This window comes from Hylobates moloch, unplaced genomic scaffold, assembly GCF_009828535.3.
Source record: "Hylobates moloch isolate HMO894 unplaced genomic scaffold, HMol_V3 SCAFFOLD_3, whole genome shotgun sequence".
NCBI classification, from domain to species: Eukaryota; Metazoa; Chordata; class Mammalia; order Primates; family Hylobatidae; genus Hylobates; species Hylobates moloch.
The window spans coordinates 168,411,842-168,556,020 of NW_026652278.1; positions in this window are offsets into that span (position 1 = coordinate 168,411,842).

A 144,179-nucleotide genomic window follows, 5' to 3' on the forward strand; every position below is an offset into this window, starting at 1 on the left:
TGAAAAATGCGAATGACCATCTGAGCCTACAGAGAGCTGGAATCCCTTTACTGGTTGAGAATCTCACCTCAATATTGATGGCTGCTGACTGATTAAGGTTCTGGTTATTGAAGGCTCAGGTATCTGGGGCAATTTTTAAAAATAAGACAGTGAAGTTTGCCACATCAGTTGGCTCCTCCTTTCATGAAAGGTTTCTGTGTAGCATGCATTGCTGTGTGATAATATGTTATCCACAGTAGAGTATTTTTTTTTCAAATTGAAGTCAATGCTCTCAATCCCTGCTGCAGCTTTATCAAATAAGTTTATGTAATGTTCTAAATCCTTTTTTGTTATTTCAACAATGTTCACAGCATCTTTGCCAAAAGTAGATTCCATCTCAAGAAACCACTTTCTTTGGTCAGCCACAAGAAGCAACTCCTCATCCATTCATGAGATTGCAGCAATTCAGTCATATTTTCAGGCTCTGCTTCTAATTCTAGTTCTCTTGCTATGTCCACCACCTCTGCAGTTGATTCCTCCACTGAGGTCTGGAACCCCTCAAAGTCATTCATGAGGGTTGGAATCAATTTCTTCCACATTCCTGTTAATGTTGATATTTGGACATCGCCCCATGAATCAAAAGTGTTCTTAATGGCGCATTTTTTCTAGACAGCTTTAAGTAACTATGACCACTTTGATCAGAGGAATCACTATAAAACCTCTAGCATTATGAAATGTATTTCTTACATAACAAGACTTGAAAGTTGAAATTACTCCAGGATACATGTGCTGCAGAATGGATACTGTGTTAGCAGGCATGAAAACAATGTTAACTCCTTGTATATCTCCATCAGAGCTCTTCCATGACTGGCTGTACTGTCAATGAGCAGTAATCTTTTGAAAGGAATCTTTTTTCCTAAGCAGTAGGTCTCAATAGTGGGCTTAAAATATTCAGTTAACCATGCTGTAAAACATTCAGTTATATGCTGTCATCCAAGCTTTGTTTTTCCATTCTTAGACCACAGACCAAGTATATTTAGCATAATTCTTAAAGGCACTGGGATTTTTGAAATATATAAGCATTGTCTTCATCTTAAAAGTAATCAACTGTATTTGCCCCTAACAAAACAGTCAGCCTGTCCTTTGAAGCTTTGAAGCCAGGCATTGACTTCTACTCTGTAGTTATGAAAGTCCTAGATGGCATAAGACTTATTAGTATATATTGAAAAGCTATTGGTTTGGTCACCTTTATCAATTATCATAGCCAGGTCTCCTGAAAAACTTGCTGCAGCTACTCCATCAACACTCACGGCTTCATCTTGCCTTTTTATATTATGGACATGGCTTCTTTTCTTAAACCTCATGAACCAACCTCTGCTAACTTAAAACTTTCCTTCTGCAACTTCCTTACCTCTTTCAGCCATCATAGAATTGAAGAGAGTTGAAGCCTTGCTCTGGGTTAGGTTTTGGATTAAGGGAATGTAGCAGCTGGTTAGACCTTCTATCCAGAACACTCAAACTTCCTCCATATCAGCAATATAGCTGTTTTGCTTTCTTATCTTTTGCATGTTTGCTGGAGTAGTAAACTTAACGTACTTCAAGAACTTTTCCTTTGCAGTCATAGCTTAGTGAACTGTTTGGTACAAGAGGTCTAACTTTCAGTTGATCTCAACTTTCGACATGACACTATGTTTAATGATTTCTAGTTTTTGATTTTGAATTAAATTGAGAGATACCATTTTACTTAAACACTAACTGGTCATTGTAAGGTTATTAATTAGCCTAATTTTAAAATCATTGTGTTTCAAGGAATAGGAAGACTTGAGGAGGAGAGAAATGGAAAAAGGGTCAATTATTGGAGTAGTCAGAACACACATTTATCCATTAATTTGCCATTGTATATGGGCTTGCTTTGTGGCACCCCCAAAACAATTACAACAATAACATCAAAGATCACTGATCACAAATCACCATAAAATATACTATAATCATGAAAAATTTTGCAATATTTGGAGAATTACCAAAATGTGACACGGAGACACAAAGAAAGCACATGCTGTTGGAAAAATGGCACCAATAGATTTACTTGATGCAGGGCTACTACAAACCTTCAATTTGTAGAGTGTGATAACTGTGAAACACAACAAAATGGAATATGACTGTACTGTACATCTTTTAATATAGGCTCAATTCAAATACATTAATTTGATATTAGATTAAAATCCTAAATATTTTACAATTTGAAATCAAATTTTGAACAGCACTTATCCCTGTCCTTCAAATTTTATAAAACATAGTCTACATTATTAACAAGGACATTTTCAAAGGTTATTTACTAATGACAATTTAGATACAGAGCTATGCTTCAGTAACAGCTATGTTCATATAAACCATCTCATGAAAATGTTATTTTATCATCATTTGTGTTTCTAAATTATGACAGTAGTAATATTTTGGGATATTTTAAGATATTATGGCTGATATGGTTTGGCTGTATCTCCACCCAAATCTCACCTTGAATTGTAATAATCCCCATGTGTCAAGGGCAGGGCCAGGTGGAAATAATTGAATCACGGGAGCGGTTTCTCCCATACTGTTCTAGTGGTAGTGAATAAGTCTCACCAGATCTGATGGTTTTATAAATGGGAGTTCCCCTGCACAAGCCCTCTTGCCTGCCACCATGTAGATTTAACTTTGCTCGTCGTTCATCTTCAGCCGTGATTGTGAGGCCTCCCTAGCTATGTGGAGTTAAACCTCTTTCATTTTTAAATTACGTCATCTCAGGTATGTCTTTATTAACAGCGTGAGAACAAATTAATACAGTAAATTGGTACTGGGAGTGGGGTGCTGCTATAAAGATACCCCAAAATTGGAAGCAACTTTGGAACCATTTGGAGGGCTCAGAAGATAGGAAAATGTGGAAAAATTTGGAACTTCTTAGAGCCTTGCTGAATGACTTTGACCAAAATGCTGTTAGTGATATGGATGATAAGTCCAGGCTGAGGTGGTCTCAGATGGTGATGAGGAACTTGGGAAATGCAGTAAAGATCACTCTTGCTATGCAAAGAGACTGGTGGCATTTTACCCCTGCCCTAGAGATCTGTGGAACTTTGAACTCGAGAGAGATGATTTAGGGTATCTGGCAGAAGAAATTTCTAAGTGGCAAAACATTCTAAAGAAAGCAGAGCATACAAGTTTGGGAAATTTGGAGCCTGACAATGCAAGAGAAAAGAAACACCAATTTTCTGGGGAGAAATTCAAGCCAGCTGCAGAAATTTGCATAAGTAATAAGAAGTTGAATGTTAATCACCAAGACAATGGGGAAAATGTCTCTTCTGGGCATCCTCTCCCAGAAAAGGCCTGAAAACATAGGAGGAAAAAATGGTTTCATGGGCTGGGCCCAAGGTCCCCTGCTGTATGCAGCTTAGGGACTTGACGTTCTGCCTCCAAGTTACTCTAGCCATGGTTAAAAGGGGCCAAGGTACAGCTGGGTCTTGGCTTCAGAGTGTGCAAGCCCCAAGCCTTGGCAGCTTCCATGTAGTATTGAGACTGCGGGTACACAGAAGTTAAGAATTGAGGTTTGGAAACCTCCACCTAGATTTCAGAGCATGTATGGAAATGCCTGGATATCCAGGCAGAGGTTTGCTGCAGTGGGTGGCGCCTCATGGAGAACCTCTGCCAGGGCAGTGCAGAAAGGAAATGTGGGGCTGGAGGCCCCACACAGAGTGTCCACTGGGACACTGCCTAGTGGAGCTGTGAGAAGAGGGCCACTGCCTTCCAGACTCCAGAACGTAGACCCACTGACAGCTTGCATCGTGTGCCTGGAAAAGCCACAGACACTCAATGCCAGCCCATGAAACTAGCCAGGAGTGGGCTGGGGGGCTGTACCCTGCAAAGCCACAGGGGTGGAGCTGCCCAGGCTTGGGAGTCCTCCTCTTGCATTACCATGACCTGGATGTGAGACAAGTAGTCAAAGGAGATCATTTTGGAGCTCTAAGATTTGCCTGCCCCACTGGATTCTGGACTAGCTTGGGGCCTGTAGCCCCTTCGTTTTGGCCAATTTATCCCATTTGGACTGGGTGTATTTACCCAACACCTGTACAGCCATGATATCCAGGAAGCAACTAACTTGATTTTGATTTTACAAGCTCATAGGCAGAAGGGACTCATAGGCAGGTGTCCCCACCTAAATCTCACCTGGAATTGTAATAATCCCCATATGTCAAGGGCCAGACCGGGTGGAGATAATTGAATCATGGGGGCCATTTCCCCCAGACTGTTCTCCTGATAGTAAATAAGTATCACGATATCTGATTGTTTTATAAATGGGAGTTTCCCTGTATATATGAGAATGCCAAAATCCATTTTCAAGGTGAATACTAATGGTTAATTGTATTATTTAATATTATGAAATGTTGTCCTATAGAATTCTTGCTCACTTCTAAAAACTCTTTCACTTAATGTGCACCTGCATCCAAGCAAAGAGATGCTATCCATGTGGTATGGTTATTTAAAAATAGAAATATAGATGATAGAATGCATAAATGTAGCATAAATGAAATTTTTAAATAATACAATGTTTGAAAAGCCATCAATTCAGGCAAAGTTAATCCAAAAAAATGACAATATCTATGTGTAAGGTAGCATATATTTTTAAAAAGTTGTATGAGGTATAGTCTTAGTCTATATTCTGCTGCTATAACAATTCCACAGACTGGGCAATTTATAAACAACGGACATCTAAATGGCTGACATTTCTGGAATCTGCGAAGTCCAAGAGCATGGTGTTGGCATCTGCTGGAGGTCACCCCATGGCAGAAGGTGGAGGACAGAAGTGAGCAAATGAGACAGAGAGGGAAGGGAGTTGAACTCAACCTTCTTATGGGAAAGCCATGCTCATGATAATGGCATTAATCCATTCACAAGGGCAGAGCCCTCATATCCTAATCACTGCTTTAAAAACCCACCTCCCAATAGTGTTACAATGGCAGTTAAGTTTTCAATGTATGAACTTCCGTGGCATACATTTAAACAATAGCAGACAGAGTACCCACTTTTAAAAAGAGGGTAAGCTAAAATTAAAGTTTGCAAAGTCTAAATCTGCAAAACGAACATTTTTTTTACATGAGAGATAATTTTTGGACATAGAATCTAATTATTCTGGAAACGCAAATCCAAATCACAGTGAAATATTACCTTACACTTTTTAAGGTGACTATTATAAAAGACAAGAGATAACAAATGTTGGCAAGAATGTAGTGAAAAGAGAACTCTCATACGCTGTCAGTAGAACTGGAAATGGATGTGGCCATTATGAAAATCAGTATGGAGGTTCCTCAAAAATTTTAAAAAACAAACCCAAACTACTATGGAATCTAGGAATGCCACTTCAGAGTACATATTCAAAGAAAATAAAACCAGTATGTTGAAGAGATATCTGCACTCCCATTATTGCAGAATTATTCACGATAGTCACAATATGGAAAACAACCTAAGTGTCTGTTGAAAAATGAATGAATAACAACAACATGGTAATAAAGACAATGGAATATTATTAAGCCATGAAAAAAGAAGGAAATTCTGCCATTTGCAGCAGCATGGACGAAACTAGAGGATTTTATGCTAAGTGAAATAAGCCAGACAATGAAAGACAAATACTGTCTCACTCGTATGTGGAATCTAAAAAATTCAAACTTACATAATCAGAGAGTGGAACAGTGGTTTCCAGAGGTTAAAAAGGGGGGAATGGGGACATGTTGGTCAAAGAGTACAAACTTTCAGTTATAAGATGAATATGTTCTGAGGACCTCATGTACAGCATAGTGGCTAGAATGAATAATACTGTATTGCACTGTAAACTTGAAATTTGCTAAAAGAGTAGATCTTAATAGTTTTACCCTCTCCCCAAAAAACTAACTACATAAGGTGATGAATGTGTTAATTACCTGGATTATGGTAATCATTTCACAATTTTTACATATGTCAAATCATCACATTGTACTCTTTAAATATATACAATTTCATTTGTCAATTATAAACTTAATAGAACTGAAAAAATTAAAAAATCTCAAAGTGCATTAACAAGCAGAGGGCTCATATCTAGACTGCAAACTCTTTCCACGTGTGCTCTGAACTTCATTTCTTCTTTAACTTCACCCTTCACTTTTCTGAGAGCTTGTCCCATCCTCTCTTCTATGTATAATGCTACTCATCCCTTTACTATAATAGAATCTCTTGTCATAAACAAACACAAATTATTTATTTTGAGTTTCTTGCTATCGACCTCCTCAAAATAGAAATATCTGCATTTAGAAATAAGAAATAGATTAGTAAAATGGCATTCATAAGGTCACAAAACCATTGTATTCTTTAGCCTAGACTTAAATACAAGTCATATTTCTGGCAAATTCAATAGTTTTATCCAGACAGTGTTGGCCAATCAAATAATATAACCATGAAGGTGGTTGCTTGGGTTCAAACATCACATGCATGAATGCAGGTACAGGCTGGGGAAAAACTGTCATGATTGCAGTCACTGATAGCACTGAAGGGCTGAGTGTCCAGAATGCATAAAACTGTAATCGTTCTGAACCTCAAATCTGGTTTATCATCACTGGTGGCAGAATTGAGATCATTTTACTTAATTATTGAGAAGCCAATGTTATTGGTGATGGCTTTGTCTTTCTAGCCCACAAACTGAAATACATAGGTTATTGAAGGAAGGACAAGCCCCAGAACCTCTCCAATGTCACAGGAATGATAAAAATTTAATCACTTTTGCTGATAGAAACTTTTGATTGTCTCCTTTGTTTCACCGCTTTATTCCTATTTTCCTTCAAGCCGCAATATCAAAACAGAAGCATAGCTGTTAGTAACTATTTTTGTAAGCTCTTCCAAATATTTTTTCCTGTTTAATTGGAATAATATCACTGAGTATACAGCCACAGCCATCCATAAATCACAGAAGGCTTCCCAAGACTTCCACAAAATATTGAATTTATTTCTTAGTGTGCTAATACTCTTTTAAACATTATAAAACTTATACTTATTGTTCTTAACCCCTTTCTTTCCTATTAGAAATTCTTTCCAAAATTATGCTAATGATTGTGGAAAGAAATGGAGACAAATAAGAGTCCAGACTGAGCAGTCTCATTGTTGAAAATTCTTAATAATTAAAGTAGTCTGGCATCACTAAGCTTACATTAGAAACACAAGAAGTTAATTTTTAAGTATAAAAGATATCACTTCAAATATTTCCAGTCATCTATGAATGTCATTCTGATTACTTAACAAACAAAAGTTAGAGTATAAATTTTTTACTAATGAATAATGTGCAAAATACATTCTACCGTTGATGGTAACAGCTATTAACATTTCCCTGTGAGAGACAGCTCTGTGCATATGTGTGTAGAAACTTTTAAAAAAGAAATATTGCTAAAACAAGGAATATTTCTATCAGAACTTAAATAAAATTCTTTTGAATCTCAAAAAAATTAATCAAAAGTGAAGATAACCTCAATAAACAAAAACATAGAAGAAATAATGAGAAATTTTTAGTTTGTTCAATTATGTTAAAGTTTTCCCTTTGATTAAAGGAGAAATATTAAGATTATCTCAACTATTTGAAACGTATACAGATTAACAGGCATAATATAAAACGTCTTCCTCTCATTTGCTGAAATGTTTTACAAATCAGATGGAAATCTGATTATTTCACAAATCAGATGGAAATCTTATTACACAATTTCTGCAAATACATTGATCAATCACTATTTGAAATATTTATTTTTTAATAGACTCATTGTATATTTTATAAATCCTAGCTTTAAGATAAAATAATTTTCATGAACTTGAAAAACATCAAATAAGAATGTCTTAATAATGTGATTACATTAAAAGAGGTACTTTAAGAAATATTTGTTGCTAAAAAATTCACTTTTTTTTTTTTCTTTTGAGATGGCGTTTACTCTTGTTGCCCAGGCTGGAATGCAAGGGAACGATCTAGACTCACTGCAACCTCTGCCTCCCAGGTTCAAGAGATTCTCCTGCCTCAGCCTCGCAAGTAGCTTGGATTACAGGTGCCCACCACCATACCCAGCTAATTTTTGTATTTTTAGTAGAGAGGGGTTTCACCATGTTGGACCAGCTGGTCTCGAACCCCTGACCTCAGGTGATCCACCTGCCTTGGCCTCCCAAAGTGCTGGGATTACAGGCATGAGCCACCATGCCTGGCCAAAAATCCACTTCTTACATGAAATATTGCATTCATAACATTTAAGAAAATATTTATAACTATTAAGAATAAATTGTGTCATAGTATAAGTGAATTCCAACAAGTATCATAGAAAAAAGAAAGTATGACCAAGTCATGTATCTAACGATGTTGACACACATGAAAACTCAAATTTCGCATTGCATTTGTGAGAGTATAAATTGTCTCCTACCAATATAATTGTTTCCATATTAAGTCAATAACATTAATTTCATTAGTTACTATAGCTCATCCAGATGTCATAGTACTCCCTGAATATCCCTCTAAGGACATTCAGATAATAAGCTATACCGACATTTCAAATATTCTTTCTTTTTACAATGACATATTTCAAACATAAAAGCAAATATAAGGGTAACTACTCTAACTCTGTATCCATCAACCAGTTAAAAACAAATCTGATCATTTTTGATATTTCTCTAAGATGTTTTTTACAAAAATGAAACAGAGTAGTTGAAGTCAGCTTTTACTTCCCATATACTCTGCAATTTCATTCTTATCCATTTCCAGAGGAAATCTCCATTTTGTGTTTATTGTATACAGTTTTTATACAGCTATATTTATACATATACACAAACACTAATATTGTATTAATTGATTTTAATTGAAATTCTAATATAAACAGAATTACACTGAACTTATATTTTTTGAGTCTTGCATTTGAAATCTCCCAATGTTGATATTTGTTCGTTTAATTCAAATGCAATGTTTTAATTTATTGTATAAAAACATCTCCATTGATTTCCTTATTCTCCCTTTAGTGGCTAATATGGTTTCTACACATTGTTAATAATATTAGAGTCAGTGACATATGTATGTTTGAGTATTTATCCAGAACTGGAATTGCTGGCTTATAACCTATGCCTCTCTTCTGCTTCCCTAGATTTTACCAACTTGCCTTCTGAAGTGATTGACAAATTCATATTCCAACCAATGTGAGAATTCTTATGTGTCTATGTATTGGGATAAATAACCTTTTGAATTTTTGCCTAAGGGAGGGATTTCATTTTCTTAAATGTGCTTTCTTTCTTTCTTAATGAGATTAAGCACTATGTATGTGCTATAGATATAGCACATAAATTCAGGCATATAAATTTGAGTGGCTTATTCGTAATATTTGTCCATATGTCTATGAGTGCTTGTTTTTATTATTACTCTTTTGGCATTCTTATTTTCTGTTTTCTCTTTATTAGTTACACATGTTATAAATACATTCTTCCATTCTCCACTTATTTTTTTGCCTTTTTATGGTGTCTGAATTTTAAATGTTACTCTCTAGATTTTCACCTTTCCTCCTTCTGAATATATTTATTTATCAACCTGAAATTATTTTTTAATTTGAACAATTATCAATAGCAATAATTGCAATCTCTTTATAATAAAAACTTCAAGAGTTACTCTCTGACCACTACTACTGTCTTTCCAACTCTGTTCCCAGTGCCAGCTACTCTTTATCCTTACTGGGCATCCTTCTAGCTCTTTTCCTTTATATACTGTCTTACCATTTATATATTCTGTAATGTCCAAGATCCCCTTTTGTAATAAATTAATTGTATGTATCCCTAACAATCTTGCTCCTCTCTCTTTTCATGTTGGTTGTTTGGGTAAAACACAACCATAGTTAAAATCCAATTCTCTAGCTGAATGTGGCTAGAAAGAAATGAAAAATCATGTTAAATATCCTCACTTAAATGAAAGACAAATAACTTCAAGTTGACTCTCCATGAGTTTTATATCGTTTCCAAACATTTGCAGGTTTTCTAGGTATCTTTATGTTATTAACTCATAATTTAACTGCATTATACTTAAGGAATATATTTTGTAATAATTATCTAAAATTTATTGATTTTATGGCCCATAATATAGTCTGTCTTGGTAAATGTTCTGTATGCGCTTGATAAGAATGTGTATCCTACAATTGTTTAATGGAATGTTCTATAAAATGTCAATTACAAAGTGTTGGATAGAGTTTTCAAGTACTCTATATCCTCACTGATTTTCTGTCTACATGTTCTATCAATTATTTTGAGATTAGTGTTGTGGGGTTGTCTATTTATGCTTTCAGCTTTATCACCTTTTGCTTTATATATTTTAAATTTCTGCTACTTGTAAGCAATGGTTAGAATTTCTATGTTTTCCTAATAAATTGGCCACATTTTCATTATCGTCTTTATCTCTGTTACTATTGTTTGTTTTGAAAAATACCTTGCTATTAATATAGCCACCTTGAATGTTATTTTCTTTTTTTTCTTTTTTCTTTTTTTTCTGAGGCGGAGTCTCGCTCCGTCCTCCAGGCTGGAGTGCAGTGTGGAGGGATCTCGGCTCACTGCAAGCTCCGCCTCCCGGGTTCACGCCATTCTCCTGCCTCAGCCTGCCCAGTAGCTGGGACTGCAGGCATGGGCCACCACGACCGGCTAATTTTTTTTTTTTTTTGTATTTTTAATAGAGATGGGGTTTCACCGTGTTAGCCAGGGTAGTCTCGAGCTCCTAACCTCGTGATCTGCTTGTCTCGGCCTCCCAAAGTGCTGGGATTACAGGCGTGAGCCACCGCACCCGGCCTTGAATGTTATTTTCATCGGTATTTGCATAGTGTATCCGTTTACGTTCTTACACTTTTTGCATCCTTACACTTTTTCCATCCAACCTATTTACATCTTTATAAAGTAGATACCTTACAGGCAGCCAGTTATTAATGCTTGCTTTTAATTTCAGTATGACAATCTTTGTGTTTAATTGTTTAGACCATTTACTTGTAATGTAATTATTGATATGGATATGTTTAAATTTACCATCTTGTTGTTTTTTTTCTTTGTCCTTTCCATTCTTTGCTCCATTTTCTCATTTTTCTGCCTATTTTGGATTAGTATTTTCTTATTATTCTGTTTTATTTCCTGTATTGACTTTCTATCTATGAGTCTTTTGTATTATTTTAGTAGTTGCTATAAAGTTTAGGGTATACATTCTAACTTCTCACAATCTATTTTCAAATATACTATGCCACTTAACATACAGTGTATCTTTTCAAGAGTATACTTCTATTTAGCCCTTCAAAGCTTTTATACGGTTGTATATTTTATTTCAATAGATGTTATAAATTCCACAATACATTGTTTTATCCTTTTTGTAAGAAGTGAATTATATTTTAATTATTTAAATCATAAAAATAAATATTTATATTTACTCAAGAAGCTACTATTTTTGATACTCTGTGTTTCCTTGTATAGATCCAGGTTTCCATGTGGTATCATTTTCCTTATGCTTAAAAGACTTAACATTTCTTTTTTTTTTTTCTGAGATGGAATCTCATTCTGTCACCCAGGCTGAAGTGCAGTGGCACAATCTCAGCTCACTGTAACCCCCACCTCCCAGGTTCAAGCGATTCTCCTGCCTCAGCCTCCCAAGTAGGTGGGATTACAGGCATGAGCCACAGCACCCAGACTTAACAATTCTTTTGATGAAAGTCAGCTTGTGATGAAGTTTTTTAGTTATCTGTGTTTGTGTAAATCTTTGTTTTGCCTTCATTTTCTAAAATTTATTTTCTCTTAGTAAAGGATTATAAGGTGACTTTTCCTTTTTGCCCCAGTACTTTAAAGATGTTGTATTATTATCTTCTTATTTGAATTGGAATATCTTTGGCCATTCTATATTTAAATGTATCTAAATATATTTCTCCAATTCCTCCCTCTCTATGGAACTCTAATACCCATATATTTGGTTGCTTGCAGTTGTTCCACACTTTACCAATGCTCTGTTTATTTTTTTTCATTCAGTCCTTTTTCTTTCCATTTACTTTTTGATAGATTTTTTTTTTTACTATACCTTCAATTGTATTACTTCTTGCTTCTGACATATCTCTTCTAACCTTTAGCACCTTCAGTGTACTTTTCATCTTAGATATTGTAGTTTTCATGTCTAGAAGTTTAGGTCTTTGTAATTTATTTCATATCTCACATTAATATGTTTATTCTTTGATCTAGTTTCTTGATGGGATATAGGATACAGTTAGTTTTTAAAGTCCTGATCTAGTAATCCTGCCATCTGTATCATTTCTGAGTCAATGTTAATTGATGTTTTTTTTCTTCTAGCTATGGGTTATAGTTTCCTGCGTTTTTGACTGATTCATAGTTTTTGATTGGGTGTCAGATGCTATACATTTTACCTTGTGTGTTCCAGATATAATTTGCAGTCCTATAAAACTTTTTGAGTTTTATTTGCTAAATGCAAATAGGAGCATTTTATTCTTTGGGGTCTTTCTTGTGACCATTCTTGGATCAAAGCAGCCTTTAGTATAGAGTATTTTTCTCTACTCTGATACAAGATCTTAGTACTCTATTCAGTGTAACATTAATTATGGCAGTTTTCACTCTGGCTGGTGGGACCAGGCATTACTCCAATCCTGGTTTGTGTGTCAGGCACTGAGGCACTGTTCACCCTAATTTTTTCAAGTGATTTGTTTAGCAGCCTCTATTTGTTTTCTCACACACCTGTAGGGATCAGTAGATACTTGGACTTGAAGGTAACCTTTTGCATATTTTGGGAGTTCTTTCCCTATGCAGCTCTTTTGGTTCTCTAGTACTTGGTTTGCATACTGAGGACGCCCTGACTTGCCTGCATTCTCAGTTCTGTGTCCTTAAATCAAGGACTCTGTGGATCCCTGCCTGGATTCTCCCACCCTACCCTAGAGCTTGAAATACCTATTTCTGGGCAAAGCTAGAGAATTATAAACTAACCTTGTTTGTTTATTTTCTGCCTCCAAGTGATCACAGTATTTCATTGCCTGATGTCTAATTTCTTGAGAGCCATTGATTTACATATAAAGCCTGAATTGTCAGTTGTTTCAGGTGGGGATGGGGTGTGTGTAAATTCAGTTTCAGTTACTTCATTTGCAAGGAAATCAAAACTTGAATGACAGTTTAGTAAAGTAATTCTAGTATATTCCTTTTAGCTCCATTCTTTTAGCATTCATTGTTGTGGTAAAAACTGTTATATACCTACTGATCTTTATACTAGTTAATGTATTTTGTCTCTCTGATATTTGTATAAAATTATTTATTTATCCCTGTTGCTCAGTTTCTCATCTTGTGACTGTGTCTCCATTTATTTACCCTATTAATATACTGGGTAGTATTTTAACATCATGCTTTTCTGAGAAAAGAGATTATGTTAAAAACACTGAGTTTTAACTATTTGTATATTATTTCTTTGCGATTCCCTTGATTTTCTGTCCTTGAACTCTCTTAGAAAAATATCATCTCCTGAATTTATTTTTCTTCTACCTACCTGTTTTTTTTTTTTTCATTTTAAACTTTTGAAGCAAAATTCTGTGACTCTTCTAAATTTTATGTTCCAACTTACTATTTTTATAGGGGCTAGAGCCTATCCCTTGCACACATTTTTAAATTTCAAACATTGATTTTCATCTGGAAATATAATTGGTTCACTTTCAAATTCTTATTTACCTGCTTCATTTGATCATGTTTTTATATCCTCCTTTAGTACTTTTTGCAAATCTAATTTCCTTATTTATTTCTTTGAAGATAAATTTTAAATATTGAATACAATTTTATTTCTAATTCATGACAAACTATCACTGCTTTGTTATAATTTTATCACTGATCTTTCATGCAATCAGATTTCAAATTTTGCTTTCTGTTTGTTTTTTCTATTTATTTTAAATAAGAAGTTTTCACTTTTTGGTTCATTTGTATCTTATTTTTCTCTTTTTTTCCTCTGTGCTCATCCTTTTTTAAATAATGAGTATGTGGTTAGCTTGCCCAAGGACAACTATCCTCTGTGCAGGCCATACTTTTCCAGTGTCATGGTGATGGTGGTATTTTATAGACAGAATCTCTGTGACAGCTGAAAATTGTTGGTTTTCTCTGTAGTGTACTATCCTTCCTCCCTAGGCTCAGAGTTTGCTAGCCTTGGGCTACTTACTGAGAGGCGGTGCAACCACATCCCAGCTTCAAGCCTTCAGACTATCGCTGGTCCCGAATCTAGCATGGAGCAAGCACTTCCATACCTCCTTATCCCTCTAGGGTCAAACCACCACCACTCTTTCCTGCTTTCATAGCACAGAAAATCCAATGCTCATTTCTAATCATCACTTTATTTATTCCTTCTTTTTCTAATCTACAAAGATATTGTTTCTGAATCTGGCTATTTTTTAAAAAATTATTTTGCCTACAATTGCTGTTTGAAACTGGAGCTGTATCAAAATATACATTTGTTATGCCACAATTTTTGTAAAATCTTAAGCCAGGGATATTTTTATCCTAAAAAGTACATCAATTAATAATTCTTTGGACAACAGAATTTACAGAAGTTTTAGAATTTATAGGGTTTTTAGAAATTATTCATTCTAAAAATACAACAGGAAAAAACAGAGAGAAATTGACAATGTTGACTTTCTAGCTTCTCTTTGTCTTTAAGATGAATTCATCTTGTAAACTGAAAGACAGATAGTAATTTTTCTTAATTGAAATAACATAATTTTTAGAAACAATTTTAAAAGAGAAAACCATAGAGAAGGTCAGCTACTTTGTGAAATGCAAAAATTAGACTAAAATACCTCAGTCAAATAGATGTCTACTTCTGAAGAATTAGTTATAAAAGTGTTTCTTCAAACTTCTCACTTAGAAAGTGTATATCCAATTAACCATTGCCTTGAAGGCTTTTATACTCGCATTTCTTGAAGTAGAGGTCAAACAGAGGGTTAATTGGAGATTTCAAAGTGGAATTTTAGGAAAAATTAAAGTATTGCTCTGAGAAATTTGATTTTTTTAATAGATATCTTGTAATTTTCCTGAAGCTATATTCACCAATGACTTCATGTAAGTAGTTTTGTATTGACAGAAAACACAGGGTACTAAAATATACATTAGTTAAATTACTTCATCAAATGCATTTTCAATTCAGTAGGAGTGTTTAATCATGGATGAAAAGTGGAAATATTTATGGCATTGAGGAAAATGGTATCCTTGTTATTTAACCTTACCTACAAGATCATGTCAACCCCAAGTACAAAGTTCACCATATTCTGATACGCAGCTCAGTTGTAGGCTACTATTTAAAAGATAACTTTTAGATGCCCTAAGACTATTGCCATCTTGAATAATTTATTACCACCAGCTTCCTGTATTTCATCATATTTTACTCTAAAAATCACCTTTTCCAGAGAGGGCAGTGACATTAGCTTGTTTCCTATCATTTAGTTACTGCTAGAGTCTCTCCGGGATTACTACACAAACATACAAGAAAAGCAACTGAATTCTCTTGTTAAGCATGGACTCAGATCAAATTGGAATAGGATGAAAAAACAGCCTGATTTTCTGTAATGGTTCTTTTGTTTGGGGGCACACATTTTCCTTCTTATTGAAAAAAAAAATAGGGAGAACATCCATAAAGAAGAGTCCCATTTTTATCCTACAATTTACTAATATGATTACCTTTATAGAGTATAGCTTCCAAGATTTGTGTGGACTTATGCTAAGGCATAAGCATTATGATTAGACAAAGACAAGAAAACCCCAGATATCAAACTATCACACACACACGCGCGCACACACACACACACACACACACATAATCAAAGGTATTTTAAAAATGATATTAACATCTCTGGCACTGGGATTCAGTAAGCAATGATGGATCAATGCAACTTATAGACCTTCAGGCCCAGAAAAATGTTTCTCAAAATTTCTTGCCCATTGTCTTCAAACAAAAATTTACTATGTTCAAATGCCATGACTTTTGTATTTTATGCTTCCACCCTTGTTGAAGATAGACTCTGATTTGTACTTCAGGGAGGGATTTAGGAGCTAAAGAGCTTAGTAAGTTAATCTTTTTCTCTGAATGAATGAAATAGATCTTTCTTAACAAAGTATTTTTTTCTTAGAATTGTTGAAAGTCCATTTTATTCATATTTGTGTTTCAATGTGTGATCCTGAGGGCATTCAGAAATCATTGAAGTATTCTGCTCAGTTGGGCTTGGTAGCTGAGAAAAAAATTGTAATACTTAAGAATCAAATTTCTCTTTTATTTTTTTACAGACTGTAAGTTATATTAGTAAGATCTATCGATATTTTTGGATGCCATATAATCCATTCACTTTGCCACATAATCTTGTGTTATTGACTGACTATCCTAGTGTTTATGCACCTACTCTCCTATTTTAAGTTCTTCCATACTTTTATTCTGTGGAGAGTGCTGCTACGATCATTTTTGTAAATGTCTCTTTTATATGTGCAAAGATTTCTCCCCAGTGTTTATTTGTGGTTGGCATTGTTGAAATAACACACTGGTAGTGTGATTCCAGGTCTTGATCTTGGGAACTAGAGGGACATTGAATGCTAGAATTGTCAGTTTACGTTTTATAAAATATTCAGTAAATTTAATTAAATGTCAATTTATTTAACTAACTTTTGCTGAATTTTATTACGTGCTCAAACATAGTGAATTTTATGGACATTAGTATGGATACTGCAGAAAGAGGAGACTGTGGTGCCGGGGCTAGGGGAGAGTTTGTGTCTACAAATAGATTGATCAGAGGAGGCACTAATAACGTAACCCCTGATTCCATACTTGAACATGGGGAGAGAGTATCCGTAAGGAATAGCCATGAGGAAACTGAGGAAAGAGGGAACAAGGCTCTAAGGCAGTGTTGTGTCCAGAATGCTTGCGGAACAGCAAACAGCAGGGAAGGCAAAATGATTGCAGCAAGGTGAATGAGGGAAAAATAATAAGAGATAAGTCAGAGTGGTAACAAGGGAGGGAGCTGGTCACCTCATGAATAAGTCATTGTTAGGTAGGACTTTGGTTTTTGTGACTTAGGTTTTTAAGGGATCACTCTGACACCACACTTGAGAAGAAATTATAGCACACAGAGCGGTGCAGAGGAGGTGGAGGAGATGGATAGCTCCTGTTGGGGGCCTGCCGTCTCTCTGGTCCTGAGGGATGCAGCTGACATATCAGACAGGACAGCATGCAACCCAGAGGCCTTGCAATGCGTGTTTCTGGGACCCAAGTTATGTATGCAGGAGAAAAGTTGGGCAGATGTAGGATGAGAGACTTAGTAAGAGTTTTGAGTACTGTAGTTATCATCTTCTACAAAGGATACACAAAGGATACCTTGCCGCAGAGACAACCATAAAATATCTACAATATCATCTGCATCATAGCAAAAGCTGCTGGTGCTGCAGATGGACTGCTGACATTGGCGTCACAACCAAAAGCAGAAGGGAGGAGATAGTTTCACTCACCTTCTAATGTCCTGCTAGTACTTTATAGTGGGGTAACCTAACCAGAAACCAGCTGCCAGGCATTGGGAAGTGAAATTCTCAGGCTTTCAGGCCCATAAATTACATAGGCAAGTACATTTAAGAGTGGCAGCAGAGCTGTGGTCTAATCCACAAACATCTAACCCACTTAGAGTTACCAGCTTGATAGCTACTGTGCCCGGAACCTCCAGAGGGAATCCTTTAATGACTCTTCTCATCTTTCTCAGAGTAAAAGTGAATGCAAACAGGATACATTTCACTATATTCTTACAGCATCGTCATGACGGAGAGAAAAATGGTGCAACATTAAAGGAGGTTATTCTGAGAAGGCAAACTTAAAGAATAAATACCAAAACATCAGCTAAAAATGCCTGCAAAGAAGTAACACCATTAGGCCAAAAATGCTCTTAACGGATCCCATCATTCTGGAAGCACCACACACTATGTCACCCGTTCTGAGATTGTTCTCAGCCTCAGTTAATCAAATCTCCTCTTTGTCATGAGTGGTAATCTGTGCTATCCCCACAGTTGAAGATATATATAGATAGATGATAGATAGATAGATAGATAGATAGATAGATAGATAGATAGATAGATGATAGATAAAAGTAACAAAATTAAAATATACACATCCTTTGTCAACTTATTTCTAAACCGTTCATTGTAAATCTGTTTCTATTTTGCCTGAGCTGCAGGTAAATCTCTATAGGCTACTTGACATTTCATTTGATAGTTTTTATTTCAAAATTGATAACTACATAGGCGGCAAATTACAACTTGTAAGCCAAATCCATCCCACTTCCAGTTTTTGTAAATAAAATATTATTGGAGCACAGTCATGCTTGTTTATTTACTTATTGTCTCTGGCTTTCTTCATCCTAGAACAGCTGAGCTGAGTAGTCGCGATAGCTAATTTTGCGTTCATATTTAGCAAAGCCAAAATAGTTACTATCTGACTATTCAGGAAAGAACTTTGCTGAGCTCTGTTATCTATGATACTTTACTTGGTATTTCATTCTGGGTAACCATAGTTGGTGACACCTTCCATGAGGACCTGGGTTCAGTAATCTTGGGCTCACTGTTTTCTTTTATCACAAATCTCCACCAGCCTCCAAATTTAGTAATTTTTTAATCTGATTAAGTTAAATCTTTAATGCTTCTTCTTTGTCTGTTTTCAAGTTGTTTCCACTCTGTTTCAATTGCTAACATAATGTCATAGCTGAATTATTATTCTGCCTCCAGTCAAATCAAATGCCAATAACAGGTGATGCTTCATGACTTTTTAATGTAACTCCTTGCTAAAAAGCATCTGTGCTTCCCCAGTTAACCAATAAAGGTGAATCTGTTTCTCTGTCTCCCCTCAATTTCTTTTATAACCACAAACAATACCTCTCACTAGTCACCTGCAGAAATGCTATTCATCGTTCAGGAAACCCAAGAAAACCACATCACTATTTCCCAAATAATGTGTACTTATAAGAATGATGATTCCAATAACACATTATTGTTATTGAACATTATAGAAATTATATTTAACGTTTCTATGCCTCAGCGGATGGTTGTTCCAGACACAATCCACCAAGGCATAGAAAAGTTAAAAAAAAATGAGACATCTGATTGACCAGGACCTGCACATTCGAGAAGTTCGTGGAGTTTCACTTTATTCCTTTAGAGGGAACAATCCATCTAAGTCCACATTTGTAAAAGAAATTAGAATTCTATTTTTTAAAAAAAGTATTTAATATATAATGTGATTTTAGTAAAAATCTACCTTAATCATGAAGCTATTTTTCATGCGTAAAAGATGACCCATGGGTATCTAGGGTTAAAACATATTGTTATTTGATGATTGACTGAAAATGTCCTTGGTCATGAAAGGGGCGAACACTGAACTGGGGAAAATGTGGTGTGATCTTCAAGCCCTCTGAATTTATTATTGCAGTGTAAAAAATCTTTATTCTGCTTCTTAATCTAGGTGATATTTTTCTCCAAGGTCTGAGGAGAAAAGCATTTCCTGGACTCTGATACTTTTCCTAAAGCATTTTTCTCTTTTTTTTTCTTTTTTCAGAGGTCATTGTCAAAGTTTTTGTCCTTGAAAGGTTAGCTAAGTCTATAGATTTTTATTTGAAATTACAAGTGCTCTTCAGCATTTCGGCTATAGGTGTCTACTTCTGCAATGCTATGAGACATTGCTTGTGTAAAAACTTCAATCTGTATGGTGGAAAATTTTTGAAAAGTATTGTCAAGTGTATTACTTTCTGCCGAAGGTTAATCAGATACTGCTGAATGATGAAGTTAGTTCTTTGAATAGTTAATGCTATTCTCAAGATTCTATTTGATACAAATAAAAATTACAATAAAAAGTTTAAAAAACAGTTTGAGAAACTGAAAGCGTCAGTCTATTGTGTTTATGATTTAATGGAAAGTAAAAAATATGCATCTACAATCTTTTAGGCAGTTTCATGAGCCATTACAAAGTGGAATGGAATATTACTATTTACTGAGCATTCACAAAGCTAACTTTCTTTAAAAAACATAAGGAAAGGGTAGAAAAATTAATATCATTTTAATAAATATCAGTTTTGTGATATTAGGTACTTAACGTTTCCCGACTATCATCTCTCTCTGTCTCTCTCTCTCTCTGTCTCTCTCTCTCTTTTCTTTCTCTTGCTTACATGCAGAATATAGACATTAGGAAAAAAGTAGATAGTTAGGGACCCTCAGAAGTAAAATCTATAGAAAGAAGCAAGACTTTGAAACTCTAAATAAGGCCATTGGTTATTAAGATATTGCCCATATTTAAAAAAATAAGAAACATCTATAAATGATCGGATGCCATGCTGACATAAAGAAGGCACAGATGTTAGATCATACCTGGCACTCATTCTATGTTCCTCAGGCAATAGTCACACGACTGCTGAGACCCTGAACAAAATCCAGAAGTTCTGTCCAGAAAGGAATGAGATGATATTAGGCAACTGCTGTCAGCAACCAACACAAGGGATTTAAGTATCAAGCAACTCTTCATCTCTCCCTTTTTCTTTTTCCCTATTTACCAAAATCCAGGAAGTTAATTACAAATTTGGCAAACAAACAAATGAATGATCACATAGGCATTCTAGGTGGCCATCTAAATTCACCAAAAATTTAGTATCCCCAAACCTACTGATTTGTGTGCTATGAATCAAAAAAAAAAAGACAGCGAGAGAAAGATTGTTCTGGAAAGGACATTTTCTTGTACATAAGGGCTATTTTTGTTTAGAAAAATCCACACTGTGAACTTTGAAGCGGGCATCTCCTCTCAGCTAGGGCACTGGCAAAGGACAGAGGAGGAGCCGATAAAATGCCATCACCCACGGTGATGACTCCAGACAGTGGGAGACAAAGAGGCAACAGCATTAGGTTTCTTCTGGCATCTCCGTTAGAATTGAAAACACGAGTGACATTGACAAATATACAGTAATGGCAATGACAGTAGAAGCATTCAAACCATACTGTGCTGAGCTGTTTAACCTCTGCTTCTTGATTCTAGTGAGATTTCAGAATCTACTTCTCTAGGCTTCTCATTGTTTTTTGTGACCCAGTTATATATTTCTAAATTCATTTTCTATGTATGTGGCCAGTCATTTTCTAACATCTACAACTAGCAGGCAATAAAGATGACTGATGCAAGGGGTAAGGAAAGTTTCCTAGATAGTGACAACTCTTACTTATAACTTGCCAATTTTAATAGCTTTTAGTTTTTCAATTTAGAAAAAAAATCTGGTGATATAACAAACAATTATGCAATATTTTATTGAATAATTTGACCCGGATTTATGATTTTAGGGCATGAGTAAAAATGAATTTTATTAAGTAATATTGTATTATTCTTCAACATAACGATTTTTGGGTGATTCATTCTAAATTGGTTTCTCACAGTTAACCAAGTGCTCTTGTGAATTGTTTAATAACGTACAATTTCACAGTTGGAAATTATTTTTTTCAATTTTGAGCACTTAATAAGTGAAAATAATCTGTACTTTATTTTGAGATAAATTTATTTTTAAAAAAGAGGAAAAGTGTTGTTATATAAGGAAGAAATAATATTTTCATCTTCTTTCTCTTCTTTGACTTTCAAACATTTTAAGTTTGTGGACCAAGTATCCACAAACACCAGGGAGACCTGACCTTTCTGTGACAAGTATGGAATAAGTGAGTGAACCTCAGGGGGCAGATTTGAAAGAAAATCTCCTTATCCTAAAGATAATTAAGTACATTTTTCAAACTAGGAGAAAATGCCTGTGTGGGGCATATTTTTTAGTTGAAACTCATTTTTTAACCTAAAAATGCAGAAGAAAGATTACTTTTGCAGGTTTTCAATAGAAATTACCTTGAGAATTCTTCTTTTGAAACATTTCCCTAAGTTGCATAGAAAATTTGCAATAAAGTGATTATAATTGCTGTATTCATTTTTCATATTTTACATATCATGTAAGTGAATCTATACCAAACTAAGTACAGTTACCCTTTAGCTAAAGTTGTACTTTCACCTTTGCTTAAACCAGAATGAAGAATTTAAATTAATGAAATGGTGAGATCCGTATAGATAAAAGGAAAGGTTAGAAACGAGGGCATCTTGGATTTCCTAGTTCAAATCCCACCTGATCTCTTCTTTGCTGTGGTACAAAAGTTGGCCTTCATATGACCAAACATAAAACTGACCCAAATCTAAGTAGACTCTCATTTGTAAAATGAACATTAAACTAAAGCTCTTGAGTATATGAATTACAAAGATGCCCTTATGACCACTTTTCATGGATGGAGACAATGCGAAAAGAGATTTGGAACAGAAACAGTTACCTGTGACATACTTTGTTCATCCCATGCAAAATGTGCCGGTAACATTCAATGTCAAGATGTTTTTCAGAGAATGTTCGAAGTATAGCTATAAATATGTGTTATATCTTTTTAATCTTGATTTTTATTGCCATTATAAACAGAAGAGTTGTGAGTTCATCAGGGATTTGTGTCACGTTTAAATGTGTCCTTGAAAATTTTTAGTAAAAATGGAGACATCCAAGTCCAAGATACTGAGATGTTTCATCAAAATCTACATTGAATTGAAATAGATTACAACATGGCCTGTGATTCAGAAATGCCATAAAACAAGGTAGCAGAGAAAACATAATTGAAAAGATATTTATCTAGTACCAAATTATCAAGGTGGTATCATATAAATGGAAATAGCTACTTTAATTAGCTGTTTGTATCAATCAAACAGGAACTCTTATTGCTCTTATTGAACTCTTAGTTGACAAAATAACCAAAGTTCTGACATTTCTTATCAGCTTTTATTAATTGGTTTATTCAAATTATATGTGTTGAGTTCCTACTATATGCAGTGTGCTGTAATGGATTGTAAAGTTGAAATGAATATGAGTACTGATTCAAAATGAAATTATCTTTTGGTAATAAGCTGATAAGATACTGTATATTGAAAGACAATTTTATGCTTAATTATTCACTCTAAAGTTGAGACAGCCAATCAAAATATTGCCATTTTAGCCAATATATAATTATTTGAGTATTTAAGCATTTAAAGTTAAGCAGTTATAAGGGAAAAGCTATATATCTTGAATAGAAAAAATAAATCTGAAATACATCTCACTAATAACCCAAAACAAAATTTAAACTTTCCAAATATATAAATGATAGGTTTTATTTGCTTTATGACACACAAAATATAACAAACTTGAATTAACATATGAATCATTTAATATAAAAATATTTTTTTTAATTAAGGTTAATGCTGCACTAAATATAGAAAGTTATGGCCTGGTGAAAAAATGTCTATAGTTGAAAACATATACAGAAAGAGAACATAATATAAAGTAAATTATTATACATAAATTTTATTTTAATGTTCATTTATAGATTTTGATATTGTAATCATTTGAATATCTTTAAAAAGATAATAGTTAAAATGGTTTTGATTTTATTAATTGTACATTTCTCCTTCGTTTTATCAACAAGAATTTAATTTTTCTCACCACTCCTGTGAAACTATTGCCATAATTAAGATGGCAGTAGAGAAGTCCAAAGGTTTTGGCTGAGGCTATTGATATAATCCATGGCCCACAATAAGGAGAAGTATTTACAAGTAACTTTGTTCAAAAGCCATAGGGCAAATCTAAGTGACTCTGTCTCTTTTTCTACTCATGAATTTTCCAAAGTTTTAAAGGAGAATTGTACATTTATGTTTCAAAGTAGTTCTTTGAAATTAGCATTGTAAGAACATATAATGTTTAAAAAATAAAAAATACAGAATATACTTTACGAAACGCTTAAAGTATCTGATCTGTTTTGCGTCAATTAAAAATATATATATTCATACACTTGAGTATAATTTTAACTGGGATCTCACCTAAAAGTGATTCAAACATAATACTTTGGAATTACTTTTTAATAGTTCAGAAAAATTGTCATTAGGATTAAAAATATTCAGTGTGCATATATGTGTATGTATATAATGTTTGTGTGTGTGTTTGAAGAACATCATGGAATATGTGAGAAAATTCTAAAATTTCTGTAATAATTAAAGATATGGAGAAATTTATGGTGACTCTAATTTTTCTAAGTGGTTTAGAGAAATTGAGACATGTTAAATTTCTTTCTGACAAAGAATAAATTTAATCACATCACTTTTCTTTTTGACAAGTGATTATTTTTCAAACAATGTTAACAACACAAATTACACTATGTCAGCTTACCTTACATCTGCTATCCAAAGCTCATTTTTTAATTAAAATTCTCATGAGCTACTGGCAAAGTGAAAACTAGTGAGTTTGTAAATTGAGGTAGGTGAGAAATGTTTAAGATGGAATAGCTAGAAAGAAAATATGAGAAAAATAATTACTCTAAAGGATAGAATCAGAAGAAACAGTTTCTCTTTAACAGGAGCTTTTGAAGAATGGAAATGAAAAGGAGACAGTATTTACAGAAATAATATTCAGTAGAGCTTCTGGATGTATAGAAAGACATAATACAAATTTCATTGTTTTATTTTCCCCAGAAACAGCACCTAAAAGCACCACCTCATGTAGGTGATTCCAGGAAGCACAAGTGAAGACTCGAATGAAGCTGTCTAGGGGAGAAAATGGCTTGTTAATGAGCAATGGTGGCACATTCCTGCTGGAGACTCTGAGCACCCAACCTAGAACAGGTATCCACTGTCTCCAAGGACAGAGTCTCGAGGGTTTTTATATTATTACTATACTTTAAGTTCTGGGGTACATGTGTAGAACGTGCAGTTTTGTTACATAGGTATACACGTGTCACGGTGGTTTGCTGCACGCATCAACCCGTCACCTACGTTAGGTATTTCTCCTAATGTTATCCCTCCCCAAGCCCCCCCACACCCTGGCAGGCCCCGGTGTGTGATGTTCCCCTCCCTGTGTCCATGTGTTCTCATTGTTCAACTCCCACTTATGAGTGAGAACAGAGGTCACAGAACAGAGTCTTGGGTTTTAACTCCTTAAAATTCTGCTCCAGGCACCCTGAATAAGCTAATTCCTGATGGCAGAAAAGCTGAGAGATGCAATTGGTATCTGAGGTGAGATGCTGCCAGAAGACCCAGGACACTGTCCACCAAGACTGCTGAAACACAGGGGATGCTGAAATGTAGGGGATGATGTGCAGGGCTCAAAAATAAGTCTGATACAAGTTAGACTGAAGAGACTGGCGCAGAAAACACCCAAGAGGAAAAACAAGAAATGACTGGCACTAGACACATGCTAGTGAAATTTAAGAATATCAGTGACAATCTCCCAGAAAGAAAACAAAAATAGTCCTCATAAAAGTTAGGAACGTAAGATCAACATGAGCTTTCTCAACTACAACACTGAATGGAAGAAAAAATGAAGTAATATTTCTAAATTACCATAAGTAAAGCACTTCACACTATCATATAAATGCAAAGTGCTATATAAAAGACTCCAGGCATTCAAGACCTCAGGACATTTATTGTACATACAATACATCTGGAAGAAAAATATTTAATAAATAGACAATGACATAAAAATAAACATGAGATTTTTGGGAATACTAGAAAAATGTACAAGTTTCGTTAAGTTTTTAAACTTATTTGGGGAGTGAACATAATTGTTAAGTTTTAAAATTGGTAAGAAAAAAGAAACACAGGTCAAAAACAGATAGGTGTAAGCTTTAGGAGAAAAGCATAACATGTATAAATATACCTTTCTAATTTTAAAAATTGCTAATATTCACCAGGTGTGGTGGCTTAGGCTTGTAATCCCAGCACTTTGAGAGGCCAAGGCAGGAGGGTCATTTGAGTTCAGGAGTTTAAGACCAGCGTGGGCAACAAAACAAGACCTGATCTCTACTAAAAATAAAAATAAAAAAAAAGTATCCAGATGTGGTGGCGCACACTTGTGGTCCCGACTACTCAGGGGCCTGGGGGGTAAGAGAATCATTTGAGCCCAGAAATTCAAGGCTGCAGTGAACTATGATCATGCCACAGCACTATAGCCTGGGTGACATAGGGAGAATTGTCTCAAAAAAATAAAAAATAAAAACTACTAATGTTGTGAAATTTGTCATATTTTTAAAAGAAGAGCTAGTCGCAGTGGCTCACACCTGTAATCACAGCATTTATGGAGACCGAGGTGGGAAGATCACTTGAGCCCAGGAGTTGCAGATCAGCCTGGGCAACATAATGAGACACAAAAAAAGAAACAAACAAACAAAAAAAGACAAAAAAAACATATACTGCATGCACACATGAATACACATTTTAATACAATGAGCATACATGCACTCCACTCCATATGATGAGCTAGAACATTAGCTAAACCTTAAATTCATTTGATCTGGGTTCATTCCTCTTCTTCCCACCTCAAAGTCGTCATATCATGAATTCTTTTCTCGGTTTCAGTTTTATTGCCGATATATTTATCATCTATGAATTTTTTTTCTGCTTTTTTGTACTTTATACAAATGGAATTCTCTATTTTATAAAATTTTAAATTCATATTGCATTTTCAGAATCAATAATGTTTATGCATTTAGTCATTTGTACTGCTAAATAGTATTTTGTGGTATGATTCTACCATAATTTAATCATTCATTCTACTATTCTCCCATTAATTAAAATTTAGGCAGCTGATTTTTTTTTCTCTATTCTGATTGATGTATCTATGGGCACACGACTCCTGGTACCCAATTGTAAGGTTTGTCCTCGAAAATTTATGATAAGGTACATATAATTTGAACTTCACAAGAGATTTCTAAATTGCTTTACAATATGTTTGCACAAGTTTACACTCTAAAACCATTAGTGTAATGACAGTATGACTATACCACAACCCTTCTGTACATGTTGTTTTTTAGTGAAAAGAACTGTGTAAATTTTAATACTGACAGGGTAACCAATATTTTCATTGTGCTATTTACATTTGATTTAAGAAATCCTTACTACTCAGGGAGAAGAAAATACACTCCTACAACATCTTCTGAACATCTTTTGTCTGCTTCTTCTTGCCACAATGCCACATAATCTTAATACTGTTAGTAACTCCTGTTCTTTATTTTTCAGGAAAGTTTTGGCTATTTCTTGTCCTTTGTTCTCTCATATAAATTTTAGACTATGTTTAACAAATTCTAAGGTAAAATACCATGAGGTTTTGATTATGAATGCATTCACCTATGGAACAATTTGGGGAGAACTGACAACTTCACACTATTGCAATCAAAATCATAACCTTCTCCCAATATTTACAACTTCGTCAATGTCTTTTAATAAAGTCTTATTTTCTATAAGTAAATAATCTCTTTGGGAGGCTGAGGTGGGAAAATTGCTTGATCCCAGGATTTTGAGGCCATAATAAGCTATGATTGCACCACTGCACTCCAGCCTGGGCAACAAAGCAAGACCACCATCTCTAAGATAAAATATAAAATAAATAAATAAAATAATTAAAAGTAATCTATTATGAGCTGGCATATCTTAATTTTTAGTATAGGTATTATGATCATCATTTTTAGTTTACATTACAAATTATTATTTGTTGTGTATAAAACTTTGATTGACACATTGATCACCCATTCGGAAAAATTCGCAAACTCATATGTTAATTTTAGAATTTTCCCGTGGTTTCTTTGGAGTTTCTGAATAGACAATCTGAAAATAGTCATGCTTTCGTTACTTCATTTTTCAACCAGTTTTCTTTCTTTTTTTATTTTCATGGTTAGGGCTTCAAGTACAATGTTGAAAAGAAGTGATGACAGTGTATCTGGTCTAAAAGCAACTGCTTTAATACTTTTACCATACAAATTATATTTACTTTATTATTTTATGATGCCCTTAGTTGAGGGCATCTTGCTTTAAATTTCTAGTAACTTAATCACAAATTGATAAAGATTTTTACTAAGTCTTTTTTTTCTATCAAGAAAATAACATGTATTATCTTTTTCTCCTTTTGTCTGTTAATAGGGATCAATCTAACTATGTAAGCTTTGCCTTTTCTTTAAATTTACTACTGGATTCATTTTGCTAATACTGTACTGTGTATTAATGACTAGCATGGTAAGTAATTTTCATTCTCCTATCACTTTCCTTGCAAGTTTTGGTATGAAGGTTTTGTTAGCCTTATAAAATAAGGTAACAAATGCTCCTTCCTTTACCTCTGTAAGAATTTATGTAAGGTCAGGTTTATTTACTATTTGATACAACTTGCTTGTAAGGCCACTTGGATCCGGTGTTTCATTTGTGTAAGGATTTTAAAATACTGAGCGAAATGTTTAATTGGTAGAGAACTATTAAAGATTTTGAGTCAATCTTGACTCAATCTTGCTAGAGTCTTTCTAAATTTTTTTTATTTTATAAATTACTGGCATGATAGTCATTACAGGTCTTTAAATTATATTTTAATATCTGCATCATGTATATTATTTCTCTTTCTTCCTTAAAAATATATCCATATATTGTTTGTGTGTGCACGCTTGTGTGTTTGTATGTGTGTGTTTATGATTAGCCAAAGCTTTGTCTGTTTTATGATTATTTTCAAAGAACCAACAGGATAGGCTGAGTTATGTGGCAGGTATATAAAATCTCACAGGGTTCAAGTGGAAAAGTAGGCCCCAAAGAATCCACACAGAAATCCTAAGTCACTTCTGCACACAATTTCTTGGTCAAAATAAGTTGCAAAGCCATGCTTGAATTCAATAGGGTGGAAAGTGCCTGGAAGCAGAATAAGAACAAAATGTGAAAAGCTCTGATGACACCCAGGCCTACGCAAACTTTTGACTTTGTTCACACTCTCTGTTGAATACATTTTTCATTGATCCCAGCTTTAATCTTTATTAATTCCTTTCATCTTTTTCAAAGTTTATATTGCCGCACTGTTTATGAACTGCCTAAGGCAGATATTTAACACAGTAATTTGCAGCTTTTCTCATTTTTAGATAAGTATTCAAGGACACACATTTCTAAGTTCTGTTTAAGCTTCAACTCACTAATTTTGATATCACATGCTTTCATTATGATTCTTTTCAAACAGTCCTACAATTTCATTTTGATTTTTTTCTCTGGATATACTACTTTAAAAATCACAAAGCAATTTTTATTGTGTTTTGAAAACATTTGATTTGCATTTTGCTACCTTTGTCTCTATTCATCAGTCACTGAGGGGCCTGTAAAAATATCTCAATATTAGTGTGGGTTTCTCATTTTCTCTTTAAAGTTCCATAACGTTTTGATTTATATGTTTCAAACCATGATATTAAGGGCACCTCAGTTAAAATATTACATATTTCTGGTTTTAAAAGGCCTTATTAATACATAGCAAATAACTGGGAGTCTACTAAGACATTTGCCTCAAATTCACATTTGTATGATATTAATATAACTACATCAACTTTCTTTTAATTAGTATTTGCCCAGTTTATTTTTTCGTTTTTTTCTTTCACATTTTCTGTATGTTTACTTACCAGTAGGTCTTCTAAGCAGCAAAAAACTGTATTATTATTTGTTAAGTCAGTCTGATAACCATTCACTGTAAAGAGCATTTAGACCATATACACTGCATATGATTACTGGTAGGCTGACAGTATTTCTATGACCTCAATATATACTATTTGTCTAACATTTTTTGTTTCTACTCTTCTTAAAGTCTTTATTTACTTTACAGTGATTTTTTTCACATTCCACTTTTTGAATTTTACATGCATCCTTAATGTTTAACATTTTGTGAACAAAACTAGATCCTTTAGAACCCTTTAACTTGATCTCCACAGCTCTACAAATACGCATTTTAGGAATTTCTTTTTGTTGTTGTTTTTTGTTTTTTTGTTTTTGGTCTAGGAATCTTTTCTTTACCCAATCCCTGCACCTGAGATCACTTTCTTTATATCTCCAATACATTCTTCATATTTATTTTAAGTGAAAGTTTGTTGGTAATAAATGCCATTAACTTTGTTTGCTTGATTTTTTTCAATTTTTCTTTTGAACTTGAAAAGCTATATTTTTTTTTGGTGTAGAATTTTAAATTGATAGCTATTTTTTCTCAGTTCTTTCTTCAAAGTATCCTAATGGCTTATGGCTTCCAAATGATGTTGTTAAGAATCAACTCTCAGGCCGGGCACAGTGGCACTTGGGATCACAGCACTTTGGGGAGGCCGAGGTGGGCAGATCACTTGAGGTCAGGAGTCCAAGACCAGCCTGGCTACCTTGGCAAAATCCCATCTCTACTAAAATTACAAAGAAAGAAATTAGCCAGGTGTAGTAGCATGTGCCTGTAATCCCAGCTGCTCGAGAAGCAGAGGCAAGAGAATCGCTTGAACCCAGGAGGTGGAGGCTGCAGTGAGCCGAGATCGTGCCATTGCATTCCAGCCTGGGTGACCAGGGGAGGCTCTTGCCTCCAAAAAGGAAAGAATCAACTCTCAGACTAATTTTTGCTCCCAGGTGATCAACATTTTTATTTGACTGTTTTAAAGATACTCTATTGTTTATGTTTTGCAGTTTTACAGGTGTACGTGTATGTGAGGCTTTCTTTTCATTTGTCAAGTTTGAGATCACGTAGAATTTTCTGATTCTGAATATTGTCATCTTTCTTCCAACCTAAAATTTCTTTCATTATATTACCAAATACTTTGTCTTCTGTGTAATCATTCTGACATTCAAGTAGCTGTATATTAGATTTGTTCTCTGTATTCTACATGTTTCTTAGCCTGGGAAGTTTTATTATTTTTTTTCCGTCTCTGTGATACGTGCTGGATAATTTCTTCGCATCTATCTTCCAGTCACTTATGCTCTCTTTCCCTTTGACCACTCACTTAAAAAATCATTGTGTTATATAGGTGTGTACATATAGAAATAAACTTTTTACTAGTAATAATTAGTCCACTCTAAAACCTGGTCATGTTTTTGGATTTTTGCTTCTTGGGCATATTTTCAAAACTTCCTTGTATTTATGAAATTATGTTGAATACAATTTTCTTATATTCCCATGATTTCGTTATGTCAAGTCTTTGAAGGTGTAATTCTGCTGTGTGTGTTATGTTACCTTTCAGGTGTAGTGCCCCATTTTAAAAATAGCATATACTGGTCGCATTCTTTGGAATAATTTGCCTGTGTTAATTCCTTGAGAATGGGTTGCAATTGCATTTATTCAGTGGCGTTTTGCATATACTCACGAAGGCCCTGTCAATCCTTGAATATTATGAATTAAATTATTTGCTTGTTCTTGTAAAATACACATGTAGTTCAAATTTGGGCTTTTATCCTCTTGATGTCCAGCTTTGATTATCACATGCTCAAAGGACATTATTTTTATCCCTTAGGAACAAATTATGTAAAGGCACGTTTTCATAGACAGGACTGTTTCTCATTCATCTACGCTTTGAGCACTCTGGCTTTATTTGGGTTGCTTCTATAAGACTTTTCACCTTGGGTAGGCTAACCTACCTTCTTCTGAATGCTGGCTGTGTCTTTCATAATGGAAGCTCCAGCATGCCTAAACAAATATCCTCAAGAAGACTTCGTCATTTCCTTACACCCCAAGGTGACTGTATCCCATTTAATTTTGGCCTTTATATATATCTTATACTCTTTCCATATGTCATTTGTTTATAAAGATTTTAAGTATTTATTTTTATCAGAAAAATAATTTAGTGCTCCTAGAAAGCTAGTGTCAGAAGACATGATGCACCATATAAACCATAACAGAGGAAAAAAAAAAATCTGTAAACAAACAAAACATTGAAAAAGAACCCCTAAAAAATTGAAGAAATGAAAAAAATAGAAAATGAAAACATAAAAGCATGAAAAATTAGAGATACATTGAAAATTGGAGTAAAACTAATACATAATGCAACATTAATCTCAATAATTTTAATGCTTATCCATTGAAATACTAAACTGAAAGACTGCACAAAAATTACTCCTACCATCCCAATAACAACAAGCAACCAAGAGCTATCCAAAAGACAAAAATAGTTAAAATAACACCATGCAAAAAAAAGCAGAAGATAAAGTTATTTAAAAAATGCTACCCTAAGTCAATATGAACCAAAATCAATCTAGGGTAGGAATTTTTTTGTCAGATAAAGTTAACATCAGGTTAATAGAATTTAATAAAATAAGAATTTAGCCAAAAGACAGGCATGCCCAAAAGATAAAACAACATAACGAAATGATATTGCAATTGAATGAGCCGTTTTTTTGATAATTTTCTATATCCAACAACCCCAGCCTGTCAATGGCTAACAACAACAACGTATACTTGTCTTACTGACCCACATAGGTCAAGTAGGCCTCTGCTGCACTCAGCTGAAATCAGCTAAGCTTGTCATTGTGTACATGTATGCTCTTTGGGTTTCCTCTTTCTGAGTTTAAAAACTACCCAGGGAGACATTCTTCTCATCAAGGAACTCAGAGGTATAAAAAGGCAATTCCAAACTGATCAAGTTTATTTAAGCCTCCATTCACCTCATGACTGCTAATACGTATGGATGAAACCATGTCAAATGACTAAGCTGAAAGTCAGTAGGTAAGGGACGTATTTTTTACCTTCTGTCCGACCATACTTCACCAGCAAGGCTATGGATGTGTAACTCTATGACAGGCGAAAGCAAGGAATTGGAAACAGAATTCAGTCAACTTCAAGGATCTGGAGCAGCCAAGCATGGTAGCCCATACCTGTAATCCCAGCACTTTGGGAAGCTGAGGTGGGAATATCGCTAAAACCCAAGAGTTTGATACCAGTCTGAGCAGCATACTGAGACCGTGTCGCTACAAATAATAATAATATAAATAAATAAATACATATTAATTAGCTGAGTGTGGGGCTGGGCGTCTGTGATCCCAGCTAGTCAAGAGACTGACATTGGAGGGTTGCTCTAGCTCGGGAGGTTGAGGAGTCATGATCACCACTGTACTCCAACCTGGGTGACAGAGCAAGAACCTGACTCCCCCCAAAAAAACAAAGAAAGAAAGGAAGCATAGTTGGGATTGATTTTTTAAAAATACGTATATACGTATATGTATGCACACACACACACACATTGCTTTTTCTTTTTCTTTTTTATTTTTATTGTTTTAGGGAGGAGGGGACAGAGCTGTGCTAAATTTGGTGCCAGTTATTCCATCTTGGTCAAAAGCAGATTCCACTGTTTCTTTAATTTGCATTGTCCTCTCACTGGTAGGAAATTTGCAGTGTACATATTTTCCTGTTTTTTCAGATAATAACAGATTCTTAGTTTGAACAATCTCTTTCTAGATGTAGAAAAAATGAAAACTAGAATTAAAAGTGTAATAAAGATAAAAATCTGATGAAATGGTTCTTACAAGGCTGGAATGCTGAAGGTATGAACCTTAGTTCTTATTTTTGTGTTTGGTTATTCATAAAAATAAGGGAATTTCTTTCTTTCTTTTTTTTTTTTTTTGAGACAGAGTCTCACTCTGTCGCCAAGGCTGGAGTGCAGTGGCGCAATCTCGCCTCACTGCAAACTCCGCCTCCCGGGTTTACGCCATTCTCCTGCCTCATCCTCCCGAGTAGCTGGGACTACAGGCGCCCGCCACCATACCTGGCTAATTTTTTTGTATTTTTAGTAGAGACGGGGTTTCACTGTTGTAGCCAGGATGGTCTCTATCTCCTGACCTTGTGATCCGCCCACCTCGGCCTTCCAAAGTGCTGGGATTGCAGACGTGAGCCGCTGCGCCCGGCCGGGAATTTTTTTCAAGCAAAATGAAAGCTACTTTGTCATCCACCCATTCCCATTTTGCTCCTATTGATACTACTCCACAGTATTCCTTGACCTCAACTCCCCTTACTCATCACCTTCCATTTCCATGCCTCCATATTTATATTCAGTGGTTAGCATATGTTCCCAAACTAATGGAAAGTTCTTATCAACATTCCAGTCAGAAGAAGGCCTGTCTGCAGTGTAAACCAGACATTACAGTAAGTGCCAACTACACCATGTAGAACAGTAAAAATTTCCTAAGAGTAATGGAAGAATTCTAAGAGTAAATGAAAGAATGTAATCATGGGAGAAAGTTGGCAAAATGAGATTTAACCTTCCGTTTTGTCCTAAGTTGACTTTACTTTATATGGAACAAATTATTATCCTTCATGAGATATGAGAAAAATGTTTAAGTCACCTCTTTCTGTTCATCTTGTAAGAAAGAAGAGGGAAGATATTTTATTGGTCATGGTCACCTTGACAAAAATTAATCATTTAGGTCTAACTATTCATGCTTAAATCATAGCTTTGGTTCTGAGAGGAAACAGGAGAGAGTGAATGAGAGTTTAAGTGATTTTTGAGGTGATGAGATATGGTACCTTAAGCAAAGGTATTAGCATTCTTCAATTCTTAATATTAGACACTACTAGGGATGATATTTTTAGAGTAATTTGGCAGCATAGTTAATCCTCTGGTCACATAGAGCCACCAGCAGATTGATTGTATTAGTTGTTCATTACTGCATGACAAATTACCCCAAAATGTAGTGGGTTAAAACAACAAACATTTTTCACATTTTCTGTGGGAGTGACCTGGATTTGAAATTTGCTCAAAAGCCATTTGTTAATTTTCACCTCTTTTGCAATATGGAGAGGCTGAGAAATTTCAAAACCATCCCTAGTTACCATTAGTTAACAGTTCTTCCCTCAATTTTTTCTCTCCTTCCACATTTTAGAATAAGCATCAAAAAGAAAGCAAGTAGCATTTTGAATACTTAGTTTGGAAATCTCCTGAGCTAGATCACCCCACATTTTATACTTTCCATGTTAAGGAAGGTAATACTGTTTCTAAGCCTTCTATCCCTTTAGAACAAAGATCCCCCTTCCTTCTGTTTCCAAAAACATGTTCCTCATTCTTCATTTCCTTTTGACCTTCATTGACTTCCTCAATGTCAAGATTTCTAATGAATCTGTTCAAAGAAACAGGCTTTTCTTAACATGCTTCCCAAATTCCCTTCAGCCTCTGCCCAGTACTAATCCCAAAAATACTTCCAAATGTTTAGGTATTTGTTAAGTCAACACACTACTTTGAGGTACCAAAATATATATTACTTATTTAACAATGCATAAGAAATGATCCCAAAACTTAGCAAGGTAAACCATTGATTATTTCACAATTTCTGTGCATCTGAAATCTGCATGTAGCTTAGCTGGATCCTCAGGCTCAGGGTCTCTCCCAATGCTGCAACTAAGTTGTTGGCTAGAGGGGCAGTCATCTCAAGTCTCAAATGGGGGGTGATTCACTTCCAAGACCAAGCCCATATGTGGTAAGGACCTGAGACCACAAATGGCCACAATTCACATGGCCATTGGCAGGCTCAGGTCCTTGCCATGTGGGCCTTTCCATAGGACAGTTCAAAACATGGCAACTGACTTCCCCTAGGTTGAACCCAGAGAGAATGTTGGAACAAATAAGATGGAATTCACAATCTTCTTCTAACACAATTCACAAGTGACATTCCATCACTTTTTGTTGTATTCTCTTTCTTAAAAGTGAGTCACTAGGTCCATCCCACATTCAAGTAGAAGGGATTACAAGGGTGTAAATGTCAAGCGCAATGGAAAAGACATTTAATGAAATTCAAGGGTTTCTAATCTATTTTTATACATATAGCCTTCAAATTACGTAAAGTCAAATTCATGTTTCTTTTTTCTTATGTACCAAGAATTGCAGATAAGCAAATATGAAAGAGTAACATCTAGTAAAAATATCCACATGTTTATAACATATATAATGAAACATTTAGAAAATTGTGCCGAAGTAAAAGCAAATATTAAAGGCAATGCATATAAATCTTGTATGTAAAGATAGAAATTTTGGAGAATGATCTCCATTCTGTCCTAATTATCCTATACGTCTGGCCAAACCAACCTTATAGCAAGTGAAGAATGACAGCAATGGTTTAATTCACATTCATATTTAGAACCACTGTGGTTCACGTATGGTTTTACTACACGTGTCTTCACTGTGGAGCCCAGGTTAATGGTGCTGTTCCTATCTGGAACATTGCTGTTCTTGTGATAGATAAAGCCTAAGAAAACGTAATAGAAATGTGATAGCTTTTAAGCTTCTTTGAGGGGCATTGCACTTCTGCTCATGTTTTACTAATTTAAGCAAGTCACATTGTCAAGAAGGACATCAGTATGGTGGGGCAGTATAATTTACCATAGGAATGAGAACTGAAAGTCATACTAGTTTTCTGTTGTTATAACATATTACCACAATCTATTAGCTACACTCTCAGCATTCTACCATTCTAGAGGTCAGAATTCCTAAAGTCAAGGTATCAATAGGGCTGTCTTTCCCCTAGAAAGAGACTCAAGAGGGCAACCCCCATTTTACTCTTTATGTAGTTTCTAGTGGCCACCTGCATTTTTGACTACTGTCTTCTTCCTCTGTCGTAGAGGCAACAGAATAGCATTTTCAAATACCATTCTCTCTCCCCTTTCTCTCCCCTCTCTATTCCTCTTCTTCCCTTCCTCTTCTCTTTTTCTCTGTCTCCTCCTTTCTACCTCTCCCTCTCCTGTCTTCCCTCCTTCTCCCCTCTCTCCCCTCTCCTCACTTTCTCTTCTCCCTCCTTGCTCCTCTCTTCCCTCTCTCTTCTCTTTTATCTCATTCCTATCTCTTGCCCACTTTCTGTCCTCTTTCTTGTGCCCTTTGTCTTCTCGTTCCCTTCCCCTTCAGCACTCTCTTGTCTTTCCCCTCTTCATCCTCTTCTCCCTTCCCTCCTCTCCCTCTCTCGTTTCTCTCTCTCCCTCCTGCTTCTCTCCTCACATATCCTTCTGACCCTCCTTTTTGCCTCCCTATTGAAGACCTTTATGATTACAGTGGGCCCAACTAGAAAATCCAAGATTCTCTCCCCATCCCATGATCCATAAATGAATTATATCTGCAATCATATTGGAAAGCAAATAATATCTGAAAAAAATTTATTTTTTCATGTAATGTAATACATTCACAGGTTCTGGAGATCACAACATGGACATCTTGGAGGTACCATTATTTTTCACCCCCACAATTACAACACCAAGCTTGAGATCAATGGGACAGAGAAAATGAAAATTTGAAAATAAAAATGATAGAAAGATAGATAGATGATAGATAGAAAGATAAATGATAGATGATAGATAGATAGACAGACTGTCCTCTTGGTCATGAACATCATTTCCTTTCCATTTACATGCAAATATGCTCAGACCCCTCCTACAGGAAGTATGTCCATGAGTCCCAGTGTAGCATCAGGACATTTTCCAGGTCAGACCTGCATGTAGCTTATCTTGATCTAGAGACCAAATAATTCAAAGGACACATGCAATAAATAGAGGATAACCTTGACAAGCTGTCTTGTTCACAAAAGGGAGGAATGACAGTTTCAGAGCAGATACTTTTCCCTAACAATTATGAAATCCCTCTGGGGCAGGGTAGTATCCTTGACCACTCTTTTCTATGAACCTTGCCTCTGCCTTCTGGATTCTTTATTATTATCCTCCTTGGTTCCATGAAAAAAAGGCAATAGAGAAAGTCTCTCCTTGGGACCTAAGCATAGTTTCCACAGGAATTTGGTGCCCAAGGCCAATCACTGGCGAATGGTTTGAGGATTTACATCTCTCAGAAACCTTTATCCAATCAGCTCCATGTGCCACTAGCCATACACAAAGTTTTGTAGCAAATGTCTCTTTCTAGTTTTAATTACAGTCACTTTGAACTCAAAAATATGGTATGTTGGACTTTTTCCTCTGAACCACATTTAACCAATTGGAAGTATTTACTGGATAGCAATGTAATCAGAGTTAGAACATTTAACAGAGGAATGGTGGTCATAACTTTGATTCAGTCTTTACCACGAGACTGATTTTATTCTATTGTGTCCCATCATGGTCTTCTCAGTTTTGTTTTCACAGTTAGATGGCGAATAGCTACATCTCTCAAATGTGCAAGTCCCAAAATACAGGCTCATTGAATTTGTTTTAAAATTGTATTTGTAAGGGGCTTGCTTTTCCGAACTCATCTTATAGTACCCTTTGAAATTCAGCCAATGTTGAGACATTTTATTTCCTGACTTCTTCAGTGAAAACCAAGGACTTATTTAGTATATTATCTGCCTTGTCAGTTGCATAGGAGACAATTTTATGAAATGATCCACCAACACATTGCATTAATTGATGATTTTCCAATCTTCAAATAAAGTTTCTTACTCTTCAATGCCCACCACAAGAGGCTATGCTACTTTTTTTTTGATAAATGTAGAACCCCACTGGAGGTAATGATATCTTTATTAGTACATTTAGGCTAGGAATAAACTATCCCCAAGTTTCCACAAAATGTAGCTTATGCCTATTTATAGCTTATTTTATGTATCTAATTTGGATCAATTTCTCTTTTCTATGTATCTTCATCCTGCACCTAGGCTATAGAAGTCACTATACTGTAAATTACTAATTACAATGTCTCATTTGTGACCTAGCACAAGTTTTGGCACATAAATGGCTTTTATATATATGTATGTACACATATTTCTATATGTACATATTCATCTTATACATAAGAAATTTTGTTAGTAGAAAAATGGCATTTGAAAACAAGAAACATACTACTATAAATATGTGAATGTGTATGTGTGTTCACATATGTGTATATATGAGTTAACACAAAAAAAGTTTGATTTGTCAAATCAGATTCTCATGAATCAGATTCGTTATGAAATACTTTCTAATAATTCTAAAGTAACAAGTGGAAATGCACAGTGGAAGCGGGGAGTTGGCTGGGATATCGGGGGACCACCACCCATCTTTGCTTTAGGATATGTGATTTCTGGTTGGAATGATGGATGAGATCTCTAAGGAGATTTGTCAGATGCTTCACATAGAGAATTTTGCTTATAACTCGTGTAGTTGTAGCTTACAAGACATTTTCCAAAACAGTGTCTCATAAATCCAATGATTCTAGGTTTGCTTTCCAAAAGCAATCCTACACTGCAGGCAGTCTGCTTAAGCATTTCATAGATAAAGACTCTCCTCATAGCAATATAATTAGTCTATTTGCCAAGAGGTCCAATTATCAGCATGTTTTCAGGAAGATTAGCCTGGGTCATCTGCTTTTCTTCTCTGGGAATGTCCCATAGGTAAGGGGAGAAAAATGAGCTACAGTCCAGTTGCTTTAACTCCTTAAAACACTGGTGAAATCAAAACATGGGAAATAAAAGCCTCAGGACTAATTTATATTTGTAGAAAGAGCATGTTATAAAAGAGGCGAAGTACATTTCATCTAATTTCATAAAGTATTCTAGACTTTAGTAGACATGTAGACAAATGGTATAGAAAACAAATTGTAAAATTAAAACAAAACAAAAATATACCTTAATTCAAGTAATAATAGATTTTGTTTGCTACTATCATATAAATAAAAGTAGCAATAAAATATTGAGAAAATAATAAACATGTTATCATTTTTCCTTTGCTCATGCCACTGTAAACTAATAAAATGGCTTTATTAACCAATTTTCCAGTAGGTTAAAGAACTAGAATCTATACATAGTTTTTCACCATGAAATGTAATGATTGCTAATATATCTTATGGAGCAAATGCTACCATAGGTAAAAAGCTATAAATATAAAACAAGAATATAAAAGTTATAGTATTGTTTATAATTAAAACATAGTATTATTTATAATTAAAATTAAAATAATTAATATTTTATAATTAAAAATAATTAATTTTAATTATTTATAATTAAAAATTAAAACTTATTTAATTATAATTATTATTTATAATTAAAACGATAGTTAAACTATAATATGAGGATAGGTGAGTATATGAAAGGTAGCAACTCCATGGCGACACGGAACTGACTGCCTTGGCCATTGTCTTTGTAAATGAATTCCAAGTCTACATCTCTAGCTCTAGCTGTAGCTGATTATTGTTATTCTCTTTACTGTAAGATGTCAGAAGCATTGAATGTTTTAAAATTATTATTTATGTATGTAAAAAGTAGTCATAGGTATTGTATCTAAATTTTGGACAACAGTAATAAAATTATTAGAAATTAGAAATAAAACCAAATTTTAATGCCAAGAAATACCCAGAGTAAATACTCCACAGGACTGTAAGTACATACTCATGCCAGAAAAACGGGTGGCCCCAGAAGCATGCAATATATGAATGACAAGTATTTGCTTTGCTCAAATTCCTTTATCAGATATTTGGAATGCAAAGTGAATTACAAGTCAAAATTTATTTAATCATTAATAATAGAAGTGCATTTTATCTCAGTGTTTGTTTTAAACATCATTGATTTATAATAGCTTATATTCATTTTATTATCACAGAAACTCGTAAGCACACAGTAGGCCTTGCTTATTTGATCGGCCTCAACTTAATGTTAAAAGAGTAATGATTTGATTAGGATGTAGTTTGAGGAGCCCAAGCATTTTGTCACAATCAGCAATTTATGTTGAACAGTATTAAGGTTTTTATTTAAATAATACCAAATTTTATAATCTGATTAGAATACATTTTTTTCAGCATTAAAGGAAATAACTTGAAAAGCTTTCTCTTCTCCATGTTAATATAACCACATTCAAAGAGAGTGAGTAGATATAAACATGGTTATTATTGCCAACTCTTTTCAAATTCATCTATACAATCAAATCCCAAAGGCAGACCCTTTAAATTTCAAATGTAAATGAGTTGATGTACTGCAAATACGGAGGAATTTCAATGCAAGTAAAGGTTTTCAGAATATTTTAGTTCATATATAATTACTATAAAGGTTTGGTATAATCCATACTGCTTTTACTTTATTACTCTTCCCATATGCTGAAAAGGTGAAAAACTATAAGTTACACTAAAACGCTAGAAATAGAGCTATATCAACCTAAATTGTTATAGAACAATCAAAGCTGTGAAATACAGCTTCAGAATTTTTAAAAAGAAGAATAAAGCTTTCCGTATATTGAGATACCCATGTGAATTTAGAATTCATTTTAATGCTACCCACTTAAATTGTTTTCTGTTTGGTATAATTACTCAAGGGTTGTTCATGGTACTCTCCAGCCTGGGGTGAAGGAGAGAGCGATGTGGGTTGGCATGAGCATATTATCAGCAAAGTATGTACAGTGGCAGAATATAATTTTGTATAACTAAAATAAGCAACTAGATTTCCAAGTTGTGATGCTTACCTAACAAGCTAGAAAACCAAATTTTAATATCACAAATCTATAGTTTCTTTCTCCATATAAAATGTTTATTATCACCCTCTTGGTAGCATTTCTGCAGCTTTTGTTTCAGTATTAAGGTTATTACAGTTGCCTTTTCTGTTCTCATTACTAGAATATTTTATAGGTAAATCCACTCAAGGAACCTATTGTGCTTTCTGATCAAAGTGGAAAGTGATGCCAGGCTATAATAAGCAATTTAATTTTTAATGAGCTTATCCGTGCCCAAGGTCATAACAAAGGTTAAAAAAAGAGTTAAAATAAAACTACAGCAAAACACTAATGATAATGCCCAGATATGACCAGGGCATAATAATATTTGGCAGAGCGCACTCTCAAAGTATCTCAGTGGTATTCTTTTTTAAAAATTTTGTTTCAGAATAGAAACTTAGCTCAAGTAAGGTGTAGAATATTAAATAACATACACATAGATAAAAATGCATGAGACTTTTCTCCTAAAAGAAGTAAGCCAAGCTGTTTTCAGAATTTAAATTTCTAAGCTAAAAATGTTTAAGTAGTTTTACAAAATTCTGTGTTGTTAACCCATTGTTATTTCTGAAGGAGATGAAAATTTGGTATACTGTTTTATTATCTTTTCCTGCATTTTTTTTAAGCTTACAGCCGGTAGGATGTAGGAGTATTTTAAACGCTCAATTTGCCTTACTATTTGGATAATTATTAGTAAATACTTGTGGTGTTGCAGAAAAAATTCTTTTGATTAATAAATATTTAATAACCTAGGCAGTTGTAAAGTAATAATGTCTATTTTAAATGATGATCTTGAGTTTGCATTTTGTTGTTTTTGTTTTAGTCTGAATATATTACATGATAAAGACAATAAAAATTCTTGGTTAAAATTTCTTTTGGGAAAAATTAAGCTCATTTCTGCATAACAGATATGCATTACTCTGGTTTTATATTTGATATCTTCAGGAGTCATTTTAATTATTTCATGCTAATAGATAGTAAGCAACGGAAAGCCTCTAAAAGTATCTTTGGTTTAACAAAGATTTTACTTACATTGACCCTAAAGTTCCACTGATCAATGATGAAAATTAACTAACAAAATACGGAGACAAATGGCTGGGTGCCGTGGCTCACGCCTGTAACCGCAGCACTTTGGGAGGCCGAGGCAGGAAGATGACCTGAGGTCAGGAGTTCAAGACCAGCCTGGCCAACATGGTGAAAGCCCCTGTCTACTAAAAATACAAAAATTAGCTGAGCATGGTAATGGGTTCCTGTAATCCCAGCTATTTGGGAGGCTGAGGCAGGAAAATCGCTTGAACCCGCGAGGCAGATGTTGTAGTGAGTCAACATTGTACCACTGCACTTCAGCCAGGGTGAATGACGAGTGAGACTCTGTCTCAAAAACAAACAAACAAACAAAAAATACATATATAAATATATATATATTTATATATATATATATAGAGAGAGAGAGACAGAGACAGAGAGAGAGAGAGAGACAAATAGGACAAATGTGGATAAAATTTTTGTTAACTAATACCCCTTAATTCTGGTTCCCATTATTTTAACATTCAGTAAATTTATATATTAATCTTTTATCTACTTATCATATAGTAAAATCTAGTGATTTTGGTTGAAACCAAGACTTGCTCCTGATATGCCCATGTAGAAAAAAATGAGCATTAAAAAAAATGCTTTTTTGTTTTATAGGAGACTTTTGTATGTTTCCTAGAAAAGAGGACAAAAGTTAAATACAAGGATTGTCCATTGACTTGACAGTTAAATCATCACATGAAGCCAGAAGATAACTAGGGAGTGATTTTGTTAAATAGGATTAATAATTTTTTGATTCTACATTATAATTTAAAAGTTAGTGACAGTCTCTGGTATTTAAATATAGTAGGATTCATTTCAGCTAAAATTTTATATTGCTATAACATGAGCAATGCTACAATGAGTCAAAAACCCAGTGAATCTTTAAGGACTCCATTCCTACTTTTCTCTACTATTAATCAAAGACCCTTAAATTTTCAAATGAAGTTGGGTCAGTAGAATTTTCTTAAAATATTTAGACATAAAAATAAAAAAGACAAAAATTTTAAAATACATATATAATTTTATGAATATATCAATAGATTACAAAACCATCCTAGCATTGAACAAAAATAATACTATACAATATATTAAATGGGAATCATAATTTTCCATCAATTCGTTTTTTTCATTTAGTCATCATTTTCAGATTGGCCTACTAGACATAATATACCATCTGACAAAGTTTTATTTTATAAGATTTTTAAGTTTACCCTTCAAGCTTTTTTTTTCCTGTTGTATCATTTTCCTATTACTACATAACAAATTACCACAAACATAGAAGCTTAAAACAACATTAATTTATTAGTTTCAGTTCTGAATATCAGAGGCCTAGGCACAAGTTAGCTGTTTCCTCCGCTTAAGTTCTCACAGGCTGAGTTATTCTCGCTTGAAGTATAATACTTCTTAACTGTGAATATGTAACTTCAAATAGTTATAGCAAATATTTTATTATGTTTATGTTTATTTAAAATGCAATTCTCTATGTGCTTAGGTGTAATGTTGCTGATGAATCAGCAATGTAAATTTGTTTAAGTTCTTTGTAGATGTTGGATATTAGCTCTTTGTCAGATAGGTGGATTGCAAAAATTTTCTCCCATTCTGTAGGTTACCTATTCACTCTGATGATAGTTTCTTTTGCTGTGCAGAAGCTCTTTAGTTTAATTAGATTCCATTTGTCAATTTTGGCTTTTGTTGCCATTGCTTTTGGTGTTTTAGTCATGAAGTCCTTGCCTTGCCTATGTCCTGAATGGTATTGCCTAGGTTTTCTTCTAGGGTTTTTATGGTTTTAGGTCTAACATTTAAGTCTTTAATCCATCTTGAATTAATTTTTGTATAAGACGTAAGGAAGGGATCCAGTTTCAGCTTTCTACATATGGCTAGCCAGTTTTCCCAGCATCATTTATTATATAGGGAATCCTTGCCCCATTTCTTGTTTTTGTCAGGTTTGTCAAAGATCGGATGGTTGTAGATGTGTGGTATTATTTCTGAGGGCTCTGTTCTGTTCCATTGGTCTATATCTCTGTTTTGGTACCAGTACCATGTTGTTTTGGTTACTGTAGCCTTGTAGTATAGTTTGAAGTCAGGTAGTGTGATGCCTCCAGCTTTGTTCTTTGGCTTAGGATTGACTTGGCAATGCGGGCTCTTTTTTGGTTCCATATGAACTTTAAAGTAGTTTTTTCCAATTCTGTGAAGAAAGTCATTGGTAGCTTGATGGGGATGGCACTGAATCTATAAATTAACTTGGGCAGTATGGCCATTTTCATGATATTGATTCTTCCTATCCATGAGCATGGAATGTTCTTCCATTTGTTTGTGTCCTCTTTTATTTCGTTGAGCAATGGTTTGTAGTTCTCCTTGAAGCGGTCCTTCACATCCCTTGTAAGCTGGATTCCTAGGTATTTTATTTTCTTTCAAGCAATTGTGAATGGGAGTTCACTCATTATTTGGCTCTCTGTTTGTCTGTTATTGGTGTATAGGAATGCTTGTGATTTTTGCACAATGATTTTGTATCCTGAGACTTTGCTGAAGTTGCTTATCAGTTTGAGGAGATTTTGGGCTGAGACGATGGGGTTTTCTAAATATACAATCATGTCATCTGCAAACAGGGACAGTTCGACTTCCTCTTTTCTAATTGAATACCTTTTATTTCTTTCTCCTCCTGATTGCCCTGGCCAGAACTTCCAACACTATGTTGAATAGGAGTGGTGAGAGAGGGCATCCCTGTCTTGTGCCAGTTTTCAAAGGGAATGCTTCCAGTTTTTGCCCATTCAGTATGATATTGGCTGGGGGTTTGTCATAAACAGCTCTTATTATTTTGAGATACATCCCATCAATACCTAGTTTATTGAGAGTTTTTAGCATGAATGGCTGTTGAATTTTGTCAAAGGCCTTTTCTGCATCTATTGAGATAATCATATGGTTTTTGTCATTGGTTCTGTTTATATGCTGGATTATGTTTATTGATTTGTGTATGTTGAACCAGCCTTGCATCCCAGGGATGAAGCCCACTTGATCATGGTGGATAAGCTTTTTGATGTGCTGCTGGATTCCGTTTGCCAGTATTTTATTGAGGATTTTTGCATCGATGTTCATCAGGGATATTGGTCTAAAATTCTCTTTTTTGTGTGTGTGTCTCTGCCAGGCTTTGTTATCAGGATGATGTTGGCCTCATAAAATGAGCTAGGGAGGATTCCTTCTTTTTCTATTGATTGGAATAGTTCCAGAAGGAATGGTACCAGCTCCTCTTTGTACCTCTGGTAGAATTCGGCTGTGAATCCATCTGGTCCTGGACTTTTTTTGGTTGGTAGGCTATTAATTATTGCCTCAATTTCAGAACCTGCTATTAGTCTATTCAGGGATTCAGCTTCTTCCTGGTTTAGTCTTGGGAGAGTGTATGCGTCCAGGAATTTATCCATTTCTTCTAGATTTTCTAGTTTATTTGCGTAGAAATGTTCATAGTATTCTCTAATGGTAGTTTGTATTTCTGTGGGATTGGTGGTGACATCCCCTTTATCATTTTTTATTGCATCTATTTGATTCTTCTCTTTTTTCTTCTTTGTTAGTCTTGCTAGCGGTCTGTCAATTTTGTTGATCTTTTCAAAAAACCAGCTCCTGGATTCATTGAATTTTTTGATGGGTTTTTTGTGCTTCTATCTCCTTCAGTTCTGCTCTGATCTTAGTTATTTCTTGCCTTCTGCTAGCTTTTGAATGTGTTTGCTCTTGCTTCTCTAGTTCTTTTAATTGTAATGTTAGGGTGTCAATTTTAGATCTTTCCTATTTTCTCTTGTGGGCATTTAGTGCTATAAATTTCCCTCTACACACTGCTGTAAATGTGTCCCAGAGATTCTGGTGTGTTGTCTCTTTGTTCTCATTGGTTTCAAAGAACATCTTTATTTCTGCCTTCATTTTGTTATGTGCCCAGTAGTCATTCAGGAGCAGGTTGTTCAGTTTCCATGTAGTTGAGCGGTTTTGAGTGAGTTTCTTAATCCTGAGTTCTAGTTTGATTGCACTGTGGTCTTGTGGTCTGATAGGCAGTTTGGTACGTCACCATCATCAAAGACCAAAGGTAGATAAAACCACAAAGATGGGGAGAAACCAGAGCAGATAAGCTGAAAATTATTATTTTTATTTTTATTTTTTTTAGCTGGAGTCTCGCTCTGTCACCAAGGCTGGAGTGCAGTGGCACGATCTTGTCTCACTGCAAGCTCCGCCTTCCAGGTTCACGCCATTCTCCCACCTCAGCCTCCCGAGTAGCTGGGACTGCAGGCGCCCACTGCCATGCTCAGCTAATTTTTTGTATTTTAAATAGAGATGGGGTTTCACTGTGTTAGTCAGGATGATCTCGATCTCCTGACCTCATAATCTGCCCACCTCGGCCTCCCAAAGTGCTGGGATTACAGGCATGAGCCACCACACCCGGCCAAAGCTGAAAATTCTAAAAATCAGAGTGCCTCTTCTCCTCCAAAGAACGCAGCTCCTCGCCAGCAATGGAACAAAGCTGGATGGAGAATGACTTTGACGAGGTGAGAGAAGAAGGCTTCAGATGATCGGTAATAACAAACTTCTCTGAGCTAGAGGAGGACATTCGAACCCATCGCAAAGAAGCCAAAAACCTTGAAAAAAGATTAGATGAATGGCTAACTACAATAAACAGCATAGAGAAGACCTTAAATGACCTGATAGAGCTGAAAACCATGACACAAGAACTATGTGAAGCATGCACAAGCTTCAGTAGCCGATTCGATCAAGTGGAAGAAAGGGTATTAGTGATTGAGATCAAATCAATGAAATGAAGCAAGAAGAGAAGTTTAGAGAAAAAAGAGTTAAAAAAAAAAAATGAACAAAGCCTCCAAGAAATATGGGACTACGTGAAAAGACCAAATCTACATCTGATTGATGTACCTGAAAGTGACAGGGAGAATGGAACCAAGTTGGAAAACACTCTTCAGCATATTATCCAGGAGAACTTCCCCAACCTAGCAAGGCAGGCCAACATTCAAATTCAGGAAATACAGAGAACACCACAAAGATACTCCTCGAGAAGAGCAACTCCAAGACACATAATTGTCAGATTCACCAAAGTTGAAATGAAGGAAAAAATGTTAAGGGCAACCAGAGAGAAAGGTCGGGTTACCCACAAAGGGAAGTCCATCAGACTAAGAGCTGATCTCTCAGCAGAAACTCTACAAGCCAGAAGAGAGTGGGGGCCAGTACTCAACATTCTTTAAGAAACGAATTTTCTACTTTGTCATTTTCATTTTAATCTTTTAAGTATAAGGCAAGTCACGGGAAAACAATCTAAATAAATGACATTCATTGGTGATATTTCAAGCAGTAGGATCAAACAGGGAAGAATGGGAAAAATGTGGGTTACTTTGTGACCACATACCTTTAAATGATTCTGTATGTCACTGTCTTTTACTCCCTTAGTGTTGAGAAGCAATATGAATATCTTTCAGTTTCTGAATGGTCAGAGGTTTCTGAGGAAAAATTACTGGAAACTGGGGTTACATGACAATCCTTGGGTGTTAAAGGGTGTTTGAATAGATAGAGGAGTCCAGAATTATACAGAGATTTATTTCTGCAGTTATGTGTCTACATTCCAAAGGGTTGTAACCAGATACCTTCCCTTATCTTTTTGGAGAGATCCCGAGGAGAGGGTTGTAGTTGTGTTGTGACTCCTATATAAGCCCCGAGATCCATAATTTCAGGGTGTTTCTTCTATGGTACAGACTCCACTGTCATAACCATCTGGCTCCTATCACATTGCCATGAAGGAGAAGGTGTGGCTTCAGAAACCCACGTCTTGATTGCTTTAAGTAATCAGAAACCTTGTGCTTGATCTCAGAACCAAGTAAGTGAATGTAGTATTAAAAACATATCTTGTGTTTTATATGTTAATTGAACATTATTATTCTACACTGACTAATATTATAGACTAAAATCTAAACGGAAAGACAAGTGAACAACGAAATATTTAATACAATATTTTGAAAAATTTCATGAAGAAAATAAGCAAGGCCTGGTAATAAAAAGCTGTACGGTTAGAAATATGCAATTATTTTTCTGTACACTCAAATTTAACTATATTATAGCAATTGTAAGTTGTATTATAAATTAACTATCTTGGCTTTCCATGTCTATTTGCTTGTGAACCTTTTGAGGAAAATGACTAACCCTATTTATTTTTTTATCTCCAGGAAATGGTATTTGGGGTTTAGTAAATACTTCTAGAATTAACAGATTAATAGCTAACCTAAACTTTCACTGTCCCAATTCAAAATTATTAATTTAATATCAAGGAAATTCACATTTAATTCTCTTTTTACCTCGTCTAAATATATCATCTCATAGTTTTTGAAACTTGCAAAAACAAAATATCTCCCGATTTTACAAGAAATCTTTGATCTATGATAATATAATGCCATTTATTTCATATTAAACTGAATGTATATTTAATTTCAAAGTTTTCAAACGAAAATACCAGAAAGTTAATCCCAATATTCAAGTTAGAATAAAGGAGTCTTCAATCAAAAATGGATCCTATCTTTTTTAGAGGCCCCCTATGAGACAGGTACAGTTAAGACATTGTTCATAACTACAAGAACAAATTTTCTTATGAAATAAATATGGACAATATCAAATGAGGAACATTTCCTATGATGCTGAGAGAATCTTTCACCTTTGATTTTCCATTTTCTTCTTAACTATTTTATGATACATTTTTTACAATAACTATTCTTATTATGCATGTAGAAAATATGGGCCAAACTTCATGTATAATAATTGAAAAAATAAGTGTTATTGGTTACCACTTAGGTAATGTGGTGTGTTAAACCTGTGTCATCCTTTCTCTGTGAGCAATGTCTCCTTTTTTCCATTTTCAGCTTTTTGTACATACTGGAGCCTACTTTTTGTGCAGTTATTTTCTTTCAATTTCATTTCAAATTCCATAATCCTACTGCTATTTAAGGAGTGTCCTCAAGATGTTGTGGTTTACGCTCTAGTGCCCTATCCTCTTTCAGAAGAACTCCGCTTGGTTTGCTCATGTGTGCACTGCCTTTTAAGCCAGGGCTTCTAGTATGAAGTACAAGAGCTATTTGACTACTCAAGTGTAACTCTTGTTTTTTAGTATATCATTTGAAGACATGCCTCTAGGCTTCTGGTTGTGTTTATACAACTTATAGTCTACTTCTATATGTGTGTATGCTGTGTTATTTACTCTGCATTTATTTGTATACAGTAGACTGAAGTAAGCTATTTGCACTCACCATAATGATGTATTTTTATACATTCAAAAAGTATGGCATTACTGATAATGTAATCATTTGAATTTATTCAAGGTTTTTTGCTTTAACATTTCTTCATGTCAAATAAAGGTCGTAGTGAAATTATAGATAAATTGGCTAAAATCATGGAAAAATGGAAATTTTAACTTAAAATGTAAGGGTATTTTCATATTTCATAGTATCCTGAAGATCAAGATGAAGAATACATTGGATTATATAAATGCAAAATGTTAAAAAGGGAGTGGATAAGCACAAACATATTTTGCTCAAACAATATTTCCTTTTTCATGTTATAAGTAAATTGCTCTTGACATTTATATAGCTAAAGTGTATATTCATATATTATTCCCCCCAAACAAAACATGAATGTTTTCATAAAAATCACATATTAATTGCATAGATACTGAGATTAATGGAACAAATGGATTAAAATATTTTATTAAATACCAATATTATGGCAGTTAAAACTATAAACTTCAGCATTGGTCTGCCCATGCTTACCTTCCAATTTAATCATTTATCAACTGTGTTATTTTAGGTAAGTTACTTAACTTCTCTAAGGCTCCTGGATATATAATAATACCTGCTACTAAGACAGATGGGAAAATTCAGTTGCTGAATACATTTCATACTTTACATCTAAGATTTGGGGTTCAAATTTATAATATCTTATCTGTGTGGTTTTAAATTACTCTAAGTCTAGAAATTTACATAAATCAGTCACAGGTCGGTAATGTCCTGAACATCTTGGCAGAGACTAATTTGATGCTTCTCTGGTGGGACTCGTCCAGAAATGCCACATATAAAGCCCTATTAAGCATAAACTATCACTTCAAAAGTAGAAAGTATACAAAACAAAGGTCCTTTGTTTCAGTATTACCAGAATCATTCCTAAAATTATCAGTACTACCTAAATTCACATAATGTAATTTTCTAATATTTATAAGTAGAAAATATTCCTAAAATATTAAAATTGATAAGAGAAGAGATATAAAACATAAAAAAGGAAAAGACGCCATCAGCAATGACAGGAAGAAAATGATAAAGAGCAAAGTACAACTTTCCCAAAAGAAAAATGTAATCAAGGAACTTAAAAATAGAGATAAATGTGGTACAGACACACCATGGAATACTATGCAGCCCTTAAAAAGAACAACATCATGTCATTTGCAGAAACATGGATGGAGCTAGAGGCTGTTAGTAACACAGGAACAGAAAACCAAATGCTGCATGTTCTCACTTATAAGTAGGAGCTAAGTGATGAGAACACATGGACATATAGAGGGGAACAACACACACTGGGCCTACCAGAGGGTGGAGGTTGGGAGGAGGGAGAGAATCAGGAAAAATAACTAATGGTACTAGGATTAATACCAGGGTGACGAAATAATCTGTACAACAAACCCCTGTGACACGACTTTACTTAAATAAAAAACTTGCACAGGTGCCCTTGAACTTACAAGTTAAAAAATCAAAAAATAAAATAAAAATAGAGTTACGGGTAGATTCAACTAAACAGAAGTGAGAATTACTAAAAGTGAAATAGACCTGAATGCAAAACAGAGGGATAAATGTTTGAAAATATAAACAAGATTAAGATTTACTGAGGTTACAAAAGAAAATACACAAATGGCCAACAAACACATGAAAAAATTCTCAACATCACTGATGATCAGGGAACTTCAAACTAAAACCACAATAAGATACCACCTTACTCCTGTAAGAATTGTCACAATTAAAAAATAAAAAAAAATAGATGTTGGCATGGATGTGCTGAAAAAGGAACACTTTTACACTGTTGGTTAGGAATGTGAACTGGTATAACTACTATGGAAAACCATATGGAGATTCCTTAAAAAACTAAAAGTAGAACTACCATTCCATCCAGCAAGCCCACAATTGGGTACCTGCCCAAAGGAAAAGAAGTCATTATATGAAAAAGGCACTCACACATGCATATTTATAGCAGCACAATTCACAATTGCAAAAATATAAAACCAGCCTAGATGCCCATTGAACAATGACTGGATAAAGAAAATGTGGTGTATATATACACCATGGAATAATACTCAGCTATAAAAAGAATGGAAATAATGGCCTTTGCAGCAACTTGAATAGAGTTGGAGACCGTTATTCTGAGTGAAGTAACTCAGGAATGGATAATCAATTATTGTATGTTCCCACTTGAAAGTGGGAGCTAAGCTATCAGAATGCCAAGGCATAAAAATGATATAATCGACTTTGGGGTCTCAGGGCAAGGATGGGAGTGGGGGAAGGTATATAAGACTACACACCGGTAAAGTGGACACTGCTCAGGTGATGGGTGCCTCAAAATCTCAAAAATCATCACTGAAGAACTTTTCCATGTAACCAAAATCCACATGTTCCCCAGTAACTATTGAAATAATTTTAAAAAATCATTGCCCAAAAAGCCCCCACAAAAAAAGGTTATTGCGATTACAATGAGAATAAATAAACTTCCAACTAAAGCTGTAGAATTAGAGAATAGATAAGAGGCAAACAATAGAAAAACATATTGGCTGAGAATGTGTCAATAATTGTGAAAGAAAATCTAAATTCTCAGATTCGGGAATCACAACATATTCCAAGCCAGTTAAAGGTAAAGATGCCCATCAGTAGATTTATCAGGCTAAAATTACTGAACCCCAAGGAGAGAGATTGATATGGTTTGGCTGTATTCCCAGACAAATCTCATCTTCAATTATAATTCCCATAATCCCCACATGTCATGGGAGGGACCTGGTGGGAGGTAATTGAATCATGGGGCTGGTTACTTTCATGCTGGTCTCATGATGGTGAGTGTGTCCTCATGAGATCTGATGGTTTTATCAGGGGCTTTTCCCCCTTTGCTCAGCACTTCTCCTTCCTGCCGTCATGTGAAGAAGGATGTGTTTTGCATCCCCTTCTGTCATGATTGTAAGTTTCCTGAGGCCTCCCCAGCCATGTGAAACTGTGAGTCAATTAAATCTTTTTCCTTTTTAAATTACCCAGTCTTAGGCAGTCCTTTATAGTAGTGTAAGAACAGACTAATACAGAGAGTAAATCTTAAACAGCAGAAAGAAAAGATACTCTCTATGCAATGAGGATAAAAACAAGCAGCATGTTTCTTGAAAAAAACAACAATGATGAGTGTTTGTCCCGAAAATGGCTGAATAGGAACAGCTCCGGTCTACAGCTCCCAGCGTGAGCGATGCAGAAGACGGGTGATTTCTGCATTTCCATCTGAGGTACCGGGTTCATCTCAGTAGGGAGTGCCAGTGGGGACAGGGCAGTGGGTGCAGCACAGTGTGCGCCAGCCGAAGCAGGGCAAGGCATTGCCTCACTTGGGAAGTGCAAGGGGTCAGGGAGTCCCCTTTCCTAGTCAAAGAAAGGGGTGACAGACGGCACTTGGAAAATCGGGTCACTCCCACCCTAATACTGCGCTTTTCCAATGGGCTTGGAAAATGGCACACCAGGAGATTGTGTCCCGCACCTGGCTCTGAGGGTCCTATGCCCACAGAGTCTCCCTGATTGCTAGCACAGCAGTCTGAGATCAAACTGCAAGGTGGCAGCAAGGCTGGGGGAGGGGTGCCTGCCATTGCCCAGGCTTGCTTAGGTAAACAAAGCAGCCAGGAAGCTCGAACTGGATGCAGCCCACCACAGCTCAAGGAGGCCTATCTGCCTCTGTAAGCTCCACCTCTGGGGGCAGGGCACAGACAAACAAAAGTCAGCAGTAACCTCTGCAGACTTAAATGTCCCTGTCCGACAGCTTTGAAGAGAGTAGTGGTTCTCCCAGCACGCAGCTGGAGACCTGAGAAAGGGCAGACAGCTTCCTAAAGTGGGTCCCTGAACCCCTGAGCAGCCTAACTGGGAGGCACCGCTCAGTAGGGACAGACTGACACCTCACTCTGCCGGCTACTCCTCTGAGACAAAACTTCCAGAGGAACTATCAGACAGCTGAATTTGCGGTTCATGAAAATCCACTGTTCTGCAGCCACTACTGCTGACACCCAGCCAAACAGGGTCTGGAGTGGACCTCTAGCAAACTCTAAGAGAGAGCTGCAGCAGAGGGTCCTGTCTGTTAGAAGGAAAACTAACAAACAGAAAGGACACCCACACCAAAAACCCATCTGTACATCACCATCATCAAAGACCAAAAGTAGATAAAACCACAAAGATGGGGAGAAAACAGAGCAGAAAAACTAGAAACTCTAAAAAGCAGAGCGCCTCTCCTCCTCCAAAGGAACCCAGTTCCTCACCAGCAATGGAACAAAGCTGGATGGAGAATGACTTTGACAAGTTGAGAGAAGAAGGCTTCAGTCGATCAAACTACTCTGAGCTACAGGAGGAAATTCAAACCAATGGCAAAGAAGGTAAAAACTTTGAAAAAATATTAGATGAATGTTTAACTAAAATAACCAATGCAGAGAAGTGCTTAAAGGAGGTGATGGAGCTGGAAGCCAAGTTTCAAGAACTACGTGAAGAATGCGGAAGCCTCAGTAGCCGATGCGATCAACTGGAAGAAAGGGTATCAGTGGTGCAAGATGAAATGAATGAAATGAAACGAGAAGGGAAGTTTAGAGAAAAAAGAATAAAAAGAAATGAGCAAAGCCTCCAAGAAATTTGGGACTATGTGAAAAGACCAAACCTACGTCTGATTGGTGTACCTGAAAGTGATGGGGAGAATGGAACCAAGTTGGAAAACACTCTTCAGCATATTATCCAGGAGAACTTCCCCAACCTAGCAAGGCAGGCCAACATTCAGATTCAGGAAATACAGAGAACACCACAAACATACTCCTCGAGAAGAGCAACTCCAAGACACATAATTGTCAGATTCACCAAAGTTGAAATGAAGGAAAAAAAGGGAAGCCAGAGAGAAAGGTTGGGTTACCCACAAAGGGAAGCCCATCAGACTAACAGCTGATCTCTCGGCAGAAACTCTACAAGCCAGAAGAGAGTGGGGGCCAATATTCAACATTCTTAAAGAAAAGAATTTTCAACCCAGAATTTCATATCCCGCCAAACTAAGCTTCATGAGTGAAGGAGAAATAAAATACTTTACAGACAAGCAAATGCTGAGTGATTTTGTCACCACCAGGCCTGCCCTAAAAGAGCTCCTGAAGGAAGCACTAAACATGGAAAGGAACAACTGGTACCAGCCCCTGCAAAAACGTGCCAAATTGTAAAGACCATCGAGGCTAGGAAGAAACTGCATCAACTAACGAGCAAAATAACCAGCTAACATCATAATGACAGGACCAAATTCACACATAACAATATTAACTTTAAATGTAAATGGGCTAAATGCTCCAATTAAAAGACACAGACTGGCAAATTGGATAAGGAGTCAAGACCCATCAGTGTGCTGTATTCAGGAAACCCATCTCACGTGCAGAGACACACATAGACTCAAAATAAAGGGATGAAGGAAAATCTACCAAGCAAATAGAAAACAAAAAAAGGCAGGGATTGCAATCCTAGTTGCTGATAAAATAGATTTTAAACCAACAAAGATCAAAAGAGACAAAGAAGGCCATTACATAATGGTAAAGGGATCAATTCAACAAGGAGAGTTAACTATCCTAAATATATATGCACCCAATACAGGAGAACCCAGATTCATAAAGCAAGTCTTCAGTGACCTACAAAGGGACTTAGACTCCCACACAATAATAATGGGAGATTTTAACACCTCACTGTCAACATTAGACAGATCAGCGAGACAGAAAGTTAACAAGGATACCCAGGAATTAGACTCAGCTCTGCACCAAGTGGACCTAATAGACATCTACAGAACTCTCCACCCCAAATCAATATAATATACTTTTTTTTCAGCACCACATCACACCTATTGCAAAATTGACCACATAGTTGGAAGTAAAGCTCTCCTCAGCAAATGGAAAAGAACAGAAATTATAACAAACTGTCTCTCAGACCACAGTGCAATCAAACTAGAACTCAGGATTAAAAAAACTCACTCAAAACCGCTCAACTACATGGAAACTGAACAACCTGCCCCTGAATGACTACTGGGTACATAACGAAATGAAGGCAGAAATAAAGATGTTCTTTGAAACCAACGAGAACAGACACAACATACCAGAATCTCTGGGACACATTCAAAGTAGTGTGTAGAGGGAAATTTATAGCACTAAATGCCCACAAGAGAAAGCAGGAAAGATCCAAAATTGACACCCTAACATCACAATTAAAAGAACTAGAAAAGCAAGAGCAAACACATTCAAAAGCTAGCAGAAGGCAAGAAATAACTAAAATCAGAGCAGAACTGAAGGAAATAGAGACACGAAAAAACCTTCAAAAAATAATGAATCCAGGAGCTGGTTTTTTGAAAAGATCAACAAAATTGATAGACCGCTAGCAAGACTAATAAAGAAGAAAAGAGAGAAAAATCAAATAGATGCAATAAAAAACTGATAAAGGGGATATCACCACCGATCCCACAGAAATACAATCTACCATCAGAGAATACTACAAACACCTCTATGCAAATAAACCAGAAAATCTAGAAGAAATGGATAAATGCCTCGACAAATACACCCTCCCAAGACTAAACCAGGAAGAAGTTGAATCTCTGAATAGATCAATAACAGCCTCTGAAATTGTGGCAAAAATCAATAGCTTACCAACCAAAAAGAATCCAGGACCTGATGGATTCACAGCTGAATTCTACCAGAGGTACAAGGAGGAACTGGTACCATTCCTTCTGAAACTATACCAATCAACAGAAAAAGAGGGAATCCTCCCTAACACATTTTATGAGGCCAGCATCATCCTGATACTGGCAGAGACACAACCAAAAAAGAGAATTTCAGACCAATATCCTTGATGAACATTGATGCAAAAATCCTCAACAAAATACTGGCAGACCGAATCCATCAGCACATCAAAAAGCTTATCAACCATGATCAAGCGGGCTTCATCCCTGGGATGCAAGGGTGGTTCAACATACACAAATCAATAAATGTAATCCAGCATATAAACAGAACCAAAGACAAAAACCACATAATTATCTCAATAGATGCAGAAAAGGCCTTTGACAAAATTCAACAACACTTCATGCTAAAAACTCTCAATAAATTAGGTATTGATGGGACATATCTCAAAATAATAAGAGCTGTTTATGACAAACCCCCAGCCAATATCATACAGAATGGGCAAAAACTGGAAGCATTCCCTTTGAAAACTGGCACAAGACAGGGATGTCCTCTCTCACCACTCCTATTCAACATAGTGTTGGAAGTTCTGGCCAGGGCAATTAGGCAGGAGAAGGAAATAGAGGGTATTCAATTAGGAAAAGAGGAAGTCAAACTGTCCTGGTTTGCAGATGACATGATTGTATATCTAGAAAACCCCATTGTCTCAGCCCAAAATCTCCTCAAGCTGATAAGCAACTTCAGCAAAGTCTCAGGATACAAAATCAATGTACAAAAATCACAAGCATTCCTATACACCAATAACAGACAAACAGAGAGCCAAATCATGAGTGAACTCTCATTCACAATTGCTTCAAAGAGAATAAAATACCTAGGAATCCAACTTACAAGGGACGTGAAGGACCTTTTCAAGGAGAACTACAAACCACTGCTCAATGAAATAAAAGAGGATACAAACAAATGGAAGAACATTCCATGCTCATGGGTTGGAAGAATCAATATCATGAAAATGGCCATACTGCCCAAGGTAATTTATAGATTCAATGCCATCCCCATCAAGCTACCAGTGACTTTCTTCACAGAATTGGAAAAAACTACTTTAAAGTTCATATGGAACCAAAAAAGAGCCCGCGTTGCCAAGTCAATCCTGAGCCAAAAGAACAAAGCTGGAGGCATCACGCTACCTGACTTCAAACTACACTACAAGGCTACAGTAACCAAAACAGCATGGTACTGGTACCAAAACAGAGACATAGATCAATGGAACAGAACAGAGCCCTCAGAAATAATGCCACATATCTACAACTATCTGATCTTTGACAAACCTGACAAAAACAAGCAATGGGAAAAGGATTCCCTGTTTAATAAATGGTGCTGGGAAAACTGGCTAGCCATATGTAGAAAGCTGAAACTGGATCCCTTCCTTACACCTTATACAAAAATTAATTCAAGATGGATTTTAAAGACTAACATGTTAGACCTAAAACCATAAAAACCCTAGAAGAAAACCTAGGCAATACCATTCAGGACACAGGCATGGGCAAGGACTTCATGTCTAAAACATCAAAAGCAATGGCAACAAAAGCCAAAATTGACAAATGGGATCTAATTAAACTAAAGAGCTTCTGCACAGCAAAAGAAACTACCATCAGAGTGAACAGGCAACCTACAAAATGGGAGAATATTTTCACAACCTACTCATCTGACAAAGGGCTAATATCCAGAATCTACAATGAACTCCAACAAATTTACAAGAAAAAAACAAACAACCCCATCAAAAAGTGGGCAAAGGACATGAACAGACACTTCTCAAAAGAAGACATTTATGCAGCCAAAAAACACATGAAAAAATGCTCATCATCCCTGGCCATCAGAGAAATGCAAATCAAAACCACAATGAGATACCATCTCACACCAGTTAGATGGCCATCATTAAAAAGTCAGGAAACAACAGGTGCTGGAGAGGATGTGGATAAATAGGAACACTTTTACACTGTTGGTGGAAAAATGTTTTTCTTATTACCATAAACATTTCTCAATGTTGGCTCTGCTTTTTAGACTTACATGGAAATTATTTCTATCAAATAATCAGGAAGCTTTTCTTGTTAAGTAGAGTTGCTACTTCCCAATCTTTAATCCAATGGGTATATACAGAGCACAGAATATGGGCCACATGGTGCTGAAGGTTTTGGGATGCTCGTACTCAAAAAGAAACATCTGCCTTCTCAGGGTTTCCTGGTGCAAAAATAATGATCCTATAACCAAACAAAATGAATAACATCACTTTAAATATTAACAAGGGCCATAAATTGGTAAATCAATCATATGATATAGATTGTCTAGGGAGTGTAGGTGAAATTATACAAGATTTATAAGAAAGATCAACCTATAAAGGTGACAACTGAGTCACTAAAAAGTAAAATTAAAAGGTGGGAAAATAATTTCATGAAAAGGGAACAGTAAGTGAAGTGTGTGTAGATTTGAGTCAGCCCCGTTTGAAGAAATAGAATAATGTGGCAGTATTTGTCATACGGAGAGAAAGGAGAGAAATGACACAAGATGGGATCAAATCTCGCGTGGCTTATTAGAGGACGGTTTGATTGTTTTGTTGTTGTTGTTGTTATTGTTTTGTCTACCCTATGTCCAAACCCTGCCTTCTCCTATGGGAAACTCTCTGTATCCTGGCAGCAAATAGGGGCACATTACTTAAGCTCAGACAATGCGTTTAGAAAAGGATTGGAGCACTGGGCAAATATTTAGTAAATTTAAAGAGAATGTGCAATTTATCTCAAAGCATCACTCTAGTGTTAGGAGCCTCAAAATCTAGGGTCAAGAATAGGGGTGTTCGGGGAAGCTGCCAAGTAGGGGGAGAGGTGTCAGACTGTCTATGTGGGGCAACCTTGGAAGTGGTTCCTGCACCAGAATCTTTTGGTTACATCAGTTCTCCAAGCTTGGTTCTCTAGATCCTGTTTTCCGCCTAAGCATTTATCCAGTTGATTTTTTTTTAAACTTAAATTAGCTAGAGTCCGTTTCTATTACTTGCAGCCCCAAACTCTTAGACATTGTTATAGAATATTCTTTACTAGGGTCAGCTTCTTCTTAATGTTCTTTTCTTTCTTAGCATCTACAATAATTGTCTCTACAATTGTTTATAGTTTCCCCAATATTCTAATTATCTTCACATCTTAATGTCTGCACCTGGTCTTCTCTATGTCTACCTGTGAACAATGCTCTTCCAGAAATCCTTCCTGGCCCCTACCAGACAAAGTCAATTCCATTTTCTGTGCTCCCTCCATATTTTATTGGTAGCATAGTCCATGTTTTGCTATATTTAATAAATAAATGTAACATCTCAGTGGTTTGCCTACTTTCAGAAACCCCACAGTGAATCATGGTTATGGCCCAGGGCACTGCTCCACAATATGACACCCACACTATTTTGAGATTGTGACCCCACAAGAGACTTCCATATTGCCATTGCAGAGCAAGAGAGAAACTGGAGGATGGCACAGCAGATTTTACAGCTTTAACCTTGGAGTGGCGCACTTCTATCTGGCCCATGTTTAACTGGACAGATTAATATTTAAATGGCCTTGGACAACTGCAAGAATTTGGGGAGGATAGTTTTCAGGATGCTCATAGAATAGGATATGAGAATTTGATGAAAACATAACGTCATGTTGGACTCATGTATCCTGTTTTCACCTAATTTTGTATATATAACATTGTACTATAATTTATTCACTTACAAGTTGGTCTGTACCTTCACTATGCATTGGTCCTTAAGAGTAGGGACTATTACTTCTTCCCCTCTGAAGCCTCAGTACTGAGTATTATGCTTGGCTCTCAGTAAACACTGTTAATGTTTATGGAATGGGAAGGTGATAAATGGGTGTTATTTTTCCACAATAATTTTCTCTGTATTATAATTCCATGATACAGTATTAGCCACCATTCACTGAATATTAAGCATCAAAGTGCTGTGGAGTACTTTTTCCATCAACAGTGTGGGTTAAATTCTCTGGGGGCCTTCCTGCTACCTAAAACCTGCATAAAACGCAAATTATACTTCATTTCTAGGCTGCAGGATATAATAAAAAACACTACAAATCAAAAGAGAGAGAGAGAGAGAGATTAAAAGCATGAGCTTGAACCTAAGTGGCAAGCATTGAAAGCAAACAGAAGTCAGTTATGTGGACAGAAGTAAAATCAGTATTGCTCTGGGGCCATGGGGCTTTTTCCCACATTAGTAAGGGAGACCTTGAACCTGGCACTCACATACAAAATGAAGAGTTGGCAGGGGGTAGTTGGGTTCCAAATCTGAAGTTATTTAGGCTCTGGGCACATCAAATTGAATCACTCTCCACAGGAAAGCATCCTTCTACTTATCTTCAGAGTCTGCAAATAATACCATCAACCACATACATCTCATAATCAAATAAGACCAAAGAAACAATGAACAAACACCTTCACTGAGAAGTGGCAGAGTCAACAGAAAGTAAATTTAGGCCAAAAATGACCTGATGGTAAGTATGTGAGCTATATCCAGATGGATAATAACTTATAGTTACCCTCCCCTAGTTGCTCAACTCGTTTTTAAATTATAAATGGATTTTAATAAATACAAAAACTGACACGTGAGAAATGTCATACTTTTTTCTCACATTTGTACTTCTATCAAATAATTTTGTAAAAACAGAATGCATAGAGTATTTAATGTCACTGTTTATATTAGCATTTCTCAAACTGTGCAAAGTCTTTTTGATATGTTATATTTAAAATACATTTAAAATAGTTTAAGTGACATAATATAATTATTATACTAAAATGTAAAAGCCTTTTTTTCTAATGTGACCCTATATTCATGATATTACCTTATTTATCTCTATTGATTCCCAAACATAACTTCATTTTTATTCTGGTTTTGCCTAGTATTTTGTAAGATTCTACTATTATTTTTAAAATGGTAAGACAGAAAATTTTGACTTATTATATTCCCAACATAATCCCCATTAAATTTAATTACTATATCATATTACACAGAAAAGAGTTAACACAGCAACTCTGAAAATATCATCCTTAGAAAGGCTTGCTTGCATTGCTGCCTCTTGGTTGGCATTTAAAAACATGGATTTCAAGAGTGTTTTCACATGTGTCAAAGTTCTGTGCATTTTTAAATAAGAATAAAGAGTGTCTCAATGTTCCTAAACAGTTTGTGCATACAATATAATTTATATTGAACACCTGCTTTCCTACTTGGAAGCTAAAAACTTAATATATGATAGAGAGAGGTATCCCCACAAACCCATCCCTGAAGAAAATCCCTGGGCACTGAATTTCTAGTGTGCTTCCTTGGTAGATGACATTTCACACAAGTTGTCACAACTCATTGCTGGAAAAATTAGTCACATCTATGTACTAGGAAATGACTCTTGGCACCTTGCACTTCGTTTCCTCCAAACTTCACCCCATGTTCCATTTTCTTTTGTTGATATTCTTTTATTCTTTTTGCTGTAATACATCATAGCTGTGTCTGGCTTATTTCACTTAATATAATGTCTTCAAGGTTTGACCATGTTGTGGTAAATGGTAAGATTTCTTTCTTTGCTGAGACTGAGGAAAATTCCATTGTAGGTATATATCAGATTTTCTTTATTCATTTATGAGTCATGGGATTTTAGGTTGTTTCTATATTTTAACTATCGTGAATAATGCTGCAAAGAAAATGTGAGTGCAGATATATCTTTGAAATCCTGATTTTAATTCTTTTGAATGTATACTTAGAAATGGGATTGCTGAGTCACATGGTAGTTCCATTTTTAATTTTTTGAGGTAACTCCATTCCCAACAACAGTGAACTGCATGAGTTCCAGAGACCTGTTGTGCAACATGGGACTTATGGTTAACACACAGTATTGTGCACTGTAATATATATTCAGAGAACAGATCTTATCATAAGTGTTCTTAACAGACACACACAAACACAAAAGAACACAAGAAAATTTGGGGAGGTGATAAATATATTTTGTAGCTTGACTGTGGTGATGGCACAACACAACATACGCCTATGTCTATACTCATCAAATGTCTATCAACTATATGTCAATAAAGTTTACAAATCATAGCTGAGGGTACAACTGTATGCTAATTCTTGTGAGTCTTCCTAGCGAATTAACATAACTGGGAGTAGTCTTGGGAACCACTAACACACTGATGCAAAATATTAAATATTTGAGTGTGTTGTTGGTGTTGTTGTTGTAACTGCCTAAGGATATTTTTAAGTAAAGTATGGTAGAGATTTAGTCACATCACAGTAGGGAATGGGAGAATAAGAATCATAATTGCAAAAACTGACCTTATTCTCTTTTCACCAAGACAGTTGCAGATTATGCAGTCTTTGAGTGAACTGGGTTCATTAACTAACATGTTCATTAACCAACATCTTCAAAAGTTCCTTTTCAGGGCCATCCTTATTTGAATGGTTTCAACAAAAAGAGAATTACATAGTATTCCACCATTACAGTCAGCTTCTATTTTGCACTGTGTATTGCTATGAACAGATTTCTATGGAAATAATACCTTATTATCATCTCTAGTTGTCTATTTATATAAATGCATGATCCTTAAATTAAATTGAACTACAACATTAGCAATATACATTGTTATGTTATAATCTGCATTTCTTTTTTGATGCATTTCAGTTTCTTTTATTTTCACTTACTTATGATCACAATAAAGAAGTAACTTGTTTTATATAAGCTATAGAATGATGATAAACTGTAATTTTAGAGAAGATTTTAAATTTTATTGCAAAATAAGCAGAAAAAAAAGATTTATGGGATAAATGTTAAATTTTATTTTCAAAGACAATTTGAAGGTTATTCCAAAAATAAGTGTATTCAATGATGTAAGTTGGCTAGTGGTGCAATATAAATTTGTTTACATATTTACTATTAAATTTCTTTGAATATTTTGCTGCATTTCCAAATGCAAAGTTCCAAATTTTAAATTCTTTTGAAAATTACTCTAAAGCTTAAAATCTGTAAAATATTCATTATTGCATTGTATCTGGGTACTTGAAATAACTTTTTGTTTCTTCACATAAGTCTATTGTGTATTTGATAATACACATAATTTTCCAATTTTTTCCATTTTGCAATAATGGAAATTATTCAGTTAAAAACCATATATGCTATAGCTTATCAATTTCAAATTTAGAAAAAAGCGTTTATCTTAGAATCAAGCATCTTAAGATATATCACTTTATAATAGTTCTTTAATAATATCTTATTTTGATAATAATCCTGTAAGTTAACTTTTTTAAATTTCAGAAATAAGAGGATAAGTGTTTTACGTAATTTTTGAGTAAACTTTTTTATTATTATAAATTGTTAAGTTGTAAAGATATGTATAGTATAAAACAACTTCTTTTTGGAGCAGAAATTCTCAAGATTGCTGAATAAATTAACTAAATTGGGGATAAATATTCAGTTTGATGATCAGTGCTTCAGCATTACTTTGGATGAGGCCTAGCTTATTGTAGTAAATCGCAAAGCTAGTAGCAACAATTAGGCCCAGCTATGTTAACTTGAAAGCTAGGTAGCTTTATCTGATCACAATAACATGGGTTACTAATATCTTCAAAATTACGTATATTTATGTGTTTCTCATCAAAATATATGAAAACAGAGAATTTAAATTGCAAAAACAGCTATTACTAATTTGATAATTTGTGAGAAAACTCATTTCAAAAAGCTGTGCTTTTCTTGTTCCATAATCCATTACCAATATTGTATTTTCGGAATATACTTAAACTAATAGCAATAATATGGTTGATGTTATATTAAGTAAAGATCTGAAAATATAAGAAAAATGAGAAATTAATTATAGTGCAGGTGATATATTAAATATATTTAAATGCAATTATTCAAATATTTTCACAGTTTAAAGTATTTTGAGTACAGTTCTTAAAAAAATTTATAATTTTCATGTGACAAGTCAAAGATGAATACTAATAAAAGATCTCCTTAGAAACAGGGAATAATTCTAACATTCATTAAGTATAAAATAATTTAAGAAATGTTAGAATTGCCCCCTTAATCAATTGTATCTATGTCTATCAATATGAAGGTATATTATTGAGACAGAGCTAAGTGATAAAAATAGTTTTCAGAGTAATGTACATAGGATGCAATTTTATTTTATTTTAGGGATAACAAGAAAACAAACATTATACCAAAAATAATTCCAGAATAAATATTTTTGTGACAGTAAATGCAAGGAATAAGATGAAAAAGAATACCCATCAACTAATCCTAGTAATATACAAATATTTTCAATCAAATACCTATTTTCAAATTGTTTTCTCCTTATGTTTTATTTTACAATGAAAAATATATTTTTATTGAAAAGAGTCCATTATAAAAGACTAAAATTTCAAGTTTTTCTTTCCAAGTCCCCTTGCCAGTTTTTGCCTTTCCCGGTCACAAAAAGAATAAAATATCTGTGAATACAACTAACTGGGGAGGTGAAAGCTATTTATAAGAACTACAAACCACTGCTCAAATAAATCAGATATGACACAAACAAATGAAAAAAAATATTCCATGCTCATGGACAGGAAATTTCAATATTGTTAAAATGGCCATACCACCCAAAGCAATTTATAGATTCAATACTATTCCTATTAAGCTACCACTGATATTCTCAGAACTAAAGAAGGCTATTTTAAAACTCATATGGAACCAAAAAGGAGCCCAAAGAGCCAAGGCAATCTTAAGCAAAAAGAACAAAGCTGGAGGCATCATGCTACCTGACTTTAAACTATACTACAGGGCGACAGTAACCAAAACAGCATGGTGCTGTAACAAAAACAGACAAATAGACCAATAAAACAGAATAGAAAATACAGAAATAAGACCACACACCTACAACTATCTGATCTTCCAAAAACTCCACCAAAACAAACAATGGGAAAAGATTCTCTGTTCAATAGATGGTGCTGAAATAACTGGCTAACCATATACAGAAGATTACAATTGAACCCCTTCCTTATACCATACACAAAAATTAACTCAAGATGGGTTAAAGCCTTAAATTTAAAACCCAAAATTATAAAAACTCTGGAAGACAACTTAAACAATACCATTCAGGACATAGGCATGCACAAAGATTTCATGACAAAGATGTGAAAGCAATTGCAACAAAAGCAAAAATTGACAAATGAGTTCTAATTAAACTAAAGAGCTTCTGCATAGCTAAAGAAACTATCAACAGAGTAAGCAGGTAACCCACAGAAGGGGAGAAAATTTTTGCAAACCATGTATCTCACAAAGGTCTAATATCCAGCATCTATAAAGAACTTAAACAAATTTACAAGAAAAAACCAAAGACCCCATTAGAAAAGTGGGCTAAGGACATGAACAGATGCTTTTTGAAAGAAGACATACATGTGAAAAATAAGCATATGAATAGAAGCTCAATATCATTGATCATTACAGAAATGCAAATCAAAACCACAATGGGATATCATTTCACACTAGACAGAAGGGCTATTACTAAAATATCAAAAAAATAACAGATGCTGGTGAGATTGTGGAGGAAAAGGAACGCTTATACATTGTTGTTGGGAGTGTATATTAGTTCCTCCATCGTGGAAGACAGTGTGGCAATTCCCCAAAGACCTAAAGGCAGTGGGAGACAGTGTGACAATTCCTCAAAGACCTAAAGACAGTTGGAGACAGTATGGCAATAAAGACAGTGTGGCAATTCCTCTTTAGGTTTTTGAGGAATTGCTACATTATCTGTTCCACAGTAGCTGAACCATTTGACCAGCCATCCTATTACTGGGCATATAGCCAAACGAATATAAATCATTCTATTATAAATACACATGCACATATATGTTCACTGCAGTCCTATTCACAATAACAAAGATACGGAATCAATCTAAATGCCCATCTATGATAGACTGGATAAAGAAAATATGGTACATATATACCATGGATTACTATGCAGCTGTAAAAGAGAATGAGATCACATTGTTTGCATGTCCCCACATGGATGGAGCTGGAGACCATTATCCTTAGCAAGCTAACACAGGAACAGAAAACCAAATACCACATATTCTCACTTATAAGTGGGAGTTAAATGATGAGAACACATGAACACGTAGAGGGGAACAATACTCACTGAAGCCTTTCAGAGGGTGGAGGGTGGAGGAGTGAGAGGATCAGGAAAAATAACTAATGGGTACTAGGCCTAATATGTGAGTGATGAAATAATCTGTACAACAACCCCCATGACACAAATTTACCTATGTAATGTACCTGCATTTGTACCCCTGAACTTAAAAGTTTAAAAAAAAAAAAAGCCGGGCACGGTGGCTCACGCTTGCAATCCCAGCACTTTGGGAGGCCAAGGCGGGCGGATCACGAGGTCAGGAGATCGAGACCACGGTGAAACCCCATCTCTACTAAAAATACAAAAAAATTAGCCGGGCGTGGTGGCGGGCGCCTGTAGTCCCAGCTACTCGGAGAGGCTGAGGCAGGAGAATGGCGTGAACCCGGGAGGCGGAACTTGCAGTGAGCCGAGATTGCGCCACTGCACTCCAGCCTGGGCGACAGAGCGAGACTCCGTCTCAAAAAAAAAAGTTAAAAAAAAAGAGAAACTACCATTCCAATTTCTGGTATAGATTCACACACACACCCCTCCCTTATATTTCTGACTCCTAGGCATTTCTCAATCTCCAATTTATCCATTCTCATGGGATGTTGGAATTGCAGGTGAGTCCATCTCTTGGGAACCTGTGCTATATTTTCTTACAGAATCTGCAAATGTCTTGGCTGGTTACAGTGACTCATGCCTGTAATCTTAGCACTGGGAGGTTGAGGGTGGAGGATCACTTGAGACCAGGAGTTTGAGACCAGCCTAGGCAACACAGTGAGACTTAGTTTCTATTTGGAAAAAAAAAAAAAAAAACCCTTCAAAAAACCCTGATGCTCTTACATCTATTTTGACTCTGTTCCATTCCTCTCGCATCTTGTTTTTGCAACTTTTCACACACGCTGTCATCACTTTTCCCCAAATTCCTTGCTTGGTGCATCCACAAGCTTTTTCTTACTCTCCCCCCACTTTTCTTGACTATTTATCATGGAAGCCCAACAGATAATCTTCAAAGGCAGAAAGCAAGCTCTGTGAGAACAGAGGAGAGGTAGACATTGAGATTTTGTGTTAGTATCCTATCGTTGCTATAAAAAGTTTCCCTAAACCTAGTGGCTTAAACAACACATATTTCTTGTTTTACAGTTCTGGAGGACGGAAGTCTAACTGGGCTGAAACAAATACATTAGCAGGGCTGCAATCCTTTGGACACTCTAGGAAAGTATTGGTTCCTTGTCTTCTCCAGCTTTGGGAGGCTAGTCAACTTCTTTGGCTCATGACCATCTTCCATGTTAAAAGCCAGCAATCATATATCCAACCTCTTCTTCTGTTATCATATGCCCTTCTCTGCCTCTCTCTTTCCCATATGAGGATCCTTGTGATTATATTGGGCTCACCTGGATTATTGAGCATAGTCTTCCTACCTCAAGATTCTACATTAAATGGCATCTACAAAGTATCTTTTGCCTTATGAAGAAACTGATTCACAGTATTGGGGTTTAGGAGGCAGACATCTTTGGAGGGTCGTTATTCTGCCTACCACAGTAGTCAAAGCCAAAATCCTTAATGATGAGGTGGAAATGAAAGGTAAAAACAAACAAACAAAAAAACAAGTAATAATTTTTGTCCTATCACGTCTTCCTTTCAGACTTTTCTATTTGCCCTTGGCCTTTTGAAATTTCATTGAGATAACACCAGATATGAGCTTGTTTTTATTCATCTTTCTTCAAAAGAGGTTTTTCTTGTTTTAAGCTCTGATAATTATTTCTGCATTTTATTTGATTATTTGCTTTCTTTCATGTCTCTCTGATTTCTGCAATGCCTATTTAAAAGGCTTTTGATTTTTTTTTCTATCCTCATTGCTTCTGAATATTTTTTTTTGTCATAGTTTCCATTCTCCTTTTGCTTTATATTCTGGGAGAATCATTTGGCTTCTTTTTCTGCTTACTGATTTCCCTCTTTCCCTACTTCAATCTAATAATCAAATTTTAAATTTCTTTTTCTTTCAAAGTATTTTTATTTTCTATTATCTTTACCCTCTTTCACTCCACCATCATGCATCCAATTTCCTCCGAGGAAATTGGTAATTCATCATATTTTAGTTTCAAATGTTTTCCTTTTTTTCCTGTAATAACTTTGTTTTTACTAATGTTGCCTTGTGTTGAGTATGGTGAATTATTTCATGGTGCCAGGTGTCCTCAATTTCCTCTTGATCCTTAATTTACTGCTCATTATTTTATTGGAGGATTGCTGTTCACCTGTCCACAGATGCTGTGGATGCTGTGGATCCTGGAAGTCAGTGCTATTTAAAACGTTGTTCTGTTTCTATTTCCAGACATTGCTTGTGCCTAGTAACAAACACTGTTTCCACCAGCTGTCCAGCATAGGGAGTGAGGCCAATCTGCCCAGCTACTCTTGAGTCTGTAATCCTGACAATTGTCCTCAGTCTCCCTCCAATTGCTGCTGCAACTACTCCCACCTCCATAGCAGTGTTCTGTGCATTTTTAGACCTATGATTGGTTTCCTTTTTTGCTTGTTCTCTGTTGTTCTGATCACATTTATTTTCTATCTGTGAGGAATTCCTCACACATTCTGGTAAGTTCATAGCTATTTATTATTTTCCAGTGAGGGATATCATATATTTTCCTCACACATTCCAGTAACTTGACAGCACTATATTTTTTTCAATGAGGGCTATTACATAAAAATTGTTTAATGTGCCCTTTCTTATTTCATGCATTTTTTGTTGTTTAATTTTCACTACATACCTTTATTCAATTTGTCGACACCTTCTCATACTTAAAGTACCCACATAAATGTGTTTCCTCTGGTAGCTTTTTTCTGATTATTCTCTTCTTAGAAATATGCCCCTGTAATAATCTCCCAAACCAATTGGCCTTTCTCCTTCTTCCTGCTCATCAACTTGATACTAGTTCTATGCTCTGCACTAGATAAGTGGCAAGAGAATGAATTTGGTCTTTCTGGCTATCTGCTATAATCACACTTATTAGATCACTCAGCACATAATAGTAACAGATTTTTCAATTTAAAAATTATTTTCTTCTTGAAACTATCCTATTTTACTAAAGGTGAGTGAGTGACTGAAACAACAAATGGGGTGATCACCAGTACCACTGATGAACAGGGAACTAGGTACAGTGTGTTGCGGGGAACATAAAGCTAAGAAGCATCTAATCATGGAAAAAACACAGGGAAAGCTGTATGTAACCTTGTTACATATATTTAATATTTATGAGAGAAGTATCTTAGTCCATTTTGAACTGCTACAACAGAATCACAGACTGAGTAACTTATAAACATAAATTTATTTATCATGATTCTGGAGAATAGGAAGTCCAAGATCAAGAGGGTGGCATCTTGTGAGGGCCTTCTTTCTATGTAATCTCATGGCAGAAAGCAAGAGAGGAAAATAGCACACGTATGTGTGTGGAGGTGAGGGCAGACTTGCTCCAACAAACCCACTCGTGCAATAAGAAAAACACTCCCTGGATAACAGCATGAATCCACATGAATCCATTCAGGAGGGCAGACTGCTCATAAACCAAGTCAGCTCTCTTTAGGTCCCACCTCCCAATACTGTTGTATTGAGGATTCAGTTTCCAACACATCCTTTATGGGTGGTACATTTAAACCACAGCAGGAAGTTTTTGAAATTAAAGGAAAAGAGATGAATAATTCAGTAAATAATGTTGAAATTATTAATTAGCAATTTATGAAGAAATATATTTATACCTTTACGTTATGCCATATTCCAAAATAAATTTCAGATAATTAATTAACATAAAATAGATGAAACACATTAATGTTTACCTAACATATGCAAGAACATGACATTCTAAACTTCAAAGCTATAGAAGAAAACACAAGGGAAATTAAAATTGACCAGACAAAAAATTAAAACATTAATATGATTTACAAAATGCAAAAGGAAAAAATTTGCAGTGAATTTCAGCTTAATAAATAAATTAAAATAATTAATGTAGTTTAATTTTAATTTCCTGTAAATATAAAAATGTGTAAGAAAGTAACTCTAATTCTGCTAGTAAAACCAAAAACATAAGCAATTCAACAAAACAAAAACAAAGTCACATATTTATCAGCTCTAAGAAATGAAATTAAAAATCCACGAATATCTCTCGTCTTTCATTCTAGTTCTTTTATCAACTGGGCATATTGAGGTCAAACAAATTTAAGCACTTAAAGTAGGCAGTCACATCTCTGATAAACATGCACACACACACGAGTGCCTCAATTTCAGCACTAACCTGCAATAAATTAAGATGAATTCTTCATAAATTACAAATTTGGAAAGAATATTTTTTTAAAAAGATGAATAAATTACTGAAATTTGGGAAAAAACTGGTATCAGAAAATACTTTGAGAAAAAAATAGCACATGATATTTACATTGAAGAATGATTCAAATGACGTTCTATTGCATGATGCAGAATGTGCTGAAATTCCACTTTAAAATGATAACATAGGCCGGGTGCGGTGGCTCACGCCTGTAATCCCAGCACTTTGGGAGGCTGAGGCGGGTGGATCACGAGGTCAGGAGATCGAGACCATCCTGGCTAACACGGTGAAACCCCGTCTCTACTAAAACAATACAAAAAATTAGCCGGGCATGGTGGTGGGCGCCTGTAGTCCCAGCTACCTGGGAGGCTGAGGCAGGAGAATGGTGTGAACCCCCAGAGGTGGAGCTTGCAGTGAGCCGAGATTGCGCCACGGCACTCCAGCCTGGGCGACAGAGCGAGACTCCATCTCAAAAAAAAAAAAAAAGTGATAACATAGAAAAATGATCTCTCACTTCTTAGTAAATGTTTTAAAGGCTATTTGAAATTCCGGCCTCCAGGGAACCAATGAGGAATGAAGTTTTCAATGGGACCGTTGAGTCATAGCAAGTGACAGGATAGTCAGTACTTGTTCTCATATAGGAACAACCCTAGTCATTCTCATAAGATAACAGTTTTAATATCAAGACACAAGTACTTTAAGAGTGAACATTTTTAAATGAGGTACTGGCATTCATGGCTATGTACAGTGGCTTATTTCCTGAATAAATATGAGTTTTCTGTTGAATTTAGCTACATGTAGTCACACCCTGAGCATTAATGCTCAGAAGAGCTACCGAAGGAAGTTTATGGGATCCAGTCTTTGAGGATCTCTGAAGATTAGGAATTTAAAGCTACCAAATGCTGCATGTAGGGTAGTGGTGGTGGCATGAAAGATATTGTGGTTTGATTTCCGAGTAACCCTTTCAAAATGTTCAAATGGTTGCATTAAGCCTTTTCAATGCATCCTCCCTGAAACATACTTCCTCCACTGATTAAAAGGACCCATGGCAGAAATGATGATGTTATTGGTGCTCACTGCCATCTCGTTTCTTGTGATGGATCTTGACACAAAGCAATTAAAGGTTTTGTTTTGCACAAAAAAATGTGTATGGTTATTTTTATGTTTTAATCACCAATTCATTTAAAAACAAAAAAATATCTACAATATCCATGCCCTTCCTGTAGACAATGTTATGACTACATCAAGGCTGATTGTGCTCCAGTAAGCAATGGAATTAATTAGTTACAAAAATTATGTTAGGTGTGGCGACATGCTAGTATTATTTTGGACAAATTATTCTGATGAAAAAACAGTTACTGCAGAAACAGGAAAAGAAATTTGTGACCGTAAGGCTGCATGCATTGAACCAGTTCTAGAAAAAAGAATAAAGACTATTTAGGGAACCATCTAAATGTTTCTTCCTTGGTCTCCCTTTCTGTTTTTCCTTTCGGTTAGCCATTGGCCTTATCCTCTTGCTGTTCACTAGAACAGCTAGTTCCTAATGACACTAGTCCTTAATGACACTCTGGTGGCACCCTATTAGGGCCTTCTCCTGGACTTTACCTGTCCTCACACCCACATAACAACAGATTTTTCTCATTCCTTCAAGGCCCTTCTGAGTCACTGGCTGGGTATTGTTGAAAAAACCACATTAAGTTGTCAATAACACCTTCCTATCTTCCATGTTTCAGGAGAAAAGCCATTTCAGGTTCTCTGGTGCAAGGTTGAGTTTTCATTGTTTTTGCTTTTATTGCTGTTTTGTGGTTGATGTGTGTAGGTGGAGGAGGAGAGGTTGAATTAAGAAAATATACAAACATTGAATAATATATCTTATAGGCAGGTTTTAAAAGAGTGGTCATGGAAGGCAAAATACAAGATCACTAGAACTATTTTGTTTCCCAGCACAGTATTTAAACTTTGAAGTTGAGTGTCATTAGGCTAGGCATGACTTCTGCAGTTCCCTATAATCCCTCTCTAGCCTGCAGGGCTGATTTATAGGACTGCTTGGCCCTTGAAAGCATGTGAATGTCCAACCACTGGCACAAGCCTGTGTCTCTCACTTATAATGACTAGACTCCCTTTGCTTAACTTAAACATTTCCTGACTAAATTTCACAAGAAATAAAAATATAAACCAAATATTTATGTCTAGGAATAAGCTGTATTAGATGAGAGGCTTGGAACCTCCATTTTCCAGGTTTACCATCTGTATAAATGAAGTTATTTGGAAAATGACTCTATTTTATTTCCTTCTTTGCCTTAGAAGAGTGTTGATGTGTAGTTCACTTAAAATAATGATTGCAAATATCCTTTTATTTTTATTAGTTGCTGTCTCAGCCTGGTTTACAACAAGCTCTTTGTTGAATATATATGTCCATTATGACACTTAGTGTCAGGACTAGCATGAAGCAAACCTGGCGCAAGGGCTCTAAATTTAAGGAGACATTCTCACCCAGTTGACACCCGTGTACTTGTAGAATCCTGAACATCCTGCCTCCTTAATTTTTGAGCCTTAGGCACCTCATTCTTAAGAAGGAATTTATAGTAATCTTACTTACAGTAATCATTAAAAATCCATGGTTTAGCCATATGAATACAGTATAATTAGCTTAGCTAGATTAATAATAATTTTTCAATGTTCTCAATTACTATGCCAAAAATAAGTTCAGATTTTAAGAAGAGGGGACACGCGGTGATCTGGTCCCTGTTTCTAAAATAAAATCAACAAATTTTATCTCTGGGTGCTCTTTTTACGAAGAACTTTGTAAGACTCAAGGACACAGATATTAGTACCCACTCATTTCTCTTCACCTTCTTGGCTCCATTGTGGTCCAAATGACAATGGGACCACTGCCTTAACCTTCCAATTTGCATCCACTGTAAAAGAGTGATCATTCTTCTCAATGTCTTATGGGACATAGTATAGTTCTCTGTTGCTGTAAACTGTTAGGTCCATTTGTCATTTTGAGGCTTTACGGTAACCATGGAGTGAATGCTCCCCGAGACATTACTGGCATAAAGGATACAGGGGAGAGGCCATTGTCAATTTAGGTACCGAAGTAGAAGAAATGGTAAGTGACTCCACGAGAACAGGTTTTTCTTAGCAACTATCAAAAAACAACTAAGGCAGGCATTGTTAGGTGACTGAAGGGTTATGCTCCGCCAGTGGGGCAATATCTTAGGAAAATTTGAGTATTACTATTATTATGACCTCCTGGGTACCCACCTGCTAGTAAGATTGAGTTCATGTAGGTTATTTTAAAAGAATATATGTTAAACAAACTTCATCTCATTGTTTCTCTCTTAATATTAGGTGCTAAGTACTTAGAATAATATAGCTGCTTAATATGGTTTGCACATTTAATTAGAAGATACAACATTTATAAACTATATTAGAAAATAAAGTTTTTTAAATTTACATGCTTGTTCATTTACAAGAAAAATGGAAAGAATAATCTATTTTATCTCAAGACATGTTAGACATACCTTTCTTCCCTTTCCACTGAAAAATTTAATGACTAAGTAAAACTATTTTAGAATAACTGAATCTAAAATTATCCTGAAATTTTCAGGTAACCATTAGCAATTAATATTTGAGTGCCTATGGTATATTACATACTGGATACTATTAGCTATTACTTGGAATATATTCTGCTTAAATTCTTCCTCCACCATATAAGTTCATCATTTTCCCTTCTGTTTAAGTTTTTTTTAATCTTACTTTGAGGTAAAACATAATTAGTTTTTTAATCATAAATTATTTTTCTTAGCACTTAAGAAGTATTTTTAAATTTTTAATAACATATTTTATATGTTTAGAAAAATGTTGGAATTTTGACTGGAAATAAATCTATGCATCAATTTGAAAATGATCACTAGCTTAAGTTATTGTGTCTTCCTGTTGTGAACATAATATACATCTTCATTAATTTTTGACTTATTTAATGTTTTTAAGTTGAATTTTTCTAGGTTCTCTATAAAAGTCTTCCACAGTTTCTTATTTTTTTGAGACAAGAGCTCGCTCTGTCACCCTGTGGGTGGAGTACATTTGCACAATCATAGTTTACTGCCACCATGAACTCATGGGCTGAAGTAATTATCCCACCTCAGCATCCCAAGCAGCTGGGAGTAGAGGGGTGTGCAACAATGCTCAGCTAATTTATTTTTATTTTTATTTTTTTTGGAGACAGAGTCTGGCTATGTTGCCTAGGCTGGTCTAAAACTCCTAGCGTCAAGTGATCCCAGCGCCTTTGCCTCCCTAGAAGCTGAGATTACAGGTGTAAGCCACCACCCTTGGCTCCAAAATCTTTTGTTAGATTTACACACATATGTATATACAAACACTTCTTCTAGGTGTTTTGATATAGTATATTTAATATTGTTAAGTATAAAATATTTCTCAAATTCTTACGATTTCTTCATCAACCTCGATTTTTCGAAGGTTAAATTTAAATCATATGTAATATTCTATTTATATGTTTATTGTACTAAATGCACAAAATTTATGAATTTTAAATTTTTCCACATGAATAGAAATATTTACTATTAGGGTCTGACTTGTTTTGTCCATGATAATTGTTTTCTAACTAAAAATATCCATTTTCTGTTATTAAAGCATTAATTACTTTGTCAGATATTTTCCTCATCATTTTCTAACCTTATTCTTGTGAAGTTTTAGTTTAAATGCATCTATTGAAAGCACAGTTTGCTTTTGTTTTCTTGACCAACGTGAACATCTCTCTATTTTAAAAAGCAGTTTAATTTTATTTATATGTTTTGTGATTACTGATGCACCTGGATATACTTGAATTACCTTATTTTGTTTAATATTAGTGGCACTTTTTATATGCTTACATGCTTCTCCTTCCTTATAATTTAAATTAAATTGAACATTTCCTAGTAACTGTTTGAATTAAACACTATCTTATGCTTGCAAATGAATTTTCATTCATATTTCACTTAACATATTATGTTAATCAATGTATCTACCCAAATAGGTCAAAATTAAAGAAATTTAGGATTATTAACTTTAATAACTATCTACCCTAATCTTACAAGCTATTATTGGTTTTGGGTTTTTTTGTTTTGTTTTGTTTTGTTTTGTTTTGAGATGGAATATCACTCTGTTGCCCAGGCTGGAGTGCAGTGGTGCAATTTCAGCTCACAGCAACCTCTGCCTCCTGGGTTCAAGCTATTCTCACGCCTCAGCCTTCCTAGTAGCTGGATTACAGGTGCCTAGCAACCACATCCAGCTAGTTTTTTGTATTTTTAGTAGAGATGGGATTTCACCATTTTGGCCAGGCTGGTCTCAAACTCCTGGGCTTAAGTAATCCACCTGCCTCAGCGTCCCAAAGTGCTGGGATTATAGGCATGAGCCACCACGCCCAGCCACCACTGTTGTTTAATATTTAACTTCCTCCATGCTTTATTGCAAAAATTACATATGAAGGGATTTGTTCAATAAAATCAATATTTGTTGAAATTACCCTTGTTAGTGTATTTTCTATTTGTTCTTCCTTGCTATCCATTTACCTTTAAGCTCGATGTTTTTCTTTCTTGAAGTTCATCCACTGGAAGTCGTTTTGATGTTTCTGTTTGTCTGAATTGTCTTTATTTCAACCTCTTGGATTCATACTTTAGCTGTATACACACTTCTAACTTAACAAATGTTTTTCTTCAGCAATACTAAGGTATTTTTGCACAGTCTCCTTAATTCCAAAATTGATTTTGGAATTGAGCTATCAGGGTAATTGTCTTTACTCTGTAAGGTAATCTGTTTGTATGTTTCTAAGGTTCTTAATTGTTCAGTAATTTTCTTTGATTTGTTTAGGAGTGAATTCCAGTTATTTGTGGTATGTGGGATCCACTGGACTTCCTAAATCTGAAAAGTCACAATGCCATTGGTTCCTGAAAATTCTTGTTGCCATATTTTCAAAACGACCTCTTCTCAGTTTTTTCTAATTTCATGTGGATCTGCAATTAGATGCATAGCAGGCCATCTCCCTCTGAACTGTTCCTATTTTTCATCTTAATTGCTGTTTTTATTTATTTTTCCATTTGTGAATCCGTTTGTAGAAAGGACCACTTTACGTTATTGTCCTGGCCTGGGGTTTCACAGAATGACCAGCATAATGATAGGTATTCAGGGAAGAGAAGACTTGTGCTTTCAAGTACTCATGGGTTCTCAGCCCATGAATGCCAGACCGTAGTATGAAAACGATAAATCTTCAGGCATTCATTCTCTTATGTCAAAAAGAGGATTATTTGATTCTAGGCCTCCCTTTACCTGAATCTGAGAGCCTTGGGTTTATGCAGGAATCTCAGATTTATACCAACGAAGAATAAATTCAGTGATAAATAACAAACCCCAAATAGTGGTAGCTTACACACACACATATATATACACAAAAATAACACAAACACTTTTTCTCTCAGAAAAAAATAATCTGAAAGTAGTTAGTACAGGACAGACATGATGATTCCATAGTCGTTATGAACCCAGTTTTCTTCTACATTTACACTCCCAGCTTTAAGATAAAGCATTAATGATGAAGGCTACTAATTGCAAACGAGGGATACAACCTCATGCTCCCTGTTCCTGACAGAAAGAAGAGAAAGCAAGGGAAAAATATGCTCCTAACAGCTGACTCCTATAAAGAGATGTAATATGATAGTCACCCAATACCTACCACTTGTGTTACACTGGCCAGAATTTATGTGCCCATCATTACTTCCCTCTGGGAAAATGGCTGTTAGTCTGTAGCTGGCCACGCTGCCACCGAAATAAAATTGGGGTTTAGTAATTAAGATTAATGGGGAAGGTACATTGGGCAGGCAACAAGCATTCTCTGCCACGTTGAGTCAAACTCTTTCCTCCTGTTCACTGCATCCCTTAACCCTAAGACTACAAACCAAGGGCACTGCCAAAGCAAACAAAATACAACACCCTTCATGGACCCTCATAGCTTCAACTTTACCTTAAAACTAGGGATAAAAGTTCCCATTATATTCTGAAACCTTGTCTACTTATAAGCTTAGCTCTGTACTTAAAAGTTTGTAATATTTTATCAAGCGCTTTGTTGCAAGATACTATTTTAGAAGGCAAGCATCTCCCACTTCATGTAAACAATCTGATTCTAAAATCCAAAAACGCTGAGAGGATATTTACCAGAATGATAGGGAATAATAACCTATTCTCCATAATTAGACATGGGAAAAATACGATGTATTATACCTCAATCAAAACACACAACCGGTTTTCTAAATTTTCACTAAATGCAGTAAAACGTTTACTTATAAATGATCATGTTTGAATGTAAAAATGCGTAAAACCTTCCTTCCCAATCATCAAACAATTAATGTGGTTGTTAAATTCATTTTGTATGCAGTAAAATTACAGTTTACATGTCGCACCATAAACATTCTGTTTATGATATGGAAAGGCCAATAACACATAGCAATAAATAAATTGGCTAGAAAAACTGCATATGAAAATTTACAATAAAATAGCAATTTCCTGTAATAAATTATAACTTACCAGTTGAGGTGGAGAGTCAAGGCTGGGGAAAAGCTGAGATGCCAAGAGCAGAAGAGGGTTGATCGCCATTATTTTATTATTTTTCACTGGTTATGGAAGTTGATAGCAAAGACAACTGAGGTGAAGAGGCAGTAACTATCCAACTCAGAACCCAATACAGATCTTCTGTCATTCTGATGCTGCTGTAGAAACTTTTGAACAGAAAAGCTTCAGTGATGTGGTTGTAGTTTTAGGATGAAAAATCTCAAAAGAAAACTTCGCTTGCACTTCAAATTTTAACATTCACATTCTCTTTGTATAATACTATAAGACAAAACAGGTCTTCTGCTTTAAAGGAAGGCTCCTATCTCATTACCATAACATCTCAGAAAAATGTTTATTTTTGCATCTACATAGCCCATCTACTACAATCTGTCTCAAAGTGCCAACAAGATCTGATTCAAGGCCGGGCGCGGTGGCTCACGCTTGTAATCCCAGCACTTTGGGAGGCCGAGGCGGGCGGATCACGAGGTCAGGAGATCGAGACCATGGTGAAACCCCGTCTCTACTAAAAATGCAAAAAAATTAGCCGGGCGTGGTGGCGGGCGCCTGTAGTCCCAGCTACTCAGAGAGGCTGAGGCAGGAGAATGGCGTGAACCCGGGAGGCGGAGCTTGCAGTGAGCCGAGATTGCGCCACTGCACTCCAGCCTGGGCGACAGAGCGAGACTCCGTCTCAAAAAAAAAAAAGATCTGATTCAAATTCCCTTGTAAACCATCAGTGTGCTTTGCAAAATGTTTACATGTGATTTTGACATTCTAGTAATTGTTTCTGAAATGTAATTCGAGATTTATCTCTAGATAACTTTTTTAAAAATCTGTTACTGTGTTTTAAGATGTAAATATGTGTTTTTTAATAAATAAGTTTTAATTTAAAAAGTTGTATTGCAAGATATGCACATACTCTGATATTTGCCTAGTAAAATTCAAAAGGATCCCACTAGAATGGAGTAGCCACATTCCTCCCAGATCCTCCCTCGTACAACTAACAATCCCAGAACAAGAAAAAAGCAAAGAATAGAAAAACTCTGAAGTGTGGAAGAAAGAAGAGCTGCCTAGTACTCTTGTAACTTGAGAAAGGGAGACACAGTGCTGAGTTCCCTGGGTCTTTTTCAATACAGGTCCTTAATATAAATGCCACGGGGGAGCTGCACTTTCTTCTTTTTTTTTTTTTTTTTTGAGATGGAGTTTTCGCTCTTGTCGCCCAGGCTGGAGTGCAATGGCACGATATCGGCTCACCACAACCTCCACCTCCTGGGTTCAAGCGATTCTCCTGCCTCAGCCTCCCAAGTAACTGGGATTACAGGAATGCGCCTCCACACCTGGCTAATTTTGTATTTTTAATACAGACGGGGTTTCTCCATGTTGGTCAGGCTGGTCTCGAACTCTTGACCTCAGGTGATCCGCCTGCCTCGGCCTCCCAAAGTTCTGGGATTACAGGTGTGAGCCACCGTGCCCAGCGGGAGCTGCACTTTCAACCCACCTTTCTGAAACAAAGCTCCCTATTTGTAGATGTGACGCTTAACACATATATCCAACTTGCTCTCGCACTACACTTCAACAGGGGAACTACCTACTAAAAAAGAAGCTTACATTGGATCCAGAGTCCCATAATATAAAATGTACAAGATACAACTGAAAATCACTTGTCATAGCAGGTAGGAGGAAAATCACAATCGAAATGAGAAAAGAGAATCCACACAAACCATCAGAGAAAAAATAGACTGAAAGAATCATGAACACAGTCTCGTGAGACAATAACTAAAGAGCTAACATTTATATCATAAAGGCGCCAGAAGGATAGGAGAGAGAGTGGAACTAAAAAATGTTTGAATAAATAATGGGTGAAATCTCTCAAATTCATGAAAGATATAAACCTACAGATTCAAGAGCCTGACTGTGCCGCAAATGGGATAATCCCAAAGAAATCCACACCAAGACAAAGCACAATTAAACTTCTGAAGACTAAAAGCAAAAAAATAAATAAAACACACTGAAGGCAACTAGAAAGGAACATATTACTCATAGACAAACATCAAGTGGACTTGTCACCTGAGACCAAGTGCTGAAAAAATTGTCAATACCATTCAGCAAAAATATATTTCAGTGATATGATGGGGGAAATAAAGCCATTCTCAAAAAAAAGAAAAACGAAGAGGAGATGTAATAAGCAAGCTTACCCTTCAAGAACAGCTTAAGGAAATTTCCCAAACAGAAAAGCACTTATAACAGAAGGCTTGGAACTTCAGAAAGCAAAGAAAACCATAAGTAGAATAAAAATAAAATATAATGGGCTTTCTTTTTTCATTAGCTTTTAAATCACCTTTGAAGGTTCAGGCAAAAATTATACTTTGGTATAGTACTCAGTTTAAGTAAAAGAAATACTGAAGACAACTATGATAAGTGACATTTGTATTTCAAATTATCTAGAACAACTACTAAAACAATTATTCAAAATAATAGACTAAAATACTACAAACAAATCAAGATGCAACCCTAAACAAAGTTTAGGTAACACAGGGGAACGAAGTATAAGAGAAACAGAGGAATGAAAAAAGGAAACAAACAGAAAACAAATAATAAAATGGCAGACTTAAATTCTAACAATATCACCAATTACCTTAATTATAAATGGTCCAAATACACTAATTAAAAGAAAGACACTGGCAGTGAATTTAAAAAACATGACCCAACTCTATATTGTCTACAAGAGATTCATTATGAAATGTAGTAACACCAGTAATTTAAAAGTAAAAGGATAAAAAGAGACATAATGTGCAAATATTAATCAAAACAAACCAGGAATGGCTTCATTAATATGAAATAAAATAAACTTCAGAGGAAAGAAAAGTAGGAGACATTTTATATAATGATTAAAAAGATCAATCCACCAGAAAGACAAAACCATCCTAAATGGATGGTTTTCAGATGATAGAGCCTCAAAATACATGAAGCAAAAACTGATAGCATTGAAAGGATAAAATAACAAATCACAATTATAATTCAGGATCTCATCACCTCTTTGTTGGCAATTGATAGAACTACTAGAAACAACATCAGCAAGAATACAGAATAATTGAATCAAAAAATATTATCCAATCAACATAGATGGATACCCCACTCCAAAATTACAAAAATCATACATTTTGTTCAAATGCTTTTGGAACATTGACCAAGATAGATCATATCCTAGGCTATAACACAAATAGCAACAAATTTAAAAGAATTGAAACTGTATGTAGAATATATTCTCTGACCACCATGTAATCAAACTAGAAATCAATAACAGAAACGTGAGCAATAAATCTCGAAGCATTTGGTATTAAACAATACACTTCCAAATAATCCTTGGGTCAAAAAGGGATTTTTAAAAATACATAAACCTAAATGAAAATGAAAACACATAATATCAAAATATGTGGAATGCAAAGTAGTACTGGAAGATCTTGCCAGCAAAGTAAAGCAAGAAAAGTAAATAAAAGGCATATACAGATTGGGATGCAAGACGCTATTTACAACTGTTCCCCCCAAAATAAGTACTTACGTATAAATGTCAGAAAATAGGTGCAGGATCCGTATTTGACATTACAAAAGGCTGATGAAAAATTCAAACAAGAACTGGATAATTGAAAGCACATAATTTGTTCACAATTGGAAGAGTCCACATAATAAAAACGTCAACTCTCTGCTAATTAATCTATAGGTTGAATTCAATTGTTTCTGCAAATGCTAGCAAGGATTTTCATAGGTATAGAAAAGCTTATCTTAACATTTATATGGAAGGCACTAGATAGAAGAAAAAAACACTTTTGAAAAAAGAATAAAGTGTAAGAATCAGTCTGCATAATGGGAAGGTTTACTATTTAGTCACTGTGGTATTGCTGGAGGGGATAGACACATAGACATATGGAAAAAAATACATAATCCAGATATAGACACATACAAATATACTCAACTGAATTTTAACAAAGCTTCAAAAGCAAGTCAATGGAAGGAAAGTAGTCATTTTAAAGTTGCTGGAGAAACTGGAAATATATAGACTTTCAAGATGTTAAAAATGAACCTTAACCTAAATCTCACATTTTGTATAAAATTAACTAAAAATAGATAGCAGGCATAAGTGTAAAACTATCCAACAACAACAACAACAAAAACAGAATATCTTTAAGGCCTAGGGCTAAGTGAAGAGTCCCAATTGTCATCAAAAACACAATCCATAAAAGGTCAAATTGACAAATTGGACTCCATCATAATTCAAAAATTTTACTCTATGAAAAGGCACATGAAGAGGATGAAATGACAAGTTACAGTCTGGAAGAAAACATTTGCAAGCCACATATCTGACAAAGAATTCGTATCTGGAAAATACAAAGAACTCTGAAAACTTGATAGAAAAAAAAATTAGAAATGGGCAAAGTCTTTAACAAGCATTTAACTGAAGTGAGGCAGATACTCAACATCATTTGCCACTAGTGAAAGGAAAATCAAAACAATAATGAGATATCGCTATATACCTATGAAAGTGGGTAAAATAAAAATAGTGACACCACCAAGTGCTGACAAGGATGTGGAGATGCATTACTTCATGCATTGCTGCTGGGTTGTAAAATGATACAGCTACTCTGGGAAACATTTTGGCAAGTCTTAAAATGAAAAAAAAAAAAAAAAAACACTAAACATGCAGTTCCCATACGACCTAGCAATCACACTTGCATATTTTTTGGAGTAATAAAATCTTACATTACACAAGAAAACAAAACATCGATGATCACAGTAGTTTCATTTTTAGTAGCCAAAAACTGGGAACAACACAAATGTCCCTCAAAGGGTGGATACTTAACAAACTGGGATGTAAACAAATCCAATACCATGTAATACTACTCAGCAATATAAAAGAATGGACTATCTACATGGGACACCTTCGATGGTTCTCAGGGAATAATGCTGTGTGAAGAATAAAAAAGCCAATCTCCAATGGTTACACAATGTATGAGTCTTAATTATATTACATTCTTGAAATGACAGAATCATAGAGATGGAGATCAGTAGTTGCTAGAGGATAATTACTAGAGAAGGAAGCACAATGAGTCAGAGAGTATGGCTATTGCAGGTACCACAACTGATCCTTTTGATGGAAATGTTCTTTATCTAGACTGCAGAGGTGATCAAATAAATGTACATATGTGCTGAAATTTTATAGAACTAAATATACAGCCACACAAATGAGCACATATAAGCCTGGTGAAATCTGAATAAGGTTGAGATACTGTCAAATGCCTTCTCCTGGTTGTAATATTATACTATCGTTATGAAAGATGGTACCAATGGGGAAACCAGGTGAAGGGTATACTGGACTTCTCTCTATTATTTCTTATAACTGTATGTGATGCAATAATTACCTCAAAATAAAAGGTTAAAAATAAAAGGAATGTTTTTCCACCAAAGCATTAATGAAATATATGCGTATGCATATTAGTTTTAATTATTGTCAGATGTAACTTCCTTTTCATATCTTAATAATGCATCAACCATCACAATATTATAAAAATCTCATTTTGTGATTTCTCCTGCATTATATATGAATGTATTAAATGCATACATGTAAAAATGTTTTGTAATTTTTACATTTAGATATTTAATCCACCTTATATGCCATACAATATTAAGTGTGAATATAGTATAATTTTCCTTCAAATGGATATTATTTTCTGAAACTGCTTACGGAATTGCTTATTCTTTGCCATAATTTGAAGATCCAAATTTTCTTATATCTGTGTGACTCAGCTCCTGCACCTACAATTCTGTTCCATTAAATTGTTTATATTTACATTTTATATGAGTTAAGATAAGCTAATTATATCATTTTTCTATTGTTGCTTAAACAAACACATATATCATCCCACAGTTTTTGTGGGTTAGGAGTCTAGGTACGGCTTAGCAAGGTCCTCTGACTATAATCAAGGTGTCACCCAGAGCTCAGCTCTCATCTGGATGCTTAACAAACATCAGCTTATGATCAAAAGATCACAAAACATAAGGAACTAAAACACACCGAATGAGGGCTATCTGAAAAAAGAAAAAAAGCTCAGTAAATTCAGACTGTACAAAACTATATAGATTGGATTTTGGGATACATAATATATAACATTCTGATTGGCAAGCAGTTTAGGAAAACATTGTATATAGAAGCAAAGCAGATTAAAATGTATGGAGACAAGCAGTTTAAAGGCTATTCTTGGGTGCATAACAGTGCCTGGCTCCTGGCTGATACTTGGGGCAGGCTGTGTTCCCAGTGGGGAGGTAGAATGAATTTCTGCAGAGAATGAGGGAAATTAAAAAAAAAAAAAAGAGTGGGAGTAGTCTAAACACAAAAAGACTGTACTGTACAGGACACAGGATGCACATTTTATCAGGAAAGAGTGTCAGGACACAAGCACATGTCAGCATTTGTAAAAAGACGGGAGTTCTAAAGAACAACAGCAGAAAATAACGTATAAGCTTTGGTCCAAACTGACAGAGCAATGTAACCTTTCTGATGAATCAATGCTGATTCCCAAGACGCAGAGCTTGAAGTTTATTAGTCTGGCTTAAATAAAGATTAGTTTTATTTTTTATTGTTGTTTGTTTGGCCATTTTCTCTTCATTGTGAATATTTCGGTAACATGCCATTTTGTAACTTAGTCTCCTAGGTTTCCCTATAAATCTCTCAAATTCAAAAAAAGCAAATCTGGACCAATATTTCTTTATAAGTTTCAGTTATATTTGAGAATTTAAAAAGTTAACAAATTTCAGTTAAAAATTTATACTGCTATTTAAAAATATATTAATAATCACTATTGTTATTTTAAATGAAATATACCCACAGTGAACAAATGCAGTTTGTAATTGTCTCTGGATTTTCTAATAAATGCTTAAAATTTTAGAACTTGAGTATACCATTGTTCCCTGTTTATCAATGCATCACACTCTCATATTAACTATTTGCCAAGATTATAATTAATAACTTCATACAAGTAATTTATGGCAGGCTGATTATGAGTAATTTTTATTTTATAATACAGCAGCTCTTTAGTATATTTTACAATCCATTAAAATATGATAGAGCATAATGTAAAATATATTTTTCCATATAAAGAAAATGTTAGAAATGGGCTGGTAGTCTTGAATATTCCGCTAGCTGTGATGACCTCATTTGAGTGATAAATTGTTAAGATTAGCTCTCTAATTCATTATAGTCAATTCTTTTGAAAATTGTAATAGATATTTCAGTGAATTAGAGAATTAATCTAACAATCTGCCAAACAAGCTAACCTGATAGTTTGAAGCTTTCCTGAGTATAATGTAATTTTAAACTAAGAGAGATCATATCCCATGAGCAACAAATTGAGATACTCTGTGTAACTTAATTTTGAATGGTAATTATATTAATGAAATAAGATTTTAAAAGCATTTCAAATCCATACATTCCTATAAAAAATTGTTTAATCAACCCACTAAAACAGGGGTTAGTTTAATTTTCTAAATTTCGTAAAATGCTTGTCTTTAATAAACACTTATCAGGAACAAAGCGATAGGTTCTTCCTAATCTAGTCACTGAAACTACTTTTCCATCTGTGCCATCAGGGCAAAAGCCCAAGGTCTATATAACTTATTAGTGCAGTGTATCTTATAAATAATCAAAAGAACTTGCTACAGGTTATGTAGAGAATTCAAGCGACTAATGAAATAATAAAATATGAAGGATGTATTTATGAAATTCAGGATGGCATTATGTGGTTCTGTTTGGAATAAAGGCACCATGCAGTTTCTGACTCAATGAGACCAAATAAGAAGTTACAGTGGGTCCTAAACATCACAGTTTTCAGCATACAAAATAAATCATATACATAAATAAGTACGGTTGCACGGACCCAGTTAGTAAGTGTGTGTGTGTGTGTGTGTGTGTGTGTGTGTGTAGGAGCTAGTGTGTTGGGGAAGTAGAGCTGAAAAGAGAGGATGGTTAAATATTTCTCTTATATGGAGTATTCATGCTATTCTAATGCCTCTATTAAAACTTCATTATGTGACTTCAGGCTGCAAAAATAGTTTTATGTCCAGGCAAGTGAGCATCAAGCACAAAATTCCACGTCATATTCAAGAACACATTCATTTTAGTGTCTGTTCAACTTGGGTCTCTTAAGGATCTTCCCTGACTGAGCTGCACAAAAATTAACCAATCTATACAAGACAAGCACTCCCTGGTGGATGCTGTGTGTTTCCTGTGCTTAGAACAGTACTTACCATATAGTATGAGTCCGAAAACCTCTCTCGCTTTCTCTACCTAATAACGTTGTGCCTTCCCCCTTAGTTCTCGCTAGGAATTTGCAAGATAATCCATAGATTGGAGCTGAGGGTTGGTTGTCTAGAACTGAATAAGGACCATTGTAGGAAATCCAGTGTGGGAAGGGTTAGTGGGAAAGATTTGTACCATAGTCCAAAAGGAAGATCCAAAATCACTAGAGAAACCAAATGTAAAGGCCAATACACTAATAATAGGCAAGATAATAATAATGAACAATTATTACATACTTCAATAAATGCTCTTTACATTAGTAATCGAGTTAACACCCTAACAATCTTATTAAGAACCATTATTCTCCTTCTCTGTATTTTTTCAGATGAGGAAGGCATCAAGTTAGGCAAAAAGATTATCTTGCCCAAGGACATACAGTTAATATGTGGCAGATCTGGTATTTGCACAATACAGAGGCAGCCTGATTCTAAAGTGTGTCATGTGGCAGCAGCAATACATATTGCTTTTTAAAGACAAACTCCTTTTTAAGCAATCTCATTAATAAAAATTACATGCAAAAAAAAGTGGAGGTTAAGGTACCTGGCAAGCTACAGGAACTTTTGAATACATTTAATTGTTTGATGGTCTTGTGTCTCTGAAACAAAAGAAATATTAATGAAAATAACATGTTTTTCAAGAGCTAAAATAGTTGAAAAAATTCAAAGTTGTAACCCGACCCTATGCAACACAGCTAAAATCACTGTGATGAGAATCTGCATGAGCTCAAAATATAGGCAATGTGGCCAACAATTAAACCCTTGCTAGCCTGACTGAAGAATCAGTCTCAGTGATAGCACAAGGCTGAATCTCACAGATTCCCCTGTTACTCTTGAAATATCATATCTAGGCAATGGTTGTACTCTTGCCCAGTACGTGCAGAAGGAGTACCTGCATGTCTCTTGAACACCAAAGTACACATATATCCATTCTACCTCGCAACATGCTCTGATGATGTCAACTGGCAATGCATCAATGTTGCTTTTTATTTCTTCCTCTTTGGAAGTGACTCTTTCCATGGTAATGAACAGCAGAGAATGTCATGAGCTGTGTCTCCCACAGACTAATTATATTCAGTAGTTTGGGGCATTCATCTTGAGATGCCTACTCAAAAATATGTCATGAACGGCATCAGTCCCATGTTGCCCTGGCAGTAGATCCTTCATCCTCAAGGCAGAATCACTAAGAGCTGTATTCCACAAATCATCTGTGCACGTATGTCAAATGTAAAGGCAAGGAGAGCCAAAAATATTCTTGAAATATCCTCAAAGGAAGATGCAGAAGGGACTGCTCAGTTATCACCTTCCCATACTAAGATATTATAATGATCACATATACAGATCTTCATACAGATGGACATCCTGCATGACAGCAATGTATTGCATCTGTATCTGTATAAGGGAAATAGACCTTGAGGGAACAGTTTCCAATTCCTTAAAATCTGTGGCATGATGGTGATGTAAATTAAAGGGTATGGCATCGATATGCACAGACATGTATTTTTTGACATGTATTTCTTCCCTCTCCGAACAAACTGGGATGCAGTTTCCTCATTAAACATAGTGGTCATTGGAAACAATGATTAGAGAGTGATAGTTGCTATTATAAGCGGGAGGTTCCTGATACCAGAATGTCAGACAAAATAGCTGTCAAAGATGCAGATATTACAGAGAAAATTAGAGTAAGTTACATCACACAGGTGGTCCTAAGCTAGTGGGTCAATTACTTGTGTTTTTTGTTTTCTTTTTTTGAGACAGATTCTTGCTCTGCCACCCATACTGGAGTGCAGTGGTGCGATCATTTCTTACTGCACCTCTACCTCCCAGGCTCAAACGATCCACCCACCTCAGCCTCTCTAGTAGCTGGGACCACAGGTACGTGCCCACCACAACTGGCTAAGATTTTTTTTTTTCTTTGTAGAGATGAGGTCTCCTCTATGGTTCCCAGGCTAGTCTCAAACTCCTAGACTTAACAGATCCACCTGCCTCAGCCTCCCAAACTGTTGGGATTACAGCTGTGGGCCATCACACCTGACTGTGGGTCAATTATTGAAAGTTCTACAGCAGAAGTCAACAAGTAGAAAACAGAAGAATCAAATGCAGACTAAGAAGAAAGTAAAGGGCCAGGGTCCAGGAGAAAGATTATAAAGACAGAATTGAGAATTTGTAATTACACAAAGATGGTACCAAAGCAGAAAGAGTATGGAAATAAAGGATGTCCAAAATTATCAGGGAATCTAGTATTTTGTTAGTTCACATTAGGGGAGTGTAAGTGTATGTTAACTGAGCATGTGTGAAATATATATATATATATATACAATATCACATATATGTAATATATATTATATATTTGACAAACTCAGGTAACATACATGTTATTAATATGTGTGTGCATGTATATATGTGTATATATTTATATGTGTATCTTATATGTATATAAATTCCATATGTGTAATATATACATGCACACACATATTAATATTAATAATAGCTTCATGTTTATACTTTAAATGTATTATAAAGTGAGCATTTCAGTAGCTTTTATTACATTCCCAGGATTGTGCAATCATCAGCATGATCTAATTTTAAAACATTTTTATCACAACAAAAGGAAATTCCCTACCCATTAGTAATCATTTCACATTCCCACCTTTCCATAGCCCTCAGTAATTACTAATTGAATTTTAATCACCATGAATTTGACTATTGTGGACATTTTATATAAATGTAGTCATATAATATGGGGTCTTCCTTAACCGGCTTCTTTCTCTAAGAATAATACTTTCAAAGTTAATCCATGTTACATAGCATCTGTAAGTATTTCATTCCTTTTTATTGCCAGGTAATATCCAATTGCATAGATAGTCCACATTTTATTTTCCATTGATGGACCTTTGGGTTGTTTCTACATTTTGATTCTTATGGATAAAGCTGATATGGACATCTGTGTACATTTTTGTGTGTGGACTTATGACTTTACTTCTCTCTAGTCTACCTTTGAGTAGAATCATCATGTTATATAGTGACTTTATAATTTATCATTTTGAGGGACTGCTAAACTGTTTCCTAAAGTGACCGCACTATTTTACTATCCCATCAGGATTGTATGAGGGTTCTCATTCCTCTATACATTTCATAATACTTTTTATGGTCTGTCTGTTTAAGTTTTAGCTACCGTTATGGATAAGAAGTTACATTTCACTGTGGTTTTGATTTATATTTTCCCATGGACTAATGATGTTGAGTAAATATTCATGTGTATTGGCCACTTGTATATCATCTTTAGAGAAATGTCTATTTAAATATTTTGCCCATTTAAAAATTGGTTTTATATTATGCATGTTTTATTGTTTAATTTGAGAATTACTCATATATAAATACAAGTTCCTTATCAAAAATATGATTTTAAAGTATTTCACACAAATTTGTGGGTTATCTTTAGTCTTACTCTGTTCTGTGCTGCTATCACAGAATATTGAGACTGGGTAATTTACAATGAACAGAAATGAATTGGTTTATGGTTCTAGGGCCTGGAAAGTTCAAGATCGAGAAGATGGCATCTGGTGAGGGCCTTCTTGCTGTGTCATTCCATGGAAGAAGGGCAATGACGGGGCAGAGCAGTTGTGTGTGTGTGAGAGAGACAGAGAGAGACTGAATTCACCTTTCTGCTGCCTTTTTTGTTTTATCTAGGTATCCAGCTGATTGGATGGTTACTGCTGACACTGAGGGTAGATCTTCCCTACTCAGTCCAGTGACTGATACGCCAATCTCCTCTAAAAAACCATCACAGACCCACCCAGAAATAACTCTTTGCAAGTCTCTAGGTATTTCTTAATGCAGTCAAATTGACACCTAAATTAACAACTAAATCTTTTCACTTTTTTGATGTTGTCCTTTTAATTACAAAATCTTTTAATTTGATGATGTACAATTTGTGTATTTTTTTCTTTCATAACTTACACATGTGTCAAATATGTGAAACAATTGCCTAACCTAAGGTCATGGTAACATATTCCTATGATTTCCTTCAAAATTTTTTAGTTTGTTACATTTAAAACTATGATCAATTCTTATACAAGCTGATGCATATAATTCTTTATGCCCCACATAAAAAAGAGAAAGAAAAGAGGCCATACTTCATATATATATAAACAGAGACTTCCATCTCTTGAACTGGCAGTGTCCAAAGTTGAAAAGTCAAAACCGAGCACATACACTACACTGAATCTTTTGTCATGTGACCACTGCTGTCTGGCTAACCATACAAAAAGCTGGGAAGCAGAGTTCTCTCCATTTGACGCTAACTTCATCATTAGTCTCATTTATTTTTCTACCAATTAATATTCAAATATAAACTATTCTGGGAGAGATATGGCAGATTCACTCTTAGCACCGATTCTCACCTTATCTAATGTACTATGGGGGCTGGAAAGCTGAAAGAGCTCTGGGAAGCTAGGATTCTGCATGTGACATATGTTTCTCAGCACAGATACATCTGCATTGTTCTCAGATGTGGCAGTGATCAACATGACGCAGGAGCTTCTTCTACAGAACAACCAGCACGAGAGGCTTCTTCCACAGAGCAACCAGCATCACAGAGGCATCCAGTTATTCAAGGTAACTGGTTATTTTTTTCTTTTTATCTTCCAGTCACTAGCATGAGAAGTTCTGAGCATGGACAGTGACACTAGTGATGTCATTAGCTGTATGTTTCTCCTGAGTTGTTCCTGCCTGTATGTTTCTTAGTTGTATAGGATCTAACTGTAGTTCTCTGGTTCTTCACTAAATCCTTTTCTGTTCAAGCTAACCCAAGTAAGTTCTATTATTTGCATCTGAGAACCATTATTAACACACTCCACATTGTCTCCACCCACCCATGCTCACAGCCCAGGCTGGCAGCCTGTTCTTTAATACACTATCATTGTACAATGCTCCTTAGCTTCCTGGGTTCTGACCTTCATATCTATTCCTACCTCCCTCTACATCGTTTTCTTCTGCTGCATAAAACAGTATGAGCAAATTCCTCTATGCCCTTAATTCCAGGGACTAACATTGTTTTATTTCCCAGGTCACTAATTTATGTATCGTGTTCTCTGTCCTTCTAGCTCACTTGACCAAACTAATTCCACTTAATGTTTTAACCATCTTGATACTTTTTCCTTATTATTTTTCTATTTTGTCTTCACTTTTTTCCCTGAGTTCAATTATATGGTCCATTATTTAATAATTTTCTCTTGTTCTTCTGACTTTTTTTGCCTTCTGGGCAGCTGAACATAGCTAGAGAAAATCATCTAAATTAACAAATTAGCACTACTATGAAATGAAGATCCCACAACATAGCTAGACCTCCCATATGGCTTGCACATTGTTGAATATTTATTTGATAAAATTGCACAACAAATATTCCACACATTCCCACTTAACCAACATCAAACACCCTTGCTACCCTTATCACTGTTAGCAGGTAATCTCCAACTTGTTTTTCACAAGGCATGAAGAAACCCTTTAAAAGGAACAATCAAAATATGTTGATTTATATCGGCAAATCAACTGGAATATGATTCCATGCAGTTCTCCTCTCTGTATTCTTATAAAATTTTGTATTTCTGCTTGCATGTACCTTTCTCAAATAATATTTCAGGAAGGAAGGAAGGGAGGAAGAGAGGGATGGAGGGATGAAGGGAAGGAGGGAGAGAGGCAGGGAGGGAGGAAAGGTTGGAAGGAAGGGAGGGAGGAAGGGAAGAAAAGCTTCTACACATCTCTCCTTGCATATGTTATAAGATATTCCTAAAAGAGCCCTCCAGGATTTTTGATGTCCATCTCAAGCAGAGAGCACAAATTAAGTAATTCACTACCCTCTGGCAGGATCGGGGAACTATTAGTTGCTGTTATTTATTCTTTCCAAGTATTTAGTTAGGTAAATGATTTAAGCTTGAACAAGTGTGATCCTGTTTGCTAAAATTCTCAAGGAATTGTGGGATAATCTAGCACTCTGGCTAACAGAGTGGCAATACAATGAATCATGTTTCCTCAACTGCCCTCCCATATTGCAGGTGCAGACAGCACACACAGCTGAAGAGGAGTGTTTGTAATAAAAAGAAATCCTCTGTTCATTCTTAGCTATGAAAGCAGAAATTTATAGTGTGAGTACTATGTCCCAATAAGCTTCATAGACAACCTTCTGTGAAGAAGATTGTCACTTCATAGACAATCTCCTTTTCCCAAATATGAGATACCACGAAAACCCCAATTCCCTGATAGAGGTATAACCTTCCTGGCATGTATTTGCTTTATGTCTATTCATCTATCCTTGATAATCTTTGTGTTCCCAGGATTTTTTTAAGTACTCAGACTTTTAAGGTTCTAGGATGTTTTACTGACAGGACATCATTTCAGCAAACAACTTTCCAAGATATTAGAAAACAATTCTATTACCAACAGGCACATCCTATATTAGGCTATCATAAAGGAATTCCTACCTTAGAAGCCCAGATTGTGGTTTACATCAAACTTTTTCATTTCTGCTATTCAGTTCTCAGGAAGTAGATTTTCAAATACTCAGTCAGGCTTATAAGAATGTCTAAATATTAGAAATCCAGATACAATGTGTTTTACATATTCTTAGATGAAGCTGTCTGGAAAACTGAAACAGCAAGACTCCATTTCTTGGATGTCTCTGGAGGATCCCCTCATTCGACCCTATTTCAGATCATTTATTATTGTAGGTCCATGAAACCATCTTAGTCATGGCAGTCATTCTGATAATAGTCTACTGTTAGATGCTTGACTAAGGTGAGCAACTTGTCCTAGTTTGCCCAGGGTTTTCCCAGTCTTAAAACAGGAAAGTCCCATATCCTGGAGACAACCCTGGTTTATGCTGGACCCTCTTCATTCCTGAACACCTTGGTTCTATTTTTTTTTCAGCTATTTCACTGTGTGGATAATTCAGTATCATCGTTTCATTTTAGGTATCCCAGGTATCCCAATTCATGTCAATTCTTTTAGGTTATTAATTAAGGTACTTCTATCCTAATGAGCCTGTATATTACAAGACACTTAAGATGGGTTGCCAGAGAAGGGTGTGAACAATTTGTTGGAAGGGTAGGTAAGTATGGTAATGATAAGTAAGTACTGATAAGTAAGGTGCTAACCTCCCAACCTGCTGAATTGCTATACCACTCACCAAAAGAAGAATGTTCCTATAGCATCTTTACCAAAAGTCTTCATTCCAAACCAAAAATACCATACTGGACTTGTCTATTATCACCATCCACCCAAGAGAAATTCGAGAAACAGACAGCTGTATAATGAATCAATCAAGTCTTTGTTTCAGAAAGTCTAAGTTCCAGCCCCTTTCCTTACCCTAACCTCTTTAGCAGCAGATCTACAGCTGGGTGTTTTATCTTGTAAGTATAAACTCATCTCGTCATATTTCCTGCTATGGAACACCTGCACACCAAATAAACCAAGATTTGGTCCAGATGTAAGTTGAGGGATGAAGGAGTACAGATAAGTCAAACTTGATAACACCTTTAAAGTCTCTGGAAATAAGTGTGCTGGTACAGAAAAGGAACAATTCATGGGCCATGAAATTGCTTTGGAATTACTCATAATAGGCTTCTTCTTTGCTTTCCCATGTCTTCTCTTCTGGCAATCCTCATTCATTTTCTTATTTTACTTCTCTATTGACCCTATAGCTTGTTAGATCAGTTGAATAAACATGTGCCTTTCAGACTTTAAATCCAAAATCAGGTCTTGCCTCCCTTTTCAAGCACATCACCTCTAGGGTTCTATCATTGGTAACAAGGCAGAGGAATTTCTCATTCCTCTGCTTCATAGGCAGCCCTTACCAGAAAATTCTTAGCAACAATCAAGTAATGAGATTTTCAAAGACTATTAAGGCATCAATTATTCATTAGCAACACTATTATATGTACCTGTTAGCCATATTTTACATCCCAATTTATAAGGACAATCACAAGAGTCAAGAGAGAAATTTTCATGGCAAAAGAATTTTAAAATAATTTTATGTGAACATAAAAAGAGTCACAAATTATGGTTTCCATACCCCTGTCCCTGAATTTATTTGATTCTACAAAACAATTTCTGTGCTATACTAATAATTTAAGATCATTCATTTATCAATATAGCATTTGTGAAAACTGTGGTGCTAAGCTCATCATTAAAAACTGAAAAATTACTCTGAATTAAAGCATATTTTCAGCATTGCTATTCTCCATCTCAAATGGCAGACATAATAGTAATATCACATCTTATTTATAAAAGTTACACCCCACTGATTTACCCTGAGAAGATGTTGTGTGAGTATTCAGAGGTGTTTTTCCAGCCAAAGATGAAAGATGTAAGTATGCCTGGAATACTTTCATTGCACTTTACAGATACTGCATTTTTCAAAAATTGAAGGTTTGCAGCAACTTTCCCTTGAACAAATGTATCAGCGCCATTTTCCCAATAACATGTGCTCACTTTTGGTCTCTTTGTTACATTTTGGTAATTCTCAAAATATTTCAAAAGTTTTCATTATTATTATATATGTTATGATTACCTGTGATCAATGATATTTGATGTTACTATTGTAATTATTTTGGGGTACCAAGAACTGTGACCATATAAGACAGTGAACGCAATTGATAAATGTTGTGTGTGTTCTGACTGCTCCACCAACTGGCTGTTCTCCGGCTCTCCCTCTCCTCAGGCCTGCTTATTCCTTGAAATACAACAATATTGAAATTAGGCCAATAAATAACTCTGAAATGGACTGTAAGTGTTGAAGTGAAAGGAAGAGTCACACATCTCTCACTTTAAATGAAAAGCTAGAAATGATTAAGCCTAGTGAGTGAGGCATGTTGAAAGCTGAGATAGGGCAAAAGCTAGGCTTCTTGTGCCAGTTGCCAAGATGTGAATGTGAAGAAAAAGTTCTTGAAGGAAATTAAAAGTGCTATTTCAATGAACACATGAGTAATAGGAAAGTGAAACAGCCTTATTGCTGATATGGAGAAAGTTTTAAAGATCGGAATAGAAGATCTAACCAGTGACAACATTCCCTTAGGCCAAATCCTGATCCAGAGCAAGGTCTTAACACTCTTCAATTTTATGAAGGCTGAGAGAGGTGAGGAGGCTGCAGAAGACAAAATTGGAAGCCAGCAGAGGTTGGTTCATGGGGTTTAAAGAAAGAAGCTATCTCTATAACATAAAAGTGCAAGGTAAAACAGCAAGTGCTGAGGAAGAAACTGCAGCAAATAATCTAGAAAATCATAGGTAAGATCATTGTGAATGTGACTACACTAAACAACAGATTTTCAGTGTAGATCAAACAGCCTTCTATTGGAAGAAGATACCATCTAGAACTTTCATAGCTAGAGAGATCAAGGCCTGGCTTAAAACTTTCAAAAGCAGCCTGATTCTCTTGTTAGAGGCTAAGATAGCTGGTGACTTTAAGTTGAAGCCAATGCTCACTTACAATTCTAAAAATCCTAGGGCTCTAAAGAATTATGGTAAATCTACTCTGCCTGTGCTCAATAAATGGAAGAACAAAGCCTAGATGACAGCACATCTGTTAATAGCATGGTTTACTGGATATTTTAAGACCACTTTCAAGACCTACTGTTCAGAATAATAAGTTCTTTTCAAAATATTACTGCTCATTGACAATGTACCTAGTCACCCAAGAGCTATGATGGAGAGGTAAAAAGAGATAAGCGTTGTTTTCATGCCTGCTAACACAACAACCATTCTGCAGCCCATGGATAAAAGAGCGATTTCAAGTTTCAATACTTATTATTTAAGAAATACATTTCAGAAGGCTATAACTGCCACAGATAGTGATTCCTCTGATAGATCTGGGAGAAGTCAGTTGAAAACCAGGAAAGGATTCACCAGTCTAGATGCCCTTAAGAGCACAAGTTATTCATGAGAGGAGGTCAAAATATTACCATTAACTGGAGATTGGAATAAGTTTATTCTAACGCTCATAGATGACTTTCAGGGGTTCATGACGTCAGTGCAGGCATTAATTTCAGATTTGGCCAAAATAGCAAGATAACAAGAATTAGAAGTGAAGCCTGAAGGAGTGAATGAATTGCTACAATTTCATGATAAAACTTGAAGAGAATGAGGTGTTTTTCTTTATGGAAGAGCAAAGAAAGTGGCTTCTTTGAGATAGAATCCACCAGTGGTGAAGATGCTATGAACACTTTGAAATGACAACAAGGGATTTAGAATATTACATACACTTAGTTGATAAAGCAGTGTCAAGGTTTGAGACAGGTTTTGAAAGTTCTACTTTGGGTAACATGCTATCAAATGGCATCAGATGCTACAGAGAAGTCTTTCATGAAAGGAAGAGTCAATCAATGTGGCAAATCTCATTGTTGTCTTGTTTTAAGAAATTGCCAGACACCCCAACCTTGAGGAACCATCTCCACCCTAATCAGTCAGCAACCAGCCACATTGAGGCAAGACCCTCCACCAGCATAAGGATTATAACTTGCTAAAGGCTCAGAAGATACTTAGCATTTTTCAGCAATAAAATATATTTTAATTAAGGTATGTAAATTTTTTATACATAGTGCTATTGAATTAATAGACTACAGCATAGTGTAAAAATAACTTTTATGTGCACTGAGAAAGAAAAAAAGATATATTTGTGTAACTCACTTTATTGCCTTATTGGCTTTATTTTAGTGGCCTGGAACCGAATCTGCAATATATCCCAGGGTATGCCTGTATGTGTAACTTGCCCATAGAAGGAAAATTCCTTGTTAATATGGCTTCCTTCTTGAAGGTTAAAAGGGCAGCCAACTTTAGGAAGTGGAGAGCTAATGATGAGACACTGCACGTAGTAGTGCCAGTAGTATTGCCAGGCATTGTTATAAATGCTTTATGCGGTTGGCCTTTTGTATACATTTGTTCCACACCTGTAGATTCAACCAACCTCAGATTTTAAATATTACAAAAAAATAAAAAGTAACTATACTATAATAATTAATACAAATAAAAAATACATATGACAACAATTTACATAGCATTAACGTTGAATTAGGTATTATAAGTAATCAAGAGATTATTTAAAGTACACGGGAGAATGTATGTAGGTTATAAGTAAAAACTATGCCATTTTTCATAGGGGACTTGAGCATCCATGGATTTTGATATCTGCAGGGTGGTCCTGGAACCAATTTCCCATAAATATCAAAGGATGAGTAGGTATTAGTTTATTTCATCCTTTCAACCATCCTATGGAATACACATACTATTATTATTTCCCATGTAAAGATGAGGGCAGGGAGACAGATGTTCAACATTTGCTCAAGTACACACAACTAGGATGTGGAGAATCCCGGCCTCAATAGCAGGCAGTCTGTCTCCAGTGTTCTTACACTGAACCTCTGTGCTATATGCAGCGCCTATCTGTTGCTCAGAAAGGGGTGGACAACTTGTGTTTCCAGAATCTAAAAGAAGTAGCCGTCAAGTGTCCTGGAGTAGAGCAAGAGAAATTGAACGACACTCTGAATTTGTGATGCTGTAAATTCATGAGTAAATTCTGACTCTGCATATGGGACTTGTTCTCCTCCTGGGAGGTGACAGAATAGGGACAGAGAAAATGAACTTTAGACAAGGGCTGCAGTGCTTATGCTGGTGCTCTCCTTTGTGGTGAGTGCAGAAGAAAAAACATTTAAATTCCCCTGATCTAAAGGTAAATGTAGGGCTCCTTAATTGTGGGATGGTTGTATGTGTATAATTTTGCCTGGCTCAGAGATTAAGCTCTAATGGGCTTGGAGGAAGAATTGAACAACACTTTCTAGTGTGCTTTTGGCAGATGAACTTCTTTCAGAAAATGTTTAGGATTTTGTTATTATAATTGACAAAATATCAACATTAAAAAGTTCTCAAGTATATCCCATAAGTTGTTGGGGTTCAGAATATCTATGAAAAAGAATTCATATTCAATCCATGTAATAATTTGGAAATTAACAAACTTCTCTATATGGTAGAGATTCCACAGTGGATTCTGAATTGGAGGAGATAATGTGGACTCCCCAAAACAAACAACCACTAGTGAAGAAGAATTGAGAGTAATCCAGAGCAGTGGTCACGAACTTTTTGGCACCAGGGACCAGTTTCATAGAAGACAATTTTTTCATGGAAGGATGGGGGTGGGGTGGGGGGTGGGCACAGTTTCACGATGAAACTGTTCCACCTCATATCACCAGGCATTACATTCTCATAAGGAGCACGCAGCCTAGATCCCTCACATGTGCAGTTCACAACCTATGTGTTTGTGCTCATCTAATGCCGCTGCTGATCTGACAGAAGGTGGAGCTCAGGCAGTAACGCTCCCTTGCCCACTGCTCACCTCCTGCTATGTGGCCCAGTTCCTAACAGGCCACCGACCAGTAACAGTCCATGGCCTGGGGCTTGGGGACCCCTGATCCGAGCTGGCTGTGACCTCTCAGCACAGTCATACCTGCAAGGCTTGTGTGTCTGGGAGAGCCAAAAAAGAGACATAGGTGAAAAACGCTATTACTATCCCAATAGCACTGAAAATTTCATTTTAAAGTGGCACTGCTCAATAATAGCCACAGGCCACATTTTTGCTACTGAAATTTAAATAAATAAAACTTGAATAAAATTTTAAAAGTTAGTTTCTCAGTGTCACTAGCCACATTTCAACTGCTCGAGAGCTCAATGTGGCCAGTTCCCCACCACACTGCCAGCACAGGTAAACATTCTCATTATTGCAGAATATCCTATTGCACAATATTACTTAAAGAATAATGACTTGTTCACTACATGAAAGAGAACAGGACTGGGGTTACTAGGGGAGGTCAGTACTGGCAGAGCAACTGCATTCAGTGAAACCAAAGAAACAAAGCATCACAAACTAGAAGCAGAAGATTGCAGAGCAGCACCATTTATTCTATGTGGCCCAGTATCTGGTAATCAAGTGCACAGTGGCTTCAAGGTACGTCCTGGGAAATTGCTGTGATAGGACCTGTTTACCCTCATCAACAAGCAAAGCCTGGAATGTCTCAGAGATAGACAGAAAGACAGCTAGACAGTTGTAGATAGGGAATTACCAATGCATGAAGCTCTCCGATGTGACAAATAATAGAAGTAGGCTATTACAATGATTAACTTATTCTGAGTCATACAAATTTACATATTACACACGGATTACACGTTTTCTTTTTTAAATAAAAATGTTTCCTTGTTTCTTTCTGATTGTATAAATAATTCATGCTTTTTATAAATACTTCAAACAATATAGCAAAATGTAAGAGGAAAGTCAAAATCACTTGAAATTTTCAGTCAGTAGACATAACCAACAATAACCTTTTCGTAAGAGAGAAATAAATACATGTATATATACACATATATTGTTTTTTATTTTAACGAGCTTGCTTTTTGTCTTGGCATTTTTAATATAGCATTTTTTTATCATCTCCTTTTTTTTGTGGTGTCCCCTTGCTCTTTCCATTAACCCAAATTCTCTCTTTGTTCATACACTCAAGTGAGAATTTTTACAAAGGTATTTCCCTTCTCTGTGTATTAAATTGAGCTTATATTATATATACATTACTGCAATGTGATTTTCTCACTTAGAATTGTATTATAAAATCTTCTCAAGACAACTCATACTCATTGAACTCATCCTTGCAAAGACCTCACATTTCCATGGGATGAATGTTCCATAATTTTGTCAACAGCTTCCCTGCTTACTAGTGTTTTAGCTCATTTCTACATTTATCCTCATAAAATTGTATTGTAGCATTAGTGTTAGTGACCCCATCCTAGATTTTTACCATACCAATAAATAAATGCAAATAAACCTGTAGATTTCCTGGAATCTTCTTATTGTGCTACAGAAGTCTTTGTTTGTGATATAAACAGATATATATGATATAAATATGATATAAAATTACCATATTATATTCCAAAAAAAGCTCTACGAAATCATCTTTCACCAGTTATGCACACATGTGTGCGTTCGCCCTTTGTACCTATTGGTGCCAGTGCTGATTATTATTTTATTTTTGATAACCTGTACAGAGTTACCCTGTTATTCTTTTAATACAATTAAAAAATGTCTACTAATGAGTCTCACAATATTTTTGTGTTTAGTGTCTATTTGGTTGTCTCTTCCATATGTGATCTGTCAAAGACCCTCTGCAAACTTTTCTATAAGGCTTTCTTTCTCATATGAACATGTAGGAACTCTTTGCAGTAGGGTTGTGGTAGTGAACAACTTCTGTGAGCCTAACGCTGCTTCTATGCACATTACAATCTCTAGGGGTTACATAAAACACAATGTAATTTATATACACTGAAATCATGTCATGAAATAAGGTAGCACTAATGAATATGAGAGATAATATAAATATTGTACATATATCAAGTATGTGCATTGTAAATACTTTCCCAATCTATAGTTTTCCTTTGACTATACTTATAATGTGTCTTGCCTATAATTTTATGCTTAATAGAACAAATATTTTGATAGTTTCATTATAGCCAATAATTTTCCTAACTTTTTTTTTTTTTTTTTTTTGAGACGGAGCCTTGCTCTGGAACCAGGCTGGAGTGCAGTGATGTGATCTCAGCTCACTGCAAGCTCCGCCTCCCGGGTTCACACCATTCTTCTGCCTCAGCCTCCCGAGTAGCTGGGACTACAGGCACCTGCCACCATGCCTCGCTAATTTTTTGTATTTTTAGTAGAGACGGGGTTTCACCATGTTAGCCAGGATGGTCTCAATCTCCTGACCTCGTGATCCGCCCGCCTGGGCCTCCCAAAGTGCTGGGATTACAGGCGTGAGCCACCGCGCCAGGCCTTCCTAACATGTTTTAAGAGATTCCCTAATCTCTAGTTTATTTGTTTGGTCTCCTAAAATTTCCCAACATTTCTGTGATTTTATTTTATATTGAAATGTTTAATTTATCTGCAATATGTTTTCATACAGTGTAGAGTAGGCTTTTATATAAATTTCTTTCAAACAAATAGTCACTTGTGCCAGCCACAAGTATTAAATTAGCCAATATTTTCCTGCCTAATTGCAATACTTTCTTTTTCACATATTGAAATTTATTGATTCTGAAATCTCTTTCTGAACTCTGTTCTCTCCACTCACCTTTGGCTAAGTCTACGCCAACAGCATACTGACTTGATTACGGGGGTTTGTATTTTTTTCATATGTGGTAAAGCATATCTCTGCTCAACAGTCTTCTATTTGCATAAATTACATTGTTTATACTAGATATTTACTCTTCAACACAAACTCAACAGCTTACTGTGCCAATTTGAAACAGACTATTTAGAATATAATTAGAATTTAAAGTGCATATTAATTTTTCTTCTGTTTTACTTTATATTGAGATCTTGATATTTCTTAGGCTTTTTTCCCTTTTACATTTGTTCAATTTTAATTCAGTTATATTTTATTTACACAATTTACTTATTTTATACATCTTAAGTTTAAGGTAAAAAAATGTAATATGATAAACAGAGCTTTCTTAATATTAAGAATCACTATACATTGAAAAAAGTTTAAAAGAGTTACAAGAATAAGTTGAAGACTATATTTCAATACATAATTTTTTAAAAGACTAACATACAAAATATATAAAACTAAAAGAAGAAAAAGTCATCCAAATTTACCAAAAAAAAGTGTGCAAATTCAAATACAAAATAAGGACACAAAAATACTTCCAGTACCCGAGTGTTCCCTGTGCTTGCTATAAATCAATACCCTGAAAGACATCACACTTCTATTTCTATCAGCATAGATTAGTTCTACCTATTTTTGAACTTAACATAAGTTCAATCATCAGTTTGTCCTCTTTTTGTCTCTGTATTCTTTCTTTCAGCATTGGGTTTCTGATGGGTGCATAGTCACTCATAACCACTAACGGGACTATTGAGAATGCTTAGTTCTCTTTGTTCTCCTGTAGTCCTCTTTGTCTCTTTTCTTTGAGTGCATTCAAAATTTACTGTTTACTTTTGGTGTATCTGGGTGTGAATACATATGTGTGTGGGAGAGTGGGGGTATTTATCTTGAGTATTATGAATCTGTGATCTGACATCTTTCATTGCTTTCCAAAAATTTTCAGCTATTTTATCTTCAAATATTTCTTCTGTCCCATTCTCTCTTTCTACTCCTTCTGGAACTATATTCACGATATATTAGACCATTGATATTGTCCCCCAGCTCTTGGCTGTTGGGGTCATTTTTTTTACCTTCTTTTACCATCTTTCTTTGTTAGTTTGAATGATTACTATTAACTATTTTTGACATCACTGATATTTTATTGAAGGAATTCTTAATTTCTGATATTACTATTTTTATTTCTTGCCTTTTCCATTTGACAACTGCTTATAGTTTCCATTTTCTGTTTATAATCCTCTTTTCAATATATGTGATTTTCTTTCCTTCCAAATATTCTACTTAGTTGTTTAATTAAAAAAAATCTACATGTGTGTGTTAGTGTGTGTGTGTGTGTACATTTCTACTGCTCCTGTCATTCCTCAATTACTCCTATTTTTATTGAAGTTTTCACCTAATTCCTCTATGAGATGTATTTCAGTTTTGCATCTTGTGACTGAACTTCCTTTGTTGGCCTATCTATGGCAGGTTGAATAATGTCCCCCAAATATATCCACATCCTAATCCCAAGAATCTATGAATGTTGCCTTACACGCAAAAGAGACTTTGTATATATGATTAAGTTCAAGATCCTGGGTCATCTGAGTATGTCTGATGATTAGTAAAGTTCCTTATATGAAAGATGCAGGGGGAGTTAGTCAGGGATGGTGATGTGACAATAGAAGCATAGGGAGAGAAGGTGGTGTGAGAACAGAAGCAAAGAGGTTGGGGTGGAAGGGAGAGAGGGAGAGACAGAAAGAGAAAGAGAGGCTAGTGGGTGCTCCATGGCTGGTTTTGAAAATGGAGGAGGATGTCATGAGTCAAAAAATGCAGGTGGCATCAAGAAGTTGGAAAGAGCAAGGAAACAGATTCTACCCTAGAGGCTCTGGAAGTGTAGCTCTGCTCTCCTCTTGGTTTTAGCCCTCAAAGAGCCATTTCAGACTTCTAAGTTTTAGAACCGTAAAAGGATAACACTGGGTTGTTTTATCATATAGTTCGTGGTAATTTGTTCCAAAAGCCATAGGAAACTGATACACAGCCTTTTAAACATGCAGCAATTTTCTTTTTTTCTCAAGGCATGGGGGCTTAGGTGTGGATTTGTGTTTACACTGAGGGTCAGCAGTCACAAAAGTAGTAAAGAATGATGTGAAGTAGGTAAAACATCAGTCCATGTTTGGGACAACTGAAGAAAGTGGCTCTGCATGTGCCCTCTGTACATCTTCAGTCTCGAGTGATACAGTAATCTGCCCATGGTTCCATTATTTTTTATTCTCTTGATAATAGGAGAAGCTCAACATGCTAACCTGGGGCCAATACTGATCTTCCCTGTGGGTTTTTGAAAGTCTCTGCTGTATAAACCCCACCAAGAATCTGCAAATTACTAGGTGTTGACCTTGATCTTTGATTCAGTTCTTTATGTGTTTGCCCAAATGTCAGGAGAAGCTGCCTCAAGCCAGTTTTCTTTTGGGATCCCCATAATATTCCAGACCTCATTTCAGAGGGTTATGCATTACTTGTAGCAGCTCAGAAGAAGCAAATTACTTGGAATTGGGATTAGAAGAGAAGCAATATTTGTTTTTGTAGTAAAGCAAATTTTAATGTTGATAAACTGATAAAATAATAATTAAATTAGGAAATAATAGGATGTGTATAGAAAGTCAGATCAATTTAACCAACCAGAAATCCAGAAGCAGGCAAAATTCATAAGATAATTTAAGGGACAGTTCAAACCAGTGGGAAAATTCTAGGGGGAAAAAATAAGTTTGATCTTTAATGCCACCTTGTACCATAAAAACTAAATATTTGAATATAAAAGAAATGAATCTTACAAAAGGTGACAGGAATTTTGGGAAAATAATATAAAATGTTAGGGCAAAGAAAGGTTCTCTATGTGTAATACAATATTCGAAGGCCGGAAAAGAAAATAACGATAAGTTTGATAGGTTTTTAATAACAAACATGCAAGGCAAAGAAGTCACCATAATCCAAGTCTAATATATAAAAAGCTTCCACATATTACTAGGAAGAAACTAACAGTATAACCAAAAAATGAGCAATGGATATGAAATGATAGCTCACAATATGAGCACCACAAATGAACTTTAAATGATGAAAAATGAACAAGCTAATGCTAATAAAATACATCAATATTAAATTATAATAAATATCCTTTTTATCTATTAGATTGTCAATATTTTTTAAAAGTTGATAATGCCTGTTTTGGCTACTATATGTAGCACAGTCATTCTCAACATTTCTGATGGGTTTCCAAATGTGTGATGCCAATAGTTAGGAAGTTAAGATGTATTCATCTTTGTACTTACAATGTTCAAAGCATTTCATAACACAGTACAAGCACAATTGATGCTTAAATAATGAACAAATTCAACTAGAAATCATCTTGCTAAGAATGTTTACTATCCTTTATTTGCTAAGGGAGAAACTATTGTACGCTTATAGAAAATTAATGAACAATTGAAACAATAGCTATGCCAATTAATTCTTAATCAAAAACTTAATTAATTACACACAGCTATTCTGGAGAATTCTAGCTAATCCAGACAATACTGTAGCTACCCTTTTGTTCTGGAGAAATATCACATCAAATTACTGCAATGCAAAATGTAATTTTTGTAATTATTCATTATTTTGACAAAGTGATTTTGTTTTCTTCAATGTAGACATTTTTTTCTGCTAGTCATGCACCTTTAGAATTGCATAGAAAGTCACACCCATCATCAGCAAGGCATATTAACTAACAAATAGATTGTATACAATACAGTGTGGACAGCATACTACAAATTGATTGGAAACTATAATTATTTATTTACTTGAAGAAAGTCTTCTCTCTTCATGATCACCATTGAAACTCCAGTAAATTATACCGGTAAATACTATCTGAAATTCTCAAGTATTTAAAAAGTCAATATATTGACATGTCTGTAGAACAGAATTTCAATCAATATTACAGTATATTAATACATATAATTAAGTGTTGTTAAAATATACTTTTTCACGAGATGAGCATATAAAAATAATCAAGTAAAAACTTAAATTCTTGGACTAACAAGTGAATGAATTTAATAAAAAAAGCTTTTAAGAACATTTTACTTTTCAAATGTTTTTCTTCACTGTGAACATTAGTTTCAATTAAAATTCCGAATATATATTATAAAAATACAATAAGGGAAGATTGTGAATTTCTACAATTTTAATATACTTGTAAAAATATCTTTCCAATGTAAAGTCCAACCTTCAATTATATATATATATATACACACACATATATAATATATCCATATTAATGGAAAAATCCTGGACATTCAGATGTAATTAAAATCAGTTGAAGGAATTATAGACTATTTTGTTTCTAATTCACTGAAAGTAAAAATAACAATAGTGATATGAAGGCATTTGTTTATTGTATGGTAGGTATCCTCTTACGAAAAACAGTGAGAGAATATATGGCATATTAAGACTTCTTTCTAAATATTATAATAGTAATAACAGAAAATGAATAAATGATCTTCTGTCTTAATGAATCCATTTGATAGGCAAACACCTGCATTACATGCAAAGCACTTCTGTCATTGATATGCTTATCATTTTCTCCTGAATGACCTTGAAGCTTAATGAAATTTACATGAAAGTTTTACTATGCGTGTTTAAAGAAAGCAGTTAAAAAGATTAAGATAGCTTTAAAAAATTGAATTTCATTTTATTAAAAAAAAAATCCTCTGTTCTCATTTATTGAAAAAGTAAACTGTTTCAATTCAAAAGCAGTTTACGAGCAACTTTCATGGTGCGTCTTTGTTGTCACATGGCAATGTCCCCTAGATTGACAAGTGGTGCAATGGTCTTTGAGGACTGATTTCTAAGGATGTTGAGAGCATGAACTTCATGATTTTTAAATACTTTCTTGAATACATGCTTCAAAACAAAGTCAAATATTGAACCAACTATTAAAGAAGGTCTCAGTGTTGACAATAGGAAACACTACAAATAACATTAATCTAGCTTCCTGTTTACATTTGACAAAAGTAGAGGTACACAGTTGTAGAACAACGTGAAATGCCTGGGCTCTGTTCAGCAAGGTAAATCTACATAAAGTCACTAGTGATTAAGATGGAAGGAATCTTTAGAGTGCCATATGCTGACATTTGGAAAATTTAAATGACATGTGTTAAATCTATTAATATCGGAAACTTTCTATGAGCTTTTAGAACATTTACAGACTTCTTGATTTGTGATTTCCCTATATAATATAAAAACAAGATTTCTTTGGGTTAGTAAAAGCTTCAGGCACAACAATATATAGAAGATAGGTTTTCACTGACTTTGCAGCCTACCTATCCCCACCCTCAGGCAACTCTCCTGGGGCACCATTTCCAGTTATAATTCTCATCAAGAGATGAGACCATTTTCTTTCTAACAAGAATAATCATATTTATTCAGAAAAGCAAGCTGCAAGTGTAGACCTGAATTTTGCCCTTTATCGTCTCCTGAAAATACAGAAAATGCAAACAAAGAGAATTGTGACCTTACATTAATCAGGTGCTATTTATTGCACAACACAGAACATCTCTAGACTCTTTTTATATGATTTATCTACTTGTGATACTAGAAGTGTTATAATCCACAGGACTTCTTATGTTTCATGATGCGCAGTGTAGAAAATGCACACAGCATTGCTGTGCTTAGCCATATTGGAGCCTGAGGCAAAGACAAAATCAGTAATACAGATCTATCCGTATTTAAAATTTGGATGTTTTGTTCATCACGGTTTCTGAATTAATTCTTGTTTTTAAAAATGTATTGCATTAAAAATAGATAAATTGCATGACATCAAAACAAAAACTTTTGTGCATCAAAGAACACTAATAAAGTGAAACAACAACCATGAAATGGGAGAAAATATTTGGAACTCATATATCTGATAAAGGGTTGATATCCAGAATATATTTAAAAACTCCTCCATCTCAAAAGCAAACAAACAAAAAAACCAAACAACCCAATTAACATATGGGCCAAGAAATTGAACAGACATTTCTCCAAAGAGGATATTATCCAAATGGCCAATAAGGGCATGAAAGGATGCTCAACAATACTATTATTAGAGAAACGCAAATTAAAATCACAATGAGATACCACCTCATACCCATTAGAATGGTTAAAATCAAACAGAAAATAACAAATGACACTGAGAATGTAGAGAAACTGGAACTCTTGTGCCCTGCTAGTGGCAAAGCAGGGCCACTAAGCGATACAGCCTCTATAGAAAACAGTATGGTGCTTCCTCAAAAATTAAACAGAATCACCATATGATCCAGCAACTCCACTTTGAGTTTATACCCAAAAAAACTGAAAGCAGGGACTTGAACAAATATTTGTACACTCAAGTTCATAGCAACATTATTCACAATAGCCAAAATGTGGAATCCGTCCAAGTGTCCATCAGTGCATAAATGGATAAACAAAATGTGGTATATACATCCAAGGAAACATTATTCAGCCATAGGGAAAGAAAGAGGAAATTCTAATATATGCTACAGTATGGATGAACCTTGAAGACATTTTACTATGTGAAAACAAGCTAGTCACAAAATGACAAATACCATATGATTATACTTATATGAGTTTCCTAGGGTAGTTAAATTCATAGATACAGTGGAATAGTGGGTGTTGGAAGCTAGAAGAAGGAATGAATGGGGGCAAATTGTTTAAACTATGCAGAGTTTCAGTTTGGGAAGATGAAAATGTCTAGAGATGGATGGTGGTAATAGTTGCACAATAACGTGAATTACTTAATGCCACTGAACTGCAGACTTTAAAATGGATAAAACAGTAACATGTATGTTATGAATATTTTGCCACAATTTAGAAAACATTGCATGTAAATATTACCCAACTTAGTTATTGGCGCTACCTCTCCTTCAACTCACTTAAAGTTTCTGCCTGAGAGTGCTTTACTAACTTCACCCTTGCCCTGGCCCTGGAAAATTTCCCTGTTCGTTTGGCTCATAGATGCTATGATCTGAATGTTTGTGCCCCCCCCCACCCCCAAATTCATAACTTGAAACCTAATCCCCAATGCAGTCTTGAGATGATTAGGTCATAAGGGCGGAGTCCTCCTAAAAGGGATTGGTGCCATTATAAAAGGGCCTGAGGGAGCTTGTTTCCTCCCTCTACCCTGTCAGGACGCAGTAAAAAGGCGCTGTCTAGGAGGAACAGGTCCTCCCTGGGCACTGAATCTGCTGGTGTCTTGATCTTGGACTTCTTAGCCTCTAGAATGGTAACAAATAATTTTCTTACCCAATCTACAGCATCTCATTATTATAGCAGTCTGAGTGGACTAAGACAATAGGATACAGCATAAAATAACATGTATTTTCTTTCTTTCCCCTTCTTCCCACCCTCAAACTCCTGGTGTTTGTTCTTTTATAAGATAGATTAAAATGTACTTCAATTGCAAGTTGAGAACCCTATGTTGGGCTCTGGGTAACAGGGATGAACTTGTGAGATTTCAATTCTTTATCTAGTTTGATTTCTCTATTCATCTCTCCTTCATAGCTTTCAAAATCTTAGTCTTAAAATTATTTTAGTGGAAACAAATATTAAAAGTAATTTTTTGAAAGGTTATCTCAAAAGCTCTGAGAAACTTCACCTTTTACAAAGACATTGGTTAGCTCTTGGCATGATTAATGTTAGAATGTTTGATCCCTCTATCAACGAAGGAGAACATTTTGAAATTGGCTTTATTTTTTGCTAAATAAAATATCACCACATATAAGGGAGAAATGATGTTTAAACAATATTTTGATAAATATATTATTTAAAATGCATGTGAGGAACTCCATATCAAAAAGAGAAAATAAAAATTAACTAATGTTTCAAAGTATATAGATCCTTCATTTTATGTTTGAATATTCATGAATTTATCAGTGTGTAAACTGCATTTGAGAGTACAGGACTTTTGTAGTATCCTCAGTGAAAATGATACCACTAACTCCCTGAATTGTAAAATCAAGGCTATCTCAAATGATTTAAACTTAAGGTTTTCACTCATGTTTAACGCCAAAATATTCCCAACTATAACATTCACACTAATCCAATTTTTAAATGCAGCTATCAAAAAACAAGTTGCAATTTATAGAGCACAAAGTCTCTCTTCTTGACAGTATCTTCATAGACCATAGAGCTTCAAAAAACACCAAAGGTTTTCATAATAATGGTGAAGAAAGAATCAACTTGGATAAAATTAAGTAGTTTGTCTTTTTTTTTTTTTTTTACGCTACCATATCCCAATTGTCTAGCATTCCACTGTCCAGAATACAGCCTGCCTGAAATGTATTGATTTTTCCTTCCTATATTCATTTAACAAGCATGTACTTTTGACAACTACTGTGTGTCAGGCACTGCCCTGAATGCTGAAGATACAATCAAAAATCCCCTCATGGAAATATTCCAGTGCTGGAGAAAATATACCCAAATTAAATACAATATCTCAGACCTATGGAATTACAAGTAGTCTGGTATAATCTATTGGAAAACTGTAAGTGTCATGAAAACGAATATAGGGTCCCAGAACCAATCACGGAAGTGTTTGTTATCTTAGCATATGCCTTTACCTGGAGCTTGGAGATGAATAAGAGTTACCTTAGGTGAAGAGTGGAGGAAATTGGTGCAGTCTAAGCACAGGGAACAGGACTTGCAACGATCCTGCATTGGAAGGAAGAAAATAAGAAAGAATCAAATGAGGCCCTTTTGTGGGATAGGAAGGAAGAGATTGGTGACAGTGAAGCTAGAGCATCCAGACACATTGACCTGTAAGGATGACTGTATTCAAGAGCTCATATCCACGGGCTTAAGGACAGTCACACTTGGCACACATATTCTATTTGTCTTCACACAGATAAAGGGAAAATGGTGCTGTCCCTCTGGCAAATTAAATTTTTCATTGCCCCGAATTTCTATAACCTTGAATTCCCTAACAGCTAATCTACTGCCCTTCTTTCTCCCTGACTTCAGATATAATTGAAGAGCTTGTCTAAAGGCTTCCTGTCTTTGTTCCAATGTCCTGAATGTACATTCTGGATATGTCAGATGTACGAAACAAAAAAAAAAAAGGCTGAGATGGGGGTGGTGGTGGAGGGTATATGGAGAAGAGGAACCTTTATCTTCAACTCTAACAAGCAAAGTGAACATAGGAGAGTTAGAAAATCTGTTTTATAAAGTGCAAATATGTATCAAAAATGAGTATATTATGTTAGTGATTTTTTTTAGATTCACCATAATGATAAATGCTGAAGAATTTGGAGAAGCAAGAGACGAAACACATTACAAATCAAGAACATCTTTTTGTCTGTTTTGTTTTTTGTTTGTTTTTGAGACGAAGTCTCACTCTGTCCCCCAGGCTGGAGTGCAGTGGCGTGATCTCGGCTCACTGCAACCCGAGTAACTGGAACTACAGGCGCCGGCCACCAGGAACAGCTAATTTTTTTTTTGTATTTTTAGTAGAGACGGGGGTTTCACCGTGTTAGCCAGAATGTTCTTAATCTCCTGATCTCGTGATTCGCCCTCCTCAGCCTCCCAAAGTGCTGGGATTACAGGCTTGAGCCACCGTGCCCAGTCAAGAACACCCTTTTAAATGATTTTTTTTTTTTGGTAGCCATTTTCTAACATGCAAATGGTTTAGTATTAACCCTAGGTATTCAAAATTGCAATGCTTACATAATTTTTACCAGCAGGGACAAATAATACAGTTTTTTTTTTTTATTTTTGAGCTTCAGTTTCCATATGTGTAACCTAGATGTACACACTGCAGTGCCTTTGGTTAGATGTTGATAATATGTCTGCATACACATACATATGTACACGCACACACAAATAGATCACTGGTTGCAAATTACAAGTAGGGACTCTGGACAAGATGGAGTTATGAGACTTGCCAAGGTGCATTCATCAATTTTTTAAAAATTGAACTAAAATTGTTGTACCATATACATTCATGACTCAGTGTACCTTTTATGAAAAAGTGGGAAAAGTGAAGTTCTTGACTGTGGAAGTGAGAATTATTGGTTTGGTTTCACTCTCCTGTATGATATCGCTCTATCAGTGGTAACACAAGCAACTTAACTGTTTAGGCAAATTTTCACAAATTCAGGATATTAAGCAGGGTTTAAGAGGGATTTTCTGATGACTGTTGATGTTCTCAGCCAGAAGTCAAAGGATTCTCATACTTTTCTTTCTCTCCATGTTTCTTATCTTCTTATCATGCCCCTCCCTCCACCACCATTGCAGCTTCCTTCCCTTACAGTCACAACTTCCATCCCTCTGTCCTCTTTAGAACCTTTCTATGTCCTTTTATTTTCCATCCCTTTAGTAAGAAATTAAATAATATTTTTAAATAAATTTAATCAATTCAATGCAGTTACACATTTTTATCTTCTACATAAAGATAGTAGATTTTTGGTATTTCTAAGAATAACCTCTGAAAACATTAAGTTATCCCTTACTATCTATGTTTAATATCATTTTCCTTCTGATTCAGTGACCTTTAACAAATAAACAGGCTATCCACCCTCTTTATGTATTCATAATTTTAATTCACCCTACACATATTTTTAAATTTCTATGAATCAGGCCTTAGGCTCTGGGTACAAACATAAACACAATCATTGAAACAGATGATGTTTCCAGAAAATAGACATTATACAATATTCAGTTCTTTACTATGATGATGAAATCAATTCCTGGTTTCATCTTTTCTCCATCTAATAACTGTGACAATGATGTTTGCTGCATCTAGAGTTAATATCATTCCCAGCATCAAATGTGTTTTTCTAGTAAGTGTGAATACAGCCATCATAACGTGGATTGCAAAACTCAGTGAACACTGCTACCTCGGGACACTGGAGAAGAGAAGCATATTGGGTGCAAGTGTGTGAGGGAAATGGGGAGGAGGGACAAGGAGAACAGCTGCATTCCCTCAGAGAAAATTAGAAAAAGTATGTCATTTTAAGAGTTGTTCAAACTATGGTGGTGGGGTGGGGAATACGTGTGTGTATGTGTGTGTATATATATATATACACATATATGTATGTATGTATAAATATGTTAGATACATATGTATATATGTGTGTGTGCGTGTATATGTGTATGTATATATGTGTTAGATACCTATGTATATGTGTGTGTGCACGTGTGTATGTTAGATTCATATATATGTGTGTGTGTGCGTGTATATGTGTGTGTGTATACAGAAAACGTTGTATGTGAAACACAATCAAAGCTATCAATATCAGATAGGTATCTCCCTATGTTAGAGGCTGCCTACCTCTGGGGCAGGGGCCAATAATTCTGGAGAAATACATGTGCTTCCAAAGCTTTGGCTTTAAAAGTGCACGTGGTTCTTTCAGATTTTGAGTGAAACTCTTACTACCTCACTGGCATAGATGTCATCAGAGAGGGGCGCATCTTCATGTCCGCCACTCAGCTGATCAGCAAGGCACTTTACTGCCTTTGGGGTATTATCTCTAGATTCCTCCATTCAATAAAGGTCTTAAATTGAATCATGGGTGGCCGTTTTTCTCAGTAACGAGCCGGTGTTTCCTGAGTACGGGAGTAGTTAAAGGTCCAGAAATGGGCATTTCCTGTTTCCCTTCTTTGAAAACGGCAAGTGCACATTATTATGCTGGGGCAAGAGAACTAGAACATGCTGAAAAGATACATTTTTTTCCCACCTTCTCCCATTTTCTGACCTCACCTGTTCCCCGTCTGACCTCTGGGGGGCTTACTCGGGATGTCAAGGAAAACGTAAAGTATGTAACACCGGCTCTTTAAGTAGTATTTGTACCCTTAACAGTGAATTTCTGAGAAAAGATCCAGAAGACTAAGAAATGCATATGTAATGAATACATTTCAGGGAAATTGGAAGGTTTGGATAGAAAGGAAAGCACAGTTTACATACATATGCATACTGTGACGGATCAGGGCAAGCACTCCAGTGTCACCGTGTTCCTGGAGACCTTGTACAATGCAGTCCAAGGCTGTGAGGACTTCGGAGGGCAAAACGCTGAGGAAACCAACCCGCCTCCAAATCCAAGGCGTGAGGTTTACATTGCAGCCTTTGTGATGCTGCTTACTTAACTGGCTGTATTTATGCAGATCTATTGTAGACTTACTTCCTTTTAATTTTTCCCCCTTTTGTGACTGAAATCATGAATTCCTAAAAATAAATAAATAGCAAACCAAAGGAAAAAAAAAAAAAAAAAGCCAAAACAGGTTTACCTAACGGGAAGCCTGGAAGGGCTGGCGTTGGAGAAGCCGCTGGGAAGCGGGGCAGGCAGCAGAGAGCCGCCCACCGGTCTCCGGGTCTCTGCCCCGGGCTCTTTCCAGCCCGGCCTTTGGGTAACTGGGGTGGGGGAGGGCGGCCGGCTTTCAGGTCGCGTCTCCCGCAGGTTTGGGAGCCCGGTAGGCCGTGACTGAAAGACAGTGGCAACAGCGGTCAATTGCCGTTTTAGAGCTCATTTTGGGGGCGAATGGTAGCAGCAGACCCACTGCCGCCCTGGCTCTTGTAGGTGGGTCTGGAGTGTCACGTAGGCACCCCAATTCGCGCCGGGGGCCGTGGTCCGCAGACTCCCACTTCATTGCCCCGGAGGCCTGAGCCCGCCCTGCCCGGCGGTGGCTGCACCTTTCCCGACAGTCGGGGCAGCGGCGGCTGCAGTGGAGGCAGCCTAACCGCGTAGCGCTGAAACCACCATTCACAAATGCAAACCCCTGTCTTCCATGGATAAACAGTGGCGGCGCGCGTCCGAGCGTCCCCGAGGGGCTCGGGGGAGCCCCGGGGAGAGCAGGAAAGGAAGCGGGGTGGCGGTGGGTAGGAGGTGACTGAGCCTTCACGCCCGGCCGGAGGAAGAGGCAGCCGGGTCCGTGCGCGCCAAGCTAGCCGCCCCTCGCGCCGTTCCTCGGCCGCGGCGCGGGGTTCGCCCCGCTTCTCCCCGGCACAGCACAGTGCGGCAGGCGGCAGCGTCCTCCCCTCGCCTCCCCAAATTCCCTCACCTCAGCCAAGGCGGCAGCCCCGGCGTCCCCGCCCGCCTGGAGCGCCCCCCCCCCCCCCCCCGGTGCGCCCCCGCCACGCTGCAGCTGGAGCGACCGCCGCGGCCCGCCCCACAGACCTGGGAGGAGGAGGAGGAGGAGGAGGGGAAGCCGGGGAGGGAGGCGCGGGGAGGAGGGATGGAGCCGGGAGGAGGAAATAAATAAATAAAACAATAACCTCCGCGCCAATAAGAGCGAGGGAGAGAGCAAGACGCGACCAGAGAGCTACCGGGGCCCGCTCGCGCGCCTCTGAGAGGCTGTCCGCGCGCGCGCGTGTGTGCGTGAGTGTGGATTTGCCGGGACTGGAGCTGGAAAGTTCAAACTAAACGTGTTGCTCTCGCCGGGTGCCGAGGCCGCGGCGGAGGCTGCCCAACTTCCCCGGGCCAAGTGAGTGGCATTGCCCAGCGCCTTTGGCGAGGCGGCGGCCGCTCGGCCCTGCGCCCGGGCGCGGCGGCGGCGGCGGCGGCGGCTCCGCTCGCCCCGGGAGGGAGCCCGCGGCCAGGGCTGGACGCTCGCCCCGCCACCTCCACCGACTCTCTCCTCAGCCTCCGCGCCTGGCACCGCAGCAAGGTACGTGGCGCTTCCCGGCGCGGCTTCTCCCCTAGCACACCCCGCGCGCATTTTTGGTTGCCTAGATTCTTCCCCTTCCCAGAGTGGTCATCATTTGTCAAACTTTACCTCCACCTCGCACATGCCGGGGGCCGCTGCAGCCGCCCTCCCTGGCAGCGTGGGCTCCGCTCGCTGATGGGAACCGAGTGGAGGGTCGGGGGGAGGATCTGCTGGCAGCGGTGGTTCCCTTCTGGATTAAGATCGTATTTCGGAATAACTCGCAGGTCTTACCCTCCGGGGGTGTCCTTCATTATGATGTTCCCTGTGATGCTGGTAATGGTTTTCCTTGCTCCTTCTGCACGGAAGGACGTACAAGTTTGCAGGAGAAGGTACATGAAAAGCAGGTGAAGTTTGCAGCCACTTGACTCCAAGAGAGGAGTAACCCTTTCTTCGCAGTAGCAGCTATGGTTTTGAAGCAGCGGCGGCGGCGGCAGCGGTGACAGCGATGACAGCGGCCTGGCCGGTGGCGGCAGCTGCACGTTGTCCCGTCTGTGACTGGGAGAAGGAGGAAAAGTGGGGCTGCCTCGTCGGAGAGCGCACCTCGGGAGCTGCCTGCAAAGACGCTGCGGGGGAAAATGCTAAGGGCTCCCTGATCCTTGGTAAATCGTGTTTGGAGAGGCATGATTTCCTTTTGTGATATTTATGTGCTTAATAACAGACATGCTTAAAAATCTCTTTAAAACTTTTATGCATACGATTTCCATTTCTAGATTAGGTGAACGACTCTGAAACCTCTCAGATAAATGCCAAAATCAGTAAGATCGGAGCGGTGTGCAAACCTGCAATGAATTGCCCAGTGCCTTCTTGTGTGTAATGTATCACCTACTAGGAAACGTCTCTTCCGTGCCATACTATTTTAGTAATAGCTATAGGTTCATTATTATTATTTTTTTTCTTACGGTGAAGTAGGAAGTTTTTAGTGAAACAAAAATTTAGAAGTCATAGTAAGTTTCCAAGCAACGTGCTTGAGCCTTTTGAAGCCACCTGCTGAATTAGTTCATGTTACTTTTCAGAGGTTACCACTTTGGTGCAGAAGATGTAGACATATCCAGCAGATGGAGCAGTGGAAAACTATACTGGAACCTGCATAACACTCATTTATCCCGATGTAATCACAAAGAGGCCAAATAAATGTGTATGGAGCTCACTTTAGGGGAGACACTGGTTTTACTGTCATATTTGGAAAAAATTTTGTGTCAACTGAAATATGATTGGAATATCTGTAGAAACTTCAATTCTTTAGGCTTCTTTTTCATTCATAAAGCATTTGAAAATAGTTTTTGTGCATATTAGAGTACAGTATGATTCATTCATGTCAGAAATGTCAACTGGTCCTTTGGTTATATATTGTGATGACTCACAACGCCATGAAAAACAATGCATTCTGCCATAATAAATGTCTAATTATTGTGTTATAGTTTAAAAGAGTATAAAAACTTGCATTTAAAAGTAAGCAAACATCATTTTGAATACTTTTTAGTATTCTGAATGCAACTGAATTTGTGTTTTGCAAAGTTAAGATAGCTAAATACACTTATTTCTTCAAATAATTTACTGCAGCTTAAATTGAAGGAAAAAGTTAATAAAACTTTTTAGTCATTCTTGCGAATTGATGTTCCGTCTTCCCCAAAATTTCATGAAATTTAGATCTGGTGTGATCTGGTCACATTCATTTTACCTTCAGAGACAAAGACAAAATTCTTCAAAAGCCACTTAAAAAAATCCTTACGTTGATATATTTTGGTAACAATAACATGAAGAATCTTCCTTCCTCCAAAAATTTTAAAACTTTGCAATCAGTCATGCATCTGAAAAAAAAGCTTTAAAGTGAACAGAGACAAATGGGCTGCCCATTTCACAGGCAGAACGGCAAAGACTTAGGCACCTGCTTTGTTGCACCGTTTCAGGAAAGAACTGGTTCTTGAATCTAATCTGCTCATCTTCCCATCTCTTGCTCCTTTCATTGTGTTTTGTCATAGATTTTACCGTGGCAGAGAACTGAGCTTAACTACTCTGAAAAAAATCCTATTAGGTCTTACTTTAACGTCATTATTTAGTAATTTAAAAGTTACAGCCATACAGCAAACATTTTAAGGAATTTAGAGACAGACACGATGCCATTGAAAAATGTAGCATTAGCAATCATTTGAATTAAACATGCTTTACAATGAGGGCACATGTTTATAAAATATATGTGACTGTTTTCTAAATCTTCAGATAACATCTGTAGCAAAGTACTTACCTTTGCATTCTGAAACTATATTTCTTTCACATTCGCATAATATCCAAGAAGGCTTGGAACTCCCAGTGTTATAAAATAGTGTACGTACCTTTCTGAAGGAACTGATTTTATCCCACCTGTTGCCACACAGATAAAATGATTATAGATTTTTCTAAATTTATTCCATTCTAAATTTATGCCCCTTTACACAGGCAAGAACAAAAGGGTTTCAGTGTAAGATGCTGAAAGTTTGATGCCATATTTAGATGTTCAAAAATATGAAAACCAGACATTTACTAATTCATCATCTCTATTAAATGTGTTAAATTCCTCCAGTGTAACTCTTATTTACAGTTTAAAAATCAGCTGGTCAAAGCAATGTTAATGTAGTAAAATAGGTTAGATGTAGGTATATTATGGTCATTGCTCATGTGATATATATCTTCAGAGAAAACCGGTGCCTTGTAAGTTTTTCTGTAAACTCAATATAAATGAAATGTTGATAAGATTGATATAATTTTGATATAACTTTGACATATGTATTTCTACATATTTTGAGACTTTAAAAATATAATCACTAAATACTCTTCGTACAGTACTGAGCTTTTTCAGTTAAGTTTATTGGACTGATCCAATCCTGTGATACGCTACTGAAGTTGAGTTCAAGTTTAAGGAGGGATGGATACATACATACATACATACATATATACATACACACATGGGTCATCAATTTTCACTGGGAATCTTGGTAATGGGAGTGGCAATGTGCCTATTGAAGAATTTTGGACAATAGTCTAATCATCAACTTTAAATTCTCATTTTAAAAACGTGATCAAAAATAGATATCTGTTAAGTAGAGGATCTGTATTTAACCTAAGCCTCATGGTAATAGTTGAAGCTTGGCATTCACCAAGTCTTTGCACTTGTTATTACAGTAATTTTAATGCACTTTCTGCATTATTTGTATTTTCATTCCATCTCCTTAGGACATTGTTCTAATAGAGCTATAATATAGCTCTATTAGGTAGTTTTCTTCCAGCACCATAAAATGTAGCCACTGGGTTTAGACTTAAATATAAAACCGCAATTACATTTGCACCAACCTAATATTTCAACTGAATTAAGTTTTTGAAACTCATATAGAGGGATTGAGAGATTATGAAGAAGCAGAGATTTTGGTTTTTTCTCCATTAAGTTATCTTCTAGGAGTTAACATGGGTTTATCAGTCAGTGAAGATCAAGCAAAAGATGAAACCTTTTATTCTTTAGTTTCTGTCTTGTCACCTGCCTGTTTGGTTTCTCTTAGTGTCAAGTATGACTGAGCATGACTTTCACTTATAATTTATGGAAAAGGCATATATATTTGCAACTTGGGTGTTTTGTTGGGAGGCACCATTAGTTTTTAATAAGAAGAAAAAGTTTTTAGCACTATATATAAGAAAAAATCATAATATAAAAATTATTCTAGATGAGTACAGCAGTGAAAAATGTATCTTGGGATATAAATTTTAGCAGAAATGATGAGGATGCAAGATTTATCCCAAATAATATTTCCAACTTTGAGTATTACTATAATTTAAATTTTATATGTTAATGCTGTATTGGGTACAAACACCTTTACCTTTAACTCTCTTTAATTACCACTTCTTTGTGTAAAAGTCTACCAAGAATATAGCTTAATTATATATGTATAATATGATTGTTTTATGGCATATGTTATATGATATATATCTCATAAAACATTTTTAACATGAGTACAGTTTTGCTCATACAATATTCAGGGATAGATTTTATTTCACTGATTATCCCAAATATTTTTTGAAACCCCAGAGTCCTCAGATAATTTTCTGTATGTTACTGTATAGGACAGTTCTGCCACATAGCTTTAGAGATATTTAGTCATAGAAATATAATTGGGTAAGCCGCCCTACTATTCACGTAATTACCACGAAACTTGTGATAACCTCTAAATATAATATGTTATATAAACTGTTTATATTGTTACCAAGGGATTAAAACCATGGGACAAGGCAAACATAGTCATTCTTTATAGTGGTCAAAAACTATCTTTCGTGCTTTAAAGGACTTATATTTAGAACTTATTATGGAAAAAGGTGGATGGATCAAAAGTGGATATCAAGTGCGTGAAAAATTATTTACCAGAATCACACTTACTAAGTATTATAATAAGCATACCTTTCTAATTATTATTTTCCAAAGGTAGGAGATTGGAGAGGCATAATTAAACGTACCTGATATTATTAGAATAAGACAGTTGTCTAACTAACCTTTTCATTCTGATAGGAATATGTTTCATGATTTTGATTATTTCACAGCACCCCTAACAAATAGAATTATACTGTGTTTTCCAATATGCATATCTTAAAGGTTTTGAAATGTATGATTGATTATGATTATCAGAACTTTGTGCCTCAACTAAAGGCAGCTAGCAGATAGAATACTGTTGGCAAACTGAGAGGCTGAATACTGGTGTTGCAAAAAGTTTAAATTGATGTTACTTCCTATGTACCCCCAAATCAGTATTATTGCTACTTTGCTAGTACTTTTATTATGAATATAAATTATATTAGATTCTTATTCAACTTCCCATGCTTAAATTGCAGTATGTTCAAGAACTTGCTTTAGTAATAAATATTGATCATTATTGTATGACAGAGATCTTTACTGGTAACATTAGATTTAGATAGAACATTATTATGCAAAACAGACAATAAAACAGTCTCTGCTCTGGGTCTATAGAATTTACTAAATTAGTGCCCATGGGCATGTGAGAACAAAAAGTGTCCATATGTCAGCTTCACCTATATGAGAGAGGGAGAAAAGTGAGGAGACACCTTTCCATGAATGTCTTCCCTCCAGTTTATACCACCAGTTTTCTAAATAAACTTCATTTTAACATTTTTTAAGCCTGGACACTTTTAATGAGAACTAATCACAGTCACAGTATCAGTGTATTAATGGATTACATCAATACTTAATATTTTTTCATCTTATAGCTCAATCTGTCATTCATTAAGCAGAAAGATTTATTCACATTACCTTTTAAAAACACTTCATCAGTTATATAGTAGACTGATTTTTAATAGTTGTCTATTAAAAATAAAATAAAGCACAAAATAAAAAAATAAAAACTAAGAATAAGTTGTTGATGTAGTTTTTAGGATTTAATATTATTTAGAAGATAAATATTTATAGGTTTTAGTTTTGATTGTATATAAAATTAACAGCAGCAAGAATAAATAATCCCATATTTCAGCCAAAATGTCAACTAGAAATGATAAACTGGCTTTGTTGTGTATATGTGTGTGTGTGTGTGTTTTAATTTTCTGGGTCAATTAATATGTACTATCAGTAGAATAGACTATTCTGAGAAGATAATGGTATCTCGTTGAACATAGATTTAAAGGTTAAGCAGTTATTATTGAAAAATAAACATGCCAGTTTACTTTCCATCTCTAAGCCTTTTTCTTAAAATATATTTACCTAAATTTAAACAGCATCTATAATATTGATAAAAATTTTTAAGTCATAAATGTCAAATTAAGTGCTCAATAAATATTAGGATCTATCTTTGATCTCTTTATATTATCAAATAAAAATCAGTACACTGATATCTTTCTTTTAATAACAAATAGGTGCAAGACAGTCTAAGGTTAACAACCAGAAAATATTTGTTTTATGATGGGATGTTCATAATTTCTTTTTCTCATTGTCTTACAAATTTATTTATTTTAATTTCGTGTAGCATATAACAATTTCTTATGCAAAATAAATGTTTTTTGATAAAATTAAATACACTAAAGTGTCTTCACTTCTTAAGTGTATTGCCTATAGATTTGAGTTTCAAAAGTGTTAAATTTATATTTTGCATATGTTCTTATTTATATATTGTAGGTTTTTTCCCAAATACAGGTCCTCTTGTGTTATAATTGTGAAGTTTTTTATTCATACTTTTCACATTAATACTTTTCCATACAACTTAATTATTTTGCTTTTTATATTCAGAGCAGAGACAATATTGCAGTTATTGCCAACTTTATTTTATTTTGATTTAAAATGTGTTAAACTCACATAAAGTATTAACACATATATTTTTCTAAAATTATTTGTGTGAGTCAAATTTGTTAGTGATTTCTTCAAAATTTTATTTGTAACTACGGGATCAAAACCAAAAAGGTTAATTTTCATATAATTAAAGGTCAGTGATTTTTTTCATGCTTACAATTTGTTTACTTATTTAAGAAATCTAATAACATTTTCAACAACACGGTGTTTCTTAATACTTGTGAACCTTATGCTTTTAAAATTTTGCTTTTAAAACAGTTCACAGTGATTAATTTGAACAAAGAAAGCAAAAATTTAATGGTTATCATACACATATTAAATTAAATTTCAAGAAATCAAAACTTTGTGATAATAGAAATTATAAAACAGATAGAAATCTCAGTATTTGTTTTCAGAAATTTTGAGGGAAAACTAACCTTGAAATAGTAGAGTATAAGAAATAATGTTAACAATAGTCTTAAATGTTCAGGTCCTTATTACTGATTTTGGCAAAGTTTATGTCCAAACTCTTGTGCTAGTAATATTTACATAGAATTATTTATAAATTTATTTTTTAAGAAAGTCTTATTTCAGCCACTGTTGTTTTATACAATATTGGTAGTTCCAGTTTAGTCTATTTTAAAATGTAAACCTTATAGCACTTAAAAATTTTGTTGTTGATATATTTAAATAAAAGAGTGCATGTACCAACAGTACAAATGAAACAAATTATCATAATGATACTGCTTTTGAGATAATAAAAACAGAGAGAAATTTGAAGTTACAAGTACCTTTGAAACAGAATTCACACTCGAATCTGCTTTAGCATGAATTGCTAATGTTCTCTTTAATTTTTTAATATCAGATAATGTGATTTGGGAAAAATCTCGATTAAAAATATTATTGTATGGTAAGATTCTTTGCATTTCCCTGTTTCTGGAGCTTGGTCGTTTTATTTTAGTGAGTTGTTATTTGGAATCAGTGTGTGATTAGAATAAAATTGAAAAGGATTTGCAACACTTCCTATTCGCATGGATCAGCTTTTCATAACCCCAAAGAAATTATAGAAAATTAATTTTTAAATTGAGAAAACCAGCAACCATAACAATAAGGGACAGTGGTTTCACTCATTATGTAATATCATTTATAGAATTACAACTGACATATCAATTCAAAAATTATTTCTGATGTTCTAAATAAGTATATATTGACAGATTTTTTTGTAAAATGTTTTCCATTTTGTAATGCAGAAGAGTTTAAAATGTGAATAATATGCAAAACATTTTAGTAAATAATGTTTGTATATACAATTAAGAAAAAAATATGCTTCTAGGCAAAAGAACAAGCATGTCACCTCAGAAATCTCTTCAGATTTCAAAAACTGGTTAAGAAATAATGGATCAGAAGACCCCTCATACGTAATATGAGACCAAATCTATAGATTTGTGAGAAAAAGAATCTCTATCAAAAAGGATAGAATCTATTCCCAAGGCAGCAGCTCCAATCATACTGACAGTCTTAACAATGTCTATGAGATAAATGTTTCTAATTGTGTATGGAAAACATGCAAACTGAACCAGAATCTGAAGGGCAATGTTTGGTAATACTCACATGGGTGCCCTCCGAGAAAGAAAGTAGTTGCTAGCTTTCTGAATACTTGATGCTGCAGACCTGCATGGTCTGATGGCATTAGGAGTATATCATATAAATAGAATAATGTATTCTAATTCATGCTCACCAAGCCACCTTCAGATAATCTGTTTACTCTTGCCCGTTTTCTTTAGTGAAGGAAGGTGTTCAGGGTGCTTCTGCAAGAGCTCCAGGCTCCTATTTGATTTTGATTACAAATTAATAAATTGGCATAATAGGTTATACATTTCATTTCCTTGTGAATGTTAGTGTGAGTCATCATCCTCAAATCTAATTAGATCTGCAACACTGACACATACTGTAAACCAAACCTGTAAGACCAAGGTCACCAAAATAGTGCCAAACCTGAGACCTGTTCATCAGCGACCTCTGAGAGAAACCTTCATGTCACTAATGAGAATGTTTATTTTGAAGACTACAAAGACAAAACATGGAGTACAGGAATACTTACTCTTTTGGTTTAATACTCTTTTTATTAAAATAGCATGAAAATTAAAAAAAAATTAGTTGAGGGGACAAAAAAGGAATAAAATTTGGGATAAGTAACATGGTCAGAAGAAAGATACTTCAAAAATATTTGTATTGTAGTATTTATTAGAGCTTTTAATTATTTGCCCCCACAGAACCAATATTCAATATTAAAACTATAGTCTTTATAATATTTATTAAATGAAATTTTAAAGATCAATTTAGAAGAGAAGTCACATTTTAACATTCATTATACATTCACTGTGTATCGTTTTACAGTTTCCTTTTCTGCTCTTCATGATTTTAAAATTTTTTCTTTGTTCGTACATTTAGAACTAGTTCATTCATTATAACCATTGTTCAGTATTCCATCATATGATTATGATGAAATCACAATTTCAGCATTTCTTTTCTGACTTCTGAAATGGTTCTTAAGTATAATAATGCATTAAAATACAAACTACAAATGCAAAATACAATACAAACCACAATTCTATAAGATAAATGGGAGTGATATTGTGGTATATATATATATATTATGTATGTCGATTATGCTGTATTTATCATAACATTTTGCATAACATTTTTTAAAATTAAAATTCTGAAGCCATTAAGTCTTTCACTACAACATCATTTTCATAGTCCATGTTATTTCATTCTATGGATCTAGCAGAAGTTATTTAACAATTTGTTATGGTTGGATATTTCAGTTGTTTAAATTGTTCATATTAGAAAGAAAGCTAAATGAAAAATTTTACTATTGTTTGTATCTTTGTTGACATCCAAAAATATTTATTTAGGAAAAATTTTAAAAAGTTAAATTACATTAGCGTATGCTTGGATATTTTTTATTTTTAATATAATTGAGATAACAGCATTCATAAGTATTTTCTTGAATAATTGGACCCTCCATACTGTTGTGGTTCACTCTTGGGGAATCACTGCTTGAAAAAATTATTTCTGATATTCTAGTATTATAGATATAACACTGCATGTTGCCTAATCTGAGATTTGGCTTTCATTCAAAGCTGTGTGATCTTGCATGGGTTATTGCATATCTCTTAGCTCCAATTTCCTCACTTATAAACCAAGGAATTTGTAACAATACTTAGAGAATATTACCAACACTGATATTTTATCATTATAACTCTACTTCTGATTTTAGAAGAAAATAAAGTAGTGTATAGGAATAAAAACATGTTTGTAGATTTTCATGATTTATCAGCATTAACTCACTTGCTGCCAATTAATTGTAAGGTTGCAAGATTTTCTTAGATCAATTTTCTTGCAGATTGATTTAATAAAACACCAGTTATTTGGACTGATGTTCAAATTCTAACAAAGTTTTAGTTTTCTTCAGCTAAAGAATTTCATTGCTCTCTGCATAATATTTTAAAATATAGGCAAATAGTGTCAAATATATCTGCAGTTATTTCTCTATTATTTTATTTCCACTGCAGAAATAATAGATACATGCATGTGTATGTACATCTGTGTACATTAATTCTTGCACAAACTTACACAAATTCTATTAATGTATACCATAGGCCAGTATTTCAATATATATCTTAGGTATGTTTAAATCTGTTCAAATGTGTGTCACTGTTTTCTCACTTAGTTTTAAAAATATTTATTTCCAATCACTTTAGTTTACAGAAAACAAACAAAAGAAAATTTTCTTTTTTTTTGGTTGCGTTTTTTTGTTTGGTTTTGTTTTTGAGACAAGTCTCACTCCGTCACCCAGGCTGGAGTGCAGTGGTGCGGTTTCAGCTCACTGCAACTTCCGCCTCCTGGGTTCAAGCTATTCTTCTGCCTCAGCCTCCCGAGTAGCTGGGATAACAGGTGTTTGCCACCATACCCAGCTAATTTTTGTAATTTTAGTAGAGACAGAGTTTCACCATGTTGGCCAGGCTGGTCTACAAACTCCTGACCTCAGGTGATCCACCCGCCTCGGCCTCCCAAAACTGCTGGGATTACAGGCATGAGCCACCGTGCCTGGCCAGTTTGGTTGTTTCTCTAAATAAAGTTTACAGGTACTTAACACGTCCCTATTGAATTAACTTATGAATTACATTAGTCCTTGTTTGTTGTTTTAAATCCAGTTATTTTGGCCCCACCTGAATCTGGTTATCCCGGGCTAGATTATCAAAGATAACCTTTCCTCTTTCAGTGCCACTCTCTCTCCAGGTGTGTAAAAAATGCTCTTTCTAGAAGTTTTTGCTTTTAAAATAATTTTTTGATTGTAGGCTTAAATTAGTAGAATAAAAACCTTCAATTTAGACTAGAAAATTAGCTGCAAACCTTCAGCAGTAAATTTCCTATCAGTCAAGGTGTGATAATTCTGATCGTCTGTATTCTCTTGTCAGCAAACAGTGAAAAGTCTCTAATGTATATAATAGAAGTCTCAGGTAAGAATGGATCGGTATGCTATGGAGAGTCTTAGGCACATATGTCATTTGATGTTAAACTTTAGTCCTTTTTTCTGTTCTTCTTTCTCTCTTTTTCTTTTATCCAGTATTTCCCCCCACCCCCAAAACATGACCTTTCTTAACTGGAGAAACCTAGAGACTGGGGGATAGCATAAATTTTAATTAGGCTAAAGTGATTTTAAGTGGTTCCCTTTGCATCTACTACCTGTTATTGATGACCACATCTCAAGAAAAATAAACAAAAAAATGTAACAGGTTAGTTTGCAAATTAAATGGTCAAGGCCTGTCAGGCCTTCTGATCGTTTTCCTCTCAACAGGTGAAGATGCTGTTTTCTTCCTAGCAAGCCTGAAGAAGCTTGCTCTTTCAAATTACAATTATGTTTTTTAACCCCCCTGCTTCATTTTCTGGGACTGAATATGCTTTGATCCCTTATCCCAATCCCCACGAGGAAATGATGTGGTACTATTTATTACAATTATTTGTAGATGAGTTTTGGGCAATATGTTCTTTTCTTTATTTAAGTCTTGAAGTCTTTTACTAAGGAGATGTCTTGTGTCTGGGTCAGGAGCTCCCTTGGCTCTGAAGCCAACACCTGGCTGGCCCGTACCGTCTGTACTCTACCAGAAGAAAGGTCAAGTCCTCCCTTTCTCTTTCTTTGATCACCCTTACCATTAATTAGTGAGGTTGCTCCTTTTACTTCTCCTGGCTGAGATTTCACTTCCATCCTGGCTTTTCACTTACAGCATTCTGTCCTTAAGTTGATCAATCCACATTTTTATTTTTAGTGAGCCCCTAGGTGAATATGATCTTTGTAAATAACTCTATTTATCAGCACTAGACCTGAGGTGGAAAACAGCTACCTTTTATAGAATTAGGGAATTTGGGGCAGTTTAAAACACAATGTTTGACTTTGTGAGAGTCTTTCTAAATAGTTTCTATATGCAAGAACCACTAAAAGATTCAGGATATGGAAAATTGGTAAACTTCGGTTTTGCAGATGCCAGAGAAATATAAGGTAAGGCCATCTAAGATAATCTGGTTTGGCCATATAAATAATAAAATGTAAATTTTTATATTCTTTGTCTTTTTTCTTATCACCATGCACGGTAATAATTCGCATATCATTACCTATATGTCTCATTAAATGAAACATTCCTTTATTTGTCAGTTAGATGAAGCTATTTTCCTCCTGTAGCATTGTTTGATCAACAGTACACTTTCACACATCTTATGTCATTCAGTCTCCTTAGGCTTCTAGTGCCTCAGCACCTGTTCAGAACTTTAAAAAAGGAAGTAGTGTGGGTCTAGACCCAGCCAGTCAGCCGAATTTTAACAGGCAAAATCATTTTCCCGTAACCTAATATTTACGTATTTTTGACATTTTTCTTCAGGTGTTCACCCAGATTGCATTTAGTTGTTTGCGTTAATTGGGAATTTAATCACAATAAATTCTTGATTATATCTTTGGGAGATGAGGAAGAAACAGTAACTGCTTTGAAGAGATCAAAGCACTGAAAAGAAGCTGTACTGACAGGGATGGTGGCTTTGTGAGTTCCCTCGAGCTGCCGAAACAAATTACACTAACTGGGTGGCTTACAAAAACGGAAAAGTATTGTCTCACGGTTCTGGAAGCCAGAAGTCCAAAATCAAGGTGCCGGCAGGTTGGTTCTTCCCAGAAGCTCTGAGAGACATTCTGTTCCGTCCCTCCCTCCTAGCTTCTGGTAGTGGTCCTGAATCCTTCCTGTTCCTGGGCTGTACTCACATCACTCCAATCTCTGCCTCCATCTCCATTTGACCTTCACTTCTGTATTTTCTGATTGTTACCTGTGTGTTTCAAACCTCCCTCTCCTTATGCTTCTCAGGACATAGGTCATTGGATTTACTGCTCACCTTGAATCCAAGATGATCTCATCCCAGGATCCTTCATTATCTGCAAAAATTACTTTTTAACAGTAAATTCACATTTATAAGTACTGGGGGGTAGGGTTTAGGTGTATCTTTTTGGGAGATGTTATTCAATCCACAAATGTGGAAAAGGACAATGTTGGTAGAATGTAAAGGGTTAAGTTTGGACATGACATTTAGACTGTGTCACCTGCAGAAGTTGTCTCAGATAGTATAAAATATAAATATACTATTTGGCACAGTTGCTAAATTTTTGCTAGAGATAAGAGGTAATGGAGAAACCTGAGTTGCAATGAGAATTTAATTCAAAAATGTACACACTAGTAAGAACTCAGCACAATCAGAGAATCTAGTGTAAGACAAGTAATACAGAAAGGAGAAGGATAAATATTCCAGGGACAAGTTGTGTCAGTGCTACCTCTGGTGAGATTTTTGAGGTTGTGTTCAGCTCAGGGAGGGGCCTTCCATGAGCTATTCCTAATGTTAAGGATTTATTTCCGTCAGTCAATTCTACATATTAAGTGGAAAAAGCAGAGGCTCAGAAACCAAACTGAACTGAGATAAAGTCATTGGTTCACCAGTTACTAATATTCTAAACTTGAATATGCTGTTTATTTTTTCTTCTGAACTTCAGTTGTCCCATTTGAAACAATGAATAAAAAGAAATTATTTTTCATTATTCTTGGGAAGAAAAATAACTGCCCTCAGTGCTGTCCAAAAGAACTTTCTGTGATTCTGGGATTGTCCTCTACCTATGCTATTCAAAAAAATAGCCACTAGCCACATAGTTTCCACTTGGAATGTCTTTAATTTTAATTAACTTAAATTTAAATAACCTCTTATTGGCTCTTACATAGAACAGGGCAATTCCGGCACAGTTTCTGGCATATGAAAATGGTGCTCTCTTTATTTTCATTCTTGTCCCATTCTTTCTCAATAGATGCAGTTATTTAAATTGGGTGGGTGGGTGGGGACCAGAAATTGGTATGTATATCTTGAGTTTAGTGAATTTTAAATATCCTTTAGTTAGCACAAAGCTTTTATTCTTTGCAGAACAATGTTGGAAACTAACATTAGTCATGTAACCTTTGAAATCATAGCACTGTAAAAAAGAAAATTGAATATAAATTATTTCTTAGACTCCCGTTTTTACAGTTTAAATACTAAAGTATGAGAAACTCAATTTGATATACTCTGACTTGATTATCACTCCATGATGCAGATTTCAAGGATACTGTTATGATAAAAAGTGCACATTAATTCAAGACACATCTCACACTTCCCAATATGTGATTTATGGTTTAAAATATTCGTTGCTCTTTTGCTGAATTTTTAATGACTTTATTTTAACTATTTTCATAGCTGTAGATTTTATTTGGATGCAAACACAAAATTTTATATATTTCTTGGAAAGTAAGTGGAAATGGGGGAGAATAGTTTTTGATGATACTCTGAAATTCTCCCTACAAAACCTCAACAAAAAATATCAGTCTCTGTCTAATATCATCTTAATTTATTATATACAATTAAAATATGTAACAAAATTGATAAATATACAGCAAAAAAGTGAGAGAAACATGAAGAGTTTAGCTAATTTATTTAATTTGTGAAAAACTAATACACAAGAATTAAATTGTGGCAAGAATGATTGTACTGATATAACTAATAAATATCATTCAAGAGGTGAGCAAGCTCTGTACTATACAAGCAAAGAAGCAAAGTGTATTGACAAGCAAACTATATATACTGTTTATGTTACCATATGCTTAGCCAAACACACACTCACACACAGAAACTCAGTAAATCATGACAAATTTCTAATGATAGACTAGTCTCTGGTATAAAAATAATGTAGCAAATTGAGAAATAACATATGCAAAAAGAAGAAACTAAAACTATAATTCCAGATTATATAGAAAATAGTAAAAATATGCTACATGTGGAATCTATGATTGTATACAAAACCATAATATAAAGGAAATTAATATCTTAATAACTACTAAATAAAAATAAAATAGATGAATTACTTAAAAATCTGACAAATATCAACACAACAAAATTCACGCAATTAGAATGAATGATTTAGTACATATAAAAACATAAATTAATGAACTAGGAGGGAAAGCAGAATTTGAAAATAAATTCAGAAACCTGTTCCTTTAAATCAATAAATAAAATACAGAACACTTGCTTGATCAAAAATTATGAAAACAAATAGAATTGGAAATGACAGCAAGAAAGTATGCATCAAATAATAACATTTCAGGGGCTATAAGTTAGAAGAATTGTCTCAGTAAGTGATTAAATCTGTAAGTTTTCCAGTAGGAAAATAGTTTTTGAGCTATCCTAAAAATAAAAAGTACTATGGCTAGAAAATTTTATTCTTGAATTTCTTCTATGGTCAAGAAGCCTATGCCATTTTAAGTGCTGGAGGTTACAAAGAGAGAAGAAAATTATCCTAATTAATTTTATAAATCAATATGATCAATGATACTAAAATTGGAAAAATCGATATGATTATTGAAAAAGGCATTTAGTGTCCAGCACGGTGGCTCAGGCCTGTAATTCCAGCACTTTGGGAGGCCCAGGCGGAAGGTTCATGAGGTCAGGAGTTCAAAACCAGCCTGGTCAACATAGTGAAACCCCATCTCTATTAAAAATACAAAAATTAGCCGGGGGTGGTGGCAACTGCCTGTAGTCCCAGCTGCTTGGGAGGCTGAGGCAGGAGAATCACTTGAACCCGGGAGGCGGAGAGTGCAGTGAGCCAAGATCGTGCCACTGCACTCTAGGTTGGCAACAGAGTGAGAATCCATCTAAAAAAAAAGGCATTTAGTTAACTTTAATGTCTATTTTTAATAAAAACTTTATTTTTATTGAATTATTAGGCAAAGGAATTAGAAAATAAAAAAAATCAGAGGTATCAAAATTGGAAATAAGAATACAATATTATTTATTTTTAAAAACCTGAAGTGACCAAAATATGTTCAGAAACAATTAGCATTCAGTACATTAGATGTTTACAAAACAAATTATTGATAGTATTTATGATGCCAAAATTTTTGAAAATATAAAGAAATCTAGTAATTAAAAACTGCAGCTGAAAACATAAAAAGTGTAGATACAAATTCAACAAGACCTGTACAGGCCCTGGGTTAAAAAGTTTTTTTTTTAAATTTGTAAAGCATTAATACTTTAATGGAAGGATGTATCTCAATGCAGAGTTATCATTATAGGGGATCTCTTTTCAAAATACTTGAGTGGAATTCTAGCTCTAGTCTATTGATTATTTGACCATTTATCAAGTTTTCCAAATATTCTGTAGCTCAGTTTTCCTATCTACAAAGTAATGACAATACTAAAAAATATCCCATTTACAAGGTTTTCCTGATGGATAAAAGACATGATCTTAAGTGTTTGGAAATCATCTTATACATACTCAACATTTAGTTACCATTTGCTAATTATTTGACCGTTTCTACTAATACATCTACTGCTACAGTGAGGAAGTTTAAAACATTAATGATATGAAATCACTAAAACTTAATTTATGCATTCAATGCAAATTCAAGCAAAAACCTATTAGGATTTTTAATTTGTCAAGTGATTTTAAAGTACCTCTGAAAAAAATATATAAAACAAGAAAAGTACTATCAGGCAATATTGGAAGAGGGGTTATGCCCTAATAGATATTGAGATTCATTATAAATTTATATTAATTAAGATAATAAGATAATGGAAAGAATAGAGGGTCTAGAAATAAATATGTCTACGTATATATAGAATGTTAATATGTGATAACAAAGATTCTTAATATCGATGGAAAAACTACCTTAACAACCAAGGTAAATATTCTTACAAGGCAAATAGATACAGGACTTCAGAAAAGAAATACAAAGGATCAATAAATATATACTTAAAGTTCCTAGTAACTGAAGAAATACAAATAAAATATGAATATTGTATTTCTATTTTGCTTAAAAAATAGACCATTACAATTTCTATACTTTTGATTGTTAGGGAATGTGTGTTCTCCACAGCCTCCATGACTCCAGTTTAAGGAACTAAAGTGGGGCATGGATTTGGGGAAGGATAGAGGTCAGAGATAGAGAGATGGTCAAGGATGATGAAAGCTTCAGAAGTTGCTTTGCAGTCATCACTTGTAAAAAAAGGTTAATAAAATGCTGATTTTCCAGTATGACAGACTAGTGTCAGAAGGCCATGATTTGCTTTATGCTTATTGTAAAATCTGAAAATATTATGAAAATGCAATTGTTTCCTGTGTGTAGGGAAATAGACACATATACACTGTTGATCAGAGCGTAAAGGTATGCAGTCTTTCTGCAGGGTAGTTTTACCGTATTGATGAAAACATAAAACCTGGATATTCTCTGTTACAGAAATTTTCTTTATAAACATCTGTTTTAATAAGAAAACTAGTTGTGCAAAGAAAAATGTGCATAGTCTTTTTAGAATTGTTTATACTACCCGGAGAAAAAGTAAAATAACCTAAATGTCCAGGAATAAGAGATTGTTTAGAGATGAATCATGTAATGTTCAATAGTAGAATGCCATGCAGCCATCCATGGATGCTGTTGATTTGTATTCACGGAAATGAAAAACTCTGTACAATGGATCACAAAAGTAAGTATACACACACACATGCACACACGTACATACATGTATATGTCATCAGAGAGAGCTGCCATAAAGTATGTTCAGAAAAATGTTAACAGTAACTGTCCCTCGCCCATCCCTCGTTCCCCCCGACCCCCGTGGTATTTTGGGCGATTTAATGATTTACCTGCTTCACTCTGAGGATTCTTCAAGAGTATTTGCTATTGTATTTTAATTAAATGACGGATACTTGCCTAATCTTTTAACCAATTCTACCTATTGATTAATGTGTTCAGAATCACTTCACTGTGATGTAAATAGCTCTCAGGCAGTAGAAATTTTGAGTAAGACTAGAGGAAAGGAGTATTTCTTTTCGAAATTAGCATACCTGGCAGAAGAAAACTTTGGGCGACCCGTTGACCCTGCACCAAGGAAGAGTACAGGGGCTGCAAGAGGTGCTCGGAAAGGAGGTAAAGGACAAGAGCAGAAAATGAGTAGTTTTCTTTGACATGTAGAAGCAGTGCTTATGTATCACAGGAAATCTCATGGACAGTTGCTCTCATTAAACACTGCTAATGGCAAATTTTACAGATCAGTGCTGCCTTGGAAAGTATTTAATTTTGACTTCTTGGTTCATCCAGTTCCTTTCGTCCTGTCAGAACTTAACTCCCCGCCCCCAGTTTAGGTAAAGCACAGTCTTCTCTACTGCATTTCCTCCTTTTCACATGCAAGTTGTGCCCCTCCTTGCCTGTGAAAAGGAGGAAAAAGAGATATTTATTAATTAATCCAGTATTTCTTGATTATTCTTCAAGTGTCAGGCACAATCCGAGACCCTGGAAGCTGAGTTTCTGTAAGTCTGGTTAGAGAGGCAGATGTATAAGTAGATAGTTGCAACACAGCTGCAAGTGCCATGATGGACATCTACACAGCTGGCATTCATATAAACATACAAAACAAGCACAGGGGAGAGGAGATTCTTGGCCACATAGGGCTAGGGAGGGGCAAGTAGGATGTGAAGTGACCTTAACGTGAAGGAGGTTTCTTTCCAGGGTGACAGAAATCTAAACCTGTGAATCACTTTCAGTAGTTGCAGTTCATTATATGTAAATTATATGTAAGTAAAGATGTTTGTTAACAAAGAAGTCATATGAACACGCATGTTAGCCGGGGTGGGGGGCTTGTGGGGAGGAGCGAGGGACAAGGGTATGAGATCAAGTTCTGGCCATTGTCAGGAAAGGAGATGATAGAGGGCGTCCTTTGGGCTTTAGGTTAATCAGAATTTAGGCTTGTGAAGGAGGCTGGCAAGTGTGGCCCAAGCATGTGCAGCAGAAAATGGGGAGCACGGGCTGGGGAAAGCTGGAGAGATGCAAAGAGACTGCATCCTGCAGGGCCTCGGGCCTAGGGTGAGAAGTTTTAAGTGTCATCTAGTTTGTGTTCATGAGGTTCCCATCCACTGCTGGACTAATTAGGTCTGTTGTCTCTTTGTCTATAAACAGGCATTTCGAAGTAAGCGATTTACTCAAGCAGCTTGTTTAAAATGCAGACATCTAAGATCCATGCCTAGAGAATCTGATCTAGTGGATTGTACTTGGGGACAAGAAATCAGCCTTCATGATTCTGATGAAGGTGATCTATGAACCAAGTTTGGGGAAATATTTTGAGAAGTTTCTAAAATATACATATTCATTCATATCCCAAATGCTAAATTCCTTGCATTATGTAGGATCACTGTCATAAGCGTTTAGGTGCTCAGGACTTTAGTTTGTGAGCCAATTCTTTGTTTTTTGCATTCAAGTTCAATTGTAATTACCCACTTTAAAAAATAAAAGTATTCCTGGCCAGGTGCGGTGGCTCACGCCTGTTATCCCAACACTTTGGGAGGCTGAGGCGGGAGGATCACGAGGTCAGGAGTTCGAGACCGGCCTGACCAACATGGTAAAACTCCGTCTCTGCTAAAAATACAAAATTAGCTGGGCGTGGTGGTGGGTGCCTGTGATCCCAGCTACGCATCGGGGGCTGTGGCAGGAGAATTGCTTGAACCTGGGAGACAGAGGTTGCAGTGAGCCAAGATTGTGCCACTGCACTCCAGCCTGGGCAACACAGTGAGACACTGTCTCAAAACAAAAGACAAAAAAAAGTATTCCTGCAGCATATTGCCCATAGATGTTATGTTCTTTTTAGTAATATATGGTGTAAAAAAGAAAGGTGAGATGTCATTTGTAAGTGTGGAATGGACCAATCAAAATGTTACAAACAAAATGAAACATTTTTACAGTTTGAAACTTTCATAAAATTATTTACAGATATAATTTTAAGGGACTGCACTATAGCATGATCTAAATTTAAGGCTGGAAAGAATTTAGTATAGTATTCAAATTCTATGCTTTACTTCCTGTGAGGACCTATGTATACCCTTTTCAAGAAACAAACAAGGATACATTAAGCATAATGCCATGAACATGCTTTGAAGCAACCTGCTGCATTTCATTTAAGCCATGATCACATGCATTGTATTTCTTTTAAGAGGAAGATAAATATTAAAATTGTAATTGTAAAGCTTTTTCTTCCCCTGAGAGTGTTTGCTATGAAATTCTATTGATTTCTGGAGTGATTCTGCAGAAAAAATAAACCACTATCTATAGTGAATTAAGTTATGATGTTTGGTTTTAGAGATACATGTATATTCTCCTTAAGACTTTTTGCCCCCAAATTAGTTATTCATTTTTCTTCAAGATTCTGCTTTGGGAAAATAATCTCATTATGGCCTCAGCCAATGAATGTAACTCATTTTCATTAAATGCTATTTTGCCATTATGGTAATAATTCTCAATTAATTTTAATTTCCCTCCTTGACTGTGCTTTTCAAGACGTATATATGATCAAGAAGATGCCTAATTACTGAAAAAAATTGTTAGATGTGGAAACTCCAGGCAAAACCGACTTTAATAGTCCCAGAGAGTGGGAGACAGCCACATTTAGCCTTAAGAGCAGGTAAAGTGATGCGGAAGATTTGAAGAAACTTACCTTGTGCCAGAAAATTTTGTACACATTTTGTACACATCCAGTTTTTGTTGCTTAAGATTTCACTGTCAGAAACTGAGATTCATTCTCTAAGCCCTGGTTAGAAGTAAATATCCTTGAATAAGGTGGAGTTCATTCAGTTAGAAAATGTTTATTTTGTATCCTTAGTATGTATCAACCACAGAAACTCTCACATATTTATTTTGTCATCTTCTAACTGTAGTCTATATTATTATAATTTCAGATGGCAAAAATTAAGGCACAGAATATATAGTTATGATCAAAGGGTATAGTTAGTAAGTAACCAAGACATGATTTAAATTACGATCTGTTTACATTTTAAACCCAAGCTCTTTCTATACCGTAACAGATGAGTCTTAGCAGCAAGAAGGTTAATTAATTCAAAGAAGTAAATAAGCTGATTCTGGTTGAGAAGGTGGAAATTAGAGCACCAAGGACATTGGTTTAAATAATCTCTGCAGCTGGTGAGAGGTAAATCAAAAGACTGCTTAATCAAATTCTCTTGACTTTATTCGTAAAATTTCAGAGACCATTTAGTCCATCATGCCTTCTTTGCTATATGAGAATCTAAATGATACACCTCAGAAGGTCCGAGGTGTTGTTCCTGGTTTCCCTTGTTAGAGAGATTGAGTAGGATAGAGAGAAATCCAAAATCCTTTGGCAACAAGAAATAGGGAATTAGAGTTCAATTCACAGATTGTGAATTCTGTGACAAAGAAAGCACTTTTAGGGGTGCTCAGGGTGGAAATGTAACAGAGAAACTGCTAATTTTGTTTGCTCTTAAAATGATAGTATAATTTTATTTAAGCTAAGTTTTTCTGTGAGAAATTGTGAACTCATCGGTTTTGTCTTATTTTTAGAAAAACTGTACTTTCCATTATTTCTATGATAACTTTAAAATATATTACAGCATTATCACTAACATGTTTATGGTGTGAAAAAGTAGGTTGTTGTTTCCATAGATAATATGTTTACTTTAGAATGCATTTAGGCATTTTGGGAGGAAACCCTTTTTAACCTGAAATTTTTGATACTTCTGAGTAGTTTATATAAAAACATTTGATTGTCCTTTCATAATTCTATTTGACAGAATTGCACATAAATACATATGTTTACAGTATCTTTTTCACCTTTAATTAATTTTTAATGATAAGCATTTCAAATTTTAGGGGGGAGAAATGAGCAGTTTTATTTGTTCACTTATGCTCCATGTACTGTAGTAGGCTCCTAGTGTCCTTTTATTCTCACCATTAAAGAACCCAAACGTAACCCCTCTGTAACTCTGGAGGCCTCTTATCCAAAGTCATTTTCTACAGAATGGAAAGCTTCTCATAGTCAATAATCACTTCATCTATCTTATCTAGTAGTTCAATTATCACATTAAAGTGCTTTATTGTGGGGCATTCTCTTTGATACTTTCGTCTCTCTGGTTAAAATCCAACCAGGCAGTGAATCACCTACTTATTACTCTTCTAAAACCAGATAAGCCTCAAGGCATATAAGGCAGGTGACATTAAAGTTGGGCAGTTTTATGGATTCACTTAAAGAATAGGCATAAATATATGTTATTGGGTTTGTATTTTTAAACAAATGTATTATATTAATTCGAATTCTGTAATTTTCCTTTTAAAAATATGTTACTTGGAAAAATATGTAATTGACAGCTCAGTATTGACTCTGTTTCATTCCTGAATTGTTTCCATGGGAGGACTCTAAGTCTTTCAAGAACTGGAACACATTTATTTATTTTTTAATTATCTATGGGGTTGCTGGGAGTAGAAGATGTGACGTATGGCAATGTTTTTAAATACTAAATTAATGCTCTTAGATAGAGATTCCTTTGGACGATTTTATTCCCTTTATACTTCTACCCTTTCCTCTTTTGCACATATAGGCAGACTATGTTAGGGAGACAATCTAACTATAGTTTATTTTTAGTAAGAATTATTTATCAACAGTAATAAAATTTTTATGCCTTTAAATCTCTTCCTTTTGGAAAGTGAAACACCCTGATGGCATGAAATGCAGCTGAAAGACCGTGTAAAGAGCTTGCAGTGTTATTTTAAGCTATTTGGCCTATATTAAAGAGTGAATTTAAAAAATACAGCATGCAATTATGGGATGAAACTAAGGATCCAGCCAACATAGAAGCCTCCATCAATGTCCATAGCGTAACCAAATAGCCTTTGAAGTAACAGAACTTACGGAATATATTTTTAAATGTACTGCTTTAGAAAACGTGTAAATGTACTTTATACATATACAATCACATTTAATACTTCACTCTGTAAATATTTTTCCTGATATCTCCTAATATTTTTGCATCTTTCAAAAGCATTTTATCACAGCAATTGCTTTCTTCCAGCGATGATCCAGTCTAATAACATCTCAAACCATTCATTGGTGAGAGTTTGATTCACCTCTCCTCAAATGTCTCCTGACATTTACCACATCTCTTTTAAATGTATTAAACAGTAGTTCCAAAGAAGATAGAGGAAAGTCACATCTTAGGAGGAATCATTCACAGCTGTATAGTATTTCATTACATGATACAGTTTGTCTTTCTAAAAGTTCTGTAAATAGATATTTTACATATTTTAACCAAATTAGATATATTTTAAAGATAAGACATTTGAAAATGGACTTTTTAAACTCAAAGTCATAGTATAATACATTTTTCTCCTCATTCCTTACCCAAAGTTATATTTTATATGCGACTTAAGATTTTGGTTATGCTCCAAAGACTTCCGGGATTTAGAAAGAGTGAGTAGGGGTTTATTAATTAATTAATTAATTTATTTATTTATTATTATTATTATTATACTTTAAGGTTTAGGGTACATGTGCACAATGTGCAGGTTTGTTACATATGTATCCATGTGCCATGTTGGTGTGCTTCACCCATTAACTCGTCATTTAGCATTAGGTATATCTCCTAATGCTATCCCTCCCTGCTCCCCCCACCCCACAATAGTCCCCGGAGTGTGATGTTCCCTTTCCTGTGTCCATGTGTTCTCATGGTTCAATTCTCTGTGTCCATGTATTCTCATTGTTCTATTCCCACCTATGAGTGAGAACATGCGGTGTTTGGTTTTTTGTCCTTGCGGTAGTTTACTGAGAATGATGATTTCCAGCTTCATCCATGTCCCTACAAAGGACATGAACTCATCATTTTTTATGGCTGCATAGTATTCCATGGTGTATATGTGCCACATTTTCTTAATCCAGTCTATTGTTGTTGGACATTTGTGTTGGTTCCAAGTCTTTGCTATTGTGAATAGTGCCGCAATAAACATACCTGTGCATGTGTCTTTATAGCAGCATGATTTATAGTCCTTTGGGTATATACCCAGTAATGGGATGGCTGGGTCAAATGGTATTTCTAGTTCTAGATCCCTGAGGAATCGCCACACTGACTTCCACAATGGTTGAACTAGTTTGCAGTCCCACCAACAGTGTAAAAGTGTTCCTATTTCTCCACATCCTCTCCAGCACCTGTTGTTTCCTGACTTTTTAATGATCACCATTCTAACTGGTGTGAGATGGTATCTCATTGTGGTTTTGATTTGCATTTCTCTGATGGCCAGTGATGATGAGCATTTTTGCATGTGTTTTTTGGCTGTATAAATGTCTTCTTTTGAGAAGTGTCTGTTCATGTCCTTCACCCACTTTTTGATGGGGTTGTTTCTTTGTTTCTTGTAAATTTGTTTGAGTTCATTGTAGATTCTGGATATTAGCCCTTTGTCAGATGAGTAGGTTGCAAAAATTTTCTCCCATTTTGTAGGTTGCCTGTCGACAGAACGATTATGGTAATGAGGATTAAGGTAATATACAATTTCGGATTGTATACAGTTTCAGCATTGTTTCTTATTACATCTTATTTGTATTTTTAAGAAGATGCAAAAATGTCTAATTTGGATTTAATATCTATAGGCTTAGCCCACTCTCTGATAAAACTTTTAATCATGAGTGAAGTAGCTCAAAATCAGACATTTGAAGAAATATTAGAAGGTCTGTGATTTCAGAAGTAAAAATCAGGGACCAGGCATGGTGTCTCATACCTGTAATATCAGCACTTTGGGAGTTCGAGGCCAGAGGATCACTTGAACTCAGGAGTTTGAAACTAGCCTGGGAGCATAGTGAGAAAAAAAAAAAATAGCCAAGTGTGGTAATATGCACCTGGAGTCCCTGCTACTTGGGAGGCTGAGATAGGAGGATCACTTCGGCCTGGGAGAGTGAAGCTGCAGTGAGCTGGGCAACCAAGTGGGACCTTGTCTCAAAGGAAAGAAAAAAAAGTAAAAATCAGCACCTGAAATCCTTACAGCATCCATAGTATCTCAATACATTTGATATACTTTGAGTTTGACATCAGGAAAACCCTTGTAAAGATTTTCCTTTGCTGGGAAGTGTAATTCATTTAGGAACAATTCAAATTTTTTTTAAGAGAAGATTTTTTAAGAGAAGATTATTATTTAATAAAAGATTTCTTTAAAAAAACTGTTACCATCCTTCCAAATAAAACATTCAGCTTCAAAGTCAATACCAGCTTAAAAAGTACTATTTATTTTTAAACACATGTTTATTCAGTGTTTCTACTGTGCCAGTACTTTTTGAGGTATGTAGCCGTGAACCAGAGACTTACATTTTATCATGAGTCTTACCTCTGGTTGTGGAGACCCTTTATGCAAATTAAGTAAATAAGGAAGGATGATATCTCTAGCAACAAGCTCTGCAATGTCTTGAATTAGGGCAAAGTAGTCAAGTGACTCTATGACTGCTACACATTGGTTCATTAGGCAAGCACTTGCTAAGGAGATGATTTTAAGCAGCTCCTGGAATGATGAGAAGTTGTCACTTATGCAGATTGGGAGGAAAGGAATCCAGGAAGGGCTTTTAAAGGGCCCTCGGTGGTATCGGGTGGTGATCAATTATAAATTACTTTCAGTTTAGACTTGGCATTAATGCGGTTAAAAATAGAAATCACATACGTGAATATGTGGACCCGGATGATACATTCCTGAAACAGTTAACACTATTTCCCACTCCATTATCCCATGGAAGATATTGCTAATCCACCACAGAACTAGATTCTTCCAAATTCTAATGCATCTTCCAAATCCTCAATAACAGCGTTCAGGGAGTCAGAGCATTGGCTCATAAGATGAAGCACATATGTATCTCACTCTTATTCTGATGCCCGGGTAAACTCTGGCTCAAACCTCTTTTATACACGCAGGAAGATATTTTAAAAAGCTTCAGTGTCCCAGCCTGGACCATTTAAATTAGGATCTGTGGGCACAGGACTCAGGCAGGGATATTCTTTTTTTTTTTTTTTTTTTTTTTTTCAAAGACGGAGTTTGGCTCTTGTTGCCCAGGCTGGAGGGCAATGGCGCGATCTCAGCTCACTGCAACCTCCGCCTCCGGGGTTCAAGCAATTCTCCTGCCTCAGCCTCCCAAGTAGCTGGGATTTCAGGCATGCACCACCACGCCTGGCTACTTTTGTATTTTTAGTAGAGACGAGGTTTCTCCATGTTGGCCAGGCTGGTCTCAAACTCCCGACCTCAGGTGATCCGCCCGCCTCGGCCTCCCAAAGTGCTGGGATTACCGGCATGAGCCACCGCACCCGGCCTCAGGCAGGGATATTCTAAAAGTTTCTCAGGTGCTCCTTAACATGCATGCAGAGATGAGACTAGGTCCCTGTTCTTCGGTCTCCTGCTGTTTCCCACTTATCCATTCAGTTACTATATTATTAAAATAACAAAAACAAAATAAAAACCTCCAGATATTTATAGAACGACCTGCAGCCAGTGCCTTCTAAGCCCCAAAGTTGTCATTTTTCTTTTTGTTTGTTAGTTTATTGTTTCTTAGGCATATTCTGAAGTGCTTATTCTGATTCATTGTCCTTTTCTCTGTAAGCTGTATCAGTTTTTCAAGTGTATAGACATATTTTCCCGATGAGAACACACTATGAGCCATATATATAATTTTATATTTTCCAGTAACCACATTAAAAAATAACAAGAAAAAGTTGAAATCAATTTAATTATTCAATCAATACATCTAAAATATTATAACTGTAATATATTAATAAATGGGATCGTTTACAGACCATTTTTCATCCTGTGTCTTTGAAATCTGGTGTGTTTTCCATTTCCAGAACTGGCCAAATTCAAAGTGCTGAATAGCCACATGTGGCTAGTGACCCGCCAGACTGGGGAGTGCAGTGTAGATAATTAATCTTGTATTTTGATCTTGATCTCTGCTAATGTGCCACTGGAATATATTAAAGCACGCATGACTTAAAGTTACACTAGAATTGATTTACTCCAAAATAACTTATTTCTGTAATGGTGGGAATTTTACCTGCTACTTTGGAAATCTATTTTGTGGAGGCAAGGCTTTGAGCCACTATAAAAATCACATCACAGATGATCACCAGTTATTACAGCAAGTTCTATTTGTGTGGTAAAGTAACAGACACACATATGTACACACACATAGCCATACACACAATGTTTGTTGCAAATCAATATGTAGATCTACAGACAGAGAAAACTGACTCAAAGCAAGTCCCAGATATCTCAATCAACTGAAAGTAGAATTCTTAAAATGCTGAAAAATTGCTCACCTCCTGATATTTTAAATGCTCTGGCAAAATGGTATTTTCTGAATATGCAGCATCCTATTATACCTTTGAAGATTTTCATTACACTTTCTATATTTTTGCTAAATTAGCAGAACTTTAATCATTAAGGGCATTTTTAACTTCTGAATCCCAAAATCTTATAGTGACTAGTCAGGGTTAAATATAAAATAAAACAATCAATAAAAATCCCTTATCCTTAACTTTACTAAATATTCAAATGAAGAAAGAAAAACAAGTGTTCAAGCTTATGAGGCAATTTGCTTATTAGATTTTTTAATTCTTGCATTTATTCACATAGAAGTAAAGTTGTGGCTATACTATAAATGTATATAAAATGTATAATTTCAGATAGAACAGAACTGTCACTCTTTTATAAATTAAAAGGAAAATAGTTTGTGTATACATGAGCTTAATTTGTGTTCATCTCCAAATAATCATATAATTTTTCCTCAATGCTCTAATTCATGTTAATTCTAAATATTTTACTTTAAATATCATTTTTGCATGTTATCAGAGATTTAATACTAGCAGAAAAGGATCAGGGAGCATCTCTGTTCTATAGAAACAAAATAGTCCTGTGCTGATTGGTCTCTTTCTTTGGATTTGTTTAATTGACTAGTAGGAAACAGACCTATTTCCCTTAACCTTGCAAGTAATATGTAGTCATTAATGAGAAGCCCCTTTTGGAGGTCACGAGTCAATATGGTTTTCTAAGTGACTGAACTAGAAAAGACTAAGTCTGGGGGAAATATAATAGAAAAGAAAAAATATGATTCAGGATTCAAGATATATAATATCTGACCATATCTAGAAGAAAAAGAATTGTTCTGCTCCATGCAAAAATGTTTCCTGTAAATAGTAGAATGCTCATATAACACCTTCTGTTTGAAAAAAAATGTGCATTACTGTCACCCAAGTAACTCTTTCTAAACTTAGGTTATCCTTATCATTGAAATTGTAGTAGCAAAGTGATAGAAAAAAAGACATTTAAAATGGAAATTATATTTATTTTTTCATTAATATTTTATCATAACATTTGAAATAACACAGCCTTAGGTGATCTTTGGGACTATGCTTTTAAGAACAGAAAGGAGGAAAGGTTTATCCCTTTTACCTATAGTATCTTTATAAAGAGAATCATCATGATAGTGATAATTGTGCAATAAAGCAAAAAGCACATTAAAAATGGAAACATACTTTTGAAAATTCTGAAACAATATATTTTATTGCAGCAAACAAAACAGATAGCTAATACTAATTATGGGCTAAACAAATTTGTTTAATATTCAATTTAATCTATAATACACCAAAAAATTGCAAATAGATTCTATCTTGTCTGTTTAGAATGTTATAAGACTTTGTTCTGTATGCTTTTCAAAGCTTTGTTCTTCTGCATTTGGGACTAAATCATAAAGTTCAACCAAAAAAGCTTTGTTTCCCAAAGGACACAGCAGGCATTGATAGGGTACTGTAGCTGTAATTCTATAGTGACACCAGATTGGCGACTGACAGAAATCTCTTGGGTGAAGTGACAAAGCTGTAATATTTTCACAATGGACTGA